The sequence below is a fragment of the Anolis sagrei genome, chromosome 12 (genome assembly GCF_037176765.1).
Source record: "Anolis sagrei isolate rAnoSag1 chromosome 12, rAnoSag1.mat, whole genome shotgun sequence".
Classification (NCBI taxonomy): Eukaryota; Metazoa; Chordata; class Lepidosauria; order Squamata; family Dactyloidae; genus Anolis; species Anolis sagrei.
In genome coordinates this window covers 10,751,747-10,873,642 of record NC_090032.1, presented here as the reverse complement: position 1 = coordinate 10,873,642, position 121,896 = coordinate 10,751,747, and the positions used below count along the sequence as shown (strand labels likewise).

Here is a 121,896-nt window from a genome sequence, read left to right as displayed (position 1 = left end):
GAAGGAGAGAAGGAACAAAAGAGAGAAAGAGGGAAGGAAGGAAAGAAAAGTAGAGAAGGAAGGAAGGAGAGAAGGAAATAAGTGAAAGAGGAAAGGAAGGAGAGAAGGAACAAAAGAGAGAAAGAGGAAGGAAGGACAGAGAAAAGTAGAGAAGGAAGGAGAGAAGGAACAAAGAGAGAAAGAGGGAAGGAAGGAAAGAAAAGTAGAGAAGGAAGGAAGGAGAGAAGGAAATAAACAAGTGAAAGAGGAAAAGAAGGAGAGAAGGAACGAAAGAGAGAAAGAGGAAGGAAGGACAGAGAAAAGTAGAGAAGGAAGGAGAGAAGGAACAAAGAGAGAAAGAGGGAAGGAAGGAAAGAAAAGTAGAGAAGGAAGGAAGGAGAGAAGGAAATAAAAAGTGAAAGAGGGAAGAAAGGAGAGAAGGAACGAAAGAGAGAAAGAGGGAGGGAAGGAAGGAAGGAAAGAGACAAAGAAGGATGGAACCAAAGAGCAAAGGAAGTAAGAAAAGAAACAGATAGAGAAGGAAGAATGAAGAAGGGAAAGAAAAAGAGAGAAGGAAGGAAGGAAAGAGAGAAAGAGGGAGGGAGGGAAGGTTGGCCACAGCAACGCGCGGTGACTACAGCTAGTATAGTACACTATAATAATAATAATAATAATAATAATAATAATAATAATAATAATAATAAATATATATATTACTTGCAAATTAAAATAGCTTCCTGGATGCCACCATCGGCATGGCGAATAGCTTTGCTGGCTGTGCAAATTCAAAGCCAAAAAAATAATGTTCCAAGTTCTGGAAGCAATTGCATAATGGTATTTTTGAGATGCCATAAGTGAATTCATGACAAAGCTGCGTTAGGCTATTTCTCTTGTTTAACTCTTTGTGCAGCATAGAAATAAAAACTATTTTGCTTCCCTCTTTTCAGAGGATGGCTTAATACAGGACTTCCTTTCAATGGACACATGCTACAGGATCTCAGATAAGGTAAGTTTTCTGTTCAAAATTAATTAACTTTGTCTCAAAACACCCTTAATCTAATTCAGGGGTCCTCAAACTAATACGGCCCTCGAAGGTCATTTACCCGGCCCTCGCTCAGGGTCAACCTAAGTCTGAAACGACTTGAAAGCACACAACAACAACAACAACAACAACAATCCTATCTCATCAGCCAAAAGCAGGCTCACACTTCCCATTGAAATACTAATAAGTTTATATTTGTTAAAATTGTTCTTCATTTTAATTATTGTGTTGTTTTAAAGTGTTTTTTGCACTGTAAATAAGATATGTGCAGTGTGCATAGGAATTCACTCTTTATTTATTTTTTCAAATTATAATCCAGCCCTCCCACAGTTTGAGGGACTGCGACCTAGCCCTCTGTTTAAAACGTTTGAGGACTCCTGATCTAATTAGTGGTCAAAATATCCAGGAGTGTGGTATATTATTTCTGTGGGCAATAAAAAAGAAACATGTGTGCATAAATAATAACAACAACAACAACAACAACAACAACAACAACACAGTGGATCAGCACACAGTGCAGTGCCTAAAGACCTTGGCCTGCACTTAAACACAGTCGGTGCTGGCAGAAGGCCACCTTACTGGGATCTGCAAGCATTATTTGCCAATACATCACACAGTCCTAGACACGTGGAAAGTGTCCAGCATGTGATCCAGTACAACAGCCAGCAGTGTCTGCTGTGGACTCATCTTGTTGTGTTTCAAATAACAATAATAATAATGTATTGTCAAAGACTTTCATGGCCGGAATCACTGGGTTGTTGTAGGTTTTTCCGGGCTATATGGCCATGTTCTGGAGGCAATTTTTCTCCTGACATTTTGCCTGCATCTATGGCAAGCATCCTCAGAGGTGAGGACCTTAACTCTGAGGATGCTTGCCATAGATGCAGGCGAAACGTCAGGAGAAAAATTGCCTCCAGAACATGGCCATATAGCCTGGAAAAACCTACAACAACCCAATAATAATGACCTTGTCTGCTGTGGACTCATCTTGTTGTGTTTCCAATAATAATAATCATAATAATAATCATAATCATAATAATAACAACAACAATAGTCTTTATTTATATTCTGCCCTTCTCCCCGAAGGGACTCAGAGCAAATTACTGTATATAAATATATTTGCATTCTACCCAAGGGGACTCAGGGCTATGCAGGAAGGCACCATCAAACCTTTCCCGACAGATGGCCATCCACCCTCTGCTTTAAAATGTCAAGAGAAGGGGACATATAGAATCCTAGAGTTGGAACAGACCTCCAAGGGTCATCTAATCCAACCCTGTTATGCAATAATAATAATAACAACAATAACAACAGCAACAGTCTTTATTTATATTCCACCTTTCTCCCCGAAGGGACTCAGAGCGAATTACTGTATATAAATATATTTACATTCTACCCAAGGGGACTCAGGGCCATGCAGGAAGGCACCATCAAACCCCTCCCGACAGATGGCCATCCATCCTCTGCTTTAAAATGTCAAGAGAAGGGGACATACAGAATCCTAGAGTTGGAACAGACCTCCAAGGGTTATCTAACCCAACCCCGTTATGCCATAATAATAATAATAATAATAATAATAATAATAATAATAATAATAACAACAACAACAACAATAACAACAACAACAACAGTTTTTATTTATATTCTGCCCTTCTCCCCAAAGGGACTCAGAGGAAATTACTGTATATAAATATATTTACATTCTACCCAAGAGGACTCAGGGCCATGCAGGAAGGCACCATCAAACCCCTCCCGACAGATAACCATCCATCCTCTGCTTTAAAATGTCAAAAGAATCATAGAATCAAAGAGTTGGAAGAGACCTCATGGGCCATCCAGTCCAACCCCATTCTGCCAAGAAGCAGGAATATTGCATTCAAAGCACCCCTGACAGATGGCCATCCAGCCTCTGTTTAAAAGCTTCCAAAGAAGGAGCCTCCACCACGCTCCGGGGCAGAGAGTTCCACTGCTGAACGGCTCTCACAGTCAGGAAGTTCTTCCTAACGTTCAGATGGAATCTCCTTTCTTGTAGTTTGAAGCCATTGTTCCGCGTCCTAGTCTCCAAGGAAGCAGAAAACAAGCTTGCTCCCTCCTCCCTGTGGCTTCCTCTCACATATTTATACATGGCTATCATATCTCCTCTCAGCCTTCTCTTCTTCAGGCTAAACATGCCCAGTTCCCTAAGCCGCTCCTCATAGGGCTTGTTCTCCAGACCCTTGATCATTTTAGTCGCCCTCCTCTGGACACATTCCAGCTTGTCAATATCTCTCTTGAATTGTGGTGCCCAGAATTGGACACAATATTCCAGGTGTGGTCTAACCAAAGCAGAATAGAGCATGGGGAGCATGACTTCCCTAGATCTAGACACTATGCTCCTATTGAAGGGGACATATAGAGTCCTAGAGTTGGAACAGACCTCCAAGGGTCATCTAATCCAACCCCATTATGGCATAATAATAATAATAATAATAATAATAATAATAATAATAATAATAACAACAACAACAAAAACAACAACAATAGTATTTATTTATATTCCACCTTTCTTCCCGAAGGGACTCAGAGCGAATTACTATATATAAGGCATACATTCAATGCCTTGTTACACTCCCGTAGAATGAGACACACAACACAAAAGGAAGGCAAAGGCTTCTCCTTTCATTTCCGGCTTTTGACTCTGTGACAGTTGGTTATCCCTTTATTAATTTTGTCATTGAACTTGAAATAGCGCATGGCTGCCACAAACTATGTTGAATGGTGTCTTTCCTTATTCAGTATCTTATAGCTATGACCATGATGTACTTCAAACGTGCCGGCTTGAATACCAGAGAATACACGCGGATTAATCTCTTCCTGGCTCTGTAAGTCTACTTTGTTTTGCTCCACTCTTGATGGAAAAGGTGGTGGGGAAACAAAGAGGACTATATTCTCAAGAGGACTTGCCAATATGAAGTTCCCCCTTCATCCCATTCTCCTAATTGCAGATACCTGGCAAACGACATGGAAGAAGATACGGAAGACTATAAATACGAGATCTTCCCCTGGGCGCTTGGTGTCAATTGGAGGAAGCTCATCCCGGACTTCTTGAAAATGCGGGATGGTTTTTGGGCGAAAATGAAGTACAGAGCGTTTGTTAGCCAGCGATGCTGTGATGAGGTGAGCTTGTTCCCTAGTCTTCTTCTTAGGCAATCCCTCGTAGTCCGTGGATGATGGTCCTCCAAGTGTAGTATCCTGGTGGTGGGTCCGTAGATAACTGTGGAGCCCTATTCTTGACCTGCATCTTCAGTGAGGGCATCGTTTTCCAGGTGGAAGACGGTCTCGGTCGGGGTTGGCGTGACGCACCTTCCTCTTGGCACATTTCTCTCTTTCGCCCTCCATTCATGCCTCTTCAAATTCTGCAGCACTGCTGGTCACAGCTGACCTCCAACTGGAGTGTTCAAGGGCCAGGGCTTCCCAGTTCTCAGTGTCTATGCCAGAGTTTTAAAGGTTGGCTTTGAGCCCGTCTTTAAATCTCTTTTACTGCCCACCAACATTCTGTTTTCCATTCTTGAGTTCAGAGTAGAGCAACTGCTTTGGGATTCGGTGGTCAGGCATCTGGACAACATAGCCGGTCCAGCGAAGTTGATGGCAAAGGACCATGGCTTCAATGCTGGTGGTCTTTGCTTCTTCCACCACGCTAACATTTGTCCGCCTGTCTTCCCAAGAGATTTGCAGGATTTTCCGGAGGCAGCGCTGATGGAATCGTTCCAGGAGATGCATGTGACATCTGTAGACAGTCCACGTTTAGCAGGCGTATAGCAGGGTTGGGAGGACAACAAGCCCCTTGGTCTCCCTATGGATGTCCCGGACCTCAAACACTCTCTGCTTCATTCGGAAAAATGCTGCACTCGCAGAGTTCAGGCGGTGTAGTTCAGTGTCAATGTTGACATCTGTAGACAGTCCACGTTTTGCAGGCATATAGCAGGGTTGGGAGGACAATCGATTTATAAATAAGTACCTTGGTATCCCGACAGATATCCCGGTTCTCAAACACTCTGCTCCATTCGGAAAAGTGCTGCACTCACAGAGCTCAGGTGGTGTTGAATTTCAGTGTAATTAAATAATAATAATTAAATAGTGTAATTAAATGGCAATGTAGCCTCAGATGATGATAATAATAATAATAATAATAATAATAATAATATTTTGTGGCACAGGGATTGTGGCGCAGCTGGCTGAGTGTCAGCTGCATTAAGATCACTCTGACCAAAAAGGTCATGAGTTTGAAGCCAGCCCGGGTTGGAGTGGGTTTCCAACCAATTGTGTGTAGCCTGTTATTGACCTTTGCAACCCGAAAGACAGTTGCATCTGTCAAGTAAGAAAATAAGGTACCACCTTAAAGTATGGGGAGGCTAAATTAACTGATTTATGAGGCCATAAAGAAGATTCCAGCAAAGCATTCCAGCGGGGAAGCATGCGGGGAATGCGGAAGTGCTTCATCAGCGTCGCAGATGGACGATGAAAGCGACAGCTCCCCTGGCGGCCAGAAAAAGTTAAATAGCCTCTGTGTATGTCTGTATATGTTTGTATGTCAAAAATTGGCATTGAATGTTTGCCATATATGTGTACACTGTAATCCGCCCTGAGTCCCTTGCGGGGTGAGAAGGGCGGAATATAAAAGCTGTAAATAGATAAATAAATAAATAAATAATCTTTATACCCCGCCACCATCTCCCCAAGGGGACTCGGGGCAGCTTACATGAGGCCAAGCCCAACAAGACATCAATAATCCAGTTCAACGCAAATAATCTGGATTTTATGTGGCAGTGTAGATGGGACTTCATATAATCCAGTTCAAAGCAGATCATAGAATCATAGAATCAAAGAGTTGGAAGAGACCTCATGGGCCATCCAGTCCAACCCCCTGCCAAGAAGCAGGAATATTGCATTCAAATCACCCCTGACAGATGGCCATCCAGCCTCAGCTTAAAAGCTTCCAAAGAAGGAGCCTCCACCACACTCCGGGGCAGAGAGTTCCACTGCTGAACGGCTCTCACAGTCAGGAAGTTCTTCCTCGTGTTGAGATGGAATCTCCTCTCTTGTAGTTTGAAGCCATTGCTCCATTGCGTCCTAGTCTCTAAGGAAGCAGAAAACAAGCTTGCTCCCTGCTCCCTGTGGCTTCCTCTCACATATTTACACATGGCTATCATGTCTCCTCTCAGCCTTCTCTTCTGCAGGCTAAACATGCCCAGCTCCTTAAGCCGCTCCTCATAGGGCTTGTTCTCCAGACCCTTGATCATTTGAGTGGCCCTCCTCTGGACACATTCCAGCTTGTCAATATCTCTCTTGAATTGTGGTGCCCAGAATTGGACACAATATTCCAGGTGTGGTCTAACCAAGGCAGAATAGAGCATGAGGAGCATGACTTCCCTAGATCTAGACACTATGCTCCTATTGATGCAGGCCAAAATCCCATTGGCCTTTTTTGCCGCCACATCACATTGTTGGCTCATGTTTAACTTGTTGTCCACAAGGACTCCAAGATCTTTTTCACACGTACTGCTCTCAAGCCAGGCATCCAGTTCAATGTGGATTATCTGCTTTGATAGTTTGGATTTGGTATGGCAGTGTAGAAGGGACCTTAGTGGACACAATGCTGTTTCCTCGGCTCCTGCAACATCCTCCTTCTCTGCCTCTCACACATATCCTGCATTCTGTATTTAGGAATCTAATGTGACTTCTTTGCATCAACATATCTTTCTATTGTCTAGATAATGTTGAAGAAGCCTTCTCATTGGGTTTGGTCCCGGGAGCGAGCCACCCACCACAGCGGAGCAGTGCGGAGTTACCTGAAGAACGAGAGCGACTTGTTTCCCAGAGGGCCTGGGGCGACCCCCCCAGTCTGCCTTCTGTGTTCATTCGAGCTGGATGAAGATCCTGAAACAACTTCTTCCAGTGGTCATCTTCTTTCCCGTGACCTGCCGCCTTCTGGGCCATTGAGCCAGAATTCACAGAGCTTTCCTCTCTTGGTGGTGCACTTGAAGAAGGATTGTAGCATGCAGAGTAAGTGCAAACACTATACTTTGACTTTAGGGCAACCTTCCTAATGCAGTTCCTCATGTTGTGGTGACCCTCAACCATAACATTCCTTTTGTTGCTCCTTCATAACTGTAATTTTGATACCCTTATGAATTGTAACGTAAATATCTGATTTATTTATTTATTTGTCGTGTCAGGGCAACCAGTCAATTATATTACATTTCTAACAGAACAAAGCAAACAAATAGACAAAATACAAAATTTGTGAGTTTGGTAGTTGATTAAATGTCCTTTGACCAGTAGCTGGCCACTTGGAGTGCTTCTGGTCTTGCTGCAAGAAGGTCCTCCATTGGGCATGTGGCAGGGTTCAAGGTGCATTGCAGCAGGCGATCAGTGGTTTGCTCTCTCCATATTCGCATGTCGAGGACTTTGTAGCCCCATTTCTGAAGGTTGGCTCTGCTCAGTCTGTTCAGCGCCTTCCAAGTCGCCCAGTCCTCTGTGTGCCCAGGGGGGAGTCTCTCATTTGGTATGAGCCATTGGTTGAGGTGCTGGGTTTGAGCCTGCCACTTTTGGACTCTCGCTTGCTGGGGTGTTCCAGCGAGTGTCTCTGTAGATCTTAGAAAACTATTTCTAGATTTAAGTCGTTAACGTGCTGGCTGATACCCAAACAGGGGATGAGCTGGGGATGTCACTGCCTTGGTCCTTTCACTATTGGCTGCTACTTCCTGGAGGATGTCAGGTGGTGCAATACCGGCTAAGCAGTGTAATTTCTCCAGTGGTGTAGGGCGCAGACACCCCATGATAATGCGGCATGTCTCATTAAGAGCCACATCCACTGTTTTAGTGTGGTGAGATGTGTTTCACATTGGGCATGCGTACTCAGCAGCCGAGTAGCACAGCGCAAGGGCAGATGTCTTCACTGTATCTGGTTGTGATCCCCAGGTTGTGCCAGTCAGCTTTCGTATGATATTGTTTCTAGCCCCCACTTTTTGCTTGATGTTCAGGCAGTGCTTCTTATAGGTAAGAGCACGGTCCAGAGTGACTCCCAGGTATTTGGGTGCGCTGCAATGCTCCAGTGGGATCCCTTCCCAGGTGATCTTCAGAGCTTAAGATGCTTCTCTGTTCTTGAGATGAAAGGCACATGTCTGTGTTTTAGATGGATTAGGGATCAGCTGGTTTTCCCTGTAATAGGCAGTAAGAGCACCTAGAGCTTCAGAAAGCTTCTGTTCGACCACCTCAAAGCTCCCTGCTTGAGCAGTAATGGCACGATCATCAGCATAGATGAAACTCTCCATCCCTTCTGGCAGTGGCTGGTCATTTGTGTAGATGTTGAACATGGATGGAGCAAGCACACTCCCCTGAGGTAGGCTGTTCTTCTGTTTCCGCCATCTGCTTCTCTGGCCCTGGAACTCAACAAAAAAGCTCCTGTTTTGTAGCAGGTTTCCTATGAGGCGGGTGAGGAGGTCGTCCTTTGTCTCAGGAGGAGGTGGTGGTTCACAGTATCATAGGCTGCTGATAGGTCTATGAAGACAGCTCCTGTGATCTGCTGCCTTTCAAAGCCATCTTCTATGTGCTGAGTCAGATTCAACACTTGTGATATCTGATATGCAGGATGTATTTTCATTCACTGGACCAAATTTGGCATAAATACCCGACACACCCAAATTTGAATACTGGTGGGGTTCGGGAGGGGTTGGATTTTGTCATTTGGGAGTTGTAGTGGTTGGGATTACTATGCTTGTTTGTTATGTCATTGGGGGTTTAATGCTTATAGGGAGACAATGCTCCCATTCCTTCCAACGACGATTTATAATCATTACTCGCTTGGGTTTCTGGCTAAGCATGGGCAATCTATAAATAACTACCATTTATAAGGAAATTTTGAAAGTTTTGTTAGAGTTCTGAAATTTTCACCAACAGAACTTTAGCAACACTTTAGAAGCAAAGCACCAGCGCCCCCTAGTTTTGTAAGTACTTTAGTACCATTTAGAACCATGCCTAATAGATAGATAGATTGATAAATAGATTGATTGACTTTGCTTCTAAAGTGTTTCTAAGGTTCTGGTGGTGAAAATTTCAGAACTCTAACAAAACTTTCAAAATTTACTTATAAATGGTAGTTCCTTATTGGTTCTGTGATAAAAATCGCCAATAACAAAATAATAATAAAATTTTGAAAGTTTTGTTAGGGTTCTGAAATTTTCACCACCAGAACTTTAGAAACACTTTAGAAGCAAAGCACCAGTGCCCCCTAGTTTTGTAAGTACTTTAGTACCATTTAGAACCATGCCTACCCATGCCTAATAGGTAAATTAAGTAAATAAGTATAAGTAAATTTTGAAAGTTTTGTTAGAGTTCTGAAATTTTCACCACCAGAACCTTAGAAACACTTTAGAAGCAAAATCTATCTATCTATCTATCTATCTATCTATCTATCTATCTATCTATCTATCTATCTGTCAGGCATGGGTAGGCATGGTTCTAAATGGTACTAAAGTACTTAGAAAACTAGGGGTGCTGGTGCTTTGCTTCTAAAGTGTTTCTAAAGTTCTGGTGGTGAAAATTTCAGAACTCTAACAAAACTTTCAAAATTTACTTATAAATGGTAGTTCCATCATAAAAATTACCAATAACAAAATAATAATGAAATTTTGAAAGTTTTGTTAGGGTTCTGAAATTTTCACCACCAGAACTTTAGCAACACTTTAGAAGCAGAGCACCAGAGCCCCCTAGTTTTCTAAGTACTTTAGAGCCATTTAGAACCATGCCTACCCATGCGTAAATCTGGCATTGCCCAGGTCATTTGAAAAAGTCAATTTGTCCAAAATGTGTAAGGTGAAGTACAACTCCCATCATGCCAGTGTCGATTGTGTTTAAGTGCAGGCCAAGGTCTTTAGGCGCTGCACCCAGTGTGCCGATCACCACTGGAACCACCTTGATTGGCTTATGCAGTTCGATCTTTAACTCCTCATATATTTATTATTATTATTATTATTATTATTATTATATAATAAAATAATTAAAAATCCTTATTATTTATTATTATATTATATTCATAATTCTTTCTTTTTTTCCCTTTCTTTTCCTCTTGTCCTCGCCTACATCACAACATTCCTATCCCCAAGGGATTCGTAAATCTATAATGTGACTGTAGCACGGTTATTTGTAACTAAACTGTATAACTCTTTACATCGGATGGTTTCAACCTTACATTTCTGAATGGCAGTCCAGCAGGAACCAGCGATGGAGACGGATGAATCGGATGCGGATTGCCAATCCCTGGGATAGTGTTCGATGGCGGAGAGTCGTCTTCCGTCATCAATTCGTTCATTGAAGCGGCATTCGTTGGACGGTCTTCATTTCCATTTCCAGAGATCTACTTGTTAAGCACTTTAAAAAAAAAGAATGTGCCCTAATGTCTGTATTTAAGAGAGAAAAAACGTTATATGTTGTATGGATTGTACAAGGTTAAATTGGGCTCTTAATAAAGATGTCTAAGATAACAAGCTCATTTGGGAATATTTAATGACTCTGGTTCATTCGTTCGGGCTTTCTATTCAGATTTTAATTTAAATCATTTTGCTGTTTTTCAGCTAGAAAGGCTTCCGGCACAGTTTACGGATTCAGGAAAAAGCCCTCCATTCGTGCCTCTTCAAATTCTGCAGCACTGCTGGTCACAGCTGACCTCCAGCTGGAGCGCTCAAGGGCCAGGGCTTCCCAGTTCTCAGTGTCTATGCCAGAGTTTTTAAGGTTGGCTTTGAGCCCATCTTTCAATCTCTTTTCCTGCTCACCAACATTTCGTTTTCTGTTCTTGAGTTCGGAGTAGAGCAACTGCTTTGGGAGACGGTGGTCGGGCATCCGGACAAAATGGCCAGTCCAGCGGAGTTGATGGCGGAGGACCATCGCTTCAATGCTGGTGGTCTTAGTGTCTTCCAGGATGTTTGTCCACTTGTCTTCCCAAGAGATTTGCAGGATTTTCCGGAGGCAGCGCTGATGGAATCGTTCCAGTAGTTGCATGTAACATCTGAAGACAGTCCACGTTTTTGCAGGCGTATAGCAGGGTTGGGAGGACAGTAGCTTTATAAACAAGCCCCTTGCTCTCCCTACGGATGTCCTAGTCCTCAAACACTCTCTGCTTCATTCGGGAAAATGCTGCACTCACAGAGCTCAGGCGGTGTTGTATTTCAGTGTCAATGTTGACATCTGTAGACAGTCCACGTCTCACAGGCATCTAGCAGGGTTGGGAGGACAATAGCTCTATAAACAAGCCCCTTGGTATCCCTACAGATGTCACGGTCCTCAAACACTCTCTGCTTGATTCGGAAAATTGCTGCACTCGCAGAGCTCAGGCAGTGTTGTATTTCAGTGTCAATGTTGACGTCTGTAGACAGTCCACGTTTTGCAGGCATATAGCAGGGTTGGGAGGACAATAGCTTTATAAGCAAGTCCCTTGGTATCCCTATGGATGTCCCGGTCCTCAAACACTCTGCTTCATTCGGAAAAATGCTACACTCGCAGAGCTCAGGGAGTGTTGTATTTCAGTGTCAATGTTGATGTCTGCAGACAGTCCACGTTTCGCAGGTGTATAGCAGGGTTGGGAGGAGAATAACTTTATAAACAAGCACCTTGGTATCCCTACATATGTCCCGGTCCTCAAACACTCTCTGCTTCATTCGGGAAAATGCTGCACTCGCAGAGCTCAGGGAGTGTTGTATTTCAGTGTCAATGTTGATGTCTGTAGACAGTCCACATTTCGCAGGCGTATAGCAGGGTAGGGAGGACAATAGCTTTATAGACAAGCACCTTGGTATCCCTACATATGTCCCGGTCCTCGAACACTCTCTGCTTCATTCGTAAAAATGCTGCACTCGCAGAGCTCAGGTGGTGTTGAATTTCAGTGTCGATATCCTGATAGAATACTTATGATAGCTTATAATATTGTAAATTATAATTTGAAAAAAATGAATGAATTCCTATGCACAATGCACATATCTTATTTGTAGTGCAAGAACACTTAAAATACGTGACCGCATTTCCGTGTACGAACCCACACAATCTCTTCGATCATCTGGAGAGGCCCTGCTCACACTTCTACCTCCTTCGCAGGCGCGATTGGTGGGGACGAGGGAGAGGGCCTTCTCAGTGGTGGCCCCTCAACTCTGGGATTCACTTAGAATCATAGAATCACAGAATCAAAGAGTTGGAAGAGACCTCCTGGGCCATCCAGTCCAACCCCTTTCTGCCAAGAAGCAGGAATATTGCATTCAAATCACCCCTGACAGATGGCCATCCCGCCTCTGTTTAAAACCTTCCAAAGAAGGAGCCTCCACCACACTCCGGAGCAGAGAGTTCCACTGCTGAACGGCTCTCACAGTAAGGAAGTCCTTCCTCATGTTCAGATGGAATCTCCTTTCTTGTAGTTTGAAGCCATTGTTTTGCGTCCTAGTCTCCAGGGAAGCAGAAAACAAGCTTGCTCCCTCCTCTCTGTGGCTTCCTCTCACATATTTATACATGGCTATCATATCTCCTCTCAGCCTTCTCTTCTTCAGGCTAAACATGCCCAGCTCCTTAAGCCGCTCCTCATAGGGCTTGTTCTCCAGACCCTTGATCATTTGAGTCGCCCTCCTCTGGACACATTCCAGCTTGTCAATATCTCTCTTGAATTGTGATTCCTAGAATTGGACACAATATTCCAGGTGTGGTCTAACCAAAGCGGAATAGAGCATGGGGAGCATGACTTCCTTAGATCTAGACACTATGCTCCTCTTGATGCAGGACAAAATCCCATTGGCTTTTTTTGCCGCCACATCACATTGTTGGCTCATGTTTAACTTGTTGTCCACGAGGACTCCAAGATCTTTTTCACACGTACTGCTCTCGAGCCAGGCATTGTCCCCCATTCTGTATCTTTGCATTTCGTTTTTCCTGCCAAAGTGGAGTATCTTGCATTTTTCCCTGTTGAACTTCATTTTGTTAGTTTTGGCCATTCATCTCTCTAATCTGTCAATATCGTTTTGAATTCTGCTCCTGTCCTCTGGAGTATTGGCTCTCCCTCCCAATTTGGTGTCGTCTGCAAACTTGATGATCCTGCCTTCTAGCCCTTCATCTAAGTCATTAATGAAGACCCTGAGCAGGACCGGGCCCAGGACGGGACCTTGCTGATAGCACTCCACTTGTCACTTCTTTCCAAGATGAAGAGGAAGCCTTGGGGAGATTCACCCTCTGGGTTCGTCCATTTAACCAATTACAGATCCACCTCACCGTAGTTTTGCCTAGCCCACATTGGACTAGTTTCCTTGCCAGAAGGTCATGGGGGACCTTGTCGAAGGCCTTCCTGAAATCCAGGTACGCTCCCTCCACGGCATTCCCCGCATCTACCCGGCTTGTAACGCTATTGAAAAAAGAGATCAGATGAGTCTGGCATGACTTGTTTTTGATAAATCCATGTTGACTATTAGCAATGACCGCATTTGTTTCTAAGTGTTTGCAGACCACTTCCTTAACAATCTTTTCCAGAATCTTGCCTGGTATTGACGTGAGGCTGACCGGACGGTAGTTGTTTGGGTCATCCTTTTTCCCCTTCTTGAAGATTGGGACCACATTGGCCCTCCTCCAATCTGCTGGAACTTCTCCCGTTCTCCAAGAACTCTCAAAGATTCCGAATGGTTCCTAAATGACTTCTGCTAGTTCCTTCAGTACTCTTGGGTGTAGTTGATCTGGTCCTGAAAGGGGACTTGAACTCATTTAGAGCGGCCAGGTATTCCTGGACGACTTGTTTCCCAATTTGGGGTTGGATGTCCTCTAATCCCTCACCCACTCCATCTTGCTGAGGTTGAAGATGACTTTCTTTTTGTGAGAAGACTGAGGCAAAGAAGGTATTAAGTAGTTCTGCCTTTTCCCTACCCCCTGTCAGCATTGCCCTGTTTTCTCCTCGAAGAGGCCCTATCGCCTCCTTGTTTTTCCTTTTTCTACTGACATAAGAAAAGAAGCCCTTTTTATTGTTTTTAATGTCCCTGGCAAGCCTGAGCTCGTTTTGTGCTTTAGCCTTGCGGACCTTTTCCCTACAGGTGTTGGCTATTTGTTTGAATTCTTCTTTGGTGATTTCTCCCTTTTTCCACTTCTTGTGCATGTCTCTTTTGTGTTTTAGCACAGTTAGAAGTTCTTTGGACATCCATTCTGGCTTCTTTGCACTTGCCCTATATGAGAGCCATGCGTGACTTAGGGCCTGTTACTCTAGCACTTAAGACCTGGCTTTTTACTAGAGCATTCGATCTCTGTTAATTTTTAAATTCTGTATGTATGTATTTTATCTTTTGCAATTTAGCTGTAAATCACCTAGAGCATTCTCGGATGGAGGGCGATTAATAAGTAATTAAAGATGATGATGATGATAGAAACATCAAATCATCCGGACGTCCCCTGGGCAACGTCCTTGCAGACGGCCAATTCTCTCACACCAGAAGCGACTTGCAGTTTCTCAAGTCACTCCTGACACGACAAAAAACTGCTAAAAAGGCTCTCTCGGCACACAATATTCCGCAATATTTCCAAAATCTGAAATACTAGTGGTCCGAAGGCATAAGAGAAACCGAAGCTGTGCTGTCATGCAGGATCCAGGGCAAACTCTCTTCCGAAGCATCTCCCTCTTTGGCTGGCATCCTTGTGTTTCAATGCGGAGAGGAGCCACAGCCCATGAGAAAGCCCCACTCGGAAGGAAGGCCGGCTTTTTGGGTGGCCTTTGGGCTCCTTGTCCTCCTCCTCGGCCCTCCCTTTGGCAATGGCCCAGGAAGCCAGGGGAGGAGCTGCCAAGGGAGGAGCTGCTGCTCTTCTGCTCAGAGCCAGCAACAGCAGCAGCAGCAAAGGCAGCAGCAGGCGGGGGCTCGGAGGGAACTGACTCTCGCCCTCCCTGTTATATGTCATTTGGCTTCCCTTCCACCAAGACTGCGCTGAACCAAGCCGAGACACAGGTAAACATGCAACCGCCTTGCAGGGCTGGGTTGGAGGAGGTCAGGGAAGAGGAACCAGGACCTTGCTTGGCTTTGGCAAGAGAAGGGAGTTTCACTTTGGGGCAAAAAAAATATATTGTCATTACACAACCTCCTCCCTTTCCCTGTCTTCCTGTTTCTAACTGGAGCTTATATTTTTTCTCTCTCTCTTGTGTAGCTGAGTAATGATCCCATGCTTAGTTTTCAAAGGAAGGGCCAGGATTTGGATCCAAAGGCAGAGAGCGGTGCAGGGCTCGGTTTCCTAAAAGGAGGCATTCCCACAGAGAGAGTCCCACTGATCCAAGTGGATTAACTGGTTCCTAGCACTGCTGCCGGAAACCAGGCTTTTGTACAGCCCATATATCTGAATGACATTATTATTATTATTATTATTATTATTATTATTATTATTATTATTATTAGCTGTACCCGCCACGCGTTGCTGTGGCCAACCTTTGCTCCCTCTTCCCTTTTCTTCTTTCCTTCTCTCCTTCCCTCCTTCTCTACCTCTTTCCTTCCTTTCCCCGTTTTTCTTTTCCTTCTGCTTTCTCTCCTTTCTTCCTTCTCTACCTTTTTCCTTCCTTCCTTCATTTTTTGCTTCCATCCTTCCTTCTCTTTTCTTCTTTCCTTTTTCTCTCTTTCCTTCCTTCTCTACCTCTTTCCTTCCTCCCCCCCCTTTTTTCTTTTCCTTCTGCTTTCTCTCCTTTCTTCCTTCTCTACCTCTTTCCTTCCTTCGTTTGTTTTTTGCTTCCATCCTTCCTTCTCTTTCCTTCCTCTTTCTCTCCTTCCTTCCTTCTCTACCTCTTTCTTTCCTCCCCCCTTTTTTCTTTTCCTTCTTCTTTCTCTCCTTCCTTCTCTAGCTCGTTCCTTCCTTTCCCCCTTTTTCTTTTCCTTCTGCTTTCTCTCCTTTCTTCCTTCTCTACCTCTTTCCTTCCTTCGTTTTTTGCTTCCATCCTTCCTTCTCTTTCCTTCCTCTTTCTCTCCTTCCTTCCTTATCTACTTCTTTCCTTCCTTCCCCCTTTTTTCTTTTCCTTCTGCTTTCTCTCCTTCCTTCCTTCTCTACCCCTTTCCTTCCTTCCTTCATTTTTTGCTTCCATTCTTCCTTCTCTTTCCTTCCTCTTTCTCTCCTTCCTTCCTTCTCTACCTCTTTCCTTCCTTTCCCCCTTTTTCTTTTCCTTCCTCTTTCTCTCCTTCCTTCCTTCTCTGCCTCTTTCCTTCCTTTCCCCCTTTTTCTTTTCCTTCTACTTTCTCTCCTTTCTTCCTTCTCTACTCCTTTCCTTCCTTCCTTCATTTTTTGCTTCCATTCTTCCTTCTCTTTCCTTCCTCTTTCTCTCCTTCCTTCCTTCTCTACCTCTTTCCTTCCTTTCCCCCTTTTTCTTTTCCTTCTGCTTTCTCTCTTTCCTTCCTTCTCTACCTCTTTCCTTCCTTTCCCCTTTTCCTTTTCCTTCTGCGTTCTATCCTTTCTTCCTTTTCTACCTCTTTCCTTCCTTCGTTTGTTTTTTGCTTCCATCCTTCCTTCTCTTTCCTTCCTCTTTCTCTCCTTCCTTCCTTCTCTACCTCTTTCCTTCCTTTCCCCCTTTTTCTTTTCCTTCTACTTTCTCTCCTTCCTTCCTTCTCTACCTCTTTCCTTCCTTTCCCCTTTTTCTTTTCCTTCTGCGTTCTATCCTTCCTTCCTTTTCTACCTCTTTCCTTCCTTCGTTTGTTTTCTTGCTTCAATCCTTCCTTCTCTTTCCTTCCTGTTTCTCTCCTTCCTTCCTTCTCTACCTCTTTCTTTCCTTCCCCCTTTTTTCTTTTCCTTCTTTCTCTCCTTCCTTCCTTCTCTGCCTCTTTCCTTCCTTTCCCCTTTTTTCTTTTTCTTCTGCTTTCTCTCCTTTCTTCCTTCTCTACCTCTTTCCTTCCTTCCTTCATTTTTTGCTTCCATTCTTCCTTCTCTTTCCTTCCTCTTTCTCTCTTTCCTTCCTTCTCTGCCTCTTTCCTTCCTTTCCCCCTTTCCCTTTCCCTTCTGCTTTCTCTCCTTTCTTCCTTCTCTACCTCTTTCCTTCCTTCCTTCGTTTTTGCTTCCATCCTTCCTTCTCTTTCCTTCCTCTTTCTCTCTTTCCTTCTTTCTCTACCTCTTTCCTTCCTTTCCCCCTTTTTCTTTTCCTTCCGCTTTCTCTCCTTTCTTCCTTCTCTACCTCTTTCCTTCCTTCGCTTTTGCTTCCATCCTTCCTTCTCTTTCCTTCCTCTTTCTCTCTTTCCTTCTTTCTCTACCTCTTTTCTTCCTTTCCCCCTTTTTCTTTTCCTTCCGCTTTCTCTCCTTTCTTCCTTCTCTACCTCTTTCCTTCCTTCGCTTTTGCTTCCATCCTTCCTTCTCTTTCCTTCCTCTTTCTCTCTTTCCTTCCTTCTCTACCTCTTTCCTTCCTTACCCCCTTTTTCTTTTCCTTCCTCTTTCCCTCCCTTCCTTCTCTGCCTCTTTCCTTCCTTTCCCCCTTTTTCTTTTCCTTCTCCTTTCTTCCTTCTCTACCTCTTTCCTTCCTTCTTTCGTTTTTTTGCTTCCTTCCTTCTCTTTCCTTCTTTCCTTCCTCTTTCTCTTCTTCCTTCCTTCTCTACCTCTTTCCTTCCTTCTTTCGTTTCTTTGCTTCCATCCTTCCTTCTCTTTCCTTCTTTTCTTCCTCTTTCTCTCCTTCCTTCTCTCCTTCCTTCCTTCCTTCCTTCCTTCCTTCCTTCCTTCCTTCACTTTTTGCTTGTAATACTCTCTCCTTCTTTCCTTCCCCTCCCTCTTTCTCTCCTTCTTTCCCTCCTTCCTTCACTCCCTCTTTCCTTTCCTTTTTTCTTTCCTCCTCTCCCTCTATCCTTCCTTCCCCTTTCTCTCCTTTCTACCACTTTCCTTCCTTCCTTCGCACCACTGGGACCACGTTTACTGGTTTGTGCCAGAGTCTCTGCAGTTTGATCTTTACATCCATTATTATTATTATTATTATTATTATTATTATTATTATGTAAAGGTAAAGGTTTTCCCCTGACATTAAGTCCTGTTGTGTTTGGGGTGTGGTGCTCATCTCCATTTCTAAGCCAAAGAGCCAGCGTTTGTCCGTAGACACCTAAGGTCATGTGGCCGGCACGACTGCATGGAGCACCCTTCCCACCAGAGCGGTACTTATTGCATGTTTTCAAACTGCTAGGTTGGCAGAAGCTGGGGCTGACAGTGGGAGCTCACGCTGCTCCCCGGATTCGAACCTGTGACCTTTAGGTCAACAAGATCAGTAACTCAGTGCTTTAACCCACTACGCCACCATTATTATTATTATTAGATACATATTATTATTATTATATTAGTACACCGCAAACAAGATCACTATGCTGGCTTTTGTATTCAGTCACATGTTGGACACTCCCCAAGCGTCTAGGACTGTGTGATGTATCGGCGAATAATGCGTGCAGATCCAAGAAGGGTGGCCTTTTGCAGATGACAGATGGTGATTTTGTCAGCGCTGATTGTTTTTAAGTGCAGGCCAAGGTCTTTAGGCACTGCACCCAGTGTGCCGATCACCAATGCGACACCTTGATACGACTGTGTCAGAGTCTTTGCAGTTCGATCTTTAAATCCTCATATCGTGTAAACTTTTCCAGTTGCTTCTCGTCAATTTTGTCACCTGGGATTGCAACATCCATTATTATTATTATTATTATTATTATTCCCAGCAAACAAGATCATTGTGCTGGTTTTTGTATTGGATCACACTTTGGATAACTTCCCAAACATCTAGGACTATGTGATGTATCGGTGAATAATGCGTGCAGATCCCAGTAAGGTGACCTTCTGCAGCTGCAGATGGTAATTTTGTCAGTGTTGATTGTTTTTAAGTGCAGGCCAAGGTCTTTAGGCACTGCACCCAGTGTGCCGATCACCAATGGTACCACCTTGACAGGATTGTGCCAGAGTCTTTGTGTGGAGATCTGAGAAGGAGGCCTTTTGCAGCTTCTTGAAGTAGTAGTAGTAGTAGTAGTTGTCGTCGTTGCTGTTGTTATTTACACCCCGCCTTTTTCTCTCCACAAAGAGTCTTCCATCATTCCAAACTCTATGGGTCTTTCCTGCACTGCAAGCCAAAAAGTTCCTTTTTTGAAAGAGAATTGGCATTCGTTATCTTTAAGGATTACTTCTGCTTCTGGAAAACAATAGTTAAGTTATGCCAGCTGCCAAGGGCCAGCCCTATCATTAGGCAGAGTCAAGCAATTTTCAATAAATGCATTTAACTTAAGTTCCATTTCTGCAATAAGTCATTACTTATATGTACATATTCCAAAATAATTTTTTAAAAACAAATAAGGGACATTTTTGGTCCCAAACATTTCAAAACGTAAAGGTTTCCCCTTGACATTCAGTCTAGTTGACTCCAACTTGGGGACCGGGTGCTAATCTCCATTTCTATGCCAAAGAGCCGGCATTGTCTATAGACACCTCCAAGGTCATGTGGCCAGCATGACTGCATGGAATACTATCACTTTCTTCCCAAAGCAGTACCTATTGATCTACTCCCATTTGCATGATTTCAAACTGCAAGGTTGACAGAAGGTAGGGCTAACAGTGGGAGCTCACCCGCTCCCTGAAGTTGAACAATGTATTATTATTATTATTATTAGTAGTAGTAGTAGTAGTAGTAGCAGCAGCAGGAGCAGTATTATCAGTATTAGTATTTATACCGGGAGCACAATGTATTATTATTATTATTATTATTATTGGTAATAGTAGTAGTAGTAGTAGCAGCCGCAGTAGTATCAACATTAGTATTTATACCAGGAACACAATGTATTATTATTAGTAGTAGCAATAGTATCAATATTATTATTTATAACGGAAGCACAATGTATTATTATTATTATTATTATTATTGGTAGTAGTAGCAGCAGCAGCAATATTATCAATATTAGTATTTATACCAGGAGCACAATGTATTATTAGTACTAGTAGCAATAGTATCAATATTAGTATTTATACAAGGAGCACAATGTATTATTATTATTATTATTATTATTATTATTGGTAGTAGTAGCAGCAGCAGCAGCAGTAGTATCAACATTAGTATTTATACCAGGAGCACAATGTATTATTATTAGTTGTAGCAATAGTATCAATATTAGTATTTATACCAGGAGCATAATGTATTATTATTATTATTGTTGTTATTATTATTATTATTATTGGTAGTAGTAGTAGCAGCAGGAGCAGCAGTAGTATAACATTAGTATTTGTACTGGGAGCACAATGTATTATTAGTAGTAGTAGTAGCAATAGTATTAATATTAGTATTTATACCAGGAGCATAATGTATTATTATTATTATTATTATTATTATTATTATTATTATTGGTAGTAGTAGTAGCAGCCACCACTGCAGTAGTATCAACATTAGTATTTATAATGGGAGCACAATGTATTATTATTATTATTATTATTATTATTGGTAGTAGTAGTAGCAGCAGCAGCAGTAGTATCAACATTAGTATTTATACTGGTAGCACAATGTGTTGTTATTATTATTAGTAGTAGTAGTAGTAGAAGAAGAAGAAGAAGAAGAAGAAGAAGAAGAAGAAGAAGCAGAAGTAGTAGCAGGGGCGTTTCAACCCATTACGCAAAGTAAGCATTTGCAGTATAGTTGATTTTGTCCAGGGGCGCTCTTGGGGGAAAATAGACCTTGACATATGCAAGTTGTAGTTACTAGGATGTATAGTTCACCTACAATCAAAGAACATTCTGAACTCCACCAATGATGGAATTGAACCAAATGTGGCACACAGAACTCCCACGACAAACAGAAAATATATATCAGTGATTGGTTGGGGCGGGGGGCAAAATACTGTTTGCTTACCATTGAAAATTACCTAGGGCCACCTCTGAGTAGTAGTAATAGTAGCATTTTTAAGCCAAAGAGCCAGCGTTGTCCGTAGACACCTCCAAAGTCATGTGGTCACCATGACTGCATGGTGTGCCATTACTTTTCCATCAGAATGGTACCTATTGATCTACTCAGATTTGCATGCTTTCAAACTGCTAGGTTGACAGAAGCCGGTTGACAGAAGCTACGACAGGAGCTCACCCCACTCCGCAGATTCAAACTGCCAACCTTTCGGTCAGCAAGTTCCACAGCTCAGCAGTTTAACCCGCTGCACCACCGTGGCCCCCTCAGATAATGAATTAAAAAAGGTAAAGGTAGTCCCCCGACATTAAGTCCAGTCATGTCTGACCCTGGGGTGTGGTGCTCATCTCCATTTCTAAGCCGAAGAGCCAGCGTTGTCCATAGACACCTCCAAGGTCATGTGGCCGGCATCATTGCATGGAGCGCCCTTACCTTCCCTTACCTTGATCTACTCACATTTGCATGTTTTCGAACTGCTAGGTTGGCAGAAGCTAGGGCGGACAGCAGAAGCTCACGCCGCTCCCCGGAATCGAACCTGCGACCTTTCGATCAACAAGCTCAGCAGCTCAGTGCTTTAACCCACTGCGCCACCAGAGGAATACTCAACCTGTTTTTGGGAGGGTTTTTTTCCGTGTCAGGAGCGATTTGAGAAAGTCACTTCTGGTGTGAGAGAATTGGCTGTCTGCAAGGACATTGCCCAGGGATGCCCAGATGTTTCGTTCTCAGAGCAAAACCTTCTCACCACTTCCTAGTAGATTGCAAACCTTTAGTATGGGGAAGTGTCACCATGAAGCTGTTTCTCTTCTTTTGTCCTAGGTTGGCTACTCTTCCGCCTCTCTCATTGAGTGCCATGCAAATGAATTTTCCCAGATCTTAGATGCAAACGTACCATATTCAAATGTACCTCCTAACTGTGATCTCTGCTTCCTGGTTTGAGGTGTCTATTGGATCTGGATGCTGAAACTAGATCTTGTAAAAGCCACCTTCATTCTGTAACATAATATATTATTATTTTTATTTGTTGTTTTGTTTTGTTTTTCTTTTAAGGCAGTGTTTTCTATTAACCATGGGGATTCTGTGTGGGAAGTTTGGCACAATTCTCTTATTGGTGGGGTTCAGAATGCTCTGTGATTGTAGGTGAACTATAAATCCCAGCAACTCCAACTTCCAAATGTCAAGGTCTATTTTCCCCAGACTCCACCAATGTTCACATTTGGGCATATTACGTATTTGTGCCAAGTTTGGTCCAGATCCCTCATTGCATGAATCCATAGCACTCCTCTGGATATAGGTGAACTATAACTCCCAAACTCAAGGTCAATGCCCACCAAACCCTTCCAGTGTTTTCTGTTGGTCATGGGAGCCAAGTTTGGTTCAAATCCATTGCTGGTGGAGTTCAGAATGCTCTTTGATTATAAGTGAACTACAAATCCCAGCAACTACAACTCCCAAATGTCAAGGTCTATTTTCCTCAGACTCCACCAATGTTCACATTTGGGCATATTACGTATTTGTGCCAAGTTTGGTTCAGATCCCTCATTGCATGAATCCATAGCACTCCTCTGGATATAGGTGAACTATAACTCCCAAACTCAAGGTCAATGCCCACCAAACCCTTCCAGTGTTTTCTGTTGGTCATGGGAGCTCTGTGTGCCAAGATTGGTTCAATTCCATCGTTGGTGGAGTTCAGAACTCTCTTTGATTGTAGGTGAACTATAAAACCCAGCAACTACAACTCCCAAATGCCGAGGTCTGTTTTCTCCAAAGTCCACCAGTGTTCACTTTTGGGCATATTGAATATTTGTGTCAAGTTTGGTCCAAGTCCACAGTGGATGTAGGTGAACTATAACTCCCAAACTCAAGGTCAATGTCCACCCAACTTTTCCAGTATTTTCTGTTGATCATGGGAGTTCTGTGTGCCAAGTTTGGTCAATTCCATCGCTGATGGAGTTCAGAATACTCTATGATTGTAGGTGAACTATAAATCCCAGCAACTACAACTCCCAAATGTCAAGGTCTATTTTCGGGATATAGGTGAACTATAACTCCCAAACTCAAGGTCAATGCCCACCAAACCCTTCCAGTGTTTTCTGTTGGTCATGGGAGCTCTGTGTGCCAAGTTCGGTTCAAATTCATTGCAGGTGGAGTCCAGAATGTTCTTTGATTATAAGTGAACTACAAATCCCAGCAACCAGAACCCCCAAATTACAAAATCAATCCTCCCCCAACCCAATGTAGGTGCATTGGGTATTTGCGCTCAATTTAGTCCAGCGAATGAAAATCCATCTTGCATATGGAATATTTACATTACGATTTATAACAGGTATCAAGTAGCAACGAAAACAATATTATGGTTGGGGGTCACCACAACAGATGGAACTCCATTAAGGGGTCACGGCATTGGCAAGGTTGAGAACCACTGATCTAAGGAAAGGCAGAACGTTGTGCCGTTGGAGATCCAAAGCCGTGGGCTGGAACGTTGCTTCCTCCTCAACGGGGCTTGGCACGACCTCCTTTTGTTTTGCGGCAGGAAAGAAAAGAATTGCATTATGGAGAAGGTTGCTTCTCTTTTCTCGAGGCAACCTTTGGCTTGAAAACGTGGCAGGCTTTGGAGTTACGCAGCTGTTCTGGATTTTCCACTACTTTGGGTTTGGGGTAGAGACACCAAACAAAAGATTCCAAGGCGGAGTCCTTTGCCTCTGAATCACACTCCGCTTAGACTTCCTGGTTCTCTGTTTCACGGTGAGTTCATTTATATCACTTTGGATTAGTTTGTTGCAACCGAAATAAAGTAGCACACACTTCCTACAGTATTTCACTATTGACTAATACCAGAAGAGCTGCAACAACATTTCCAATGCCACGAGGCAAGTGTGAATGTTGCCATTGGCCAGCTTGATTAGCATGGAATGGCCTTGTAGCTTCAAAGCCTGGCTGCTTCCTGCCTGGGGTTATTTTTATTACATATAATCATCATCATCATCATCTTTAGTTACTTATTAATCGCCCTCCATCCGAGATGCTCCAGGCGATTTACATTGCAGAAATTATACAGGAAAAAACACATACATACAAATATTAAAATTAAGATTAATAATAATGTTATTATTATTTTATTGTCTGGTTGATACTGACACAATAAATATATAAATATATTATTTTTTATTAATTATTTCTGTGTGTTGTTGTCGATGGCTTTCATGGCCAGAATCACTGGGTTGCTGTGAGTTTTCCAGGTTGTATGGTTATATTCCAGAAGCATTCTCTCCTGATGTTTCACCCACATCTATGCTAGGCATCCTCAGAGGTTGTGAAGTCTGTTGTCGAAGGCTTTCATATCCAGAATCACTGGGTTGCTGTGAGTTTTCCAGGCTGTCTGGCCATGTTCCAGAAGCATTCTCTCCTGACGTTTCGCCCACATCTATGGCAGGCATCCTCAGAGGTTGTGAGGTCTGTTGTCGAAGGCTTTCATATCCAGAATCACTGGGTTGCTGTGAGTTTTCCGGGCTATCTGGACATATTCCAGAAACATTATCTCCTGACGTTTCACCCACATCTGTGGCAGGCATTCTCAGAGGTTGTGATGTCTGTTGTCGAAAGCTTTCATATCCAGAATCATTGGATTGTTGCGAGTTTTCCAGACTGTATGGCCATATTCCAGAAGCATTCTCTCCTGACATTTCTCCCACATCTATGGCAGACTTCCTCAGAGGTCTGTTGTCGAAGGCTTTCATATCCAGAATCACTGGTTTGTGAGTTTTCTGGGCTATCTGGCCATATTCCAGAAGCATTCTCTCCTGATGTTTCTCCCACATCTATGGCAGGCATCCTCAGAGGTTGTGAGGTCTGTTGTCGAAAGCTTTTATGGCTGGAATCATTGAGTTGTGAGTATTTCAGGCTGTATGGCTATGTTCCAGAAGCATTATCTCCTGACGTTTCACCAACATCTATTTGCAGGCATCCTCAGAGGTTGTGAGGTCTGTTGTTGAAGGCTTTCATATCGGGAATCACTGGGTTGCTGTGAGTTTTCCAGGCTCTCTGGCCATGTTCCAGAAGCATTCTCTCCTGATGTTTCACCCACATCTATGGCAGGCATCCTCAGAAGTTGTGTGGTTTGTTGTCAAAGGCTTTCATATCCAGAATCTGTGGTTTGTGAGTTTTCCGGGCTATCTGGCCATATTCCAGAAGCATTCTCTCCTGACATTTCTCCCACATCTATGGCAGGCATCCTCAGAGGTTGTGACCTCTGCCATAGGTGTGGGCAAAACATCGGGAACATGGCCATACAGCCGGAAAACACACATGAACCCAACTGCTTGGATATATTATAAAAATAACACCATGTAACACAATTTTTGTTCCTGGATTAGAAATGTTGTTTCTTAATTGGTTCTATCACAAAAATATGGGGAAAGTTTATTAAACTGCAAAAACTTTGTTTTGCAGCACATTTGGCTATAGTTTTTCAATAAATATCTCATAGAGTCTTAATCATTTCAACCTATGTCTTGTCGAAGGCTTTCATGGCCAGAATGACTAGGTTGCAGAGAATTTTTTGGCCTGTCTGGCCATGTTCCAGAAGCATTCTCTCCTGACGTTTTGCCCACATCTACGACAGACATCCTCAGCTTGTGATGTCTGTTGGAAACTAGGCAAGTGGGATTTATATATCTGTGGAATAATGTCTAGGGTGAGAGACAGAACTCCTGTCTGCCTGAGGCAAGTGTGAGTGTTGCCATTGGCCAGCTTTATTAGCATTAAATGGCCTTGCAGCTTCAAAGCCTGGCTACTTCCTGCCTGGGGTTATTATTATTAAATGTAATAATAACATAATGTTAAATGTTATTATTTTTTATTCATTCTTTCTGTGTGTTGTTGAAGGCTTTTGTGGCTGGAGTCACTGGGTTGCTGTGAGTTTTCGGGGCTGTCACAGAAGCATTATCTCCTGACATTTCGCCCACATCTATGGCAGACATCCTCAGAGGTTGTGAGGCCTGTTGAAAACTTGGCAAGTGGGGTTTATATATATGTGGAATAATGTCCAGGGTGGGAGAAAGAACTCTTGCCTGTCAGAGGCAAGTCTGAATGTTGGAATTGACCACCTTGATTAGCATTGAATGGCCTTGCAGCTTCAAAGCCTGGCTGCTTCCTGCCTGGAGTTATTATTATTACATATAATAACATAATGTTATTTTTTATTATTATTTCTGTGTGTGTTGTCGAAGGCTTTCATGGCTGGAATCACTGGTTGCTGTGAGTATTCCAGGCTTGAATGGCCTTGCAGCTTCAAAACCTGTCTGCTTCCTGCCTGGGAAAATACATTGTTGGGAGTTGTCCTCTAGCTCTGATTGATGTCTGGAATTCCCCTGTTTAGTGTTGCTCTTCATTTACTGTCCCGATTTTAGAGTTGTTTAATACAGTAGAGTCTCGCTTATCCAACCCTGGACATCATTCCACAGATAGATAAACCTCACTTGCCTAGTTTCCAACAGACCTCACAAGCTCTGAGGATGCCTGCCATAGATGTGGGTGAAATGTCAGGAGAGAATGCTTCTGGAACATGGCCAGGCAGCCTGGAAAACTCACAGCAACCCAGTGATTCTGGATATGAAAGCCTCAGAAAACAGACCTCACAAGCTCTGAGGATGCCTGCCATAGATGTGGGTGAAACGTCAGGAGAAAATGCTTCTGGAACATGGCCAGACAGCCTGGAAAACTCACAGTAAACTTCATTCATCCCTCATGATTCTCCACTCAGTTTTATTCTCTTTAGTGATTGGATGAGGTCAGTCGAGTGGAGAAAAAGTTTCCTAGATCAGGACATGATCTGCCAAGTCTTCAACCGAAAGGCAACGTTGATTTCAGTTGCATCTGAGCAACCGATCGCTGATCGTCACTCCGTTCCTGCCTTATCTTCATCTCTTTTCCTTCTGATCACAGTTGAGCAAGTCTAAACATGTTCATTTCCAGTAAGAGAGTGTGGCTTAGATCACAGTTCACTGGGGCACGCTAAGGGTGCATCTACACTGTCAAATTAATGCATTTCTAACTGCGTAGGAATTTTGGGAGTTGTAGTTTAAAAAGGCCTTTTGCCTTCCTCACCAGTCTAAGGCTTTCATGGCTGGAATCACTGGTTTGCTGGGAATTTTCCAGGCTGTCTGGCCACGTTCCAGAAGCATTCTCTCCTGATGTTTCACCCACATCTGTGGCAGGCATCCTCAGAGGTAGTGAGGTCTGTTGGAATTAGGACAATGGAATGGCTTTATATATCTGTGGAATGGCTGGGGTGGGGCAAAGAGCTCTTCTCTGCTGGAGCTAGGTGTGAATGTTTCAAGGTGGGCAGTTGAAACATTCACACCTAGCTCCAGCAGGGAAGAGCTCTTTGTCCCACCCTGGTCATTCCACAGATATATAAACCCATTGTCCTAATTCCAACAGACCTCACTACCTCTGAGGATGCCTGCCACAGATGCAGGCGAAACGTCAGGAGACAATGCCTCTAGAACATGGCCCTATAGCCCGAAAAACCCACAAGAACCTAATAATAATAATAATAATAGTAATAATAATAATCCTTCTTCCCTTGCTTTCACATATTATTATTATTATTATTCAAATTTTTATTTATATTATTATATTATGTTATGATGATATATTATTATATATTATTTTATTTATATTATTATTTTACTTATATTATATTAATAACTAGCCACCCCCTGCCATGCGTTGCTGTGGCCCAGTCTGTGTTTACATGTTTTGTGTGTGTATATATGTGTGTATATTTGTGTATATGTGTGTTTGCGTAAATATATGTGGTTTTGCGCATACGTTGTAATGTATTTCTTTTTGTTTTTTGGCATTTTAACTCCCTTCCATTGTGTTTTACAGTGTTTTATGAGTAATGGTCACTCGTTGGTCTGATAGGTGTCTTGTGTCCAAATTTGGTGTCAATGCATCCAGTGGTTTTTGAGTTATGTTAATCCCACAAACGAACATTATATTTTTATTTATCTAGACTAGCTGTCCCCTGCCACGCATTGCTGTGGCCCAGTCTGGTGATCTGGAAAATAAAGTAAAGATAAAGTGTTTGTTTGTAATATATGGAATTTCTTTATGCTTGTGCTGATGTAGAGATTGTCTGGTTGGCCTACTCTGAAACATGCAACATGTAATTGTCCTTGTTTAGGGGGTCCCTTTCACATCTATCATACTATGTGTGCGCGCGTGTGTATGAATAATATCTATCTATCTATCTGTATGGCTGGATGGCTCTTTGTCAGGAGGGCTTTGATTACATTTTCTTGCCCTCATGAAGGGAGTTGGACTGGATGGCCTTAAGTATTTTCTGTTGGTCAGGGGGATTCGGTGTGGGAAGTTTGCCCCAATTCCGTCATTGGTGGGGTTCAGAATGCTCTTTGATTGTAGGTGAACTATAAATCCCAGTAACTACAACTCCCAAATGTCAAAGTCTGTTTTCCCCAAGCTCCACCTGTGTACATATTTGGGCATATGGAATATTTGTGCCAAGTTTGGTCCAGATCCATCATTTTTTGAGTCCACAGTGCTCTCTTGATGTAGGTGAACTACAACTCCCAAAGGTCAATGCCCACCAAACCCTTCCAGAATTTTCTGTTGGTTGTGGGAGTCCTGTGTGCCATGTTTGGTGCAATTCCATCATCAATGGAGTTCAGAATGCTCTTTGATCGTAGGTGAAGTATAAATCCCAGCAACTACAACTCCCAAATGACAAATCTTTTGAGTGATGGTCACTCCTTGGATGGTCACTCCTATGTAGCCAAATTTGGTGTCAATTTGTCCAGCGGTTTCTGTTAATCCCACAAATGAACGTTACATTTTTATTTATATAGATAATGTAATAATAATAATAATAATAATAATAATAATAATAATAATATGACTGTAAGGCATAGAATGTTTGCCTATGTCTGTGGTAAGTGCTGTAATCTGCTCTGAGTCCCCTAAGGGAGAAGGGTAGAATATAAATAAAGTGTATTATTATTATTTGAAACAGAAAAAGATGAGTCCACAGCAGACAAGATCAGTTACATTGGATCACACGTCGGACACTTCCCAAGTGTCTAGGACTGTGTAATGTATCGGGTGCATAATGTGTGCAGATCCCAGTAAGGTGGCCTTTTGCAGCTGGCAGATAGTAATTTTGTCGGCACCAATTGTGTTTAAGTGCAGGCAGAGGCGGCCCTAGGTAATTTCCAATGGTAAGCAAACAGTATTTTGTGCTCCCCCCCCCCCCAACCAATCATTGATATATATATTTTCTGTTTGTCGTCGGAGTTCTGTGTGCCATATTTGGTTCAATTCCATCATTGGTGGAATTCAGAATGCTCTTGGATTGTAGGTGAACTATACATCCCAGTAACTAAAACTCGCATATGTCAAGGGCTAGGCGAGGCTCAAGGGCCCGGCCCCTTCAGGAAGAGGATCACCCGGCAGCGAGGCAAGGAAGCCGAGGCTCCCCCCGGACTGCTAGGGCTGTTGTGAGCTGAGGGGGTGCTCCTCAAGTGGCGGTCGAGGGGCATTTACAGAGGTGCCTCTGCACCCCTGGCAAAAAAAGTGTTCTGCGACCGCTTACTTTGCATAATGGACGAGCCGCCCCTGAGTGCAGGCCAAGGTCTTTAGGCACTGCACCCAGTGTGCCGATCACCACTGGGACCACCTTTACCGGCTTGTGCCAGAGTCTTTGCAGCTCGATCTTTAAATCCTCATATCATGTCAGCTTTTCCAATTGTTTCTCATCAATCCTGTTGTCACCTGGGATTGCAACATTGACAATCCATACTTTGTTTTTTAACACGATTGTGAGGTCAGGAGTCTTGTGCTCCAAAACTCTGTCTGTCTGAATTTGGAAGTCCCAGAGGAGTTTGATATGTTCATGCTCTGTAACGTTTTCTGGTTTGTGATCCCACCCGTTCTTTGTCGCAGGCAGATGGTGTTTGTGGCACAAGTTCCAATGAATCATCTGAGCAACGGTGTTGTGCCTCTGCTTGTAGTCTGTCTGCGTGATCTTTTGCAGCAGCTGAGGATGGGATCTATTGTTTCATCTGCTTCCTTGCAGAGTCTATATTTGGGATCTGTTGTCGACTTTTCAATTCTGGCTTTGATGACATTGGTTGTAATGGCTTGTTCTTGGTATTATTATTATTATTATTATTATTATTATTATTATTTCTGCAGTGAAATACTGCAGAAATAATAATAATAATACTTCCAAGCAAAATACTGTTTCCAGGTAAACAGTCCTTGGAAGACCCTCTGAGCATAAGCAGAGTGCATTTTCTTCCTTAATGTTTAATGTTTGGGATTAGGAAGCACGACTTCCTGGAGTTATTAGAGAGATGATTGTCCAAAACTAACAAAATGAAGTTCAACGGGGGCAAATGCAAGATATTCCACTTAGGCATAAAAAACGAAATGCAAAGATACAGAATGGGGGACAATGCCTGGCTCGAGAGCAGGACGTGTGAAAAAGATCTTGGAGTCCTCGTGGACAACAAGTTAAACAGGAGCCAACAATGTGATGTGGCGGCAAAAAAAGCCAATGGGATTTTGGCCTGCATCAATAGAAGCATAGTATCTAGATCTAGGGAAGTCATGCTCCCCATGCTCCATTCTGCTTTGGTTAGACCACACCGGGAATATTGTGTCCTATTCTGGACACCACAATTGAAGAGAGATATTGACAAGCTGGAATGTGTCCAGAGGAGGGTGACTAAAATGACAAAGGGTCTAGAGAACAAGCCCTATGAGGAGCGGCTTAAGGAGCTGGGCATGTTTAGCCTGAAGAAGAGAAGGCTGAGAGGAGATATGATAGCCATGTATAAATATGTGAGAGGAAGCCACAGGGAGGAGGGAGCAAGCTTGTTTTCTGCTTCCCTGGAGACTAGGACGCGGAACAATGGCTTCAAACTACAAGAGAGGAGATTCCATCTGAACATGAGGAAGAACTTCCTGACTGTGAGAGCTGTTCAGCAGTGGAACTCTCTGCTCCGGAGTGTGGTGGAGGCTCCTTCCTTGGAAGCTTTTAAGCAGAGGCTGGATGGCCATCTGTCAGGGGTGATTTGAATGCAATATTTCTGCTTCTTGGCAGATTGGGGTTGGACTGGATGGCCCATGAGGTCTCTTCCAACTCTTTGATTCTATGATTCTAAGTGTATTATTATTATTATTATTATGTCTGCAATGTTGAAATACAGCACTGCAGAAATACTGTTTCCAAGCAAAATACTGTTTCCAAGCAAATAGTCCTTGGAAGACCCTCTGAGCATAAGCAGAGTGCAGTTTCTTCCTTAATGTTTGATGTTTGGGATTAGGAAGCAGGATTTCTTGGAGAGGAGATTCCATCTGAACATGAGGAAGAACTTCCTGACTGTGAGAGCTGTTCAGTCCTGACTGTGAGAACTCTCTGCCCCGGAGTGTGGTGGAGGCTCCTTCTTTGGAAGCTTTTAAACAGAGGCTGGATGGCCATCTGTCAGGGGTGATTTGAATGCAATATTCCTGCTTCTTGGCAGGGGGTTGGACTGGATGGCCCATGAGGTCTCTTCCAACTCTAGGATTCTATGAGTGAAGGTGCCCATTCCGAAAACACATCCCTGCCAAAGCTTCCCTCTCCTGTCGTTTGAGAGATTAGCCATTGGCTCAGCTAACCTGTCCGAAACCGATCCGTCTTGGTTTTGATTTAGGAGCTGGAGCTGCATGTCCAGGGAAAGAGGTTGGGGCTGATACCATTCTGGGCTTCTGACAGCTGAGCGCTGGAATGACACAAGGAGAGCAGATGGCATTTTGGAAACCTTGCCAAGAAGGCTTGCTTGCATTCTGTCCTGGCATTATTTAAATCAGCCTCTGTGCCCCTGCCATCCTAATTCTTCCCTGGTCATAGACACATAGATTTGGAAGAGAGCAAGAAAGGCCATCCAGTCCACCCCCCTTCTGCTAGACAGGAAGAAACCATCAAAGCCATCCCGACAGATAACCATCTAATCTCTGCTTTAAAGGAGACTTCACCAGACTCTGAGGCAGCATGTTCCACTTTCAAAACTCTCTGCCCCGGAGTGTGGTGGAGGCTCCTTCTTTGGAAGCTTTGAAACAAAGGCTGGATGGCCATCTGTCGGGGGTGCTTTGAATGCAATTTTCCTGCTTCTTGGCAGAATGGGGTTGGACTGGATGGCCCACGAGGTCTCTTCCACGTCTATGATGCTATGATTCTATGAAGTCTAAAACATACTGTTCCTGCATTGAAGTCTCTGAGTCTAAGCAAACAATTCCTGCATTGAAGTATAAAGCATACTGTTCTGAAATGGAGTCTGAGTCCTGAACAAGCCCAGACCTGATCACAGGGTCTGCAGCCCCTCCCATGACAAAATTGCATAACGATACATACATATACAATCCAGTAAGCAATTTGAATTATATACATAAGAAATAGTAGGTTGCTATTTCCAACAACTAAAGCATACTGTTCTGAAATGGAGTCTGAGTCCTGAACAGGCCCAGACCTGATCACATGGTCTGCAGCCCCTCCCACGACAAAATTGCATAACAATACATACATATACAATCCAGTAAGCAATCTGAATTATATACATAAGAAATAACTAGTAGAGGCTTGAAGAAGGTTGCTATTTCCAACAACTAAAGCATACTGTTCTGAAATGGAGTCTGAGTCCTGAACAAGCCCAGATCTGATCACATGGTCTGCAGCCCCTCTCACGACAAAATTGCATAACAATACATACATATACAATCCAGTAAGCAATCTGAACTATATACATGAGAAATAACTAGTAGAGGCTTGAAGAAGGTTACTATTTCCAACAACTAAAGCATACTGTTCTGAAATGGAGTCTGAGTCCTGAACAAGCCCAGACCTGATCACATGGTCTGTAGCCCCTCCCACGACAAAATTGCATAACAACACATACATATACAATCCAGTGAGCAATCTGAATTATATACTTAAGAAATAACTAGTAGAAGCTTGAAGAAGGTTGCTATTTCCAACAACTAAAGCATACTGTTCTGAAATGGAGTCTGAGTCCTGAACAAGCCCAGATCTGATCACATGGTCTGCAGCCCCTCCCATGACAAAATTGCATAACAATACATACATATACAATCCAGTATGCAATCTGAATTGTATACATAAGAAATAACTAGTAGAGGCTTGAAGAAGGTTGCTATTTACAACAACTAAGGCCCTATCTACACAGCTGCATAACATCTAGATTATATGGCAGTGTGGACTCCGGTAATCCAATAGCCCTACGAGGAGCGGCTTAAAGTCCAATGGAGTCTAATGGCTTCTGCACACCATACTGTTCCTACTGAAGTCTAAAACATACTGTTCGTACATTGAAGTATAAAGCATGCTGTTCTGAAATGGAGTCTGAGTCCCGAACAAGCCCAGACCTGATCGCATGGTCTGCAGCCCCTCCCATGACAAAGATTTACGGTCAAATTACATGCCAATACACACATATACAATACAGTAAGCAATCTAAATTATATACATAACAAGTTTGAAGAAGATTGCTATTTCCAACAACTAAGGCCCCTTCTACACAGCTGTATAATATCTGGATTATATGGCAGTGTGGACTCAGATAATCCAGCAGCCCTGTGAGGAGCGGCTTAAAGTCCAATGGAGTCTAATGGCTCCTGCACAACATACTGTTCCTACTGAAGTCTAAAACATACTGTTCGTACATTGAAGTATAAAGCATGCTGTTCTGAAATGGAGTCTGAGTCCCGAACAAGCCCAGACCTGATCGCATGGTCTGCAGCCCCTCCCATGACAAAGATTTACGGTCAAATTACATGCCAATACACACATATACAATTCGTGCATTGAAGTATAAAGCATACTGTTCTGAAATGGAGTCTGAGTCCTGAACAAGCAGCCCCTCCCACGACAAAGTGTTATGTTCAAATTGCATGGCAATACAGTAAGCAATCTAAATTATATACATAACAAGTTTGAAGAAGGTTGCTATTTCCAACAACTAAGGCCCCTTCTACACAGCTGTATAATATCTGGATTATATGGCAGTGTGGACTCAGATAATCCAGCAGCCCTATGAGGAGTCTAATGGCTTCTGCACACCATACGATTCCTACTGAAGTCTAAAACATACTGTTCGTGTATTGAAGTATAAAGCATACTGTTCTGAAATGGAGTCTGAGTCCTGAACAAGCCCAGACCTGATCACATGGTCTGCAGCTGTATAACATCTGGATTATATGGCAGTATGGACTCAGATAATGCAGTTCAAGGCAGATATTGTGGATTATCTTCCTTGATATTCTGTGTGGAAGAACCCTAAGACTCCTAGATACCACCTGGGTTAGAAAGGAAGAAGGGAATGAGGAAGGAAGGAAAGAAAGAAGGCAGCCAGGCGAGCAAACAGGCAGAAAGCTTTTTCGTCGTTCAAATCTGGTCCCTGTGCCACAGTCCGCATGTTTTTCTGCATTCCTGTAGCTTCTGCTCATTTCCAGATGGCTAGAACTGGGAGGGGAGGGCAGCAAAGGGATTGTCATGCATGCAAGAATGAGTCTCTGCGGTTTTTGGTCTTTCCTTGCCCTCCAGAGAAATGCCAGAGACGGAACCTGAGGCCTCAATGCGTGCCAAGGCTGAGCTTCATGGCTCAGCTCCACTCTCGTCCCTAAAAGAAATAAACGGGGAGGTCGGAAGCATCCTTATGCCAAGTCGGACCCTTGGCCCACGGCATTGCAGTCAAGGATTTCACGCAGGGATCTTTCTCACTCCGCCTTGGCATTGGACCTGGGATTTTAGGCGTGCCAAAGCAGAGTTGGGATCCCTGATGACTTATCAATGAGTCATCATTGCCTTTTTCTTTCAGGGCAGATCTTCAGTACAGTACTCACAACAACAAGCCTTGGCTCATTCTCTCTCCGGGAAAGGATAGGATAGCAGATACTGCAGATATCCAAAGCATTCTGCATACTAATTTTGAAATCAACCCTCCTCATCAAATCATAGAGACTCCAAAGGCCACCCAGTCCTACCCCATGCCAGGCAGGAAGATAATAATAATAATAATAATAATAATAATAATAATAATAATAATAATAATCCCAGGTGACAGAAAGATTGCAGAGAAACAACTGGAGAAGCTGACACAATATGAGGATTTAAAGATCGAACTGCAGAGACTCTGGCACAAGCCAGTCAAGGTGGTCCCAGTGGTGATGGGCACACTGGGCGCAGTGCCTGAAGACCTTGGCCTGCACTTAAACACAATTGGCACTGACAAAATTAACATCTGCCAGCTGCAGAAGGCCACCTTACTGGGATCTGCACCCGTTGTACGTCAATACATCACACAGTCCTAGACACTTGAGTGTCTGCTGTGGACTCATCTTGTTGTGTTTCTAATAATAATAATAATAATAATAATAATAATAATAATAGAAAAAAGGTCGAGGAAAATGAACATGCAAAAATACTGGAATACTAAAATAAAATACACGATAGCAAATGATTTACGGGAAAACTGGTATAAAATGTTCTTTCGATGGTATTATACCTCAGAAAAATTAGCCAAATTAGAATCACAGAATCATAGAATCATAGAATCAAAGAGTTGGAAGAGACCTCATGGGCCATCCAGTCCAACCCCCTGCCAAGAAGCAGGAATATTGCATTCAAATCACCCCTGACAGATGGCCATCCAGCTTCTGCTTAAAAGCTTCCAAAGAAGGAGCCTCCACCACACTCCGGGGCAGAGAGTTCCACTGCTGAACGGCTCTCACAGTCAGGAAGTTCTTCCTCCTGTTCAGATGGAATCTCCTCTCTTGTAGTTTGAAGCCATTGTTCTGCGTCCTAGTCTCCAAGGAAGCAGAAAACAAGCTTGCTCCCTCCTCCCTGTGGCTTCCTCTCACATATTTATACATAGTTATCATATCTCCTCTCAGCCTTCTCTTCTTCAGGCTAAACATGCCCAGATCCTTAAGCCGCTCCTCATAGGGCTTGTTCTCCAGACCCTTGATCATTTTAGTCGCCCTCCTCTGAACACATTCCAGCTTGTCAATATCTCTCTTGAACTGTGGTGCCCCGAATTGGACACAATCTTCCAGGTGTGGTCTAACCAAAGCAGAATAGAGGGGTAGCATTACTTCCCTAGATCTAGACACTATGCTCCTATTGTTTCACCCACATCTATGGCATCCCGCCTTGGACATTTCACAGATATATAAACCCGACTAGCCTAGTTTCCAACAGACCTCACGGCCTCTGAGGATGCCTGCCATAGATGTGGGCAAAAAGTCAGGAGAGAGTGCTTCTGACACATACAGCCCGGAAAACTTGCAGCAACCCTGTCAGGAAGTTCTTCCTAGTGTTTACATTATTTATTTATCTTGTCAAAAGTGAGTTGAGGGTACAGTTATAATGTATTTAAAAACAAACAAAGTTTAAAACTTGGCATGAAACTAAATGTCCTTTGACCAGAAGCTGGCCACTTGGAATGCCTCTGGTGTCACTGTAGGAAGGTCCTCCATTGTGCGTGTGGCAGGGCTCAGACCTGCGCAGATAGTCGGTCAATGTGACTTAAGCAACGTAAAGTCATGAATTCTTGACAGCAAAAGGTGCCACCTCACCATCTTTAAATTTACTCGCCCAACGATGGAGGGTACTCTCATCAACACAATCACAATAAACAGCATTCTCTGAGGAATCTCCTTTGGGGTGACACCTTCTGCTGTCAAGAATTCAATGACTGCACGTTGCATAAGTCGCATTGACCGACCATCTGCGCAGGGTTCCATACTCCACACTTTAACAACACAACCGTTCAGTGCTAAGGCTTCCCGCCAAAATGGAACTGTAGAGGAGAGTCTACTGAATTAGCCAGTACCTGCCACATACTAGTACTGCCATCTGTTGAGGTGTTACAAAGGTGGAGGCATTACTTTTCACTTTAACAACACAACCATTTGATGCTAAGGCCTCCCGCCAAAGGGAACTGTAGAGGGGAGTCTATTGAACAAGCCAGTACCTGCCGCATACCAGTACTGTCATCTGTTGAGGAGTTACGAAGGTGGAGGCATTACTTTTCACTTTAACAACACAACCATTCAATGCTAAGGCCTCCCGCCAAAGGGAACTGTAGAGGAGAGTCTATTGAACAAGCCAGTACCTGCCGCATACCAGTACTGTCATCAGTTGAGGAGTTACGAAGGTGGAGGCATTACTTTTCACTTTAACAACACAACCATTCAATGCTAAGGCCTCCCGCCAAGGGGAACTGTAGAGGAGAGTCTACTGAACAAGCCAGTACCTGCCGCATACCAGTACTGCCATCTGTTGAGGAGTTACAAAGGTGGAGGCATTACTTTTCACTTTAACAACACAACCATTCAATGCTAAGGCTTCCCGCCAAGGGGAACTGTAGAGGAGAGTCTACTGAACAAGCCAGTACCTGCCGCATACCAGTACTGCCATCTGTTGAGGAGTTACAAAGGGGGAGGCATTACTTTTCACTTTAACAACACAACCATTCAATGCTAAGGCTTCCCACCAAAGGGAACTGTAGAGGAAAGTCTACTGAACAAGCCAGTAGTCTACTGGAGGCATTACTTTTCATTCAACTCCCATATTTTCACTTTTATATCTAGAGATTTGGGATGAGAAGAAGGTGAATTTGAGGATTGCCCCATCTCTTAATTTTTTGCCTTTGTCTTCTCTTTCTTTCAGGAAGGCTCTGTAATTCTCCAGGATGTCGGAGGAGATCATCGTGCCCGTTTATTGCACCGGAGTCTCGGCGCAGGTCCAAAAACAACGAGCAAAAGACTTGGGTTTGGGGAAACATGAGAACGCAGTCAAGTACTTAGGCCAAGATTACGAAAGGCTTCGGAACGAGTGCTTGCAGAGTGGATCCCTCTTCCGAGATGAGACCTTCCCTGCCTCCGCCTCTTCTTTGGGATTTAAAGAGCTGGGGCCAAATTCCTCCAAAACATACGGCGTGAAATGGAAACGACCCACGGTAAGGCATGAAAAATGAACGAATTTTTTTTCAGCTTGGAGGTCCTTTTTCTGAACGTTCCCAAAAATCTATCTATATTTTTGTCTAGCCGTCCCCTGCCACACGTTGCTGTGGCTCAGTCTAGTAATCTGGAAAATAAAGTAATAAGAAAGTATTGATTTCTAATGAACGAAATCACACCAAATTTGGCAACAAAATGTCTCACTACACAAGGAGTGACCATCACTCAAAAATTATGATTTTGTCATTTGGGAGTTGTAGTTGGTGGGATTTATAGTTCACCTATAATCAAAGAACCTTCTGAACTCCACCAGCGATGGAATTGGATCAAACTTGGCACACAGGACTACCCTGACCAACAGAAAACACTACAAGGGTTTGGTGAGCATTGACCTTGAGTTTGGGAGTTGTAGTTCACCCACACCCAGAGAGCACTGTGGACTCAATGAAGGATCCAGACCAAACTTAGCACGAATATTCCATATGCCAAAATATGAAAACCCAAGGAGTGACCATCACTCAAAAAATCATTTTGTCATTTGGGATTTGTAGTTGCTGGGATTCATAACTATGATGTACTTATTTGGGAGTTGTAGTTACTGGGATTTATAGTTCACCTACACCCAGAGAGCACTGTGGACTCAAACAATCAAAGAGCATTCTGAACTCCCCCAATGATGGAATTGAACCAAACATGGCACACAGGACTCCCATGACCAACAGAATACACTAGAAGGGTTTGGTGAGCATTGACCTTGAGTTTGGGAGTTGTAGTTCACCTACATCCAGAGAGCACTGTGGACTCAAACAATGAAGGATCTGGACCAAACTTGGCACAAGCACTCAATACGCCCAAAAATGAACACAAATGGAGTTTGGGGGAAATAGACCTTGACATTTGGGAGTTGTAGTCACTGGGATTCATAGTTCACCTATAATCAAAGAGCATTCTGAACTCACGAACGACACAGAATTATTTATTATTTATTTATTTATTTATTTATTATTTGCACTTGTTAACCGCCACTCTCAGCCCGGGGGCGACTCGTGGCGGTGTACAGAACATAGAAAAGACAACAATTTACAGTAGAACAAGACCATAACACAACATATAAAAACCCCCATGACCAACAGAAAATACTTAAGGATCCAGACCAAACTTAGCATAAATATTCCATATGCCCAAACAAAATATGAAAACTCAAGGAGTGACCATCACTAAAAAAAAAAATTGATTTTGTCATTTGGGATTTGTAGTAGCTGGGATTCATAGTTTACTTACAATAAAAGGGCATTCCGAACTCCACCAATGATGGAATTGAACCAAACATGGCACACAGGCCTCCCATGACCAACAGAAAACTCTAGAAGGGTTTGCTAGGCACTGACCTTGAGTTTGGGAGTTGTAGTTCACCTACAACCAGACAGCACTGTGGACTCAAACAATGATGGATCTGGACCAAACTTGGCATGAATACGCAATATGCCCAAATATGAACACAGATGGAGTTTGGGGGAGATAGACCTTGACATTTGGGAGTTGTAGTTACTGGGATTTATAGTTCACCTACACATTCTGAACCCCACCAACGACAGAATTAGGGCAAACTTCCCACACAGAACTCCCATACATAAGGCCATCCAGTCCAACTCCCTTCACCAGGGCAAGAAAACGTAATCAAAGCCCTCCCAACAAACAGCCATCCAGCTATAGATATAGATAGATAGATATGATTCACACACAGAGAGATGTATAGATTTGAAAGGGACCCCTAAAGAAGGACAATGATGTGTTGCATATTCCAGAGTAGGCAAACCAGACACTCTCCACATCAACACTGACAAAGAAACAGCAAGAAATACTGTTTACCCACAAGCATAAAGGCATTACATATATTAGAAACCAATACTTTCTAATTACTTTGTTTTCGAGATCACTAGACTGGGCCACAGCAACGTGTGGCAGGGGATGGCTAGTATATATATGTGTGTGTGTGTGAATCACACCTATCTATCTATATCTATGGCTGGATGGCTCTTTGTCAGGAGGGCTTTTATGTTTTCTTGCCCTGGGGAAGGGAGGTGGACTGGATGGCCTTAAGGAAGGATTTCTCAACCTGGGGGTCGGGACCCCGGGGGGGGGGTAGGGTTAGAGTTAGGGTCAGGAGGTGTCAGAAGGGTCGCCGAAGATAACCAGAAAACATAGTATTTTCTGTTGGTCATGGGGGTTCTGTGTAGGAGGTTTGGCCCAATTCTATCATTGGTGTGGTTCAGAATGCTCCTTGATTGTAGGTAAACTATAAATCCCAGCAACTCCCAAATGTCAAGGTCTTTTCCCCCCAAACTCCATTTGTTTCGCATTTGGACATATGGAGTATTTGTGCAGAGTTTGGTCCAGATCAATCATTGTTTGAGTCCACAGTACTCTCTGGATGTAGGTGAACTACAACTCCAAAACCAAAGGACACTGCCCACCAAACCCTTCCAGTATTTTCTATGGGCATGGGAGAACTGTGAGCCAAGTTTGGTTCAATTCCATCCTTGGTGGGGTTCAGAATGCTCTTTGATTGTAGATGAAGTATAAATCCCAGCAACTACAACTCCCAAATTACAAAATCAATTTTTTTGAGTGAAGGACATACATTGGGTTGTTAGGTGTCTTGTGTCCAAATTTGGTGTCAATTCATCCAGTGGTTTTTGAGTTCTGTGAATCCCACAAACGAACATTACATTTTTATTTATATAGATTAACCTAGTACAATATCAGTATTATATATTACTATATTGTACAATACCATTATATTGTAATATTATTAGTAATATTACATGTAATATAAAATATATAATTATAATATTGTATTAATATTAGTAGTAGTAGTATAAATAACTATAGTACTATAAATATAGTACTATAAATAACCCAGGTAAGTTGGCAATCATAATATGAATATATAAAAATATAATAATTATAATATTGTATTATTATTATTATTGTACTATTATTATTATTAGTAGTAGTAGTAGTAGTAGTAGTAATATAAATAACTATAGTACTATAAATAACCCAGGAAAGTTGGCAATAATAATATGTATATATAATAATAATTATAATATTGTATTATTATTATTGTATTATTATTATTAGTAGAAGTAGTATTATAAACAACTATAGTACTATAAATATAGTACCATAAATAACCCAGGAAAGTTGGCAATAATAATATGTATATATAATAATATATAATTATTATAATATTGTATTATTATTGTATTATTATTATTATTAGTAGTAGTAGTAGTAGTAGTAGTATAAATAACTTTGGTACTATAAATATAGTACTATAAATAACCCAGGAAAGTTAGCAATAATAATATGTATATATAATAATATATAATTATTATTATTATAATATTGTATTATTATTATTATTATTAGTAGTAGTAGTAGTAGTAGTAGTAGTAGTATAAATACCTATAGTACTATAAATATAGTACTATAAATAATCCAGGAAAGTTAGCAATAATAATATGTATATATAATAATATATAATTATTATTATTATATTGTATTATTATTATTATTATTATTATTAGTAGTAGTAGTAGTAGTAGTAGTATAAATACCTATAGTACTATAAATATAGTACTATAAATAACCCAGGAAAGTTGGCAATCATAATATGTATATATAATAATATATAATAATAATTATAATATTGAATTTTTATTATTGTATTATTATTATTATTATTATTATTATTAGTAGTAGTAGTAGTAGTGGTAGTAGTAGTAGTATAAATAGCTTTGGCACTATAAATATAGTACTATAAATAACCCAGGAAAGTTGGTAATCATAATATGTATATATAATAATATATAATAATAATTATAATATTGAATTTTTATTATTGTATTATTATTATTATTATTATTATTAGCAGCAGTAGTAGTAGTAGTATAAATAGCTTTGGCACTATAAATATAGTACTATAAATAACCCAGGAAAGTTGGTAATCATAATATGTATATATAATAATATATAATAATAATTATAATATTGAATTTTTATTATTGTATTATTATTATTATTATTAGCAGCAGTAGTAGTAGTAGTATAAATAGCTTTGGCACTATAAATATAGTACTATAAATAACCCAGGAAAGTTGGCAATCATAATATGTATATATAATAATATATAATAATAATTATAATATTGAATTTTTATTATTGTATTAGTATTATTATTATTATTAGTAGTAGTACTAGTAGTAGTATAAATAGCTTTGGCACTATAAATATAGTACTATAAATAACCCAGGAAAGTTGGCAATCATAATATGTATATATAATAATATATAATAATAATTATAATATTGAATTTTTATTATTGTATTATTATTATTATTATTATTAGTAGTAGTAGTAGTAGTAGTAGTAGTATAAATAGCTTTGGCACTATAAATAAAGTACTATAAATAACCCAGGAAAGTTGGTAATCATAATATGTATATATAATAATATATAATAATAATTATAATATTGAATTTTTATTATTGTATTATTATTATTATTATTATTAGCAGCAGTAGTAGTAGTAGTATAAATAGCTTTGGCACTATAAATATAGTACTATAAATAACCCAGGAAAGTTGGCAATCATAATATGTATATATAATAATATATAATAATTGAACAAAATCTGGCTACCAGTATTAAAAAACTCTAAAAATGCAACAGCAAAACAGCAGAGAGGAAACAACCAGGCACATCTTAACACCTCTCAACAGAACATTTTCCCAGGCTCAGCCAGGCCTTCAAATGCTAATGAAGGTGGTCAGCTGAAACATTCACACCTAGCTCCAGCAGAGAAGAGCTCTTTGCCCCACCCCAGTCATTCCACAGATATATAAACCCATTTTCCTAGCTCCAAGAGACCTCACTACCTCTGAGGATGCTTGCCATAGATGCAGGCGAAACGTCAGGAGAAATGCCTCTAGAACATGGCCCTATATCCCGGAAAAACCTACAAGAACCTATATAATAATTATTATTATAATATTGTATTATTATTATTAGTAGTAGTAGTATTTATTTATTTATTTACTGTATTTGTATACCGCCTTTCTCAGCCTATCGGCGACTCAAGGCGATAGTAGTAGTAGTAGTATAAATAGTAGTAAGTAGTAGTAGTAGTATAAATAACTTTAGTACTATAAATATAATACTATAAATAACCCAGGAAAATGTATTGTCAAAGGCTTTCATGGCCGGAATCACTGGGTTGTTGTAGGTTTTTTCGGGCTATATGGCCATGGTCTAGAGGCATTCTCTCCTGACGTTTCGCCTGCATCTATGGCAAGCATCCTCAGAGGTAGTGAGGGCCCTCAGAGGTAGTGAGGTAACTCAGGAAAGTTGAGAATAATAATATGTATTGTTGAAGGCTTTCATGGCCGGAATCACTAAGTTCTTGTGGGTCTTTTCGGGCTATATGGCCATGTTCTAGAGGCATTTCTCCTGACGTTTCGCCTGCATCTATGGCAAGCATCCTCAGAGGTGAGGTCTGTTTGGTAACCTCTGAGGATGCTTGCTATAGATGCAGGCGAAACGTCAGGAGAAATGCCTCTAGAACATGGCCATATAGCCCGAAAAGACCCACAAGAACTTAATAATAATATGTGTTACTAATAACGATGGAGACTCCTTCTCTCGAGGTCTTTCAGCAGAAGCTGGATGGCCATCTGCTGGGAGGGCTTTGATGGTGTCCCCCTGCATGACAGTGTGCTGGAGTAGACGGCCCTTGGGAGCTTTTCCAATTCTAGGGTCCTATGATCAACACCTTCTCCATTGTGTATTTCAGGAACTGTGCCGCAACCCGCTTTTCATTATTGACGGCGCCACCCGCACAGACGTCTGCCAAGGAGCGCTGGGTAAAGTTGTTTCTACTTGTCTCAGGTTGTGACAAACGTCCTCGAAACCATCCGCACAGCAAAATTATAGCAGCAGAAGATCTGAACTTTACTTTCCTCCTCTCTTTTCCATCCTAATATTTGTCTGATTGTAAACATCCGGAGAGAGACAGCTGCATGTCTTATCTTTGCAAGCTGCCCTGCGAGCCTTCGGGCTAAAGGGCGGGACGTAAATGCTTGAAATAAGTCAAGAGGCCTATTGTGTGGGTGCTGCAAAGAGAAAGGCAGAATTTTTTGCCCCAGAGGAGCCAAAATAGAATCGCAGGCTAGGTGGCCATCTGTCGGGAGGGCTTTGATGGTGTCTTCCCACCTGGCAAAATGGGGTTGGACAAGATGGCTCTTGGGGTGTCTTGACACCCCAAGAGCCATCTTGTCCAACCCCATTTTGCCAGGCGGGAAGACACCATCAAAGCCCTCCCGACAGATGGCCACCTAGCCTGCGAATATGCTGCCATAAAGTCCAGCTGACATTTCTAAGTCGGGAGGGCTTTGATGGTGTCTTCCTGCTTGGCAAGGGGTTGGACTACATCAGTGGTCCTCAACCTTCCTCATGTTGTGCTGATCCCCAACCATAACATTATTTTCGTTGCTACTTCGTAACTGTAATTGTGCTACTGTTTCGCAATGTAAATATATCTGTTATGCAGGATGTATTCACTGGATTGACCTTGAAGGAGCTGGGAGTGGTGACGGCCGACAGGGAGCTCTGGCGTGGGCCGTTCCATGAGGTCACAAAGAGTCAGAAACGACTGAACGAATGAACAACATTCACTGGACCAAATTTGGAACAAATACCCAATACTGGTGGGGTTGGAGGGGGGGTTTAATTTGTAGTTTGGGAGTTGTAGTTGTTGGGATTTATAGTTCACTTGCAATCAGAAAGGTTTCTGAACTCCACCAAAAATGGAAGTGAACCAAACTTGGCACACAAAACTCCCACAAGCAAAATAAAATACTGGAAGAGTTTGGTGGGCATTGAGCTTGAGTTTGGGAGTTGTAGTTCACCTACATCTAAAGATCTCTGTGGACTCAAACAGTGATGGATCTGGACCAAACCTGGCATGGATCCTCAGTATGTCCAAATGTGAACTCTTCTGGAGTTTGGGGAAAATAGTTTTGGAGTTGTAGTTCACCTACATCCAGAGAGCACTGTGATTTGGTCGTTTGGTAGTTGTAGTTGCTGGGATTTCACCTACCATCAGAGAGCCTTCCGAACTCCACCAAGGATGGAATTGAATCAAACTTGGCATACAAAACTCCCATGACCAACATAAAATACTGTAAGGGTTTGGTGGGCACTGACCTTGAGTTTTGGAGTTGTAGTTTACCTACATCGAGAGAGCACCCTGAACTCAAACAGTGATGGATCTGGACCAAACTTGGAAAGAATACTCAATATGCCCAAATGTGAACACTGGTGGAGTTTGTGGAAAATAGACCTTGACATTTGGGGATTGTAGTTGCTGGGATTTAAAGTTCACCTACAATCAAAGATCATTCTGAACTCCACCAATGATGGAATTGAACCAAACTTGGCATACAGAACTCCCATGACCAACAGAAAATACTGGGTTTTGTGGGCATTGACCTTGAGTTTTGGAGTTGTAATTCACCTACATCCAGAGACCCCTGTGATTTTGTCGTTTGGGAGTTATAGTTGCTGGGATTTCACCTACCATCAGAGAGCCTTCTAAACTCCACCAATGATGGAATTGAACCAAATTTGGCACACAGAGCTCCCACGACCAACAGAAAATACTGGAAGGGTTTGGTGGGAAGTGACCTTGAGTTTTGGAGTTGTAGTTCACCTACATCCAGAGAGCACATAATGATGGATCTGGACCAAACTTGGCTGGACACTCAATATGCCCAAATGTGAACAGTGGCGGAGTTTGGGGAAAATAGACCTTGACGTTTGGGGGTTGTAGTTGCGGGGATTTATAGTTCACCTACAAGCAAAGATCATTCTGAACTCCACCAATGATGGAATTGAATCAAACTTGGCACACAGAACTCCCATAACCAACAGAAAATACTGGAAGGGTTTAGTGGGCATTGAGCTTGAGTTTTGGAGTTGTAGTTTACCTACATCTAGAGCACATAATGATGGACCTGGACCAAACTTGGCCAGATACTTGGCCAGATAGTTCACCTACAATCAAAGATCATTCTGAACTCCACTGACAATGGAATTGAACCAAACTTGGCACACAGAACTCCCACGACCAACAGAAAATAGACCTTGACATTTGGGAGTTGTAGTTGCGGGGATGTATAGTTCACCTACAATCAAAGATCATTCTGAACTCCACCGACAATGGAATTGAACCAAACTTGGCACACAGAACTCCCACGACCAACAGAAAATACTGCAAGGGTTTGGTGGGCATTGACCTTGAGTTTGGGAGTTGTAGTTCACTTCCATCCAGAGACCCCTGTGGACTCAAACACTGATGGATCTGAACCAAACTTGGCACAAATACTCAATATGCCCAAATGTGAATACTGGTGAAGTTTGAGGAAAATAGACCTTGACATTTGGGGGTTGTAGTTGCTGGGATTTATAGTTCACCAACAATCAAAGAGCATTCTGAATCCCACCAATGATAAAATTGGGTCAAACTTTCCAAAAAAGAAGAGAAGGACAGGTGGAGAGATCTTCAGCCTTCTCTGCCAAAGGAGTTCCTGATGGGCTTTGGCGACCCCTCTGAATCACCCTCACAACCCCCCAGGGATCCTGACCCCCAGGTTGAGAAACACTGGACTAGATGGTCTTTGAGGGTCTCTTCCGAATCTATAATTCTATGATTGTATAACTGTGGAAACATGAACAGACTGCTATCGGAAGCACACCACACCCTCTTCTCTCTCTCTCTCTCTCTTTCTTTCTCTCTTCCTCCCTCCTTCCTTCCTTCCCCCATAGTAATTATCTAATCAGGGCTCTGCCAAGGCAGCCTCGTGTGCGGTCTTCAGTGTGCCCCTCCCTGTGGCACAACCCGGTCAATCTCCAAACCAACACTGGTTGGTGTCTGCTATTACTAATGCAGTTGCTTGTAGGTGCAAACGGACTTAACACCTTCATGCTATCAGATCAGAAAACGCAGTATGAACCACTATATCCGTGGCACTGGTATCTGTGGTTTCTTTTATCCACATCCAGTAAAATATGTCGGGTGTGATGGAATATTTTAATGGCCTTCTGTAATAATAATAATAATAATAATAATAATAATAATAATAATAATATTTATGGTCGTGTCAGGAGCGACCTGAGAAACTGCAAGTCGCTTCTGGTGTGAGAGAATTGGCCGTCTGCAAGGACATTGCCCAGGGGACGCCCGGATGATTTGATGCTTTATCATCCTTGTGGGAGGCTTCTCTCATGTCCCCGCATGAGGAGCTGAAGCTGATAGAGGGAGCTCATCCGTCTCACTGGATTCGAAGCTGAGACCTGTCGGTCTTCAGTCCTGCCAGCACAGGGGTTTTACCCACTGAGCCACCGGGGGCTCCATAATAATAATAATAATAATAATAATAATAATAATAATAATAATGCCTGATTCTGGTAGCACAAGAACAAGCCATTCGAACATGTGACGGCGCGAGTGGCACCACCTATTTATAGAACTGTTAGCTGCAAGATTTAAACTGTTGTATCATGCTTAATCCTGCCCCTTTTACCCTGTTTATGTATAGTTGTATGGATTGGTTGCTTGTAGCTGTCAATCAGTACTCTTCCTGCAAGAGGGGAGAGCTTCCTTTTTCTTCATTCTGCCATCAGAGTTCATACCAGATGGACGTGAGTAAGAGACCTGACTCTAAAGGACCCTGATTTAAGTTACCTCTTAGCACCAATTCTGAGGTTTTTTAACCCTGGGACTCATGCTTTATGTCCAGATCGTCCTGGACAATTATTGAGGAGACCCAGGCACCTTCAAGCCAGTTCTTTTGGCACCAAAGGAAGATCCTGAATCTTCAAAACATAGGCCATCTGAACTGGCCATTGAGGAAGGAGGATACTTGGTGAGGCTTCTCAGCTTCAAACCCCTTGGACCCAGGACTAATTGAGACTGTAACGTATGTTTTTCTTCACCCCTCTAAAGTTTTCCAGCTCATTGCTTTAAAGAAATGACTTTGTGATCAATAAAACTTATTTTGAGCTATTTACAGCGTTTTGGGTTTTTGGGAGTTCCAGTTTCCTATAGGAGGGCAAGAAGCAATCCCCTGGGGGAAAGATGCCACGTCCATCCCTCCTTTATTGAGAATAATAGCCCCCAGGAGCGACGGCACAGAACAAATGCCATCAAAGTCAGAATTGAAAAGTCAGCAATAGATCCCAAATGTAGACCTTGCAAGGAAGCAGATGAAACAACAGACTCCATCCTCAGCTGCTGCAAGAAGATTGCGCAGACGGACTGCAAGCAGAGGCACAACACCATTGCTCAGATGATTCATTAGAACTTGTGCCACAAACACCATCTGCCTGCGACAAAGAACTGGTGGGATCACAAGTTACAGAAAATGAACACGTCAAACTCTTCTGGGAATTCCAAATTCAGACAGACAGAGTTTTGGAGGACAATACTCCTGACCTCACAATCGTGTTAAAAAACAAAGTATGGATTGTCGATGTTGCAATCCCAGGTGAAAGCAAGATTGAAGAGAAACAACTGGAAACGCTGGCACAATATAAGGATTTAATGATAGAACTGCAAAGACTCTGGCACAAGTCAGTCAAGGGGGTCCCCGTGGTGATCAGCACACTGGGTGCAATGCCTAAAGACCTTGGCCTGCACTGAAAAACAATCAGCGCTGACAAGATTACCATCTGCCAGCTGCAGAAGGCCACGTTACTGGGATCTGCACGCATTATTCGCTGATACATCACACAGTCCTAGACACTTGGGAAGTATCCGCTGTGTGATCCAATACAACAGCCAGCAGAGTGTCTGCTGTGGACTCATCTTGTTGTGCTTCAAATAATAATAATAATAATAATATGGCCTGATTCTGGCAGCCCAAGAACAAGCCATTCGAATCAATATAGATATGGTGGTGATGATGGTGCCCAAAAAAGTGCGATGCAAATGTATAATGCAAACAATGACTTGGCTTATAATGCAAAGAATGAAAGTGGAAGGAATGAACATGTGGGATTCATACCATGGCTAGAAACCATTGTTGAGAAGCAAAATACAGTATTCCTTGGACTTTTCCTCATCTTTCTTGCCTTCCTATGAGGAGCGGCTTAAGGAGCTGGGCATGTTTAGCCTGAAGAAGAGAAGGCTGAGAGGGGATATGATAGCCATGTATAAATATGTGAGAGGAAGCCACAGGGAGGAGGGAGCAAGCTTGTTTTCTGCTTCCCTGGAGACTAGGACACGGAACAAGATAGCAGTTCGGTTAGGAATCAAGCACAGAAAAATATGAAATTGAAACGGGGCCGATCCGCCATTTTGAGATTTTAGCGGATACGGGGGTCCAATAGGAAGGCCTCCGTATCCGCGGTTTTAACGGATGCAGATTCTGCCTCCCCGGGACGCCCAGAAGGCATCCCAGGCGGGCTCGCGGCTGCCCGGAGCCCGGAAAGAAGTTTATTTCAGGTCTGAGTTAGTTTGAGGCAGGGGAGGATACAATGTATCAAGCAAAAAGGTTAAAAGTTGCAAGATTCAAGTACCTCTAAGGGGCTGTGTTACAAAGTAAGGAGAGGGGAAAGTAAAGGGAGACTGAATGCAGTTCTGGCTTTGAGCTGCCTGTTGGGGCACATTTCATCAGTTGGTCCCAAACTTGGCTTCCAGGAATTGTGGAACTCTCCGCTGCAGTTCACACCAACTTGAAGGTGGGGGTCTCCGCCGCTGTCGGGGACAGAACTCTCTGCCCCGGAGTGTGGTGGAGGCTCCTTCTTTGGAAGCTTTTAAACAGAGGCTGGATGGCCATCTGTCAGGAGTGATTTGAATGCAATATTCCTGCTTCTTGGCAGAATGGGGTTGGACTGGATGGCCCATGAGGTCTCTTCCAACTCTTTGATTCTATGATTCTATGATTCCTTAGTCTTGGTCTCTCTCCTTCCAGGTGACTGCTGGCTCCTTGCGGCCATTGCCTCCCTCACCCTGAATGACCCCCTTCTCCATCGTGTCGTCCCTCATGGGCAGAGCTTCCAAAACGGCTATGCAGGGCTCTTCCATTTCCAGGTGAGTGTTGCTCTTCGTCGTAATATAATGTAGGGTGCTTTGACCAGTTTGGATGCTTTCACCTTTCTCTGGACTCTTTCTAGCTTGTCAATATCCTCGAATTGTGCCCAGAACTGGACACAGGGTTATTCCAAGTGCTTCTGACCAAAGCAGATGAGAATGGGACTATGACTTCCCTCAAGCCTAGATACTGGACTCCTATTGATGCAGCCTTGAATTGCATTGGCCTTTTCCCCTACCACTTACTTACTTACTTAGGCGATCCCTCGTAGTCCAAGGATGAGGGTTCTCCAAGTGTAGTGTCCTGGCAGTGGGTCCGTAGGTGACTGTGGAGCCCTATTCTTGATCTACATCTTCTCCCACAGTGAGGGGATCGGTTTCTGGTTGGGGTTGGCTTGACGCGCCTTCCTCTTGGCACGTTTCTCTCTTTCGCCCTCCATTCGTGCCTCTTCAAATTCTACAGCACTGCTGGTCACAGCTGACCTCCAACTGGAGCGCTCAAGGGCCAGGGCTTCCCAGTTCTCAGTATCTATGCCAGAGTTTTTAAGGTTGGCTTTGAGCCCATCTTTCAATCTCTTTTCCTGCCCACCAACATTCAGTTTTCCACTCTTGAGTTTGGAATAGAGCAACAGCTTTGGGAGACGGTGGTTGGGCATCCGGACAACGCGGCCGGTCCAGCAGAGTTGATGGCAGAGGAGCATCGCTTCAATGCTGGTGGTCTTTGCTTCTTCCGGCACGCTGATATTTGTCCACTTGTCTTCCCAAGAGATTTGCAGGATTTTCCGGAGGCAGTGCTGATGGAATCGTTCCAGGAGTTGCATGTGAAGTCTGTAGACAGTCCACGTCTCGCAGGCGTAGAGCAGGGTTGGGAGGACAATAGCTTTGTAAACAAGCACCTTGGTATCCCTACGGATGTCCCGGTCCTCAAACACTCTCTGCTTCATTCAGAAAAATGCTGCACTTGCAGAGCTCAGGCAGTGTTGTATTTCAGTGCCAATGTTGACATCTGTAGGCAGTCCACCACTCACAGGCGTATAGCAGGGTTGGGAGGACAATAGCTTTGTAAACAAGCACCTTGGTCTCCCTACGGATGTCCTCAAACACTCTCTGCTTCATTCAGAAAAATGCTGCACTCGCAGAGCTCAGGCAGTGTTGTATTTCAGTGCCAATGTTGACATCTGTAGACAGTCCACCACTCACAGGCGTATAGCAGGGTTGGGAGGACAATAGCTTTGTAAATAAGCACCTTCGCCTCCCTATGGATGTCCCAGTCCTCAAACACTCTGTGTTTCATTCGGAAAAATGTTGCACTCGCAGAACTCAGGCGGTGTTGATGTGTAGAACTGTTAGTTGCAAGATTTAAACTGTTGTATCATGCTTGATTCTGCCTTTTTACCCTGCTTATGTATTGATTGGTTATTTATAGCTGTCAGTCAGTGTTGTTTGCACCAGTTGAATTGCTTTTTCGGCTCAATTGTTTAGCACCACCTCTTCCTGGAGGAGGGGAGTGCTTCACTTTTTCATCCTGCCATCAGAGTTTCTATCAGATGGACATGAGTAAGAGACTTGGCTCTAAAAGCCCCTGATTAAATTACCTCTCAGCACCAATTCTGAGATTTTTTACGCTTGAGACTTATGCTTCATGTTCAGACCAACCTGAACGACTTTGGGAAGTCTCAAGCGCCTTCAGACCAGTTCTTTTGGCACCAGAGGAAGACCCTGTGTCTTTAAACATAGGCCACCTGGACTGCGGTTGTGGATTGCGCCGGCATTTACAGCCATTGAGAAAGAGGGACCTGGAAAAGCTTCTCAGCTGCAAACCTTCTTGGACCCAAGACAACCAGAGACTGTAATGTACATTTTCCTTCACCCCTTTGAGACTTCCAGCTTATTGCCTTAAAGAGATAACTCTTTGTGAACAATAAAACTTATTTTGAGTATTTTACAGTGTTTTGGGTCTTTGAGAGTTCCAGTTTCCTAAAGGAGGGCAAGAAGCAATCCCCTGCGGAAAGATGTCACGTCCATGCTTCTTTCACTAAGAGCTATAGCCCCCAGGTGCGACGACACAGTTGAATTTCAGTGTCAGTGTTGACTTTTGTGGAGAGGTGGCTGCCAAGGGAGCGGAAATGGTCAACATTTTCTAATGTTACACCATTAATCCGTATCTCTAGCATTGGAGAGGGATTGGCCGGTGACTACTGGAAGAGCACTTTGGTTTTCTCGATGTTTAATGACAGGCCGAGCTTCTCGTATGCTTCTGCGAAGGTGTTTAGCGTGGCCTGTAGGTCTTCTTCTGAATGCGCACGGATGATGCTCCCCGGGCATTGCCCGACTAATCAGCTTCATGAATCTTACTTTACAGTTGGTTTATTTATCGTGTCATCAGCAACCAGACCATTGTATTACATTTCTAACAGAACAAAACAAACAAACAGATAAAAAACACCGATTTTGCAAACTTGGTAGTTGATTAAATGTCCTTTGACCAGTATCTGGCCACTTGGAGTGCCTCTGGTGTTGCCGCAAGAAGGTCCTCCATTGTGCATGTGGCAGGGCTCAGGTTGCATTGCAGCAGGTGGTCAGTGGTTTGCTCCTCTTCGCACTCACATGTTGTGGATTCCACTTTGTGGCCCCATTTCTTAAGGTTGGCTCTGCATCTCGTGGTGCCAGAACGCAGTCTGTTCAGTGCCTTCCAAGTCGCCTAGTCTTCTGTGTGCCCAGGGGGGAGTCTCTCCTTTGGTATCAGCCATTGGTTGAGGTTCTGGGTTTGAGCCTGCCACTTTTGGACTCTTGCTTGCTGAGGTGTTCCAGCGAGTGTCTCTGTAGATCTTAGAAAACTATGTCTGGATTTAAGTCGTTGACGTGCTGGCAGATACCCAAACAAGGGATGAGCTGGAGATGTCTCTGCCTTGGTCCTTTCACTATTGGCTGCTACTTCCCGGCGGGTGTCAGGTGGTGCAATACTGGCTAGGCAGTGTAATTTCTCCAGTGGTGTAGGGCGCAGACAGCCCGTGATAATGCGGCACGTCCCATTAAGAGTCACATTCACTGTTTTAGTGTGGTGAGATGTGTTCCACACTGGGCATGCGTACTCAGCAGCAGAGTAACAAAGCGCAAGGGCAGATGTCTTCACTGTGTCTGGTTGTGATCCCCAGGTTGTGCCAGTCAGCTTTCGTATATTGTTTCTAGTGCCCACTTTTACAGTTGACACACACACTGATTCCTTACATGCTCCAACATAAAAGTGTCCTAGCTAACAGACAAGGACCTGCTTTGCATTGTCCTAGCGGATTGCAGGAGTGGCCTCCTATTCAAATTGTTTCTATCTTCATAGCTGTGTCTCTCAGCCAAATGTTTAGCCCAAAGCCGATTCCTGAACAGAGTTTAACGCCTTTCCTCGCCTTTTGTGCACCCGCCCCCATCCAGCCCAATGCCTTTTAGCAAGCAGGGACAGCCTTGCTTTCTATGTTAATCCAACCGCTGAGCCTCCGCCCTGCTCTGGAATCTGACCTTTCTTCAAGGTGGAGGGGCGGCAAGGATACAGGTGTGGTACCTGGTGAGAAAGAAACCACCCAGCACCTCCCCGTTTGGCGCAAAGCCTTCTGCTTGCTGTCTCTGTTGACTTGTGACCACAGGGAAACCACCAAGGGTTGCCTAATAAAATACACCCTTTCGTCTTTCTCGCTCTGGTTGTGCTCAGAGAGAAGTTCTGAGCTGGGTGGGACCAGCTTTGGCTAATCATTGAGGTTGTTCCTGAGTAGTAACATGGCAATAATACTATCGGTGCAACCATTGTAATCGCTTCCATAACCAGGCTCTGAACCGTTAATTTATACCAACAGACAGTTGATCAGGCAGTTATCAGCTCCATCAGCAGCAACGGTGATGGCTTTGAAAGGCAGCAGATCACAGGAGCTGTCTTCATAGACCTGTCAGCAGTTTATGAGACTGTGAACCACCGCCTCCTCCTGAGAAAAATGTATAGTATCACAAAGGACGACCACCTCACCCGCCTCATAGGAAACCTGCTACAAAACAGGAGCTTTTTTGTTGAGTTCCAGGGCCAGAGAAGCAGATGGCGGAAACAGAAGAACGGCCTGCCTCAGGGGAGCGTGCTTGGTCCATCCACGTTCAACATCTACACAAATGACCAGCCACTGCCAGAAGGGACAGAGAGTTTCATCTATGCTGACGATCATGCCATCACCCCTCAAGCAGGGAGTTTTGAAATGGTTGAACAGAAGCCCTCCAAAGCTTTAGGTGCTCTTACTGCCTATTATAAGGAAAACCAGCTGATTCCTAATCCATCTAAAACACAAACATGTGCTTTTCATCTTAAGAACAGACAAGCATCTTGAGCTCTGAGAATCACCTGGGAAGGAATCCCATTGGAGAATTGCAGCGCACCCAAATAACTGGACTGTTCTCTGACTTACAGGAAGCACTACTTGACTAACAACAAAATAGTGGGTGTTAGATATAATATTCATAGAATCATAGAATCATAGAATCAAAGAGTTGGAAGAGACCTCATGGGCCATCCAGTCCAACCCCATTCTGCCAAGAAGCAGGAATATTGCATTCAAATCACCCCTGACAAATGGCCATCCAGCCTCTGCTTAAAAGCTTCCAAAGAAAGAGCCTCCACCATACTCCGGGGCAGAGAGTTCCACTGCTGAACGGCTCTCACAGTCAGGAAGTTCTTCCTCATGTTCAGATGGAATCTCCTCTCTTGTAGTTTGAAGCCATTGTCCCATGTCCTAGTCTCCAAGGAAGCAGAAAACAAGCTTGCTCCCTCCTCCCTGTGGCTTCCTCTCACATATTTATACATGGCTATCATATCTCCTCTCAGCCTTCTCTTCTTCAGGCTAAACATGCCCAGTTCCCTAAGCCACTCCTCATAGGGCTTGTTCTCCAGACCCTTGATCATTTTAGTCGCCCTCCTCTGGACACATTCCAGCTTGTCAATATCTCTCTTGAATTGTGGTGCCCAGAATTGGACACAATATTCCAGATGTGGTCTTGTACAAAAGCTGACTAGCACAACCTGAGGATCACAACCAGACACAGTAAAGATGTACACATAATAAAATACATAATAAAATCCAATAATTACATACATTTAAAACATTAAAGGTAAAGGTTGTCCCCTAACATTAAGTCCTGTCATGTCTGACTCTGGGGTGTGGGGCTCATCTCCATTTCTAAGCCGAAGAGCCGGCGTTGTCCATAGACACCTCCAAGGTCATGTGGCTGGCATGACTGCATGGGACGCCGTTACCTTCCCGCCGGAGTGGTACCTATTGATCTACTCACATTTGCATGTTTTCGAACTGCTAGGTTGGCAGAAGCTAGAGCTGACAGCGGAAGCTTACGCCGCTCCCCGGAGTGGAACCTGCAACCTTTTGGTCAACAAGCTCAGCAGCTCAGCGCTTTAACCCACTGCGCCATCGGGGGCTCCATTAAAAACATTAAATCACATTAATTAATTAGATGTAAAGTTTCTAATGCTCTACCTTTCTCAATGCAGATCTGGCAGTTCGGCGAGTGGAACGACGTGGTGGTGGATGACCTGCTGCCAACGAAAGATGGCAAGCTGGTGTTTGTGCACTCGGCAGAAGGCAATGAATTTTGGAGCGCCCTGCTTGAGAAAGCCTATGCCAAGTAAGTGTCTTGGTGGGATCTCTCTCCGACGGGGTGGATTATATAATAATGGTCAGCCTTGGTTGCAGGAAGATTTGGGTTTGCCCCGCTTTTCTCTATCTGTTAAATGGGAACAAGATGGAAGTACCAAATACTCTTCTGCTCTTGCTCTAGGCTGAATGGCTGCTATGAGGCTCTCTCTGGGGGAAGCACCTCTGAAGGGTTTGAAGACTTCACCGGAGGCGTGACGGAGTGGTACGATCTCCGGAAGCCACCCAGCGACCTCTTCCAGATCATCATGAAGGCCTTGGAGAGGGGATCTCTCATGGGTTGCTCCATTGACGTGAGTATGCCCATAATTTGGAGAGTCCATAGAGCAGCTTGAGGTTTCCTAGTGACAGTCCCAACTGCAGCGAATGTCCAGATATACAACAGCTGCCTTGATCCGTATCAGAAAACCAGTTCCGTCCATCTGTTCCACTTATTTATGTATTTATTTTATTGTGTCAGGAGCAAGCCAAACAGTTGTATTGCATTTTTAACAAACAAACAAACAAAGCACAAAGTTTGCAAGCTTGGTAGTTGACTAAATGTCCTTTGACCAGTAACTAGCCACTTGGAGTGCCTCTGGTGTTACTACGAGGGGTATTTTTTAAGTAAGGTCCGTTTTGTTGTAGACACTAGTAGTTCGCGCTCATACCGCAACGAGCGCGTGCGTCGTGTACCGGCATGCCTCGGGAACAACTGTGCTCAGTTTCCGCTCTGTAGCTAACTTGTACGGTTCTGTTCTGTGCTTTAAAAATGTTTAAGACTATCAACTCACCCTCCGCATGTGAGGTTCGCTCAGTGATGCGGTTTTTGTCAGCAAGGAACCTGCCTGCTGCAGAAATTCATCGACAGATTTGTGAAGTGTACGGTGATACTGTTATGAGTGAAAGCAAAGTGCGTAAATGGGTACGACAATTCAAAGATGGCCATGACAATGTTCATGATGAGGACCGCTCCGGTCGCCCTTCTTTGATTACAGACGATTTGGTGGCTTCAGTTGAAGCGAGGATTCGTGAGAACAGGCGCTTCACAATAACAGGTCTCTCAAACGAATTTCCTGACGTGTTGAGATCAGTGCTTTACAACATTGTTTCTGAACACCTAAAGTTTAGGAAACTGTGCTCTCGTTGGGTCCCGAAACTCCTAACAGAGGAGCACAAAAACCAAAGATTTGAGTGTGCGATCAAATCAAATAGTCTGTAATCAAAGAAGGGCGACCGGAGGGGTCCTCATCATGGACGTTGTCACGGCCATCTTTGAATTGTCGTACCCACTTACGCAGTTTGCTTTCACTCATAACAGTATCACCGTACACTTCACAAACCTGTTGATGAATTTCTGCAGCAGGCAGGTTCCTTGCTGACAAGAACCGTATCACTATCAAGAGCATCTAAAGATTCCCAAAGGTTCCCAGGGAAACAGCCTTACAGCCCCGAGGAATTTCAGAGGGAATAACAGCTTTAAACACCAAGAACTCCAGCTAAGTGACTACAGGTCTACTGGTAGGTCCACTCGGTTTTGAGACACAGTTCAGCCCGGTAGTGGATCCACATCAGTCAGGTCTAGGTTCACAGTTAGCCTGGGAGGAGCTAGAAAGGGATTTTCCTTGAAAATAAAGCAAAGAAACAGTTAGAAGCCACCACTTGTTTGAAACCTGGAAGCATTTGTTTAATCTTTGAAGACAAAGGAAGTTTCTGTTTAACTGTTCATCAATAAAATACTTTGTTGTATTTAAGCTCAAGCCTTCTAAAGACTGTTTAATGGGGGAAAATTCTCTAAGGGCTTCTCTTTGGGGACCCTGGCTTCCCGTTGGGCTAAAGTTGCACGTCCTGTTTTAAAGGCACTTCGTTTCAAGCCCAGCGGCGACAGAACAGTCTCCTTTTTCAGAGTTCCATTTGTGAGCCACAGCCATGTTTTTTCTTTGTCAATTTGGCTCTCAATTTTTGCCAGAAACTGTCCACGGAGTGCCTTCTTTTGCCAGTTTTCTCTTCTGCTCTGGGTAGTTGTTGTTGTTGTTGTTTTATTATTATTATTGTAACTCACCTCGAGTGGGGAGGAGAAGCGGGCAAGAAATTATTATTATTTTTATTAAAAATAGTATGGATTTTTGTGATATTCTCACTTTTTTGATTATGTGGTGGACTTACTGTATTGCAATGGTCCTAGAATCATAGAATCCTAGAGTTGGAAGAGACCTCATGGGCCATCCAGTCCAACCCCCTGCCAAGAAGCAGGAATATTGCATTCAAATCACCCCTGACAAATGGCCATCCAGCCTCTGTTTAAAAGCTTCCAAAGAAGGAGCCTCCACCACACTCCGGGGCAGAGAGTTCCACTGCTGAACGGCTCTCACAGTCAGGAAGTTCTTCCTCGTGTTCAGATGGAATCTCCTCTCTTGTAGTTTGAAGCCATTGTTCCACGTCCTAGTCTCCAAGGAAGCAGAAAACAAGCTTGCTCCCTCCTCCCTGTGGCTTCCTCTCACATATTTATACATGGCTATCATATCTCCTCTCAGCCTTCTCTTCTTCAGGCTAAACATGCCCAGTTCCCTAAGCTGCTCCTCATAGGGCTTGTTCTCCAGACCCTTGATCATTTTAGTCGCCCTCCTCTGGACACATTCCAGTTTGTCACTATCTCTCTTGAATTGTGGTGCCCAGAATTGGACACAATATTCCAGGTGTGGTCTAACCAAAGCAGAATAGAGCATGGGGAGCATGACTTCCCTAGATCTAGACACTATGCTCCTATTGATGCAGGCCAAATTCCCATTGGCTTTTTTTGCTGCCACATCACATTGTTGTATCCCTTTCTGAAGAGATCATCCTTGTTAGATAGCATCATTGATCCCCTGTTACACTGTGCGCATCAAGTATTTCACATGATGTTGCATTCTCGGGGACCCTTTGAAACCTTATTATTTTCCTCTTCTCTTTCAACTCCCAATCCTTAATTCCAGATCACAAGTGCTTTCGACATGGAAGCGGTCACTTTCAAGAAGTTGGTGAAAGGCCATGCGTATTCGGTCACTGGCGCCGAGCAGGTAAGACTCCACTGTCTTCAGTACCTCCGAGAAAGACAGTTATTGTGGCACAACTGGCTGGGTATCAGCTGCATTAAGTACTGAGTTCGAAGCCAGCCCAGGTCGGAGTGAGCTTCCAGCCGATTTGTGTAGCTTGTTGTCAACCTTTGCAACCCGAAAGACAGTTGCATCTGTCAAGTAGGAAATTTAGGTACCATCTATGTGTGGAGAGGCTAATTTAAATTTACAAGGTCATTAAAAAATATTCTCCAGCAAAAGCATGCGGGGAATACGGAAAGTACTTCATCAGTGTCGCAGATGGACGGTGAAGCGACAGCTCCCCTGGTGGCCAGGAAATTGGAATGTTAAATAGCCTCTGACTGACTGTCCATATGTGTTGTGTGTCTATGGCTGTATTTATTTATTTCGTGCATTTCTACCCCGCCCTTCTCAACCCCCGAGGGGGGACTCAGGGCGGCTTACAAAAGGCACCATTCAATGCCAACACAAACAATAAGATAAAAACATATATCAACAGCAATTATAAAACAATTAAAACAGTCAATTATACATCACAATCAATAAAACCAATCTAATGCTCAACGTTCGCCAGCTCAGAATCCGTAAATTCATTCCACATTGTCAAATCCTATTAATTCTAGTCGTCATTGTCCTTTGTCTATCTGCCAGATTACCCAAAGGCCTGGTCCCATATGCATGTTTTTAGTTTCCTTCTAAAAGAGAGGAGGGATGTCGATGACCTAATTTCCCCGGGGAGTGAATTCCACAGGCGAGGGGCCACCACCGAGAAGGCCCTGCTCCTCGTCCCCACCAATCTCACTTGCGATAGAGGTGGGGCCGAGAGCAGGGCCTCCCCAGAAGATCTTAAACTCCGAGGCGGGACGTAGAAGGAGATGTGTTCCGACAGATACGCTGGGCCGGAACCGTATAGGGTTTTGTAGGTCAAAACCAGCACTTTGAATTGTGCTCGGAACTGGATCGGCAGCCAGTGGAGCTGACATAACAGGGGTGGTAAGTTCCATGTATGACACTCCGGTGAGTAATCTGGCTGCCACCCGCTGGACTAATTGAAGTTTCCGAACAGTCTTCAAAGGCAACCCCATGTAGAGTGTGTTGCAGTAATCTATTCAGGATGTAACAAGAGGGTGGACCACTGTGTCCAGATCTGACTTCCCAAGGTACGGGCGCAACTGGCTGTAAGACTGTAGGATCTATATAGCAATATTAAATAACCACTCACAAGTCGTTTTTGCTTTGAAATGGATATATTACTTGTATCTCTGCAGCAAAGAAAGACACTACTGACTTTTTCCCACCACCACTTCCTTTTATACACCTTTCCTGCCCATCTCCCCCCTCTTCGTAGTTTCCTTATTAGAAGTTGTTGCTTCACAAGTTCCAATACAAGGTTTCCAGCGCCCTCCACTGGCTTCAAAATGTCAGAGAGAGAGAATTGATTCAGCCAGGATGATTCAGTCAGGATGTCAAGGAGGGAATTTGCGATGTCTTCATGCCATCAGAAATCGACTCCTGACAATGGCATTGAATGTTTGCGATGTATGTGTACATTGTAATCCGCCCTGAGTCCCCTGCGGGGTGAGAAGGGCCGAATATAAATATTGTAAATAAATAAATCTATATAAATAAAAATGTAATGTTCTTGTGGGTTTTTTCGGGCTATAGGGCCATGTTCTAGAGGCATTTCTCCTGACGTTTCGCCTGCATCTATGGCAAGCATCCTCAGAAGTAGTGAGGATGCTTGCCTCACTACCTCTGAGGATGCTTGCCATAGATGCAGGCGAAACGTCAGGAGAAATGCCTCTAGAACATGGCGCTATAGCCCGAAAAAACCCATGAGAACCTAGTGATTCCAGCCATGAAAGCCTTCGACAATGTAATGTTCGTTTGTGATATTTACAGAACCCAAAAACTACTGGGGGAATTGACACCAAATTTGGACACGATACACCTAACAACCCAATTTATGTCCTCCACTCAACCCCCCCCCCCAAAGAAACAGCAGAAACCCCAAAAATCCACACAAGGGAAGAGTGGCCGTTACAACATTGAGAGCCAAGCGTGTGCGCATGCACGGCCATACAAACAGATCTGGCACAGTGAGCGGCACCGAGCTCCCTCCCTCACCGCAGCAGGGAGCTTCCTCCCTCACAGCAGCATGACCCCTTCCTCTTCACCTACCTCCTTGCCTGCTGTGGGGATGGAGGAAAGTGAGAAAGGAAGAAGAGAGGAAAGAAAGAAGGAAGGAAGCATGGGAAAGTGGCGAGAGCGTGCCTTGCACAGCCTGGGGGATATATATATATATATTAGGCATGTGCAATCCATGGTTCTAAATGGTTCTAAAGTACTTACAAAACTAAAGTTCTGGTGGTAAAAACTAGGGGGCGCTGGTGCTTTGCTTCTACGGTGTTGCTAAAGTTCTGGTGGTGAAAATTTCAGAACTTTAACAAAACTTTCAAAATTTCGTTATAAATGGCAATTCCCAATAGGTTCTGTCATAAAAATCACCAATAATGTAATAATAATGAAATTTTGAAAGTTTTGTTAGAGTTCTGAAATTTTCACCACCAGAACTTTAGCAACACTGTAGAAGCAAAGCACCAGCGCCCCCTAGTTTTCACAACCAGAACTTTAGTTTTGTAAGTACTTTAGAACCATTTAGTAGGCATGTGCAATCCATGGTCCTAAATGGTTCTAAAGTACTTACAAAACTAAATTTCTGGTGGTGAAACTTAGAGGGCACTGGTCCTTTGCCTCTACAGTGTTGCTAAAGTTCAGGTGGTGAAAATTTCAGAACTCTAACACACCTTTCAAAATTTCATTATTATTTCATTATTGGTGATTTTTATGACAGAACATATTAGGATCTGCCATTTATAATGAAATTTTGAAAGTTGTGTTAGAGTTCTGAAATTTTCACCACCAGAACTTTAGCAACACTGTAGAGGCAAAGCATCAGCGCCCCCTACTTTTCACCACCAGAACTTTAGTTTTGTAAGTACTTTAGAACCATTCAGAACCATGGATTGCACATGCCTAATATGTATATATATATATAGAGAGAGAGACAACCTCCTCTCTCCCCTCCTCTTGGCTCTTCCTGTTGCCTTTGCAAAGGTGGGCACCTCCAAGGCTTCCAGCCCCCACCAAGCTTCTGAGGCAGGAGAGAGTCTGAAGGGGGACCCACATAGAGGAGGAAGAAGAAGAAGAGGAGGAGGAGGAGGCAGAAGCACAGGCAGCAGTAGTAGCGGACCCCAGGCTCAGAGCCCGTCACAGCCGTTTCTGTTGCAACTTGGTGGGGATGGTGAAGCCAAGCAAAGCAGGGGGCAGCCAGGAGCTGGGTGGGGGGCCGAGCCCGACCAATGAGGGGGGTCTGCCCCTGTCAGGGAGGGAGGACAGTTGGGAAGGTAGCGTAGGATATCTATAGTTCCACAATTTGTTCACGAAACAAAACACACAATAGCATATCCACACTGTGTGTGTGTGTATAGGTTAAAGCTAAAGGTTTCCCCCTGACATTAAATCCAGTCATGTCCAACTCTGGGACTCTGGTGCTCATCTCCATTTTTTAACTGAAGAGCCGGCGTTGTCCATAGACACCTCCAAAGTCATGTGGCCACTGGCATGACTTCATGGAGCACCCTTACTTTCCTGCCAGAGTGGTACCTATTAGGCCTGGGTAACAACGGAAAAATTTGTTTCTAAACTCGTTTCGTTTTTAGGGGATCCATTGCATTTCGTTTTTTAAAAGAATTCCGAATTTTTCTTTAAAAAAATTTCGTTATTTACGAAATATCGTAAATTTCGAATTGATTCGTTAATGGCGGACACGATTGCGCAATACGCTAAAAAACCCTCCAAATGGGACATGGGGAACTTCTGAAGCTTCCTTCTCCCTCTGTTGTTGACTGTTGGTGTGATAATTTATTTTTTTATCACTGATAAAACAAACAACAACTATAAAACTTGCACCAGACATACGGAAATAGTAACAAAACGATTTCGAAACGATTTCGAACCAATTACGAAAGAATTACGAAATAAATTGAAAAATTCGTTTCGATTTTTAGTTGCTCCTGCATGGCTCAATATCGGATCGTAAGCTAATTTAAATACGAATCAATAACGAATTACGAAATTAACGAACGAAACCGCCCAAGCCTAGTACCTATTGCTCTACTCACATTTGCATGTTTCTGAATTGCTATATGAATTGAAAATCATTCTATCTATCTATCTTTTACAACTTGGCAACATACACAGTGAGTGCATATGGGTGTGTGGAGTTGTGAAAATATAGTGGAATTAATGCCTTCACTCTATTCAATTTTATTTCTAGCTCTGGGAAGCACAGTTTTAAAAATCTATTAGATTTTATTGCACAAAGTCACCATCCCATGGCAATAATGTGACCACATCTCCTGGCAGCTTACCCAGACATCACCCCCAGTATTGCATTTCTCTATGGTCGCATGATAGCTCCACTTCATCACTCCATAGCCCTGTAGCTAGGCTTCCTGTTGGGGAGAGAACATAGCCCTCCTGCACTTACACAGCTCTGTAAATTTGAAAATTAATTTTAAAAGGAAATTTCACTGTTTAGTTTTTAAAAAATAAATATAAATTAAATCAGAAGACGCTTATTTCTTGGGAGGAGAGCAATGTCCAGTCTCGATAAAATAGTCAAGAGTAGAGACATCAGACTGGCAACCAAGATCCATTGCCTAGTCAAAGCCATGGTCTTCCCTGTAGTCACCTACGGATGTGAGAGCTGGACCTTAGGGAAGGCTGAGCGAAGGAAGAGAGATGCTTTTGAGCTGTGGTGTTGGAGGAAAGTGCTGAGAGTGCCTTGGACTGCGAGAAGATCCAACCAGTCCATCCTCCAGGAGGTGAAGCCCGACTACTCATTGGAGGGAAGGATACTAGAGACAAAGTTGAAGTACTTTGGCCACATCATGAGGAGACAGCAAAGCCTGGAGAAGACAATGATGCTGGGGAAAGTGGAAGGCAAAAGGAAGAGGGGCCGACCAAGGGCAAGATGGATGGACGGCATCCTTGAAGTGACTGGACTGACCTTGAAGGAGCTGGGGGTAGTGACGGCCGACAGGGAGCTCTGGTCCATGAGGTCACGAAGAGTCGGAGACGACTGAACGAATGAACAACAACAATGCACATGCAAGATCATCCCCACAATAACTCCTCAAGACATGCACTCCAGCAGAGCCACTTCTTTCCCGCGTGACTGTGTGTATTTGAGGAGAGAGTTGAGGAAATATAGTAAAATTAACATCCATGTAGGTATTCTCTACAACTTCCTTTCAACATAGACATTACCATATTATCCACACCCATATGTGTATGCGTGTTTGTGTGTGTGTGTGCATGCACTACATCTGCCCCCCAAAAAAGGAGACAAAGAGCGAGGGAAGGTTGGCCACAGCAACGAGTAGCGGGTACAGCTAGTAAATAAATAAAGTAATCCAGCTGAGCACCACCTTGAATATCTCATCTTAACCAGCCTCTTTTCTTATCAGATCCCCTATCGCGGGCAGAGGGTGAGCCTGATACGGATACGAAACCCCTGGGGAGAAGTGGAATGGACCGGCGCTTGGAGCGACAAGTAAGCATTGGCTTTTTACAACATATACATGCAATCACAATATTTTTGCCACTCTCATTAAAATCTCCACTAGCTGCCTGGTCCAGTCTGACTGCTTCTTTTCACAACTTCACTGCCAATTGATTTATTACAGTTCTGGGGAGTGGAACACGGTGGACCCGTCGGTGGGGCAGCAACTGAGAATTAAAATGGAAGATGGAGAATTCTGGTAGGTTTCGTTCTGTTTGCTTTACGAATCCATTTGTGAATACATGTTTAGCAAGCACAAGATGTTCCAGATAAGCAATCCATATGCTTATCTGAGATAGAATAGACCCATGGGAAGGTCATAGTTGGATTATTAGTGGCCGAAAAGTACCATATTCCTTCGATTGTAAGATACCATTGATTGTAAGTCATACGAGGGTTGAATGAAAAGTAATGCCTCCACCTTGTTGTTTATAAAAATTCCCCAAAATCTATGGATAAGTAAAACGTTCTGATATTTGGTGGGCTAAAAGTGGTAAATGTGTTCTACCACCGTAGCCAGTTTCACTCCACTAGCTGTAAGAGTAAGGGAGAAAGCAGCCCCTGAATTTAATTATAGTAATTAATTATTGTAGCACAGCTGGTTAATCACCAATAGCAATACAAGGGTTGAATGAAAATTATTGCCTCCACCTTCATAACTCCTCAACAGATGGCAGTACTGGTATGCGGTAGGTACTGGCTTGTTCAGTAGACTCTCCTCTACAGTTCCATTTTGGCGGGAAGCCTTAGCATTGAACGGTTGTGTTGTTAAAGTGCGAAGTATGGAACCCTGCGCAGACGGTCGGTCAACGCGACTTAAGCAATGTGCAGTCATCTAAGGCTTTGGAGAACTTCTGTTCAACCATTTGAAAGCTCCCTTCTTGAATGGTGATAGCACGATCGTCAGCATAGATGAAAACTGCCAATACACACATATACAATACAGTAAGCAATCTTATCTAAGAAATAACTTGTATAGGAGGTTTGTAGAAGGTTGCTATTTCCAACAAGAGAAGCATGTATCCTTACCTAGACACAAAGGGGAGTACTTCTGAGCTTACTACGTCTCTTTCCCTTCCAGGATGTCCTTCCAAGATTTTCTCCGAGAGTTCTCTCGCCTTGAGATCTGCAACCTCACGCCGGATGCGCTGAAGTCGCGCAAGTTCCGGAAGTGGAACACGACACTGTACGACGGCACCTGGCGGAGAGGGAGCACAGCAGGCGGTTGCAGGAACTATCCAGGTACGTGTTAGGAATCAGCCTGTGTTTGTGTTTCAAGATCCTGATGTGGGAAATGGTGGTGCCGAGGCTGAGGTACAAGATGGAGATGGTTTGGTCAATGATTTTCATACAGACAATGACAGAGAGGCCTCAGCCCAAAGGGCAGTTTCTCATGAGAATATCCCTGGGCCTAGCAATGATAATTCACTCCCTCTCTCTGTGAGCTTTCAAGATTTGGGCTTGGAAAACAATCTGACACCTGAGAATTTTTATGAGCAGCCAGATAAGGAGCTGAAGAATAGGTGGCTGGAGATTAGCCAGGATCGACAACAAACTCAGTATTTACGTCGCTCCGAAAGGCTGTGTCTGATAAAGGGAAAATGTGGGGGGTGGGGGGGAAGAAACGAAACTAATTTCTGAGTTTTGGGATATAAAGTTTGCTTCAAGGGAAAACCTGTTAGATCAGGCATCATTTGGAAACCAAGTTCTTGCGCCATGGAAGTCTTGTTCAAGGGGTCTTGTTTCTTGGAAGGAAAGTCATCCGGTGAGCCTGTGGTGTTTTGAAAGTCCTTTTGGCTGCGAGAAATTGTGGGATGGTATCTGTGTCTCTGCAGCGTAGAAGGAAGGTCTTCTTTCTGTTGAGTGTTTTAGCCTTTTGGATTGTCCTTGCATCCCGTTTGATTACTGCCTGGATTAATGCTGTCTTGGATTGCTTCTATTTCTTGTGTGGACATTGCTTTGTGTTACTACTTTTTATGGACTAATTACTTTTCAGAACCTTCCGATTTTCTTACAAGCATTTATTTCTTCTGGCTATTTACTAAGCTTCAATAAAGGAAGATTTGTTGCTTCACTCTTCATGTGGTGTGTTTTAAATCAGAGGGCTTCTTCTTGACCTGGAGTGCAAGAGTAGGAAATGGCTTTTTCACCAGGAGAATGTGAAGTTCGGACTTGGCCACGGCTTATTTTCGAGTCAATCCATTTCCCTGTTTTTTTGTGGTAAAATTAGGAGCCTCGGCTTATATTTGGGTCGGCTTATACTCGAGTATATACGGTACTTTAATTGTGTTACCTATAAATTTGTGTTACTTATAAATTTAATAAGATATTAAACACAATGGAAGGGAGCCCTCGGTGGCACAGTGGGTTAAACCACTGAGCTGCTGAGCTTGTTGACCAAAAGATTGCAGGTTCGAATCCGGGGAACAGCATGAACTTCCTCTTTGAGCCCCAGCTTCTGCCAACCTAGCAGTTCGAAAACATGCAAATGTGAGTAGATCAATAGGTACCGCTCCGGCGGGAAGGTAACGGCATTCCATGCAGTCATGCTGGCCACATGACCTTGGAGGTGTCTATGGTCATCGGCGGCGACTGGACTTAATGTCAGGGGAAAACCTTTACCTTTACCTACCTATAAATGTACTGTGCAGTTACTAGTTATTAGATCTGCCGGCATCCAACTCTTGTTATCGGAAATACGTAATTTTCTACATTCCAAAAGCATGATTTTCTGGATTGAGTAAGCCTGTACTTGATACTTGCTATTATCATCTTGTCTCCTTCAGCCACGTTTTGGATCAATCCCCAATTCAAAGTCCGTCTCGAGGAGGTTGACCACGATGATGAGGAAGGGAGCAGGGAGCCCGGCTGCAGTTTTGTCATGGCGCTGATGCAGAAACACCGGCGCCGAGAGAGGCGCCTCGGCAAGGACATGGAGACTATTGGCTTTGCTGTCTATGAGGTAATCCTTTGTGGTACGAGGGTCCTTCCTGCCCTGCTCCAGGCTGTTATGCTTGGCTTTGGCCTGATCTTGCCCCTCTGGATTTGGGGAAGCCCTGACATCTCTTCTTTTTTGTCTCTTCACAGGTACCACCAGAGGTATGTACCCCAAACCTATGTTTCTCACTCATATGTTTCTTGTTCCCCAAGTGTCCCACGAGGTTCCAGGTTTTTTCCTGCCACTTTTGGACTCTCGCTTGCTCAGGTGTTCCTGCAAGTATGTCTGTAGATCTTAGAAAACTATTTCTTGATTTAAGGCACTGACTTGCCGGCTGATAGGCCGGAGATGTCACTGCTTTGGTCCTTTCATTATTGGATGTCAGGTGGTGCAATACCGGCTAAACATTGTAATTTCTCCAGCGGTGTAGTGTGTAGACAACTTGTGATAATGTGGCATGTCTTATTAAGAGCCACACCCACTGTTTATTATTTATTGATTGATTTCCTATATTTATACCCTGCCCTTCTCCTCCCGAAGGGGGATTCAGGGCGGCCTAACAAAAGCATCATAAAAACAACCACAGTACAGTGAGAGACGCCTGAAATTGGTCAGTGGGCTAGCAGAGATAGCTTAGTGAGAAGATTTTTACAGCTATTAGAGAAATAGCTGGTAGAGGAGTGAAGAGATAGATCCAGGATAGGACTATCTGTGCTGGTGTTTAGAATTACTTTCAGAGAATAAATCCTGTCAGTAAATTTTGTGGAGGGAGAGAGAAGTGTTCCTGTGTAACTAAGTCTGAACCACACACTTTTTAAGTCAATACTTTGAAACATCTAAGCTTTATACCTGAATTGTTTCAGTTCTCTTAAATAAACATCATTGTTTTGTTGTTCACAACATCTGCCTCACGTGTGCCTCTGTGGGTGAAGTTTCAAAAGCAGTTTCCTACACCAAACAGGAGACTAATGGTGGCAGCGTATAATTTAAAGTACAATCTTTTTGTGTTACAAGCCTGAGGGCTAATCCAACACACTCTTGCCTTCAAGTAAAGCAAGATACTTCAAGTAAGCCAAGGGCTTATCAGTGCTTTTAAGTTGGTGGCGGCCAGAGGGTTCTTTCAGAAGGTTTTAGGCCAGAAGAAAATTCCAGCTTTCCTTACAGCTTTTTGGGTTTTAAAACACAGAAGCCTCATTACAATCTCAGGTGGTGTTCTGCCTTTTTGGGATTTTTATTCCCCCAAATAAAGCCCCCACTGGTGGCCAGAAGCTGGAATGTTAAATAGCCTCTGAGTGTCTGTCTATATATGTTGGGTGTCTATGGCATCGAATGTTTGCCATGTATATGTACATTGTAATCTGCCCTGAGTTCCCTGCGGGGTGAGAAGCTGGAATGTGTCCAGAGGAGAGTGACTAAAATTATAAAAGGTCTGGAGAACAAGCCCTATGAGGAGCGGCTTAAGGAGCTGGGCATGTTTAGCCTGAAGAAGAGAAGGCTGAGAGGGGATATGATAGCCATGTATAAATATGTGAGAGGAAGCCACAGGGAGGAGGAGGGAGCAAGCTTGTTTTCTGCTTCCCTGGAGACTAGGATGCGGAACAATGGCTTCAAACAACAAGAGAGGAGATTCAATTTGAACATGAGGAAGAACTTCCTGACTGGGAGAGCCATTCAGCGGTGGAACTCTCTGCCCTGGAGTGTGGTGGAGGCTCCTTCTTTGGGGGCTTTTAAACAGAGGCTGGATGGCCATCTGTCAGGGGTGATTTGAATTCAATATTCCTGCTTCTTGGTAGAATGGGGTTAGACTGGATGGCCCATGAGGTCCCTTCCAATTCTTTGATTTTATGATTCTATGAGAGATTTAAGATGGTCTTTCTTTGTCCATGTAGACAAACTCCTTCATCAGCTCTTTGATTCTATGATTCTATGAATATAAATACTGTAAATAAATTTTCAATAATGGATGCTCTTAGCCCAAGCTCATTCCCTCTCTCTTTTTCTATCGGACAGTATGTAGGGCAACCCTCGGTCCACCTGAAGCGCGACTTTTTCCTCTCCAACTCCTCGAGGGCTCGCTCCGAGCAGTTCATCAACCTGCGCGAGGTCAGCACCCGCTTCAAGCTGCCTCCCGGAGAGTATATTGTGGTGCCTTCCACTTTTGAGCCCAACAAAGAAGGGGACTTTGTGCTGAGGGTCTTCTCGGAGAACAAAGCAGGGACGGTGTAAGTAGGCTGTTAGGAATTGTGGGAGTTGAAGTCCAAAACACCTGGAGGGTTGAAGTTTGACCATGCCTGGTCTATAGCATTGTTCCCCCTTTTATTTACGTATTTCTGCTGCTTTGCTTCTAAGGTGCAATTTTATTTTATTTTCTTTTTCGTTGTGCTTCCCTTTTCAGGGAGATGGATGACGACATCCAGGCCAATCTCCCAGATGAGGTAGGAGTCTTCTTACGGCCCTTTCAAAGGGGTTATATATCTGCCTTACGTAAATCTAGATCAGGGGTCCACAAACTTTTTAAACAGAGGGCCAGGTCACGGTCCCTCAAACTTTTGGAGGGACGGATTATAATTCGGAAAAAAATGAATGAATTCCAATGCACACTGCACATATCTTATTTGTAGTTCAAACACACACACACACACATACAACAATGCAATAATTAATATGAAGAGCAATTTTAACAAGTATAAACTTATTAGTATTTCAATGGGAAGTGTGGGCCTGCTTTTGGCTGATGAGACAGGATTGTTGTTGTTGTTGTTGTTGTTGTGTTTTCAAGTTGTTTCAGACTTAGGTTGACCCTGAGCGAGTGTCGGAACCCAGACGCCTTAAAGAACCAAACTCAGGAATGTGTCCAAAAGAATAGTTTATTAATACAAAGTAAAAGAGACTCAGAGACACTTGCTTCAGTGCCTCTGGTCAAAACTCAGAAGTAGTAGCAATTATTAGGTTGAAAAGTAAACTAAACTTCCTGACTGTGAGAGCTGTTCAGCAGTGGAACTCTCTGCCCCAGAGTGTGGTGGAGGCTCCTTCTTTGGAAACTTTTAAACAGAGGCTGGATGGCCATCTGTCAGGGGTGATTTGAATGCAATATTTCTGCTTCTTGGCAGAAATATTGCCAATATTGGACTGGATGGCCCATGAGGTCTCTTCCAACTCTTTGATTCTATGATTCTATGATTCTAAAGCAATAATCCGGATTATCCAGGCAAAAAAATCCGGATTAAACTGGAGTACTTCCAAAACCCCGCAAAATCACACCGCAAATGGAAGACAGACAAACAAAGAGCCGTGAAGAAGAGTCGTCGTCTAAATGAAGTCCGAAGTTGAAGAAATCCAAGCCCAAAGTTGTGAGGTTCCAAAGTCCAAAAGGCAGCGTTGTCAAAAGCAATCCAAAGTCAAGGAGAGGGGAAATCCGCACTTACAAGAATCCAAGCCGAGATAAACACGAAGATAAACAGCAACGTGCAGATCCAGGACCCAAATTCAACACAAAAGCGGCAGTGACAAGACCCAAGGCACGAAACCAACACTTTGCCTACTGCAAAGTTCTATCACTCCCAAGAGATTTGCAGGATTTTTCAGAGGCAGCGCTGATGTAATCATTCCAGGAGTTGCATGTGACGTCTATAGACTGTCCACGTTTCACAGGCATATAGCAGAGTTGGGAGGACAATAGTTTTGTAAACAAGCTGCTTGGTATCTCTACGCATGTCCCAGTCCTCAAACACTCTCTGCTTCATTCGGAAAAATGCTGCACTCATAGAGCTCAGGCGGTGTTTTATTTCAGTGTCAATGTTGACGTCTATAGACAGTCCACGTCTCGCAGGCATATAGCAGGGTTGGGAGGACAATAGCTTTATAAACAAGCCCTTGGTCTCCCTATGGATGTCCTGGTCCTCAAACACTCTATGCTTCATTTGGAAAAATGCTGCACTCGTAGAGCTCAGGCGGTGTTTTATTTCAGTGTCAATGTTGACGTCTATAGACAGTCCACGTCTTGCAGGCGTATAGCAGGGTTGGAAGGACAATAGCTTTATAAACAAACCCCTTGGTCTCCCTACGGATGTCCCGGTCCTCTAACACTCTGTGCTTCATTCGGAACAATGCTGCACTCGCAGAGCTCAGGCAATGTTGTATTTCAGTGTCAATGTTGAATTTGGTGGAGAGGTGGCTGCCAAGGGAGCGGAATGGTCAACATTTTCTAATGTTACACCATTAAGCTGTATCTCTGGCATTGGAGAGGGAATGGCTGGCGACTGCTGGAAGAGCACTTTGGTTTTCTCGATGTTCAATGACAGGCCGAGCTTCTCGTATGCTTCTGTGAAGGCGTTTAGAGTGGCTTGTAGGTCTTCTTCTGAATGCGCATAGATGACGTTGTCATCCGCATACCGAAGTTCTATAACAGATGTTGTTGTAACCTTGGTCTTGACTTTCAGTCTGCTGAGATTAAATAGCTTGTCACCTGTCCGATTGATGATTTCCACTCCGGTGGGAAGCTTTCCATCAACCAGGTAGCATCTCCAGCAATCTGTTGACCAACAGACCTGGCTGGTTGAAAAGTCCTTACCTAGAAATAAAGGAGGGAATGCAGCATTCCGTCAGTAGGAAATCCACAGTCCAGAGTGTGGCCTCCCTTCTTATGGTCCTCCTTTCTCTCCTCTTCCATTCCAGAAAGTGCTTTCCGAGGGCGAGATCGATGAGGGATTCAAGCAACTCTTCAGGCAGTTGGCTGGAGCGGTGAGTATATAATGGCAGTAGTAAAAAGGATTTTTAGAAATACATTGTTTTGTGACACAGGCATTCAGTGAACTACAACTCCCAAAGTCAAGGTCAATGCCCACCACACCCTTCCACTATTTTCTGTTGATCATGGGAGTGCTATGTGCCAAGGTTGGTTCAATTCCATCATTGGTGGAGTTCAGAATGCTCTTTGATTGTAGGTGAACTATAAATCCCAATAACTACAACTCCTAAATGTCAAGGTCTATTTTCCCCCAAACTCCATCTGTGTTCACATTTGGGCATATGGAGTATTCGTGCCAAGTTTGGTCCAGATCCTTCATTGTTTGAGTCCACAGTGCTCTCTGAATGTAGGTGAACTACAACTCCAAAACTCAAGGTCAATGTCCACCAAACTCTTCTAGTGTTTTCTGTTAGTCATGGGACTCCTGTGTACCACGTTTCCATCACTGGTGGAGTTCAGAATGCTCTTTGATTGTAGGTGAACTATGAATCCCAGTAACTACAACTCCCAAATGTTAAGATTCTATTTCCCCCAAACTCCATCTGGGTTCACATTTGGGCATATGGAATATTCGTGCCAGGTTTGGTCCGGATCTATCATTGTTTGAGTCCACAATGCTCTCTGAATGTAGGTGAACTACAACTCCAAAACTCAAGGTCAATGTCCACCAAACCCTTCCAGTATTTTCTGTTGGTCATGGGAGTTCTATATGCCAAGGCTGGTCCAATTCAATCTTTGCTGGAGTTCAGGATGCTCTTTGATTGTAGGTGAACTATAAATCCCAGCAACTACAACTCCCAAATGACAAAATCAATTTTTTGAGTGAAGGACATACATTGGGTTGTTAGGTGTCAATTCGTCCAATGGTTTATGAGTTATATTAATCCCACAAACGAACATTACATTTATATAGATAATAATAATAATAATAATAATTTCAATAAATATGCAAATACATGTCTAATACAGTAAAACCGAGTTACAAAACAGAGCGCTTTCCCTTTCCCTTTTCCAGGATATGGAAATCAGCGTTACCGAACTGCAGACGATCCTCAACAGGATCATAGGAAAACGTAAGCGCTGAGATTCACCCCTTCTTTCCACCCCTGAGATGTCTTCATTCGTGGCCAGAAGAGTCAAGTTGAAGTTCTAAACGTCTCTCTTTTGGTTCTGTTTGGCAGATAAAGATCTTCGTACCAAAGGTTTCAGCTTGGAATCCTGCCGCAGTATGGTGAACCTTATGGATGTATCCTTATGATTGTGAAGGCATGTCTTTTGGATTGTGAACAACCCTACTGCCAGTATTACAATCCTTGGATATACTGGGTACTTCGTCTCGCTATATAAAAGTCAACGTGTGTACGTTTGTTGGTTTGTTTGTTTGTTGGTTGGTACCACAAAAGCTCCTCCAAGGCTGGATGGATCTGGACCAAACTTGGTGTACAATACCCTTTATCCCCCAACTTAAAATAATTGTGCGGTTTCAACTACCCAATTTTGGGACAAGGACATCAAAAGAATTAAAAAAGCAGTACATAGATAGAAAGGATAAGTGACTAGCTCTAAGTATGTACGCAATGCTCAGACGCAACCACAGGAGGGCAGTATACAGCTAGAAATGTTTAGCTGCCGACCTTTAGGTATGTATATATGCAGTATTCATATACAGCCACAAGAGGGCAGTATATAGATAGAAAGGATTAGCTACTGGCCTATAGGTATATGTTAGGCTTGGGCAATCCATGGTTCTAAATGGTTCTAAAGTACTTACAAAACTAAAGTTGTGGTGGTGAAAATTTCAGAACTCTAACAACACTCTCAACATTTCATAATAAATGGCAGTTTCTAATTGGTTCTGTCATTAAAATCACCAATAATGAAATAATAATTAAATTTTGAAAGTTTTGTTAGAGTTCTGAAATTTTCACCACCAGAACTTTAGTTTTGTAAGTACTTTAGAACCATTTAGAACCATGGATTGCCCAAGCCTAGTATATGTGTATATGGCCTTCACATACAGCCACAAGAGGGCAGTATATAGGTAGAAAGGATTAGCTACTGGCCTATAGGTATGTATGCGAGATTCATATACAGCCACAAGAGGGCAGTGTATAGATGGAAAGGATTAGCTACTGAACTATAGGTATATATGAATGTGGCATTCATATACACCCACAAGAGAGCAATATATAGATAGAAAGGATTAACTACTGGCATATAGGTATGTATGCAGGATTCATATACAGACACAAGAGGGCAGTATATAGATAGAAAGGATTAGCTACTGGCCTATAGGCTTATGTGTATGTGGCCTTCATATACAGCCACAAGAGGGCAGTATATAGATAGAAAGGATTAGCTACTGGCCTATAGGTATGTATGCGGGATTCATATACAGCCACAAGAGGGCAGTATATAGATAGAAAGGATTAGCTACTGGCCTATAGGTATGTATGCGGGATTCATATACAGCCACAAGAGGGCAGTATATAGATAGAAAGGATTAGCTACTGGCCTATAGGTATATATACATATAAATGCCGTAAGTAAATAAATAAAAAAATATATACATATGTGGCATTCATATACTAAGCCACAAGAGAGCAGTATATAGATGGAAAGGATTAGCTACTGACCTATAGGTATATATGAATGTGGCATTCATATACAGCCACAAGAGTAGTATATATAGAGAAAGGATTAGATACTGGCCTTTAGGTATGTATGCAAGATTCACATACAGACACAAGAGAGCAGTATATAGATAGAGAGGATTAGCTGCTGACCTTTGGGTATGTATATATGTATATGGTATTCACGTACAGCCACAAAAGGGCAGTATATAGATAGAAAGGATTAGCTCCTGGCGTATAGGTATGTGTGTCATGCTCAGATGCAACCACATTGTAGGCATTCGGGGAAGTGGAGTGATGTTGGAAAAGGAAAGTGTGATATCTCTGTTTGAACGTTTCCTTAACCACTACCTCCTTGCTCAGAGAGATGGAAATGGAAAACTAGGGCTGGTGGAGTTCAACATCCTTTGGACCAAAATCAGAAGCTATTTGGTACGTTTCCATAATGTGACGCCTTGAGCTCATCCATTTGATTTCTGGTTTTTGTTTGTTTGTTTGTTAGCATCTTATTTAAATATTTTTTCTCTCTCCTAATTTCAAGGCGGTCTTTAGGAAGTTCGATTTGGACAAATCAGGAACCATGAGTGCCTATGAGATGCGGATGGCCCTGGAATCTGCAGGTGAGTTGAACTGCATTAAATAGTCAGTGTAGATGGAAGCTAGGCTGCTTTTGATCCAACTCAAGTGATAAATAAATCCAATGAATGCAAGCGTCAATTGTAAATCAATTTATTTATCAATTGAGCTGGATCAAAAGCAGCCTAGCTTCCCTCTACACTGACTATTTAATGTAATTTTAATTCATTTTAATTAAAATGAATCAAAATTACATTAAATAGTGTAGATGGAAGCTAGGCTGCTTTTGACCAAACTCAATTGATAAATAAATTGAATGAATGCAAGCGTGAATTGTAATTGCTGTAGCTAATAAAATTTAATTAATTAATTTAATTAATTAATTAAAATTACATTAAATAGTCAGCGTAGATGGAAGCTAGGCTGCTTTTGATCCAACTCAATTGATCAATAAATCGAATGAATGCAAGCGTCAATTGTAATTGCTGTAGTTAATAAAATTACATTAATTAATTTAATTAATTAATTAAAATTACATTAAAAAGTCAGTGTAGATGGAAGCTAGGCTGCTTTTGATCCAATTCAATTGATAAATAAATCGAATGAATGCAAGCGTGAATTGTAATTGCTGTAGCTAATAAAATTACATTAATTAATTAATTTAATTAAAATTAATTAAAATTACACTAAATAGTCAATGTAGATGGAAGCTAGGCTGCTTTTGATCCAACTCAATTGATAAATAAATCCAATGAATGCAAGCGTGAACTGTAATTGCTGTAGCTAATAAAATTACATTAATTAATTAATTTAATTAAAATTAATTAAAATTACACTAAATAGTCAGTGTAGATGGAAGCTAGGCTGCTTTTGATCCAACTCAAGTGATAAATAAATCGAATGAATGCAAGCGTGAATTGTAATTGCTGTAGCTAATAAAATTACATTAAAATTAATTGAATTAATTAATTAAAATTACATTAAATAGTCAGTGTAGATGGAAGCTAAGCTGCTTTTGATCCAACTCAATCAATAAATAAATCCAATGAATGCAAGCGTGAATTGTAATGGCTGTAGCTAATAAAATTACATTAATTAATTAATTTAATTAATTAAAATCACACTAAATAGTCAGTGTAGATGGAAGCTAGGCTGCTTTTGATCCAACTCAATTGATAAATAAATCCAATGAATGCAAGCGTGAACTGTAATTGCTGTAGCTAATAAAATTACATTAATTAATTAATTTAATTAAAATTAATTAAAATTACACTAAATAGTCAGTGTAGATGGAAGCTAGGCTGCTTTTGATCCAACTCAATTGATAAATAAATCGAATGAATGCAAGCGTGAATTGTAATTGCTATAGCTAATAAAATTACATTAAATTAATTAATTTAATTAATTAATTAATTAATGAAAATTTAAATTAATTGAAATTACATTAAATTGTAAGTGTAGATGGAAGCTAGGCTGCTTTTGATCCAACTCAAGTGATCAATAAAGCCAATGAATGCAAGAGTACTCAGTTCTTGTGGGTTTTTTCGGGCTATATGGCCATGTTCTAGTAGCCCGAAGAAACCCACAAGAACTGAGTGATTCCAGCCATGAAAGCCTTCGACAATACAATGCAAGAGTAAATTGTAATTGTGGTAGCTAATAAAATGACCTGTTGTGATTAGTAGATAACCAGAAATATCTTGGCAGGTTTCAAACTGAACAAGAAGCTCTATGAGTTGATCATCACCCGCTACGCTGAGCCCGACTTGGCGATCGACTTCGACAATTTTGTCTGCTGTCTAGTGCGACTCGAAACCATGTTCCGTAAGTGTTATTTCATGGGGGGTTAATGGGAGCGTAGTAGCAAAACCTATAGAATGGCAGAAAATGCTTTACGGTTTAAAGAATTCCAGAGAATGAGATCCCAGAAAATCATTACTATTCACTAGATAAATGGATGAGCGGAAGGCTGATTGCCTCCCTTTGGTAGATCTCAATATGGACGAGTTCAGCAAATGTTTCCGATTCCTTCTTGTTTAGCACTACTAGCAATAAAAGCTGCTTTGAGTCTCCTTTGGAAGTAAGGAAGCAGAAATTATTATTATTATTATTATTATTATTATTATTATTATTATTAATAATAATAATAATAATAATAATGTGTTCTGTCATGCGCTGGGCCTGTAAAGAATTTCCTTTAAATAGGTCATGCAACTTGAGCCCAGCGGGAAGCCAGGGGCCCCCGAAGAGAAGTTCTCAGAGATTTTTCACCACAAATGGTCTTTAGATGGCTTGTGAAGTATAACAAAGCCGGGTTGTTGTAGGTTTTTCCGGGCTATATGGCCATGTTCTGGAGGCAATTTTTCTCCTGACGTTTCGCCTGCATCTATGGCAAGCATCCTCAGAGGTAGTGAGGTCTGTTGGAAGTAGGAAAAATGGGTTTATATATCTGTGGAATGACCAGGGTAATGTTTCAGCTGATCACCTCGATTTGCATTCAATGGCCTGGAAGCGCCTGGGGGGAATCTCTTGTTGAGAGTGAATTGATGTGCCTGATTGTTTCCTCTCTGTTGTTTTGCTGTTGTAATTTTTGAGTTTTTTAATACTGGTGGCCTTAATACAAGCATGTGGACAATTTCAACAGAAAGGAGGAAACCATGAAGATGAACAAAATCTGGCTACCAGTATTAAAAAACTCAAAAATTACAACAGCAAAACAACAGAGAGGAAACAATCAGGCACATCAATTCACCCTCAACAAGAGATTCCCCCCCAGGCGCTTCCAGGCCATTGAATGCAAATCAAGGTGATCAGCTGAAACATTACCCTGGTCATTCCACCAGAGGCGGCCCTAGGTAATTTTCGACGGTAAGCAAACAGTATTTTGCCCCCCCCCCCCAACCAATCACTGATATATATTTTCTGTTCGTCGTGGGAGTTCTGTGTGCCATATTTGGTTCAATTCCGTCATTAGTGGAGTTCAGAATGCTCTTTGATTGTAGGTGAACTATACATCCCAGTAACCTCAACTCACATATGTCAAGGTCTATTTTCCCCCAAGAGCGCCCCTGGGCAAAACCAACTATACTGCGAATGCTTACTTTGCGTAATGGGTTGAGCCGCCCCTGCATTCCACAGATATATAAACCCATTTTTCCTACTTCCAACCCATTGATTCCGGCCATGAAAGCCTTCGACAATATATACAACAAAGCCCTTCGGGATTTATTTATTTATCGTGTCAGGAGCAAACCAAACAGTTGTATTGCATTTTTAGCAAACAAACAAATAAACAAAATACAAAGTTTGCAAGCTTGGTAGTTGATTAAATGTCCTTTGACCAGTATCTGGCCACTTGGAGTGCCTCTGGAGTTACTATAAGAAGGTCCTCCCTTGTGCATGTGGCAGGGCTCAGGCTGCATTGCAGCAGGTGGTCAGTGGTTTGTTCTTCTCCACACTCACATGTCGTGGACTCCACTTCCTAGCCTCATTTCTTAAGGTTGGCTCTGCATCTCGTGGTGCCAGAGCGCAGTCTGTTCAGCGCCTTCCAAGTCGCCCAGTCTTCTGAGTGCCCAGGGGGGAGTCTCTCATTTGGTATCAGCCATTGGTTGAGGTTCTGGGTTTGAGCCTGCCACTTTTGGACTCTCGCTTGCTGAGGTGTTCCAGCGAGTGTCTCTGTAGATCTTTGAAAACTATTTCTTGATTTAAGTCATTGGCATGCTGGCTGATGCCCAAACAAGGGATGAGAGAAGCCTCCTCGCAGGATTGCAAGACATCCGGGCATCCCCTGGGCAATGTCTTCGTAGACGGCTGATTCTCTCAAGCCAGAAGCAACCAGAACAACTTGCAGCATGCAAACAACCAAGCAAAACAACCAACTGACCTTTTCAGGATCAACCATCACAATAATCTCAATCAACATTTAAGTCGTTGACGTGCTGGCTGATACCCAAACAAGGGATGAGCTGGAGATGTCTCTGCCTTGGTCCTTTCCTATTGGCTGCTCCTTCCCGGCGGATGTCAGGTGGTGCAATACCGGCTAAGCAGTGTAATTTCTCCAGTGGTGTAGGTCGCAGACACACCGTGATAATGCGGCATGTCTCATTAAGAGCCACATCCACTGTTTTAATGTGGTGAGATGTGTTCCACACTGGGCATGCATACTCAGCAGCAGAGTAGCACAGCGCAAGGGCAGATGTCTTCACTGTGTCTGGTTGTGATCCCCAGGTTGTGCCAGTCAGCTTTCGTATGATATTGTTTCTAGCACCCACTTTTTGCTTGATGTTCAGGCAGTGCTTCTTGTAGGTCAGAGCACGGTCCAGAGTGACTCCCAGGTATTTGGGTGTGCTGCAATGCTCCAGTGGGATTCCTTCCCAGGTAATCCTCAGAGCTTGGGATGCTTGTCTGTTCTTGAGATGAAAAGCACATGTTTGTGTTTTAGATGGATTAGGGATCAGCTGGTTTTCCCTGTAATAGGCAGTAAGAGCACCTAGAGCTTCGGAAAGCTTCTGTTCTACCGTCTCAAAGCTCCCTGATTGAGCAGTAATGGCATGATCATCTGCATAGATGAATCTCTCTGTCCCTTCTGGCAGTGGCTGGTCATTTGTGTAGATGTTGAACATGGATGGAGCAAGCACGCTCCCCTGAGGCAGGCCATTCTTCTGTTTCCGCCATCTGCTTCTCTGGCCCTGGAACTCAACAAAGAAGCTCCTGTTTTGTAGCAGGTTTCCTATGAGGCGGGTGAGGTGGTCGTCCTTTGTGATTTTATACATTTTTCTCAGGAGGAGGCGGTGGTTCACAGTATCATAGGCTGCTGACAGGTCTATGAAGACGGCTCCTGTGATCTGCTGCCTTTCAAAGCCATCTTCTATGTGCTGAGTCAGGTTCAGCACTTGCGATGTGCAGCTTCTGCCTTTCCTGAAGCCAGCTTGCTGTGGAATCAGACAGGGGTCACCCCCTTTGGGATGTACTTACTTTCTTTCTTTCACTCGAATCTCAAGGGTCTATCAGTTGGGGGCTAAATACAAAACTAATTTTTCTTATTTATTTTTTTCTTTTTCAGGGTTTTTTCAGGCCCTGGACTCTGACAAAGATGGAATCGTCACTTTTGACCTGGTTAAGGTAATCTCCCTGGAGTCATAGCATCTTATTGGGGAATATACTGGAAATAATGCTGGGATGATTCAAAATCTACAGATATATAAACATTAAAACAGAATTCAATATCTGGTTTGCTGCGAGTATGTCAGGCATCCTCAGCGGTCATGAGGTCTGTTGGAAACTAGGTAAGTGGGGTTTAGACAGGAAACAATCATGGCCAAATAAAACCTCCCAACAAAGAATTCAACCCGGCAGGAAGCAGACAGGCTTTGAAACTGCCAGGCTATTAAATGCTAATCAAGCTGGCCAATTGCAACATTCACACTTCTCTCAAACTGACAAGTTCGTTCTCCCACCCTGGACATTCCACAGACATATCAACCCCACTTGCCTAGTTTCCAATGGGCCTCACAACCTCTGAGGAGGCCTGCCATAGATGTGGGAAAAACGTTAGGAGAGAATGCTTCTGAAACATGGCCATACAACCCGGAAAACTCAAGCGACCGATTATTATTATTATTATTATTATTATTATTATTCAGTTCTTGTGGGTTTTTTCGGGCTATATGGCCATGTTCCAGAGGCATTTCTCCTGACGTTTCGCCTGCATCTATGGCAAGCTTCCTCAGAGGTGACCTCACCTCTGAGGAAGCTTGCCATAGATGCAGGCGAAACGTCAGGAGAAATGCCTCTGGAACATGGCCATATAGCCCGAAAAAAACCCACAAGAACTGAGTGATTCCGGCCATGAAAGCCTTCGACAATACATTATTATTATTATTATTATTATTATTATTACTACTACTAGCCATCCCCTGCCATGCGGTGCTGTGGCCGAGTCTGTGTATATGTGTTTTGTGTGTGTGTATATCTGTTTATATCTTTTATTTATTTATTTATTTATTTATTTACTTTGCTTGTATACCGCAGTTTCTCAGCCCGTAGGCGACTCAACGCGGTTCACAACAAGAGCAAAAAAGTCAATCCAACAGGCATAAAAAATTTAAAAACCCATTAAACAACATAATATACAGGATAATAACACATCAATATCAACTAGGGCTGGGCCATTCGTTTCGTTAATTCGTAATTCGTTAAAAATTTCGTTAATTTTTGAATTACGAAACGATAACAAAACATTTTTTTTAACCTGGAAAAGTTTTTAAATATTGAAACGGCAGGCGCCAAAAAATTTTGTATTTCCGTCCATTTCGGAAATACTTAAGATGGCCGCCTGCCGATGCTTGCTGAGAGGGCGAGCTTACTTTTCCTTGGAAGGGAGAGGGGCGAGCGAGCAGCTCGCGAGAGGGGCGAGCGAGCGGCTCGCGAGAGGGGCGAGCGAGCGGCTCGAGAGAGGGGCGAGCGAGCGGCTCGCGAGAGATTTTGTTCATCTTCATGGTTTCCTCCTTTCTGTTGAAATTGTCCACATGCTTGTGGATTTCAATGGCTTCTTTGTGTAGTCTGACATGGTGGTTGTGAGAGTGGTCCAGCACTTCTGTGTTCTCAAATAATCAGGCACATCAATTCACTCTCAACAAGAGATTCCCCCCAGGCGCTTCCAGGCCATTGAATGCAAATCAAGGTGATCAGCTGAAACATTACCCTGGTCATTCCACAGATATATAAACCCATTTTTCCTACTTCCAACAGACCTCACTACCTCTGAGGATGCTTGCCATAGATGCAGGCGAAACGTCAGGAGAAAAATTGCCTCCAGAACATGGCCATATAGCCCGGAAAAACCTACAACAACCCATTACGTTTTTTATTTATATAGATTATTATTAATACTCTGCTTTTTTTCTCCACATGGAGACTCAAAGCAGCATTTCAGTCTGATTAAAAATCTCCAGATATATAAACATTAAAACACAATTAAACATCATTAGAGTTTTGTAATGGACGTGTCTTTCCTCCTTTTTCTCTCTTCCAGTGGATACAGCTAACCATGTTTGCCTGAAAGAAGATAACGGAGCCAACCCCGCACGGCTGCCTGGCCTTCCTCCTCTTTGGACACCTTTTCTTATTATTATTTTTGTACCTGCAAGTGCCTTGCGTCACAATGGGATGGCTTGTTGCCTTTGATTTCTCTCTTATTTTGCTGCCACTTCTTCCCGCAAAGGAGGGAGGGCCCTCGCTTACACTCAAACACACGCACTCCGCACACATTGCCTTTGCAACGCCCACCACCTGTGCCTGGACACGCGTGACCTCGGGAGCCACCCCGCTTCACGGAACCGCTTCCTGCTCTCCGACGCCAAGGAACCACGCGACACCGTCTTTCTCCATTACGTGCCATGGTAACGGGACCGAAGACAACGTCGGCTTCATATTTTGGAAGACGGTCATCCTTTGGTTCGTCAGTTTGGATTTTCTCCTGCCCTTAAGCATGAGATGAGCTTGCTTTCATCTTTTGTGCTATTAAAGGAGAAGAGGAGAATATATAAATATGCAAATATATATACATATAAAGACACTCTCCATGCCAACTTGGACCCTTGGAACACTTTCCCACGCTTTGCCATATTTACAGGAAATTCCCCTATTTACAGGAAATTCAGGCCTGGGCAAACTTGGGCCCTCCAGGTGTTTTGGACTCCAACTCCCACAATTCCTAACAGCCGGTAGGCTGTTAGGAATTGTGGGAGTTGTAGTCCAAAACACCTGGAGGGCCCAAGTTTGCCCAAGCCTGATCTAGTCTTATCTTCTCCCTTCTACCCGAAAAGCAATGGTGCAAATACAAAAGTGTGTCATTTCCTGTATACGTGTGCGTGCAAATATATATCGATATACACTTTATTTTTTCCAGAAGCATATTAGTGCTTGCTGATGCTTTATGTCCTCTTCCGATTGAGGAATTTGGAGCCCAAAAGCATACTTACATCTCTCTCTGCTTGTTATGGGGATGCATAGATGCCCTTTGGGGGGTCTTCGGGTTGCTTTTAGAATGCCAAAACGGGGCGCTTTTTGTCCGAGACGAAAAGTTGTTGCTCGATCCTATCGGAGGATCCATTCTTGAGATTCATTTTTACATCCTCATCCTGGGTACTACTGTTTTATCTTCTTCCTTTTGATTGTTTTTCTCTGTTTTATATTGTAGTAAAAAAAAAAGACATATTTTATTGCCAAAGTAAATAAAGGAATAAAGTTGCTACGACAAAAATCCTTTTTGGTTTTTATGACTTACGCTTTTTTTAAAATATTGTTTCTTTGTTTTGTTTTGTTTTTCTTGCTGGATGCTTGAGAGTTCCAGTTCAATTGAAAGGGTCTTTGAGTGAAATTTGCAAATGCTAAGCAAAGGGCTTTGAATGAAATTAACAGCAAAAGATAAACATACCCTTTCTCTGTGGAAAAGGAGCAACAGGGAAGAAAATATTTTTAAGAAACAAGATGCAACATGTAGAAGTCGGAAGTTGTGTTATGGTTAAGTTCAACGGTTGTGGTTAAGTGCAGAGTCTGCAGGTACAAGAAGGTACTTTTCATCAAAAGGTCAACGGAGAGGGGCTGGAAAGAGAGTACTTTCCATGACCTATTACTTGAGTATAAAAGTCAGCAGAAAAAGAGGAGGGGTGCGGCAGTCACTGGAAGGGTAGCATCTGCGTATGCTGCCAGGCTGTCCGTCTTCTTCATGAAGAAACTAAACCTTGTTTTTTGATCTTTTTTTGGGACTGTCTCCTTCCTTACATGTTCCCGTGATGTGGACTTAAGAAGACCCAATTTAGGGTCTCTAACACAATGATATTTTTAAAATAATTGTACAGAACATAAGACACTTCTTAATTAAGACACCTAAAATCATTAGCGAAGAAAGTTAATGACACATTTATTTATTTATTTATTTGTATATTTATTTGCTACATTTTTATACCGGCCCTCTCAGCCCGCAGGCGACTTGAGGCAGTTCACAAGGCAACAATTAAATGCCAACATCATTAAAACATTTAAAACATTTAAAAGCATTTACATATCAATTAAGACCATAACACATTAGTAAAAGCAAATCATTTCGTCTCTGTAGTTTTCTATGATCTACAGAGACACTCGCTGGAACACCTCAGCAAGCGAGAGTCCAAAAGTGGCAGGTTCAAACCCAGAACCTCAACCAATGGCTGATAGCAAATGAGCAACTCCCCCCTGGGCACACAGAGGACTGGGCAACTTGGAAGGCGCTGAACAGACTTAATTTGCATAGAAGTCCTCCCATTGGAGAGTTGGCTCGCCCTAGGCCACGCCCATTTGAGCTAAAGTCCACAAAAGCCGGAAGATCAGACATACTTTACATAGAAGTCTTCCCATTGGAGCGTTGGCTCTCCTTAAGCCACGCCCACTCGAGTGGAAGTCCACAAAACCCGGAAGAACAGACCTACTTTGCATAGAAGTCCTGCCATTGGAGCGTTGGCTCGCCCTAGGCCACGCCCACTCGAGCTGAAGTCCACAAAACCCGGAAGACCAGACTTCATTTGCATAGAAGTGCTCCCATTGGAGCGTTGGCTCTCCTTAAGCCACGCCCATTCGAGTGGAAGTCCACAAAACCCGGAAGAACAGACCTACTTTGCATAGAAGTGCTCCCATTGGAGCGTTGGCACGCACTTGGCCACGCCCACTCGAGTGGGTGTCCACAAAACCCGGAAGACTAGGCATACTTTGCATAGAAGTTCTCTCATTGGAGCGTTGACTCACCCTAGGCCACGCCCATTCAAGGCCTTAGCAGCCACTCACAAGGAGCTTACTCCGCCTCCTTTTCCATATAAGGTGATTAGGGGCGTGGCTTTCCCCTCCAAAGGTGGCGGGAAAAAAAGGGCGACCAGAAGCAATGGAGTCTCCAGCTTTGGAGGCTGTGGTGGCCGAGCTGAAGGTCTTCGGCCTTGACGTCGCCGAAGGGGAAGACGAAGGCGCTCTGGCCGGGAAGTGTAAGTGGCTGCATCCCCACTGTAAAGTTAACGCAGTTTGACACCGCTTTAACTCAGTTGTGGCTCAGTATTCTAGCTGAGGCCTGACCCAAGCAGAATAGAGTTAATAGAATCATAGAATCCCAGAATCAAAGAGTTGGAAGAGACCTCATGGGCCATCCAGTCCAACCCCATTCTGCCAAGAAGCAGGAATATTGCATTCAAATCACCCCTGACAAATGGCCATCCGGCCTCTGCTTAAAAGCTTCCAAAGGAGGAGCCTCCACCACACTCCGGGGCAGAGAGTTCCACTGCTGAACGGCTCTCACAGTCAGGAAGTTCTTCCTAATGTTCAGATGGAATCTCCTCTCTTGTAGTTTGAAGCCATTGTTCCCTTGCGTCCTAGTCTCCAGGGAAGCAGAAAACAAGCTTGCTCCCTCCTCCCTGTGGCTTCCTCTCACATATTTATACATGGCTATCATATCTCCTCTCAGCCTTCTCTTCTTCAGGTTAAACATGCCCAGTTCCCTAAGCCGCTCCTCATAGGGCTTGTTCTCCAGACCTTTTATCATTTTAGTCGCCCTTCTCTGGACACATTCCAGCTTGTCAGTACCTCTCTTGAATTGTTCGCCTGTGACTCAATTTGGATACCACATTCCTATTGATACAGCCTAGAATCGCCTTGGCCTCTTTAGCTGCTGCATCACAGTTTTTTCCCCCTCATTGTCCATTGAATCTTGTGTTGTTGTTGCTTGATCAAATGGGCATCTTGTGTTGTTGATGGGAAAACATCCATGAATAAAATATCAAGGGATAGAACTGCATGTTCCAGGATCCTCAGTCCCATATAGGCATCAATATATTATATATACATATAATACTGATAATATTACAATGTAATACAATATACTACTACTACTACTAGCTTGTTTTCTGCTTCCTTGGAGACTAGGACGCGGAACAATGGCTTCAAACTACAAGAGAGGAGATTCCATCTGAACATGAGGAAGAACTTCCTGACTGTGAGAGCCGTTCAGCAGTGGAACTCTCTGCCCCGGAGTGTGGTGGAGGCTCCTTCTTTGGAAGCTTTTAAACAGAGGCTGGATGGCCATCTGTCAGGGGTGATTTGAATGCAATATTCCTGCTTCTTGGCAGAATGGGGTTGGAATGGATGGCCCAGGAGGTCTCTTCCAACTCTAGGATTCTATGATACTACTAAAATGATATTATAATTATATATTTTATATTACATGTAATATTACTAATAATATTACAGTATAATGTTATAGTACAATGCAATATCTCTATATATATAAATGTTCTGTGCATAATGAGTACCTTAAAAACAAAAGAACCAATGAACAAAATCACACCAAATTTGGCAACAAAACGTCTCACAACACAAGGAGTGACCATCACTCAAAAAATTAGGATTTTGTCATTTGGGAGTTGTAGTTGTTGGGATTTATAGTTCACCTACAATTAAAGAGCATCCTGAACTCCAACAACAATGGAATTGAACCAAACTTGGCGCACAGAACTCCCCTGACCAACAGAAAACACTGGAAGGGTTTGGTGGGCATTGACCTTGAGTTTTGGAGTTGTAGTTCACTTACATCCAGAAAGCACTGTGGACTCAAACAATGATGGATCTGGACCAAATCTTTGATACTGCATCTGTCATATACATATATGTGTGTATGGCACGAATACTCAATATGCCCAAATATATAATCACAGATGGAGTTTGAGGGAAATAGACCTTGATATTTGGGAGTTGTACTTACTGGGATTTATAGTTCACCTACAATCAAGGAGCATTGTGAACCCCACCAACAATGGAATTGGGCCAAACATCCCACACAACCCCCATGACCAACAGAAAATTTTGTTTTCTGGTGGTCCTTGGTGACCCTTCTGACACTCCCCTGGTGACCCTCCCCTGGGATCTTGACTTCCCAGGTTGAGAAAGGCTGCCTTAAGGCCATCCAGTCCAGCTCCCTTCACCAGGGCAAGAAAACATAATCAAAGCCCTCCTGACAAAGGGCCATCCAGCTATTCACACACACACACATATAAGTATATGACAGATGCAGTATCAAAGATTTGAAAGGGACCCCTAAAGAAGGGCAATGATATGTTGCATGTTCCAGCGTGGGTAAACCAGACACTCTCCACATCAACACTGGCAAAGAAACAGCAAGAAATACTGTTTTACCCACAAGCATCAAGACATTACATATATTAGAAACCAACACTTTCTCATTACTTTATTTTCCAGATCAGCAGACTGGGCCACAGCAATGCGTGGCAGGGGACCACTATATATAACCCCACCAATGATGAAATTGAACCAAACTTGGCACACAGTTCTCCCATGACCAACAGAAAATACTGGAAGGGTTTGGCAGGCAGTGTCCTTTAGTTTTAGAGTTGTAGTTCACCTACATCCAGAGATCACTGTGGACTCAAACAGTGATGGATCTGGACCAAACTCTACATAAATACACAATATGCCCAAATGTAAACACTGGTGGAGTTTGGGGAAAACAGAATGTTGACATTTGTGAGTTGTAGTTGCTGGGATTTATAGTTCACCTACAATCACAAAGCATCCTGAACCTCACGAACGATAGAATTGGGCCAAGCCTCCCACACAGAACCTCCATGTGGGCCACAGCAACGCGTGGAAGTGGGTGGCTAGTATATAATAATATTGTGCTATGGTAATAATATAATATATTGTATAGGGGCAAACTTCCCACAATGAAACCCCATAACCAACAGAAAATACTTAAGCCCACCCAGACAAACTCCCTTCACCAGGGCCAGAAAATGTAATCAAAGCCCTCCTGACAAAGACCCATCCAGCCATAGATATAGATAGATATGATTCACACACAGAGAGATATAGATTTGAGTGGAACCCGTAAAGAAGGACAATTATATGTTTCATGTTCTAGAGTAGGCATACCAGACACTCTCCACATCAACACTGACAAAGAAACAGCAAGAAACACTGTTTACCCACAAACATAAAGAAATTACATATATTAGGAACCAACACTTTCTCATTACTTTATTTTCCAGATCACCAGACTGGGCCACAGCAACGCCTGGCAGGGGACGGCTAGTATATATAGATGGGGCAATATAGATGGGGCCTGGGATAACAAGGACAAGGATAATCCTGCCAACAAATGGGAAAGCCACTCAGTTCTGCTTAAGTAAATAATATGTTGTTTTCCTGTCTTTCTGTAACAGTGGAGGAACTTTGCTTGCTGCACCGGATGCAAGAAACCGAATTGGCAGACGAGTTGGTTGCTTTTATTGCCACCAAGGGAATTCTTCACCTTACAGTTAATGTCCTGCTCGACTTCCAGTATAACGTAAGGGATTTTATGTATTATTTTACACAATATGTCACAGCAAACGAGATCTATATGCTGGATTTCGCATCACAAAATCACAAGTTTAAGCGTCTAGGACTGTGTGCTATTATTATTATTTATTTATTTACTTCATTTATATACCGCTTTTCTCAGCCCTTGGGCAACTAAAAGCGGTTAACAATAGCAAAATTCAATGCTCAACATCATAAAAAGAGTTAAAAACAATGATATAATAAACAATCAATTAAACGTAACTATATCATCTCATTAGTAGAATCAAGATCCAATCTCATAATCTGTTGTTCCATGTTCCTATATTCAATACACTAGTATTGTCATTCTAGTCCACGTCCTTTAAACTCTACAAACATCTACTGTCCGAAGGCCTGGTCCCAAAGCCATGATTTTAGTTTCTTTCTGAAAGCCAGGAGGGAGGGAGCAGATCTTACCTCATTTGGGAGTGTGTTCCATAGGCAAGGGGCCACCGCCGAGAAGGCCCTGTCTCTCGTCCCCGCCAGACGCATTTGCACAATTGACGGGAGCGAGAGCAGGGCCTCCCCGGATGATCTTAGATTACGAGATGTGACGTAGGGGTGGATGCGTTCGGACAAGTAAGCTGGGACAGAATCGTATAGAGCTTTATAGGTCAAAACCAGCACTTTGAATTGGGCTCGGAGATGGACTGGCAGCCAGTGGAGCTGGCACAACATATTATTATATTTATTATTATTATTTTAAACAATAATAATTTGCGTTAATAATTTATTATGTTATTAAATAATAATTTATTGTTATATTATGAATTTATTTTATGTGTATATATTTTATGTGTATATATATTATGAATTTATATTTATATGAATATACATATACATACACACACATAAAATAAATTCATAATATATATATACACACACACACATACACACATGCTTCCATCTAGGTCTAATCTCAAAAATATCTCAGGACGTACATGCAAATATCCCTTTGCTTTCCAAGCAAAGGTATATGCTGGTGCAAGGAAACCAACCATGTGCAAATAGAGGGAATTTGCCTTCCTTCATCTTTTAACGACATCTGTATATGTTTCAGGTGCTTAATAAGCGAGTTGCAAAACCTCCGGCGAAGAAAGAGATCTGTCCTTCCGGCGCCAAAGAGATCAACGCCTTTCCTGGGCCGTATCCTCAATAATGTGCAATTGGAGAGGGCTAGCAGTGGAACATCATGGCAGAATTTCCTAGGGATACAAATGAGAAGCGTATTGCTTCTCATTTCCTTTTCGGAGTGATTTTGATATGGTGCTTTACTTACTTAAAGGATGTCTCGTAGTCCAAGAATGATGGTCCTCCAAGTGTAGTATCCTGGCGATGGGTCAGTAGGTGACTATTCTTGATCTGCATCTTCTCCTGCAGTGAGGGCAACGTTTTCCAGGTGGAAGGCAGTCCCGGTTGGGGTTGGGTGGACGCGCATTCCTCTTGGCATGTTTCTCTCTTTCACCCTCCATTCGTGCCTCTTCAAATCTACAGCACTGCTGGTCACAGCTGACCTCCAGCTGGAGCGCTCAAGGAACAGGGCTTCCCAGTTCTCAGTGTCTATGCCAGAGTTTTTAAGGTTGGCTTTGAGCCCGTCTTTCAATCTCTTTTCCTGTCCACAAACATTCCATTTTCTGTTTTTGAGTTCGGAATAGAGCAACTGCTTTGGGAGACGGTGGTTGGGCATCCAGACAACATGGCTGGTCCAGCGGAGTTGATGGCGAAGGACCATCGCGTCAATGCTGGCGATATTTGCTTCTTCCAGCACACTGACATTTGTCTGCTTGTCTTCCCAAGAGATTTGCAGGATTTTCCGGAGGCAGCGCTGATGGAATCGTTCCAGGAGTTCCAGGAGTTGCATGTGACGTCTGTAGACAGTCCACGTTTCGCAGGCATATAGCAGGGTTGGGAGGACAATAGCTTTGTAAACAATGCTGCACTTGCAGAGCTCAGGTGGTGTATTTCAGTGTCAGTGTTGATGTCTGTAGACAGTCCACGTTTTGCAGGTGTATAGCAGGGTTGGGAGGACAATAGATTTAAAAACAAGCACCTTGGTCTCCCTATGGATGTCCTCAAACACTCTACTTCATTCAGGAAAAAGCTGCACTCGCAGAGCTCAGGCGGTGTTGTATTTCAGTGTCAATGTTGACGTCTTTAGACAGTCCACGTCACGTCTCGCAGGCGTATAACAGGGTTGGGAGGACAATAGCTTTGTAAACAATGCTGCACTTGCAGAGCTCAGGCGATGTATTTCAGTGTCAATGTTGACTTTTGTGGAGAGATGGCTGCCAAGGGAGCAGAAATGGTCAACATTTTCTAATGTTACACTATTAAGCTGTATTTCTGGCATTGGGGAGGGATTGGTTGGTGACTGATGGAAGAGCACTTTGGTTTTCTTGATGTTTAATGACAAGCCGAGCTTCTTGTACTCTTCTGCAACGGTGTTTAGAGTGGCTTGTAGGTCGTCTTCTGAAAGCGCACAGACGACGTTGTCATCAGCATATTGGAGTTCTATAACAGATGTTGCTCTGACTTTAGTTTTGACTTTGCTGAGGTTAAATAGCTTGCCATCTGTCTGATAGATGATTTCCACTCCGGTGGGAAGCTTCCCGTCAACAAGGTGAAGTATCATAGTGATGAAGATGGAAAATAAAGTTGGGGCAATAACACATCCCTGTTTTGATATGGTATAGCATGGGGATTAGTATTTGTTTTTAAACAACCAGAAACACCATTTATCCAGCATCTACCAATGCCTTTGGGTATTGGCTTACTGAGAGTGTATTGCATTTTAGAACCTCTGTCTGGTGACCATTGATTCCTTCTAGAGAATCAAGAATCTCGGCTGGCTTAGATTGAATCAAGAGTTTGGCCTTGAGATGCAATAAGGTTAAAAGGAAAAAGTCTCTAATCTTGATCCTTAGCTCTTTTCAGTCCTGACCTGAATGAAGAAGATGAGGACCTCTTGGATGCCTACACATCACCATCAAAAGTAAGTCTGTCTAGCCCAGGGGTCCTCAAACTAAGGCCCGGGGGCCAGATACGGCCCTCCAAGGTCATTTACCTGGCCCTCACTCATGGTCAACCTAAGTCTGAAATGACTTGAAAGCACACAATTGTTTGGCCCAATTCCATCGTTGGTGGGGTTCGGAATGCTCTTTGGTTGTAGGTGAACTATAAATCCCAGCAACTACAACTCTCAAATGTCAAAGTCTATTTCCCCCAAACTCCATCTGTGTTTATATTTGGGCATATTGAGTATTTGTGCCAAGCTTGGTCCAGATCCATCATTGTTCGAGTCCACAGTGCTCTCTAGATGTAGGTGAACTACAACTCCAAAACCCAAGGTCAATGCCCACCAAACCCTTCTAGTGTTTTCTGTTGGTCAGGGGAATTCTGTGTGCCGAGTTTGGTTCAATTCCATCATTGGTGGAGTTCACAATGCTCTTTGATTGTAGGTTAACTATAAATCCCAAGAACTACAACTCCCAAATGACAAAATCAATTTTTTTTAGTGAAGGACATACATTGGGTTATTAGGTGTATGCTGTCCAAATTTGGTGTCAATTTGTCAAGTGGTTTTTGAGTTAATCCCACAAACGAACATTACATTTTTATATAGATTACTAATAATATTACAGCATAATGCCATAATACAATGTAATGTATAATATTAATATTGTGCTATGATAATAATAATATATCGTATTTACTTTTTACTTGTAAGCTGCTCTGAGTACCCTTCAGGGTGAGAAGGGTGGCATATAAATGTCGTAAATAAAAAAAATAAACACAAAAGTTCTTTCTCCCACTCTGGACATTCCACAGATATACAAACCCCATTTTCCTAGTTTCCAACAGACCTCACAACCTCTGGGGATGCCTTCCATAGATGTGGACAAAACGTCAGGAGAGAATGCTTTGGGAACATGGTCATACAGCCCAGAAAACCCACAATAATCCAGTGATTCTGACCATGAAAGTCTTTGACAAAATATCTGAATACTTCATTGGTCCATCATTACTTCATTCGTCCTTGGTTCTCCAATGTCTGTCATAAAAAAAGGTTCAATCTCTCATCCATCCAAAGTATAAACAAACTTTTATGGCTTCCTAAAACGTTGTCCTAGCCGAATGTTTTGGACCAATATTCTTCTCTAAACCTTGTAAGTGTCCATATAGGCTATATATTTATGATATTATAATGTAATACAATATAATACTAGTAATAATACAATATTGTAATTATATATTTACATTATATGTAATATTACTAATAGTATTACAATATAATGGTATAGTGCAATATAGTAATATATAATATTGATATTGTACTATGCTAATAATATAATATATTGTATGAAAGTATATCTTGTAAGCCGCTCTGAGTCCTTGTCGGAATCACAGACGCCTTAAAGGACCAGACTCAGAATTAGTTTCAAAACAGAGTTTATTGCAACAAAGGAAAAAGGACACAGATACACTTAAATGCAGTGCCTCTGGTCAAAGCTCAAAAGCCAAACGAGACCTGGTCCAAAAGTTAAACAGAAATATAATCCGGATTAAACAGACAAAAGAACCGAATCAAACAAGGTGCTTTTAGGCAAAACAAAAAGGCAAAGCACACAACTGGTTAACAAAGAGATGAAGCTGCACGGAGAAAAGCGTAGTCAGCCGAAGTCCAGGGTCGTAGCAGGAGAAATCCGAAATAGCGTAGTTTCAAAGTCCACGTAAACAGCGTCTTAACCAAGCCGGTCCAGGTTCAGGAAGGGAGAAATCCACACTCACGAGAAGCCAATCCAAGTCAAAAGCACACACGATGAGGAACACCAACCTGCAGATCCCAAACCAATGCTGAACACGAAACAGGCAGCAACAAGTCCATACAATACCCAATACACAAACGCACACCAACACCTTGCCTTCTGCAAGGAACCCTCATCCCTAAACCCACTTTTATCTACACATCATCATAAGATGAACTGACCACAGCCCCATCATTATACCTCGCAGCTGCTCTCAACTCTTCACGTTAATTCCTACATCCAACCCTCCACCTTTTCCATCTCCTGTCAAGACTTAGATCCCCCCAAGATTCAGTTGTATTCCCCGATTGCCAGTCTTCACCCCCAGAGAACCCCATAAACGTATCACTAGGTGTTGGCTCCGCACAAATAGCTTGCACTTCCCTTATTTTAGTCCAATCCATGGTGTCACCTCCGTTTCCTCCACTCCTTGACCCATCATCCTCAGAGAATCCCTCAAATGATTCCTCATCTGTAGGTGCTGTAAGTATATCCCGGATCCTCTTTCTCTGCCACTCCTCATCAGATTCCTGCTCCCGAGTAACCCTTTTTCTTCCCAATAGTCCAATCCATGGTGTCTCCCTCTTCTACTTCACTCATTGACCCTTCATCCCCAGAGAATCCCTCAAATGTCTCCTTATCTGTAGGTACCGTAAGTATGTCCCGGATCCTCTTTCTCTGCTGCTCATCATCAGATTCCTGCTCCCAAGTAACCCTTTCCCCCCTTCTGGCACCCATACTACTGTTTGTAACGTTACTCACATACTCTACTACAACAGTCCCCTTCAGGGTGAGAAGGGTGGCATATAAATGCCGTAAATAAATAAATAAATAGACTATACACAACAGTTAATATGTCCCCTGTTGACATTTATGTCATGACACCTAAGGAATCATGATGGACTGAGTTTGCTATTCTTCAAGTTTCCAATGTTTAGGAACACATCCCCCTCGGATACGAGGGGCATAAGCGGTGCCAGGTTTGTGACCAATAAAAGCTTTCGGCCCTTCGTTGGATCCTGATGTTGTGTCTTGAAATATCTTGCAGACTTCTCAGAAGCGGGAGATCACGACGCCGGAGAACCCGCGCTCTAAGCGGACCCTTTCTGGCCGTAGCCCACGCTTGGCGTTTTCCCCCAATAGCTTCTCCCCCAGGTAAGGGTCCCATACCAGCATGTCAGCCGTCTGCTTGCTGCTTCCACTCCACGTTGTGTTTGATTCCTGCCGAATCGGATTTGCATGACTTGGTCTTGAGCTTTGGGTTCTTAAGATTGTGGGACTCTTTGACGCAAATTTCTAGGCACGAAAATGTCGATGCTCCCTTATGTATCCCTGGTCCTTCTTATTTCCCAATTAAGACTAGGGGTCGGGGAGATCAAAATACATTAGTTTAGTTGTGCAAAGTAACTAAGGGGTGGTTTTCCAATCAAAACAAGCCAAGATCGCGTCAAGAAAATGTCATTCAAACCAATCTTTCTCTTTCCCGGCCTCCAAAGTGCTACTCCGTCTCAGAAATACGCATCTCGGAGCCAACGTGGCGAAGTGGCCACCTCTTTTGGCTCCGTTTTGGGCACTTCCTGGACTGGAAACGGAGGCCTGAAGACTTCTCTGAAGCTGTTCAGTTCTGCAAAGGATTCCCTTAGCAAACCCTACAAATACATGTTCCAGGACCTACTGGAAAACCGAGAAGGTAATTTGTATGTATTTATGTATGTATGAAGCTAGGAGTCCCCGGTGGCACAGTGGGTTAAACCCCTGCGCTGGCAGGACTGAAGACCAACAGGTCACAGGTTCGAATCCAGGGATGAGCTCCCACTATCAGCTCCAGCTCCTCATGCGGGGACATGAGAGAAGCCTCCCACAAGGATGATAAAACATCCGGGCATCCCTTGGGCAACGTCCTTGCAGACGGCCAATTCTCTCACACCAGAAGCGACTTGCAGTTTCTCAAGTCACTCCTGACATGACAAAAAAAAATGTCTGAAGCTCTGTGACCTGAACAAAAAAGGTGAAGGTTTCTGCTTGACATGTCCAATCAAGTCCGACTCTATGGGGTGGTGCTCATCTCCATTTCTAAGCTGAAGGGCGTTGTCCATACTTACCTTTACTTACTTAGGTGATCCCTTGTAGTCCGAGGATGATGGTCCTCCAAGTGTAGTGTCCTGGTGGTGGCTCCGTAGGTGACTGTGGAGCCCTATTCTTGACCTGCATCTTCTCCCGCAATGAGGGCATTGGTTTCCAGGTGGAAGGTAGTCCCAGTCGGGGTTGGCTTGACGCGCCTTCCTCTTGGCACATTTCTCTCTTTCGCTCTCCATTCGTGCCTCTTCAAATTCTACAGCACTACTGGTCACAGCTGACCTCCAACTAGAGTGCTCACAGGCCAGGGTTTCCCAGTTCTCAGTGTCTATGCCAGAGTTTTTGAAGCTGGCTTTGAGCCCATCTTTCAATCTCTTTTCCTGTTCTCCAACATTCCGTTTTCCGTTCTTGAGTTCGGAGTAGAGCAATGTTTACAACATTTATATGCTACCCTTCTCACCCCGAAGGGAACTAAGAGCGCCTTACAAGATACATATAGAGTGTTCCCTCGCTACTTCGCAGTTTGCTTATTGCGGACTCGCTTTTTCGCAGATTTCATAAAAAGTAATTTAAAATATATTTCATGGTATTTTTGCTGTTTTGTGGGATTTTGCCGCCACTCTATTCAAGGTGCTTTCCCTCCTCAGTTCTCCTTCCAGCCTTCCTTCTTTTCCTTCACTTTATTTTAAGTTTATAAAGACTTAAAATAGTGTATAACTACTAAAATAAGGTATAAATATTAAAATAGAATATCTGTACATTGCAGTTTTTCACTTATTACGGGAGGTCTTGGAACCTAACCCCAGGAATAAGTGAGGGAGCACTGTACATACAATCTATATAAATAAAAATGTAATGTTTGTTTGTGGGATTAACATAACTAAAAAAGCACTGGATGAATTGACACTACATTTGGACACAAGACACCTCTCAGGCCAACAAGTGACCATCACTCAGAAAAACGTTGAAAAACACAGCAGAAGAGACTGAAAAAGCCAAAAACATACATTACAACTCATGCGCAAAACCACATATATACACAAATATATACAGACATATATGCACACACAAAACACATATGCACAGAAAGGGGGAAGGAAGGAGGGAGAGAAGGAGGGAGAGAAAAAGGGAAAGAAGGAGAGAAGGAAGGAAAGAAACAAAGGTAGAGAAGGAAGGAAGGAGAGAAGGAAATAAAAAAGTGAAAGAAGGATGGAAAGAGAGATGGAAGGAAGGAGAGAAGGAATGAAAGAGAGAAAGAAGGAAGGAAGGAAAGAGACAAGGTAAGATGGAACCAAAGAGCAAAGAAAGCAAGGAAAGAAACAGGTAGAGAAGGAAGAAAGAGGGGAATGAGAAAGGAAAGAAAAAGAAGAAAGGAAGGAAAGAGGGAGGGCAGGAAGGAGAGAAAGAAAGAAAGAAAGGAGAGAAAGAGGGAGGGAAGGTTGGCCACAGCAACACGTGGCGGGTACTGCTAGTATACAGTATACTGCTAGTATATATTATGTTATTAGCATAGTACAATATCAGTATTATATATTACTATATTGTACTATACCATAATATTATAATATAATGTAAGACATACCTGTTTCGACAGGCCTTTGATTATTGATATTGCTATTTTAAAATTATTTTAAATTGTTTTTAAATTGTGTTAGATTTTAGCCTGTTCTTGTAAGCCGCTCCGAGCCCCAGGGGAGTGGCGGCATATAAGTTTGAATAATAAATAAATAAATATTATTAGTAATATTACATGTAATATCTATATATAATTATAATATTGTATTATTAGTAGTAGTATATTGTATTACATTATAATATTATAAAGATTGATCTACTCACATTTGCATATTTTCTAACTGCTAGGTTGGCAGAAGCTGGGGCTAATAGCGGGAGCTCATTATTATTATTATTATTATTTCCCGCATTTCTATCCCATCCTTCTCTACCCCCGAAGGGGAATCAGGACGGCTTACGATGGGCCCTAATACAAGGCCATTACATAGCAATTACAATAATCAAAACCGCAATTCAGCGTAAAACATAATTAAACAGTACATAAGTCATCATTAAAACAATAAAACTGTCTCGTCAGCCATACCGTCATTCCAGTCACATCCCTTTAAGGTACTGCTTGCATCTGTTGTTCAAAAGCTTGGTCCCAAAACCATGTCTTTAATTTCTTTTGAAAAACCAGGAGGGAGGTGGCCAATCTTACCTCAGTTTGGGAGTGTGTTCCAAAGGCGGGGAGCCACCGCTGAGAAGGCCCTGTCTCCCGTCCCCGCCAGGCGCATTTGTGCTGTTGACGGGAGCGAGAGCAGGGCATTCCCAGATGATCTTAGGATCACTCCCTGGATTCGAACTGCCGACCTCTCGGTCAGCAAGTTCAGCAGCTCAGCAGTTTAACTCGCTGCTCCTTTTACAGACATGTGGGTTATAATTACTTGGTGATGAGAAAGGCACTTTGTACATGCGCAGAGAAGGTCCTGTGTTTGCACGTTTCTTTTCCTCCAAAGGCTAAATCTGGACCCTGAAAATATTATTCTATTATTCTTTTTTTCCCAACAGTACTCTCATACAAAATTGAAGAATTAGGCGAAGCACTAAAGGAGCATTACAACATTGAAGAATTTTCCTCTCTGAGCATCCCTGTGCAGGTGAGCTCTCTACCTAAAATTATATGATTATTGCTTGGTAATACTTTACTAATATTGAGATGAGGTATGGAGGCCGTCCCTTAAATATTGTCTAATAATAATAACAGTACATATGTCAACAAAATTTGAAAAAATGGCCTGTTCCTGGTTTGAAAGTATTAATTCCTGTTTAATAGTGCTGTCCTTATTGTGAAAGTATTTGCCCTACTCTCGCAACGTTGCTTTTGTATTTTCATCCTTCCTGAAACCCAAAAGTTAATGAAAATATGCCATTTTTAACCTTTCAGAACAAAGATTTTTCAGTTTAATGAACCTTTCCCATGTTTTTATGATAGACTCAATTAGGAAATGACATTTATAACCCAGAAACAAAAATGGTGTTACATAGCATAATAATAATAATAATAATAATAATAATAATATAGTAATAATAATAATAATGGTAATGATAACAACAGCCTTGGACAGCCTTGGCTCCCAAAGTGACCCATTTAAGGTGGAATCAGGTGTCAAACAGGGATGTGTTACTGCCTCAACTTTATTCTCCATCTTCATCGCTATGATACTTCACCTTGTTGATGGGAAGCTTCCCACCGGAGTGGAAATCCTCTATCGGACAGTTGACAAGCTGTTTAACCTCAGCAAAGTCAAGACTAAGGTCAGAGCAACATCTGTTATAGAACTCCAATATGCTGATGACAATGTCATCTGTGCGCATTCAGAAGAAGACCTACAAGCCACTCTAAACACCTTCGCAGAAGCATACGAGAAGCTCGGCCTGTCATTAAGAAAACCCAAGTGCTCTTCCATCAGTCACCAGCCAACCCCTCTCCAATGCCAGAGATACAGCTTAATGGTGTAACATTAGAAAATGTGGACCATTTCTGCTCCCTTGGCAGCCACCTCTTCACCAAAGTCAACATTGACACCGAAATACAACACCACCTGAATTCTGCGAGTGCAGCTTTTCCCCGAAGGAGCAGAGAGTGTTTGAGGGCCAGGGCATCTGTAGGGATACCAAGGTGCTTGTTTACAAAGCTACTGTCCTCCCAACCCTATACGCCTGCGAAACGTGGACTGTCTACAGATGTCACACGCAACTCCTGTCAGCTCTGACACCGAAAAATCCTGCAAATCTCTTGGAAAGATAAGCAGACAAGGTACTTGTTTACAAAGCTATTGTCCTCCCAACCCTGCTATATGCCTGCGAGACGTGGACTGTCTACAGACGTCAACATTGACATCAAAATACAACACCGCCTGAGCTCTGCGAGTGCAGCATTTTTCCAAATGAAGCAGAAAGTGTTTGAGGACCGGGACATCCATAGGGAGACCAAGGTGCTTGTTTATAATGTTATTGTCCTCCCAACTCTGCTATATTCCTGTGAAACGTGGACTGTCTACAGACATCACATGCAACACCTGGAACGATTCCATCACTGAAATACAACACTGCCTGAACTTTGCGAGTGCAGCATTTTTCTGAATGAAGCAGAGAGTGTTTGAGGACTGGGACATCCGTAGGGATACCAAGGTGCTTGTTTACAAAGCTATTGTCCTGCCAACTCTGCTATATGCCTGCGAAACGTGGACTGTCTACAGATGTCACATGCAACTCCTAGAACGATTCCATCACTGCTGCCTCCGAAAAATCCTGCAAACCTCTTGGGAAAACAAGCGGACAAACATCAGCGTGCCGGAAGAAGCAAAGACCACCAGCATTGAAGCGATGCTCCTCTGCCATCAACTCTGCTGGACCGGCCGCGTTGTCCAGATGCCCAACCACCGTCTCCCAAAGCTGTTGCTCTATTCCAAACTCAAAAATGCAAAACGGAATTTTGGTGGGCAGGAAAAGAGATTGAAAGATGGGCCCAAAGCCAACCTTAAAAACTGGCATAGACACTGAGAACTGGGAAGTCTTAGTCCTTGAGCACTCCAGTTGGAAGTCAGCTGTGACTAGCAGTGATGTAGAATTTGAAGAGCCACGAATGGAGGGCAAAAGAGAGAAACATGCCAAGAGGAAGACACATCAAGCCAACCCTGACCGGGACTGCCTTCCACCTGGTTTCCTCCTTTCTGTTGGAATTGTCCACATGCTTGTGGATTTTAATGGCTTCCCTGTGTTGTCTGACATGTGGTTGTTAGAGTGGGCCAGCATTTCTGTGTTCTCAAGTAATATGTTGTGGAATATCAAGAGCAACATTCAGAAAACTGGGGAATTCCAGACAGGAAACAACCAGGGCCACCTAACACCTCCCAATAAAGGAATCCCCCAGGCAGGAAGCAGCCAGGCTTTGAAGCGACAAGGCTATTCAACGCTAATCAAGCTGGCCAGTTGGAACATCCAGGGTGGGAGAAAGAGAGTTTTTTCTCCCACCCTGGACATTCCTGAGTTTCCAACTAACCTCACAACCTCTGAGGATACCTGCCATTGGTGTGGGCAAAACATCAGGAGAGAATGCCCGAAACATTCACCCCGAAAAATTCACAGCAACCCAGTGATTCCAGCCATGGAAGCCTTCGACAACACAATATATTATTTAATTCTAATTTATTTATATACTAATGTTTTTTTAATTATTATGATTTTTTGTTTTAGTCATACTATATATAGATTTCGTTTAGTTTCATTGCTAAGACACAAAAGAGACATGCACAAGAAGTGGAAAAAGGGAGAAATCACCAAAGAAGAATTCAAACAAATAGCCAACACCTGTAGGGAAAAGGTCCGCAAGGCTAAAGCACAAAACGAGCTCGGGCTTGCTAGGGACATTAAAAACAATAAAAAGGGTTTCTTTTCTTATGTCAGTAGAAAAAGGAAGAACAAGGAGGCGATAGGACCTCTTCGACATTGTGCACAATATCTTTAATGTCAAAAATTATCCATATGTTGTGATTTACTGATTTTAAGGATCTAGTGACGGTTCTGGGCCAGATTGGCTGTGATGCCAATGGCAAACTCAACGCCAAATCCATCGTCCTGGAAGGCGACCAGGAACACTCCTCGGGCGGCCTCATTCCGGTGGACGTCTCAGAGCTTCCAGAGTATTCCCTTTTCCCTGGACAGGTGAGGCATCTTGACCTACAGAGATGTTTGTTTATTTATCGTGTCAGAAGCAAATGGAGAACCCAGTTATAATGTACTAGCTGTACCCGCCACGCGTTGCTGTGGCCAACCTTCTCTCCCTGTTTCTCTCCTTCTCTATTTCTCTCCTTCCTTCCCTCCCTCTTTCCTTCCTTCCCTCTTTTTCTTTCCCTTCTTTCTTTCTTCTTTACCTGTTTCTTCTCTCTCTTCCTTTGCTCTTTGGTTCTCTCCTTCCCTCCCCTTTCTCTCTTTCGTTCCTTCTCTCCTTCCTCCCCTTTTTCACTTTTTTATTTCCTTCTCCCTTCTCTACCTTTCTTTCTTTTCTTCTTCCCTCCTCCTTTCTCTCTTTCTCTCCTTCCTTCTCTCTCCTCCTCTCCTTCCCTCCTTCTTTCCCTTCTTCTTTCCCTCCTTCTCTCCTTCCTTCTCTTTCTTTCCTTCTCTCCTTCTCTCCTTCCTTCCTTCTCTACCTTTCTTTCTTTCCTTCTTTCTCTCCTTCCCTTCTTCTTTCCCTCCTTCTCTCCTTCCTTCCTTCTCTACTGTTCTTTCTTTCCTTCTTTCTCTCCTTCCCTCCTTCTTTCCCTCCTTTCCTTCCTTCTCTTCCTTTCTTCCTTTCCTTCTCTCCTTCCTTCCTTCTCTACCCTTCTTTCTTTCCTTCTTTCTCTCCTTCCCTCCTTCTTTTCCTTCTTCTTTCCCTCCTTCTCTCCTTCCTTCTCTTCCTTTCTTTCCTTCTCTCCTTCCTTCCTTCTCTACTGTTCTTTCTTTCCTTCTTTCTCTCCTTCCCTCCTTCTTTCCCTCCTTTCCTTCCTTCTCTTCCTTTCTTTCTTTCCTTCTCTCCTTCCTTCCTTCTCTACCCTTCTTTCTTTCCTTCTTTCTCTCCTTCCCTCCTTCTTTCCCTTCTTCTTTCCCTCCTTCTCTCCTTCCTTCTCTCCTTCCTTCCTTCTCTACCCTTCTTTCTCTCCTTCCCTCCTTCTTTCCCTTCTTCTTTCCCTCCTTCTCTCCTTCCTTCTCTTCCTTCCTTTCTTTCCTTCTCTCCTGTACTTTTGTGGTACAGACAGATAAGTAAACATTAGAAAGTCAGAAACCTGAAAGTCTTTCCCATTTTTCCTGTTTTTAGGTTGTTGTTATGGAAGGCATCAACAGTACCGGGAAGCAGTTTTTTGCATCCAAACTATATGAGGTGAGAAATTTGATGTATTACTAATGCTCTGCCTGGGCTTTTTCCCCATTGGTTTTATGCTATCTTGTGTTAGTTTTTTATTGGTTCCAACTGCTGATGTTTAAAACTTCTAAATTTAAATGCTATTTTTTAATGTTTTTGTGTATTAGGTTTTAATTCACACATTTAATTCACATACTGCTAGCACAATGTATTATGATTATTATTAGTAGTAGCAATAGTATCAATATTAGTATTTATACCCGTAGCACAATGTATTATTATTATTAATAGAAGTAGTATCAATATTAGTATACCTGTAGCACAATGTATTATTATTATTAGTAGTAGTAGTAGAAGTAGTATCAATATTAGTATTTATACCCGTAGCACAATGTATTATTAGTAGTAGTAGAAGTAGTATCAATATTAGTATTTATACCCATAGCACAATATATTATTATTATTAATAGAAGTAGTATCAATATTAGTATATCTGTAGCACAATGTATTATTATTATTAGTAGTAGTAGTAGAAGTAGTATCAATATTAATATTTATACTCGTAGCACAATGTATTATTATTATTAGTAGTAGAAGTAGTATCAATATTAATATTTATACCCGTAGCACAATGTATTATTATTATTAGTAGTAGCAATAGTATCAATATTAGTATTTATACCCGTAGCACAATGTATTATTATTATTAATAGAAGTAGTATCAATATTAGTATACCTGTAGCACAATGTATTATTATTATTATTAGTAGTAGTAGTAGTAGAAGTAGTATCAATATTAATATTTATACCCGTAGCACAATGTATTATTATTAGTAGGAGTAGAAGTAGTATCAATATTAGTATTTATACCCGTAGCACAATGTATTATTATTAGTAGTAGTAGAAGTAGTATCAATATTAATATTTATACCCGTAGCACAATGTATTATTAGTAGTAGTACAAGTAGTATCAATATTAGTATTTATATCCGTAGCACAATGTATTATTATTATTATTAGTAGTAGTAGTAGTATCAATATTAATATGTATACCCGTAGCACAATGTATTATTATTAGTAGTAGTACAAGTAGTATCAATATTAGTATTTATATCCGTAGCACAATGTATTATTATTAGTAGTAGTACAAGTAGTATCAATATTAGTATTTATAGCCATAGCACAATGTATTATTATTAGTAGTATCAATATTCGTATTTACGGTTAGCCACTTTGAGACTCCGTTGTGTATAAATACACCTGGTGTGCTCAGTTGCTGATCCATTCCTCTGTTTGCTGTGTGCCATAGAAAAAAATAGGATAAGGTTAATGGAGAGGCAGTGGGTGGGGGTCATGCAAATTCCACACCAATGGAGAGAGTAAGGAACACTGGGATGTCTGTGGTGGAGGAAACACATAAAATCTAGGATCAAATGGTGGGCAGTATGGTGCTTGGGGAGGACATGGACATGTTCATGGCACTCACTGTAAACAGCAATGTCATTGGAGGAAGGGCCTTTGGTATCTCCTGAGTAGCGGGAGCTATAGCTTAGCTATTCATGGAAGTGGGAGCCTGTCTAAGTGGACACCTTAGCCGCACACATACATACATACTTTCACTTTTAATATGTGTATAGATATTACTACTACTGCTGTTGCTACTACTACTACTAGTAATAATAATAATAATACATTGTACTACCGATATAAATACTAACATTGATACTACTGCTACAACTACTAATAAAAGAATACATTGTGCTACCAGTGGAACTGCTAATAATAATAATAATAATAATAATAATAATAATAATACATTGTGCTACCGATATAAGTACTAATATTGATCTACTACTACTAATAAGAATACATTGTGCTGTGGGTATAAATACTAATTTTGAAACTACTGCTGCTACTACTACTAATAATACATTGTTCTAGCAGTATAAATACTAATATTGATACTACTGCTACTACTACTACTAATGCATTGTGCTATGGGTATAAATACTAATATTTATACTACTGCTACTACTACTAATAATAATAATACATTTTTCTAACAGTATAAATACTAATATTGATACTACTGCTACTACTACTAGTAATAATAATAACAATAATAATACATTGTGCTAGCAGTATAAATACTAATATTGATACTACTAGTAGTAATAATAATAATAATACATTGTGCTAGCAGTTTAAATACTTATGCTGCTACTACTGCTACTACTACTACTAATAATAATAATACATTGTGCTAGCAGTATAAATACTAATATTGATACTACTACTACTACTAATAATAATAATAATACATTATGCTAGCAGTATAAATACTAATATTGATACTACTGCTACTACTACTACTACTAATAATAATAATAATACATTGTGCTAGCAGTATAAATACTAATATTGATACTACTGCTACTACTGCTACTACTACTAATAATAATAATAATACATTGTGCTAGCAGTATAAATACTAATATTGATACTACTGCTGCTACTACTACTACAAATAATAATACATTGTGCTAGCAGTATAAATACTAATATTGATATTACTGCTACTACTGCTGCTACTACTACTACCAATAATACATTGTGCTAGCAGTATAAATACTAATATTGATACTACTGCTACTACTACTACTACTTCTAGTAATAATAATACATTGTGTTATGGGTATAAATACTAATATTGATACTACTGCTACTACTACTATTGCTACTACTACTACTAATAATAATAATATAAGACATTGTGCTAGCAGTATAAATACTAATATTGATACTACTGCTACTACTACTATTGCTACTACTACTACTAATAATAATACATTGTGCTAGTATAAATACTAATTTTGATACTACTGCTACTATTACTAATAATAATAATACATTATGCTATGGGTATACATACTAATTTTGATACTACTGCTACTACTAATAATAATAATACATTGTGCTAGCAGTATAAATATTTATATTGATACTACTGCTACTACTACTTCTAATAATAATAGTAATAATACATTGTGCTAGCAGTATAAATACTTATATTGATACCACTGCTACTACTACTACTAATAATAATAATAATACATTGTGCTAGCAGTATTAATACTTATATTGATACTATTGCTGCTACTACTAATAATAATAATAATACATTGTTCTAATTCAAGGAGTGGGATGAGCGGGAGTGGGATGAGCTCCCACTGTTAGCCCCAGCTTCTGCGAACCTAGCAGTTCAAAAACACGTAGATGTGAGTAGATCACATCTGCGGGAAGGTAATAGCGCTCCGTGTAGTCAGACTAGCCACATGACCTTGGAGGTGTCTATGGACAATGAAATGGAGATGAGCACCAAACCTCAGAGTCAGACACGACTAGACTTAACGTCAAGGGGAAACCTTTACCTTTACTTTTGTCTTCTGAAAATGGCTTTCCGGTTTCGTAGAAATCTTGAAAGTTGCTTCCTACAGCGTGTAAGGCTATTGATCCCCGACATACTTTTCATTTCTTCTCTCTTCAGGGAGTGCCACTTCCGTTTCATAAACCTACAGATTTGCTTGAAGGTGAGTGAGATCCTGGGACTGTGTTGGAGCCCTTCGGCTGGATCCACACTGCTATATAATCCAGTTTGGGTTTGCAAAGTGTGGTTAGTGTTGTTCAGACTGCATTAGATGGGTCTCTGCTTTTTTCCCTTTCAGATCCAGAGCCTCAGATGGTCCTGGTTGCCTGTGGCCCATACACCACTTCGGACAGCATCACATACGACCCTTTGTTGGACCTGATTAACGTCATTAATAAAGACAAGCCAGACGTTTGCATCCTGGTAAGGCTGAAGATTCCATAGAATCCTAGACTTGGAAGGGAACTCCAAAGGCCATCCAGTCCAACCCCCTTCTGCCAGACAGGAAGACACAACCAAAGCCCTCCCGACAGATGGCCATCCAGACTCTGCTTTAAAGGAGCCACCACCAGACTCCAACGCAATCTATATTACATTAGAGTTAGAAAGGAGCCCCAGAGGCCATCCTCATTCTGCTATGCAGGACAACACAATCAAAACTCTCCCGACAGATGGCCATCTAGACTCTGCTTAAAAGGAGCAACCACCAGACTCCAATGCAAATTATATTGCATTAGAGTTACAAAGGAGCCTCAGAGGCCAACCTAATTCTGCTATGCAGGATGACACAATCAAAGCCCTCCCAACAGATAGCCATCCAGACTATGCTTAAACAGAACCACCACCAGACTGCCAAGCAATCTGTATTACATTAGAGTTAGAAAGGAGCCCCAGAGACCAGCCTAATTCCGTTATGCAGGGTGACACAATCAAATCCCTCCCGACTGATGGCCATCCAGGCTCTGCTTAAACGGAGCCACCACCAGACTCCAACGCAATCTATATTGCACTAGAGTTAGAAAGGAGCCCCAGAGGCCAACCTGATTCTGCTATGCAGGGCGACACAATCAAAGCCCTCCCGACTGATGGCCATCCAGGCTCTGCTTAAAAGGAGCCACCACCAGACTCCCAAGCATTAGAGTTATAATGTAATATATAGATTGTATATTATCTATATAGATTATATATAGATAATATATAATCTGTATATTACATAAATTAAGCCATCCAGCCCAACCTTATTCTGCTATGCAGGGCAACACAATCAAAACCCTCCCAACAGATAGCCATCCAGGCTGTGCTTAAAAGGAGCCACCACCAGACTCCCAGGCAATCTATATTACATTAGAGTTAGAAAGGACCCTAGAGGCCAACGTAATTCTGCTATGCAGGGAGACACAATCAAAACCCTCCCGACAGATGGACATCCAGGCTCTGCTTAAACTGAGCCACCACCAGACTCCCAAGCAATTTATATTACATTAGAGTTATAATGTAATATATAGATTATATATTATCTATATATAATCTATATAGATTATATATACATAATATATAATTTATATATTACATAGATGAAGCCATCCAGCCCAACCTAATTCTGCGATGCAGGGAGACACAATTAAAACCTCCCGACAGATGGTCATGCATACTCTGCTTAAAAGGAGTGATCACCAGACTCCCAGGCAATCTGCATTACATTAGAGTTAGAAAGGTGCTCCAGAGGCCAACCTAATTCTGATATGCAGGATGACACAATCAAAACCCTCCCGACAGATGGCCATCCAGACTCTGCTTAAAAGGAGCAACCACCAAACTCCCAGGCAATCTATATTACATTAGAGTTATAATGTAATATATAGATTACATATTATCTATATATAATCTATATATTACATAGATTAAGCCACCCAGCCCGACCTAATTCTGCTATGCAGGGCGACACAATCAAAGCCCTCCCGACAGATGGACATCCAGGCTCTGCTTAAAAGGAGCCACCACCAGACTGCCAGGCAATCCATATTACATTAGAGTTAGAAAGGAACCCCAGAGGCCAACCTCATTCTGCTATGCAGGGCGACACAATCAAAGCCCTCCCGACAGATGGCCATCCAGGCTCTGCTTTAAAGGAGCCACCACCAGACTCCCAAGCAATCTATATTACATTAGAGTTATAATGTAATATATAGATTATATATTATCTATAATCTATATATTACATAGATTAAGCCATCCAGCCCGACCTAATTCTGCTATGCAGGGCGACACAATCAAAGCCCTCCCGACAGATGGCCATCCAGGCTGTGCTTAAAAGGAGCCACCACCAGACTCCCAGGCAATCTATATTACATTAGAGTTAGAAAGGACCCTAGAGGCCAACGTAATTCTGCTATGCAAGGAGACACAATCAAAGCCCTCCCGACAGATGGACATCCAGGCTCTGCTTAAAAGGAGCCACCAACAGACTCCAACGCAATCTATATTATATTACCGTTAGAAAGGAGCCCCAGAGGCCATCCAGCCCAACCTAATTCTGCTATGTAGGGAGACACAATCAAAGCCCTCCCAAAAGATGGCCATCCAGACTCTGCTTTAAAGGAGCTACCACCAGACTCCAACGCAATCTATATTACATTAGAGTTAGAAAGGAGCCCCAGAAGCCATCAAACCCGACCTAATTCCGCTATGCAGGGTGACACAATCAAAGCCCTCCCAAAAGATGGACATCCAGACTCTGCTTAAAAGGATCCACCACCAGACTCCCAAGCAATCTATATTGCATTAGAGTTAGAAAGGAGCCCCAGAGGCCAACCTCATTCTGCTATGCAGGGCGACACAATCAAAGCCCTCCCGACAGATGGACATCCAGACTCTGCTTAAAAGGAGCCACCACCAGACTCTGATGCAATCTATATTACATTAGAGTTAGAAAGGAGCCCCAGAGGCCATCCAGCCCAACCTAATTCCACTATGCAGGGCGACACAATCAAAGCCCTCCCGACAGATGGCCATCCAGACTCTGCTTTAAAGGAGCCACCACCAGACTCCAACGCAATCTATATTACATTAGAGTTAGAGAGAAGCCCCAGAGGACATCCACCTCAACCTAATTCTGCTATGCAGGGCGACACAATCAAAGCCCTCCCGACAGATGGCCATCCAGACTCTGCTTAAAAGGAGCCACCACCAGACTGCCAGGCAATCCATATTACATTAGAGTTAGAAAGTAGCCCCAGAGGCCAACCAAATTCTGCTATGCAGGGCGACACAATCAAAACCCTCCCGACAGATGGCCATCCAGGCTCTACTTAAAAGGAGCCACCACCAGACTCCAACGCAATCTATATTACATTAGAGTTAGAGAGGAGCCCCAGAGGACATCCTAATTCTGCTATGCAGGATGACACAATCAAAACCCTCCTGACAGATGGCCATCCAGACTCTGCTTTAAAGGAGCCACCACCAGACTCCCAAGCAATCTATATTACATTAGAGTTATAATGTAATATATAGATTATATATTATCTATAATCTATATATTACATAGATTAAGCCATCCAGCCCGACCTAATTCTGCTATGCAGGGCGACACAATCAAAGCCCTCCCGACAGATGGACATCCAGACTCTGCTTAAAAGGAGCCACCACCAGACTCCAACGCAATCAATATTACATTACCGTTAGAAAGGAGCCCCAGAGGCCATCCAGCCCAACCTAATTCTGCTATGTAGGGAGACACAATCAAAGCCCTCCCAAAAGATGGCCATCCAGACTGCTTTAAAGGAGCTACCACCAGACTCCAACGCAATCTATATTACATTAGAGTTAGAAAGGAGCCCCAGAAGCCATCAAACCCGACCTAATTCCGCTATGCAGGGTGACACAATCAAAGCCCTCCCGACAGATGGCCATCCAGGCTCTGCTTAAAAGGAGCCATCACCCGACTCCCAAGCAATCTATATTTTGCTTATCCCTGGCAGACACTTTGTGGCAAAGCTTTCTGGTGTTTTCCAAACTTGGCACGAAAGCACCAAGCACTTCTACCTTTTCCAAATAATCCAACACTCTGATTAGCTTTATTTTCGGAAAGGAACATGGTGCTTAACTACTGTTTTTTCCCCTTTGGATAACTTGGTTTCCTCCGATTGTTTGCAGCTTGGGCCCTTCCTTGATGCGAAGCACAAACAAGTGGAGGTGAGTCCGGAGTTCGTTAGTTCGTTCGTTTATTTATTTATAGTGTCAGAAGCGAATTGAGAATACAGTGATAATGTAGAGAAAAACCACAAACAAAGTTTGTACTAAACGTCCTTTGAGCAGAAGCTGGCCACTTGGAGAACCTCTGATGTCGCTGTGAGAAGGTCATCCATTGTGCATGTGGCAGGGCTCAGGGTGCATTGTAGTCAGTGCTCTGTGGTTTGCTTTCACATGTTGTAGACTCCATTTTGTAGCCCCATTTCTTAAGGTTGGCTCAGCATCTCGTGATCCCAGATCACAATCTGATCAACGCCTTCCTAGTCACCCAGTCTTCTGTGTGCCCAGGAGGGAGTTTCTCATCCGATTTCAGCCACTCATTGAGTTTCCGGGTTTCAGCCTGCCACTTTTGGACTCTTGCTTGCTGAGGTGTTCCTGCAAGTATCTCTGTAGAGCTTAGGAAGCTATTTCTTGATCTAAGGCATTAGCTTGCTGGCTGATATCCAAACAGAGGATGGGCTTGAGGTGTCAGTGCCTTGGTTCTTTCATTGCTGGCTGCTACTTGTAATATAATGTAATGTAATATAATATAATATAATATAATATAATATAATATATTGTATGTACATATAATATTTATAAAAAAAATTGTGTGTCAGGAGTGACTTGAGAAACTGCAAGTCACTTCTGGCGTGAGAGAATTGGCCGTATAATATTTATAATATTATAATGTAATGCAATATAATACTGCTAATAATATATTGTTCTATCTATCTATCTATCTATCTATCTATCTTTCTATCTATCTATCTAAAAATGCTCTGTGCATAATGAGTACCCTAAAAACAAAAGAACCAATGAACAAAATCACACCAAATTTGGCAACGAAACGTCTGACAACACAAAAAGTGACCATCACTCAAAAATTATGATTTTGTTATTTGGGAGTTGTAGTTGCTGGGATTTATAGTTCACCTACAATCAAAGAGCATTCTGAACTCCATCAACGAGGGAATTGAACCAAACTTGGCACCAGAACTCCCATGACCAACAGATAACCCTAGAAGGGTTTGGTGGGCATTGACCTTGAGTTTGGGAGTTGTAGTTCACCTACATCCAGAGAGCACTGTGGACTCAAACAATGATGGATATGGACCAAACTCTCCACAAATACTCAATATGCCCAAATGTGAACACTGGTGGAGTTTGGGAGAAATAGAATCTTGACATTTGGGAGTTGTAGTTGCTGGGATTTATAGTTTACCTACAGTCACAGAGCATTCTGAATCCCACACAGAACCCCCATGACCACCAGAGTGGGCCACAGCAACGCATGGCAGGGGATGGCTAGTTACTAATAATAATACAATATAATAGTGTAGTACAATATAGTAGTATATAATACTGGTATTGTACTATGCTGATTCTTTAATATATTGGAGCCTCCGTTGGCGCAGTGGGTTAAAGCGCTGAGCTGCTGAGCTTGTTGCCCGAAAGGTTGTGAGTTCAAATCCGGGGAGTGGAGTGAGCTTCCAATGTCAGTCCCAGCTTCTGCCAACCTAGCAAATCAATAGGTACTGCTCCGGCGAGAAGGTAAGGGCGCTCCATGCAGTCATGCTAGCCACATGACCTTGGAGGTGTCTACGGACAACACCGGCTCTTCGTCTTAGAAATGGAGATGAGCACCATACCCCAGAGTCGGACACGGCTAGACTTAATGTCAGGGGAAAACCTTTACCTTTGCCTATGTATATATATCTTGTAAGCCGCTCTGAGACCTCTTCAGGGTGAGAAGGGCGACATATAAATGTTGTAAATCAATGAATAATAAATCCAAGCCTTTGACTGTTTTGGTGGCCCTTTTCTGGACACTTTCCTTCTTGTCCATTTCCGTCTTCAGAACCAAACACAGGGTTATTCCGGGTGAGGTCTGACCAAAGCGGAACAGAGTGGAGCTATGATTTCCCTTGATCCAGACACTAGATTCCTATTGATACAGTCTAGAATTGCATTGGCCTTTTTCGCTGCAGCATCATGTTGTTGACTCACGTTCAACTTATTTTCTCCTAAGACTCCTAGATCTTTTTTGCGCAGAATGTTTTGAACTTGTGTGTGTTAGTCCACTGAGCTCCCACTTATGGCTTTTGTGTTGCTTTTAGGACTGCCAGTTCACCAGCTCCTTTGAAGACATCTTCAAGATGTGCCTGAAATCCATAATTGAAGAGACAAGGAGGTAAAGACGTGGCCCTTCTCTTGGATTTATCAGATTTTTATTTTTGCCTTCTCTGTTGCTAACACTCCCAACCTTGGAGTTCTGTTTATATACAAACAGGAGAGGTTCTGTAGGCTTGTTCTTAAGTTGAATTTGTATGTAAGTCAGAACAGGTACATTTTGTAATGTAGCTTCAGCCTTATATACACACAGAGAGACATACATACACACATAAGGAAAAATATGTATGTGGGTGGGGAGTCCAATAATAATAATAATAATAATAATAATAATAATAATATCACACAGTCCTAGACGTTTGGGAAGTGTTCGACTTGTGATTTTGTGATACGAAATCCAGCATATAGATCTCGTTTGCGGTGACATACTGTGCTTTTGTGTCAGTAAAATAATAATAATAACAGCAATACACACTGTTTTTATACTGTGCAATAGTAATAATAATAATAATAATAATACATACTGTGCTTTTGTGTCAGTAAAATAATAATAATAATAATAATACATACTGTGCTTTTATATTGTGCAATAATAATAATAATACATACATACATACTGTGCTTTTGTGTCAGTAAAATAGTAAAAGTGTTATTCAAGTCAGCTTTCTACCAGCCTCTAATAAAACTAGAGTAATACAGAGCGTGTTACTGAACTACCTCTCAATAGTACCTCAGCCTGTTCTTTAGTAATATGGTGGCAGCGGAAACCTTTTAAATAATGCTTTTAAGTCTCACAGTTCCAGTGGTTCCCAGTTCCTAACTTCTAAATGGTTTCAACAACCATTTCTCCCTCTAATCTGTAGTGGTGTCATCGTTATAATTTGGTGGTACAGCTGTGTGATTCGTTATAATTGGTCAAACAAAAAGTGGGTTGAGGGACTGACTCAACATGATGGAAGTTGTAGTTCACCCTGCACTGTGACCCCACCAACAATAGACCTGGACCAAACTTGGCACACAGACCCAACATGGCCAACTGTGTGTAAACATTGGGTTTAAGGATGAGTGTCCTTTACATATGGGATTTGTAGTTCACCCTTATCCAGAGAGAATTGAACCCAGCCGATGTCAGATCGGCACCAAACTTGGCACTCAGACCTAATATGACTAACTACGAATACAGACAAGGTTTGGGGGTGATTGTCCTTGACATATGGGAGTTGTAGTTCACCCTTATCCAGAGAGCACTGAATCCAGCTGATGTCAGATCTGCACAAAACTTAGCACACAGACCCTATATGGCTAACTGCGAATACAGACAGGATCTGGGGGTGATTGTCCTTGACATATGGGAGTTGTAGTTCACCCTTATCCGGAGAACACTGAACCCAGCCGACATCGGACGACGTTACAAATTGCCAAACTGATATTACCGAACACCCAAAACAAACAATGCCTTTTTCAAATAACCTGAGCATCGCCAGGTCCCCCAAGCTAGTATATATATATTTCTCTTTTCTCCCCCAAACTTTAGTGCTGGATCGCGCCTGGTCATCGTCCCTTCTCTGAGAGACGTCCACCATGTCTATGTTTATCCCCAGCCTCCGTTCTCCGGCTTCGATCTGTCAAAAGAAGACGAGAAGGTACTTCCCAATACTCACTTTGCTCTTGTTGTGGTTTGTTTATTTCTTTACTTGCAATTATTTGTTTCTGAGTTCTGTTTGGCAACGCCAGATTTTGGTTTCCCACCTGTTTTTATCGTTTCCTCTAGACTTGAAACCAATATTTTAATTCTGGTTGTATAGGCTTTTTATTTGACAATTTTAGCATTGACTACCTTGAATAGACTGTGGAGCAGAAATTTATTTGGCAACTACTTATTCCCAGTGGTGGCAGTTACCTGAGAGTCTCCTGCATTTTGCAAAGAATCATAGAATCAAAGAGTTGGAAGGGACCTCATGGGACATCCAATCCAACCCCAGAATCTTGCCTAGTATCGACATGAGGCTGACCGGACGGTAGTTGATTGGGTCATCCTTTTTTCCCTTCTTGAAGATTGGGACCACATTGGCCCTCCTTCAGTGTGCTGGAACGTCTCCCGTTCTCCAAGAACTCTCAAAGATGGTTGCCAATGGTTCGGAAATTACTTCCGCTAGTTCCTTCAATACTCTTGGGTGTAGTTGATCTGGTCCTGGGGACTTGAACTCATTTAGAGCGGTCAGGTATTCCTGGACGACTGGATTCCCAATTTGGGGTTGGATGTCCTCTAATCCCTCATCCACTCCATCTTGCTGAGGTTGAAGATGACTTTCTTTTTGTGAGAAGACCGAGGCAAAGAAGGCATTAAGTAGTTCTGCCTTTTCCCTATCCCCTGTCAGTATTGCCCCATCTTCTCGAAGAGGCCCTATCGCCTCCTTGTTTTTCCTTTTTCTACTGACATAAGAAAAGAAGCCCTTTTTATTGTTTTTAATGTCCCTGGCAAGCCTGTGCTCGTTTTGTGCTTTAGCCTGGCGGACCTTTTCCCTACAGGTGTTGGCTATTTGTTTGAATTCTTCTTTGGTGATTTCTCCCATTTTCCACTTCTTGTGCATGTCTCTTTTGTGTCTTAGCACAGTTAGTTCTTTGGACATCCATTCGTGCTTCTTTGCACTTGTCTTATTTTTTCTCTTTGTTGGCACGGTTTGCAATTGCGTCTTGAGTATTTCATTCTGCTCCAAGAAACTTCGTGTGAAGATGGATATAAACAGGAAAATGGATAAAAAGAAAGGAAATAGGTTTTGAATAAATGGGATGAAGATATGAAGACATAAACAGGACTTCTCTTCCTTCCCTTGGTGGCTTAATTGGCATCAGTTAAGAGAGTGCTAGTACAAGCCCTATGAGGAGCAGCTTAAAGAGCTGGGCATGTTTAGCCTGAAGAAGAGAAGGATGGGAGGAGACATGATATCCATGTATGAATATGTGAGAGGAAGTCATAGGGAGGAGGGAGCAAGCTTGTTTTCTGCTGCCCTGGAGACTAGGACGCAATGGAACAATGGCTTCAAACTACAAGAAAGGAGATTCCACCTGAACATGAAGAAGTGCTTCCTGACTGTGAGAACTGTTCAGCAGTGGAACTCTCTGCCCCGGAGTGTGGTGGAGGCTCCTTCTTTGGAGGCTTTTAAACAGAGGCTGGATACTATATTATACTATACTATTATAATGTAATGTTATTAGTAATATTACATGTAATATAACATATATAATTATGATATAATAATTTTTATTATTAGTAGTAGTAGTCTTATATTGTATTACAATATTATATTATATTATATTATATTATATTATATTATTAGCATAACACAGGTGGAACTGTCCCCTGGCCCCCTCTCTCTTCACTCTGGCCCAGTATACACACACAGACCCACACACAACACACATACAACTTAACATATGTGTGTGTTATATGTATGTTGTACGTTTCTTGTTTTATTATGTACAGAGCTCCTCCGAGCTTCCTGACTGTGAGAGTGTTCAGCAGTGGAACTCTCTGCCCCGGAGTGTGGTGGAGGCTCCTTCTTTGGAAGCTTTGAAACAGAGGCTGGATGGCCATCTGTCGGGGGTGCTTTGAATGCAATTTTCCTACTTCTTGGCAGAATGGGGTTGGACTGGATGGCCCATGAGGTCTCTTCCAACTCTAGGATTCTATTATTCTAGTAGCTCAGCCACCACTAGGTGGCGCTGGTGGTTAAAGAAAGGCAGTCACTGAGCAAAGGGCACAATGTGGAAATCTTGCTTTTGGGGACCCCAACTTCCAGACTCTCTCAGCCAGGCTAGCAGCCAAGGGATGGGGAAGGACCCCACCAGTATTTTAAGTTGCATCGTCAAGGGTCTTTCCACCATGTTTGGTCCTGTTCCTTCAATCCACGTAGAAGCCTTTGCAGAACAAACATACATGCATACACTTTTTGTGAAGCAACTGACACTTCCGATCCCTTGTCTGGATTGGGGAAAGTGAAGCGAAAGTACAATTTGGTGGGTTTAAAAAAATCCTATGTGTTTTTTTTTCTTGCAAAAGTCTTCTTCTGAGGGTGGAGGAGATTGCATTTCCAATCTGCCAGGAAATGTGTGTCATCCTGAGAAAGGAAATGGGGACTTCCCTTGCTCGGTTTGCATAATCTCGGCCGGTCATTTCTTTTCCTCCTTTCCTCTTCATTTGCAGGGAACTCCCTCAAGAGAAACCTTACCTCAGCCTGACCCTAGAATTTCCCACCAGAAATCTCCTGCGTTGCATTAGGAATGCTGGGACTCACAGTCCAAGCATGAGCCTTGACCCATGTTTGCATTGTCCCTTAGCCAAAAATAATGTCGATCGATTGCTGTGGCCCAGTTTGGTGATCTGGAAAATAAAGTAATGAGAAAGTGTTGGTTTCTAATATATGTAATTCCTTTATGCTCGTTGTGTAAACAGGATTTCTTGCTGTTTCTTTGTCAGTGTTGATGTGCAGAGTGTCTGGTTTGCCTACTTTGGAATATGCAACATATCATTGTCCTTCTTTAAGGGTCCCTTTCATATCTATGATACTATATCTCTCTGTGTGTGAATCATATCTATCTATCTATATCTATGGCTGGATGGCTCTTTGTCAGGAGGGCTTTGATTATGTTTTCTTGCCCTGATGAAGGGAGTTGGATTGGATGGCCTTAAGTAATTTCTGTTGGTCATGGGGATTCTGTGTGGGACATTTGGCCCAATTCTGTCATTGATAGGGTTCAGAATACTCTTTGATTGTAGGTGAACTGTGAATCCCAGTGACTACAACTCCCAAATGTCAAGGTCTATTTCCCCCAAACTCCATCTGTGTTCGTATTTGGGCGTCTTGAGTGCTTGTGCCAAGTTTGGTCCAGATCCATCATTGTTTGAGTCCACAGTGCTCTCTGGATGTAGGTGAACAACAACTCCCAAACTCAAGATCAATGCCCACCAAAACCCTTCCAGTATTTTCCGTTGGTCAGGGGAGTTCTGTGTGCCAAGTTTGGTTCAGTTCCATCATTGATGGAGTTCAGAATGCTCTTTGATTGTAGGTGAACTATAAATCCCAGCAACTACAACTCCCAAATGACAAAATCTTAATTTTTTGAGTGATGGTCACTCCTTGTGTTGTGAGACGTTTTGTTGCCAAATTTGGTGTGATTTCGTTCATTGGTTCTTTTGTTTTTAAGGTACTCATTATGCACAGAACATTTATATATATAGATAGATACTAGCTATCCCCTGCCACGCATTGCTGTGGCCCAGTTTGGTGATCTGGAAAATAAAGTAATGAGAAAGTGTTGGTTTCTAATATATGTAATTTCTTGATGCTTGTGGGTCAACAGTATTTCTTGTTTTGCCTACTCAGGAACATGCAGATTGTCTAGTGTGCCCACTCTGTAACATGCAACATATAATTGTCCTTCTTTAGGGGTCCCTTTCAAATCTATGATACTATATCTGTCATATACGTATATATATGTGTGTGTGTGTGTGTGAATCATATCTATCTATCTATACCTATGGCTGGATGACTGTTTATCAGGAGGGTTTTAGTTATGTTTTCTTGCCTGGTGAAGGGAGTTCGACTGGATGGCCTTAAGGCACCATTTCTCAACCTGGGGGTCGGGACCCCTGCAGAGGTCATAAAGAGGTGTTAGTGGGATCACCAAAGACCATCAGAAAACACAGTATTTTTTGTTGGTCATGGGGCTTCTGTGTGGAAGGTTTGGCCCAATTCTAACGTTGGTGGGATTTAGAATGATTGTAGGTGAACTATAAATCCCAGTAATTACAACTGTCAAATGTCAAGGTCTATTTCCCCCAAACTCCACCTGTGTTCATATTTGGGCATATTGAGTGCTTGTGCCAAGTTTGGTCCAGATCCATCATTGTTTGAGTCCATAGTGCTCTCTGGATATAGGTGAACTACAACTCCCAAACTCAAGATCAATGCCCACCAAAACCCTTCCAGTATTTTCTGTTGGTCAGGGGAGTTCTGTGTGCCAAGTTTGGTTTCCTGTCGTAGTCAACTACGAATTGCACACATGGTATTCCTGCGCCTGCGCAGTTCAACTTCGGAACCTTCTAGAATTAAAAGAAGACATTTTAAGACATTGCCTGGCCCCGCCCCCCCTCCCCCCTCCCCTCTCGAGTGTATATATAGCCCACGCGGGGCCAGGCCCCCTCCAGTTCTCTTTATCCGCCCAGCGATTCAACTAGAGAACCTTCTTCGTGACAACTCGTAGGTAGACTCTTGTTTTAGACCCGGACTGGCTATCGTGTTTCTCTGGCTCTCTGACCTGGACTGTTCTATCGACCTCTCTCTTGTCTATCCCCCGACTGGTTTTGACGGCTCGCCCCAGCACCGCTCTAATGGCGACCACGTCGTTTAAAAAGTGCACCCAGTGTCCCAACACTCTTCCGGACACGGATGGGCACTCATTGTGTCTCACTTGCCTGGGGGAAGCTCATCTGGGCCAATCCTGCAAGATCTGCCAGGCCTTTACGCCTCAGACCCGCAAGAACAGGGTCTCTAGATTAAAAGCCGCCCTGTATGAGAGAGCTCTCCTCCCGCCACCCCCGGCCGCCCAGGCCGCCAAGCCGGTAAACTTACCCGATTTTAAGCAGCCACAACATGGCGGAGTGGCCAAAAAGAAGATCAAAAAGGCTAAAGATGCCACCCAAGATGGCGCCCTGGCTGCCCCGGGGCCTTCGGGCTCCATTAGAAAGGCGGGAAACGCAGCAGCTCTTCACTCCCCCCCGACGCGCCTCACGCCTGCGCACCAGCGGGGAGAGCGAGCGCCCTCTCTGGAGGCTCCGCAAGCCTCTTTCCAGCAGCCTTCGGCCTCGGCCCAGCCGATAGGCCCCACGAGCTTGCTGCCAGTGCTTCCAGCAGGGGAAGCGGCCCCTGCGTCCTCCGCACCGGCGCCGCCCCTGATCGAGGGGCGGGCGGTCTCGCCTCTGATGATGCCTGGCCTTACCCCTCCGATGTCGGGGGATCTGGGAGCGCAGGCAGGAGAGACAGTCCCTCCCGATACCGGGATTGCTCCTGCCGACCAGCTGACTCCCTCGATGCCGGCTCTCCTCCCAGGCGTGGGCGTGGCTTCGCCCCCTCTTCTCATGGCGGGCCCCTCCCCTTCCATATTTGGAGACGCAGCTCCACAGCGCGCCTCCCCTCCCTCGATGCCTGCCGAACGCGAGCGCGGAGGTGAAGAGAGGATTTTACAGCCACCAGATCTACAGCGGCGAGGTTCGCGCAGGCCGAGGCGCGCGCGTTCGCCATCACGATGCTCTCGGGGGTCCAGGCGTCGGAGGCGCAGATCGCCCTCTTCTTCTTCCTCATCCTCCTCCTCCTCCTCCTCCTCTGGTTGCTCGAGGAGGAGACGCCGCTCCAGATGGTCCCGATCCTCCTCCCGCAGGGGACGCCGGATGCCTGCTCCAGCGCCTCCATCTCTGCCATGTCAAGGTTTCTGGCAGCTGTCTTCGACAGGGCAGTACGTGTTTGTGCCCACACCGGGCCCTTTCCAGACGCCCCTTCCGATATCGTCCACTCCAGTCCTGCCCATTCCAGGACACAGTGTGGCAGCGCCGGTCGCCCCTCCCCCTCCCCAGGGGCCTTCAAGTGTACTGCCTGGAAGTTCCAGTTTTATGGCGCATCCTTCTACTGTGGTGCACTCTTCTGCGGTGGCATCAGGTAGGGGAGGAAACCCAGTACCTCCCTCCACTCAGGGTACCCCCCTCCTTCCAATGCTTTGCGAAGGGGATCTGCAGATCACCGCTGCCCAGCCGAATGACCTGGCTGGAGAGGAGCCGGACTATAGACTTGAGGACGTTGAGAACTTTGACTCAGCCCCCGACTCCCCTGCGTCCGCCCAGGCCGCGGGGGCTGCAGACGAGACTTTGGATAGACCCCCTGATTTCAATAAATTTGCCTCTCTCTTGGGCAGGATGATAAAAGCCCTGGACTTACCGGCCCCAAAGCCTTCCGAACACGTGGAGGACCCGATGTTCCCGTTGGATGAGCAGAACATCGCGTCCTCCACAGCCTTGCCTCCCCTTCCTTACCTCCTCAAATTGGCGAGAGTGTCCGATGTTGCCCCACCCTCGGTGGCTGCCATCCCCAGGAGAGTAGACTCTCTGTACAGAATTGACTTGTCATCGGCGAAATGGGTTTCTAACCCCCCTCGCCCTAATACCGTGGTGGCCGAGGTGGCCAAATCTAAACGCCAGAAAGGCGCTTTAACCACTCCCCCCGATAGAGAGGGTAGAAAGGTGGATTCATTGGGAAGGAAGGCCCACATTTCAGCGGGACTACTCACGCGGATGTCCCATTTTGCCACCTACATGGCGGGTTACCAAAAATTTTTGTGGATGCAGATTTTGCCTCATTTAGACTCCCTGCCACCAGAGAACCAACGCTTCCCCAAAGCTTTGCAGGAGGAAGCCATTGTGTTGTCGCGCTTCCAGAAGGATTTTGCGAAGCACCTGGCCGAAGTGGCGGGCAATCTTTTTGCCACCGCCACTTCGATCAGGAGGCACGCTTGGCTTAGGGCGGCCAGTCTTTCGGACGAGGGCAAGGCCCTAGCAGAAGACCTTCCACTGCATGTGGATGGTCTTTTCAACCCAGAAACTGACGAAAAGTTAAAGAGTAAGCAGGAGGTCCGCCAGGCGGCTAGTAAATTTGGTTACTCATGGCAGTCGAGCCCGCAGCCAAAATCACGGTGGCAGCAACAACAGCCTTCCGGTTTCCGCAGGCCCTATTCCAACTCCTTTGCAGGCCCTTATAGGAATCGTAACTCGGGTTTCTCTAGGTTCCAAACTAATCGTAGAGCCCCCTATGGATCCAGAGCTAAATTTCAATCGTTCCAAAATAAACCCAGATCCCAACCAGCCTCCAAGAAGCGGGTTTGACATGGAGGGGGGGCTTTGCAGGGGTCAACCAGAGGGAGATTGTTCCTTGGTTCCTCAGTCATTTGGTTTACCGGTTGAACCATCTGGGGCCTGTTGCCCGGTTCCTACATCGTTCTATGAGAGGTTGGCCCCCTTTTACGATGCGTGGGCACGAATCACCTCGGATAAATGGGTCCTTTCTATTGTTAAGAATGGTTACAGGATTGAGTTCGAAGATGTACCTCCTACGGGAGAACTGATTTCCACACCTGTTTCTTTGCCCCTGTTAGGGGAAGTTCAAACCTTGTTGGGTAAAGGGGCCGTGTCTGTCGTTAACCCCGCTATGTTTCAATACTGTTTTTTCTCACGGTACTTTTTGGTGAATAAACGAAGTGGAGGCTTCCGAGCCATTATGGATCTTAGATCTCTTAATAAACACATTTCGCCAAAGAGATTCAGAATGGTCACTTTGTCCATGATCCTGCCATTGCTATTCCAGGGCGCTTGGTTCGCTACGGTGGACTTAAGGGATGCCTATTTTCATATCTCCATAGTCCCTCAGCACCGTAGATTTTTGGCCTTCATGATTGGCCACCAGGCTTACTGTTACAACGCC

The 121,896-nt window shown here is 43.0% G+C and overlaps 3 protein-coding genes across 3 annotated transcripts in view; all 3 read left to right on the top strand.

Annotated features, from left to right (window-relative positions):
* Positions 1-3,800: 3,800 nt before the first annotated feature.
* On the top strand, positions 3,801-10,512 carry LOC132764608 (speedy protein 1-B). The gene is made up of 4 exons (XM_060758634.2): positions 3,801-3,882; positions 4,006-4,177; positions 6,772-7,063; positions 10,266-10,512. Exons 1-4 carry the CDS (start codon positions 3,809-3,811, stop codon positions 10,325-10,327), a joined length of 600 nt encoding a protein of 199 aa, XP_060614617.2. The 5' UTR covers positions 3,801-3,808; the 3' UTR covers positions 10,328-10,512.
* Positions 10,513-14,850: 4,338 nt separating this feature from the next.
* On the top strand, positions 14,851-83,653 carry CAPN1 (calpain 1). The gene is made up of 22 exons (XM_060758212.2): positions 14,851-15,006; positions 37,672-37,960; positions 43,819-43,888; positions 50,000-50,118; positions 55,649-55,782; positions 55,936-56,104; positions 58,766-58,849; positions 64,402-64,487; positions 64,621-64,695; positions 65,578-65,738; positions 67,283-67,458; positions 67,584-67,595; positions 69,445-69,656; positions 69,830-69,869; positions 72,109-72,174; positions 73,197-73,254; positions 73,363-73,427; positions 75,178-75,246; positions 75,356-75,434; positions 77,098-77,214; positions 80,453-80,511; positions 82,424-83,653. The coding sequence occupies exons 2-22, from the start codon at positions 37,694-37,696 to the stop codon at positions 82,448-82,450; spliced, it is 2,145 nt and encodes a 714-aa protein (XP_060614195.1). The 5' UTR covers positions 14,851-15,006; positions 37,672-37,693; the 3' UTR covers positions 82,451-83,653.
* Positions 83,654-85,258: 1,605 nt separating this feature from the next.
* The window catches only part of POLA2 (DNA polymerase alpha 2, accessory subunit), a 51,713-nt gene continuing 15,075 nt past the window's right edge, over positions 85,259-121,896 (top strand). Inside the window, exons 1-14 of the mRNA XM_067472423.1 lie at positions 85,259-85,400; positions 88,644-88,768; positions 89,864-89,949; positions 91,738-91,795; positions 94,657-94,763; positions 95,105-95,298; positions 98,250-98,338; positions 101,250-101,405; positions 102,538-102,600; positions 106,130-106,172; positions 106,308-106,432; positions 110,165-110,203; positions 112,360-112,433; positions 113,907-114,015. Coding sequence (XP_067328524.1) covers positions 85,304-85,400; positions 88,644-88,768; positions 89,864-89,949; positions 91,738-91,795; positions 94,657-94,763; positions 95,105-95,298; positions 98,250-98,338; positions 101,250-101,405; positions 102,538-102,600; positions 106,130-106,172; positions 106,308-106,432; positions 110,165-110,203; positions 112,360-112,433; positions 113,907-114,015 — 1,365 coding nt within the window. The 5' untranslated portion in view covers positions 85,259-85,303. The remainder of the gene's footprint in view (positions 85,401-88,643; positions 88,769-89,863; positions 89,950-91,737; positions 91,796-94,656; positions 94,764-95,104; positions 95,299-98,249; positions 98,339-101,249; positions 101,406-102,537; positions 102,601-106,129; positions 106,173-106,307; positions 106,433-110,164; positions 110,204-112,359; positions 112,434-113,906; positions 114,016-121,896) is intronic.

Excerpts from the sequence above, each read along its gene's own strand:
- LOC132764608 (XM_060758634.2), top strand. The coding sequence starts at position 3,809 with ATGACCATGATGTACTTCAAACGTGCCGGCTTGAATACCAGAGAATAC. Across the intron at positions 3,883-4,005 it reads ATTAATCTCTTCCTGGCTCT|ATACCTGGCAAACGACATGG; the intron begins GTAAGTCTACTT and ends TCCTAATTGCAG. Across the intron at positions 4,178-6,771 it reads GCCAGCGATGCTGTGATGAG|ATAATGTTGAAGAAGCCTTC; the intron begins GTGAGCTTGTTC and ends TCTATTGTCTAG.
- CAPN1 (XM_060758212.2), top strand. The coding sequence starts at position 37,694 with ATGTCGGAGGAGATCATCGTGCCCGTTTATTGCACCGGAGTCTCGGCG. Across the intron at positions 55,783-55,935 it reads CTTGAGAAAGCCTATGCCAA|GCTGAATGGCTGCTATGAGG; the intron begins GTAAGTGTCTTG and ends CTCTTGCTCTAG. Across the intron at positions 69,657-69,829 it reads GAGAACAAAGCAGGGACGGT|GGAGATGGATGACGACATCC; the intron begins GTAAGTAGGCTG and ends TTCCCTTTTCAG.